Raw genomic sequence first — 144179 nt, 5'->3', positions numbered from 1 at the left:
TCACATAGTTCGCTGTTTATTTTATATTACTGCTGCTCACTTGGATATATAATAACACAGTTTATAACTGTTTGCTGAAGGAATAATGAAGGAATAGGTATGGGCTCACGATTGTGAAAGAACATTGGAATGGTGTAGAACAATTTTATTTGTGGTTGACTCATTTTACACATAGCTGCACCCACTAGAGGGTTAAGTCTACTTTCTTTTGTTTGTAATTAGAATTATGTAAACTATGAACTGATTCTTTCCAGGGCAAAGTAGCCCTGGCTCAAATGGTCCTGCTGAACCTGATAAAAATGAATGAGCAGAATCCTCCACTGACTTGTATTTCAACATACACTTATAAGGAACTACTTACCTGAAGTTCACTGCACCACTTGACTTCCTGATACCCCACTGTCACTGTGCCTCATACCTGACTGCAGAGTGCCATCCGCTCCATCTGGGCATGTTACAAAGAAATGCTGCCTACAACTACGCACCATGACAAATGCAATGCCTCCTAGATGTCACAATGCACCTCATACAATTTTACTAACATAATAGGCAACTAATTATCTTTTCTCTTTTTGCTTTAGTATACTTAAGACTGACCCTATAAATTTGCTTAAAAGACATTTTATGAAAAGGTAAACCTACTTTTATGGCATTTGTAAATTTAGAGAAACGTTTTGAAAATGTTGACTGAACAACGCTCTTTGCAATACTGAAGGTAGGAGGGATAAAATACAGGGAGCAAAATGTTATTTACAGCCTATGCAGGAACCATACTGCAGTTAATAAGGCTTGAAGGACATGAAACAGAAGCAATAGTTGATAACAGAGTGGGACAGGATTGTAGCTTATTCTTGATGTTATTCAATTTGTAAATTGAGCAGGCAGTAAAGGAGACATAGAACAAATTGGAAAGAGAATTAAAGTTCAAAAGCAGAAATAAAATCTTTAAGTTTTGTCAGTGACATTATATTTCTGTCAGAGATGACAAAAGACTCGGAAGAGCAGTAGAATGTAATGGTCAGTGTCTTGGAAATACGTTTAAATATGAACATCGACATGGTAAAACAAATGTAATATAATTTAGATGAATTATATCAGGTGATGCTGAACGAATTACATTAGGAAATTAGACACTAGAAGTAGAAGATTGGTTTTTGTTATTTGGGCACCAAAATAACTGACAATGGCCGAAGCAGAGAATATATCAAATGCAGACTGACAGTAGCAATAAAATATTTCTGAAGAAGATAAATTACTGAAGAAGCTAAATTTTGTAACACTGAACATAAATTTAAGCATTGGGACATATTTTCTGAAAATATTTGTGTGGAGTGTATTCAGGGACAGAAGTGAAACATGGGTGACGAACAGTTCACGCAAGACCAGAATAGAAGCATTAGAGGTGTGGTGTTACGGAAGACTGCTAATGAGGAAGTACTGAATCAAACTGTGGAGAAAAAAAATATATATATATAAAACAAAGATGCTGTAACTTACCAAACGAAAGCGTTGGTATGTTGATAGGAGACACTAAAAAACACACAAACACACACACAAATTTCAAGCTTTCGCAACCCAAGGTTCCTTCATCAGGAAAGAGGGAAGGAGACGGAAAGACGAAAGGATGTGGGTTTTAAGGGAGAGGGTAAGGAGTCATTCCAATCCCGGGAGTGGAAAGACTTTGAGGACAAGGCACTAGATTCAGCACCATTAAAATAGTCTTTCACAGATTTGTTGGCGATATGTTTCTCACCCCCCCCCCCCATGAACCATGGACCTTGCCGTTGGTGGGGAGGCTTGCGTGCCTCAGCGATACAGATAGCCGTACCGTAGGTACAACCACAACGGAGGGGTATCTGTTGAGAGGCCAGACAAACGTGTGGTTCCTGATGAGGGGCAGCAGCCTTTTCAGTAGTTGCAAGGGCAACAGTCTGGATGATTGACTGATCTGGCCTTGTAACAATAACCAAAACGGCCTTGCTGTGCTGGTACTGCGAACGGCTGAAAGCAAGGGGAAACTACGGCCGTAATTTTTCCCGAGGGCATGCAGCTTTACTGTATGATTAAATGATGATGGCGTCCTCTTGGGTAAAATATTCCGGAGGTAAAATAGTCCCCCATTCGGATCTCCGGGCGGGGACTACTCAAGAGGATGTCGTTATCAGGAGAAAGAAAACTGGCGTTCTACGGATCGGAGCGTGGAATGTCAGATCCCTTAATCGGGCAGGTAGGTTAGAAAATTTAAAAAGGGAAATGGATAGGTTGAAGTTAGATATAGTGGGAATTAGTGAAGTTCGGTGGCAGGAGGAACAAGACTTCTGGTCAGGTGACTACAGGGTTATAAACACAAAGTCAAATAGGGGTAATGCAGGAGTAGGTTTAATAATGAATTGGAAAATAGGAATGCGGGTAAGCTACTACAAACAGCATAGTGAACGCATTATTGTGGCCAAGATAGATACGAAGCCCACACCTAGTACAGTAGTACAAGTTTATATGCCAACTAGCTCTGCAGATCACGAAGAAATTGAAGAAATGTATTACGACTTATCTTAGAAGAAAGATTAAGGAAAGGCAAACCTACGTTTCTAGCATTTGTAGACTTAGAGAAAGCTTTTGACAATGTTGACTGGAATACTCTCTTTCAAATTCTAAAGGTGGCAGGGGTAAAATACAGGGAGTGAAAGGCTATTTACAACTTGTACAGAAACCAGATGGCAGTTATAAGAGTTGAGGGACATGAAAGGGAAGCAGTGGTTGGGAAGGGAGTAAGACAGGGTTGTAGCCTCTCCCCGATGTTATTCAATCTCTATATTGAGCAAGCAGTAAAGGAAACAAAAGAAAAATTTGGAGTAGGTATTAAAATCCATGGAGAAGAAATAAAAACTTTGAGGTTCGCCGATGACATTGTAATTCTGTCAGAGACAGCAAAGGACTTGGAAGAGCAGTTGAACGGAATGGATGGTGTCTTGAAGGGAGGATATAAGATGAACATCAACAAAAGCAAAACGAGGATAATGGAATGTAGTTGAGTTAAGTCGGGTGATGCTGAGGGTATTAGATTAGGAAATGAGACACTTAAAGTAGTAAAGGAGTTTTGCTATTTGGGGAGCAAAATAACTGATGATGGTCGAAGTAGAGAGGATATAAAATGTAGACTGGCAATGGCAAGGAAAGCGTTTCTGAAGAAGAGGAATTTGTTAACATCGAGTATAGATTTAAGTGTCAGGAAGTCGTTTCTGAAAGTATTTGTATGGAGTGTAGCCATGTATGGAAGTGAAACATGGACGATAAATAGTTTGGACAAGAAGAGAATAGAAGCTTTCGAAATGTGGTGCTACAGAAAAATGCTGAAGATTAGATGGGTAGATCACATAACTAATGAGGAAGTATTGAATAGGATTGGGGAGAAGAGAAGTTTGTGGCACAACTTGACCAGAAGAAGGGATCGGTTGGTAGGACATGTTCTGAGGCATCAAGGGATCACCAATTTAGTATTGGAGGGCAGCGTGGAGGGTAAAAATCGTAGGGGGAGACCAAGAGATGAATACACTAAGCAGATTCAGAAGGATGTAGGTTGCAGTAGGTACTGGGAGATGATGAAGCTTGCACAGGATAGAGTAGCATGGAGAGCTGCATCAAACCAGTCTCAGGACTGAAGACCACAACAACAACAACAATGTTTCTCATTTGGCCTTATGTGAGAAATGAAATTCAAATATTCTTGCAACACCTGAACTGTATTCACAACCAAATTCAGTTCACCATGGAGCCGTCATTCTGGGATGTTCCGATATGGTGAGAACCGTACAGAACCCTGGGACACAGTGTCTATCAGAAGAAAACCCACACCTTTACACCTCTAGCTGTCATCACCCATCAGATACAGAAGGAGTGCTAAACATGGTGGTCCAAAGAGCTCTTGTGATTTCCGACAAAGAAAGCCTAAAACTATAACTGGACCACATCAGGGATAAGTTCCAGAAAGACAGCGATAGAATATGTCCCAGGAGCAATAGTCAATATTCAGGGATATGAGAGCAATGATCATTCCAAGCAAAAAGGTGTAGTACATATGGGCTCTAAAATGCATACCTTAACAGCTTTGAGCACTTGTTCATATTTTCTATTGTGAAACACACCTCTTCTACTGAAGACGTGCTCATAGCTCTTAATCTACACATTTTAAAGCCCATGTTTACTAGAAAATTTAGCTCTTAAGGTATGTGTTTTGAAGAGCCCTTGTTTTCTAGGCAAATTTTTTGTTTTGTTCCATACTACCTTCTACCAAAATATGGAAATCAAAAAGCTTGCAGAAGAAGAGCTTTGTTTTGCAGTACTGACTATCAAGAAGTGCTTGTAGGTCTTAAGGTATGTATTTTAGAGCTCATGTTTATTTGACATTTTTGCTTCAAATGATCTTTTCTGTCATATCCCTGTTTCTTATATATGAGGCACTGAGAACCATAGTGGTGTAAAGCCTACTGTCATCGATTTTGAGATTGTAGCATATATGCGTGCTCCTGAGACATCTATTAATCTTATGTTGAACCAACTTTACCTATATCTGTAGCCCCACACTATAAATATGAACAGTTACAAAAAGCTGTCTTACCAATTTCTTGGATATTCATTTCTATATGGGCCCCAAGCACAAAGCACAATTTTGTAGATCTGCAATGGTCAATTGGTATTTGTGGCTAACAATATAATTTAGAGTCCATGTCATGTATGTAGTAGTAATACTTCATAGTCAGATTGTATTGGCAGCTTTAGCTGAATCTCAAGCCACAGAATGTCCTTAATGAAATGAAATCAAGAACAGCTGTCAACATGAGTAACTTAGAAGTAAATGTCCTTAAGAAAAACAAGACTTCTGATCCAGACTGTATACCAATCAGGTTTCTTTCAGAGTATTCTGATGCCAGGGACTACAGATCTACACTGAAGAGCCAAAAAAACTGGTACACCTGCCTAATATCGTGTAGGGCCCCGTGAGTATGCAGAAGTGCTGCAGCTCGATGTGACGTGGACTCGACTAATGTCTGAAGTAGTGCTGGAAGGAAATGGCACCATGAATTCTGCAGGGCTGTCCATAAATCTGTAAGTGTATGAGGCTGAATAGCACATTGGAAGGCATCCCAAATATGCTCAATAATGTTCATGTATGTGGAGTTCGGCGGCCAGCGGAAGTGTTTAAACACAGAAGACTGTTGCTGGAGCCACTCTGTAGCAATTCTGGGGTGTCACATTGTCGTGATGGAATTGCCCAAGCCCATTGGACTGCACAATGGACATGAATGGATGCAGGTAATCAGACAGGATGCTTATATACATGTCACCTGTCAGAGTCGTATCTAGATGCGTCAGAGTTCCATATCACTCCAACTGCACATGCCTCACACCATTACAGAGCCTTCGCCAGCTCGAACAGTCCCCTGCTGACATGCAGGGTCCATGAATTCATGAGGTTGTCTCCATACCCTTACATGTCCTTCCACTCAATACAATTTGAAACAAGAGTCGTCTGACCAGGCAACATATTTCCAATCAACAACAGGCCAATGTCGGCATTGACAGACCCATGCGAGGCATAAAGCTTTGTTTTGTGCAGTCATCAAGGGTTCACGAATGGCCCTTTGGCTCCAAAGGCGCATATCAATTATGTGTTGTTGAATGGTTCACACGCTGACACTTGTTGATGTCACAGTATTTAAATCTGCAGCAATTTGCGGAAGGGTTGCACTTCTGTCACTTTTGAACAATTCTCTTCAGTCGTCATTGTCCCCGTTCTTCAAGGATCTTTTACTGGCTGCAGCAATGTCAGAGATTTGATTTTTACAGGACTTCTGATATTCATGGTACACTCGTGGAATGGTCGTATGGGAAAATTCCCATTTCATCGCTACCTCGGAAACGTTGTCTCTCATTTTTTGTGCGTTGACTGCAATACTACATTCAAACTGACTTGAATCTTGATAACCTGTCATTGTAGCAGCAGTAACAGATCTAAAAACTGAGCCACACACTTGTCATCTTATATAAGTGTTACTGACTGCAGCACCATATTTTGCCTGTTTACATACCTCTGTATTTGAATATGCATGGTCATACCAGTTTCTTTGGTGCTTCAGTGTATATTGCCATGCAGAGTCTTCATCTTCCACTTAAGTATTGGTAAACTTTTGTCAATAAATCATTGAAGATTTAAATTGAAATAAGGACAGCAGTCAATCGCAAAAAACTCGAAATTTATTGCAGCAGATCTAGATTTCGACCTTGCCTCACAAGCAGGTTGTAATCAAATTGCGCGGTTATGAAATATCATCTCAGTTATGTGACTGGATTTGTGATTTCCTGTCAGAGAGGTCACAGTTCATAGTAACTGATAGAAAGTCATCAAGTAAAACAGAAGTGATCTCTCATGTTCCCCAAGGTGGTGGTGTGTGCCTTCTGTTGTTTCTCATATCAGTAATTGACCCTAGATAATGAAAAGTGTTAGATCATCCACAAGACTGCTAAAAGGAATCTGTTAAACTTCAGTTACATCATAAATCAGCCATATCCAAAAGCTGTAAATGCAACTAAATACCTAGGAATTACAATTATGAACAACTTAAATTGGAAAGAACACATAGAAAATGTTGTGGGGAAGACGAACCAAAGACTGCTTTTTATTGGCAGAACACTTAGAAGATGCAACAGATCTACTAAAGAGATTATCTACACCAACTTTCTCCTCCGAATGCAAAAATATTTTGTTTATGTTGACCTACATAAGGAGAAACAATCATCATAATAAAATAAGGAAAATCAGAGCACACGCAGAAAGATATAAGTGTTCATTTTTTCCCTGTGCTGTTTGTGATTAGAATAATAGAGAATTATCATTCAATTAACCCTCTGCATGCACTTAAGTGTGATTTGCAGAGTACCATCAAACCGGGTGATTTCGGACACGGGGGCGAATTCGGACAGTATGGCTTATTTGCTCTTTGCTACTGCATAGAAACAAACAGTTACTTATTTTAACGTCCGTTCGCTAGTTGTTTGAAGTGCAAGATTGCATTTATCACTTTCCACAACTTTTATTTTGCGTCAATTGTTTCCCTAGGTGAATAACTGACGAACAGTCTCAGTGTTAAAAATCCATCCATTATTGTAAAGTGGAAACTTTCTATTGTTGCACCAAGCGGGAAGTTATTGCAACCATAATTGTCGACGCACTCAGTACCTAACAGCATTGAGACAACTTCTGTACAAGTTTGTCGAGTTTCTCGTGCAAGGTTATAAAATAACAGCGGTTTTTGTGAAACTGTGTACTGTGTGGGGTGATTTTGGGTAATGACAAGAACGTATAAGGGCAGGAGAGGTGCTACAGTACGGTGTATATATGACCCAGAACTTTTAGATAAAGCTGTTCGTGATATTCAGAGTGGTAAATTATCATACAGAAAAGCATGTGATTTGTATGGTATACTTAAATCAACCCTACAAAATAAAGTGCAGGAAGCACATCCGAAAAAAATGGGAGGACAGCTAGTTCTAAATAAAGAAGAAGAAGAAGAAGAAATGTTGAAGCAAGGTATCTTGAGGGCTGCACGTTGGGGATTTCCCTTCACTGAATTGGATATTAGATATTTAATTAAAGGCTACCTTGATAAATCTGGCCGAAAGGAGAAGAAATTTTGTAATAATTTGCCAGGAGGATAATGGGTGCATTTATTCCTCAAACGACAGTCAGAAGATCTTTCTGTTCACTTAAGCGAAAATATTAAATGAGCTCATGCAGAAGTGAACAAGGAGACTGTTTATTTAAATTCTTGCAAAATAAAAACTTATCTGTAATATATAAAATTCATTATATCATTCCATATCACTTATTCATAACAAAGGGCTGCCTTAAAATGTGTAAAATGTCACCAAAATCAAATAAAAAGCATGTAGAATTTTTAAAAATGCAGTAACTGTCCGAATTCACCCTCTATATACTGTAATTTCGGACAGAGATTTAAAAAACACGTGTCCAAAATCACCCCAATCCATGAGGTGACTTCGGACAATTTATTTAACTGCCTCAGATAAATATACCTACACATAGACTTTCTGGTTCTGGGATATTTTATTCGTTACACATATACCCAACCACTTCCATAACAATCAATTTAATCTAAGAATACATACAAAAGTTACAATCAAAATAACAACAAAACCCTCCGAAATCACCCCGTTTGACAGTACTCGTGTAGAGTTACATGTAGATGATAAGGGCCATGAACTGAACTGTTGGAATAGGTCACATGTGTGGTGTTTTTAATATCTGTTCTTCATGTTCTGATTCTACCTTCACATTAACTACAAACTTCACAGCTTTAAAAAGACACTGTGGTCACTAGCCTACATATCAAATTTTTTTGGACTAATATTAATAATAAATATAATTTTAAATGTTGAACAAATTTTTCATAACATAAAGTCAGTGCATTATTTTTTCATAGGCAGTGTAGGATGTAAAGATTTGGTTAGAAAAGAATTCAGGCCTATGGGACCAGTAGTTTGTCTACAAATTTGATTTTCACAAACATCTATTGTTCTCAAACATTTTCTTCTGTGCTTTAGGCCCTTTATGGTTCTCAGTTTCTCATGTGTAAACGATATACATTCTAATATAACAGTTGGTTCTAAAACATTTGTTTAATGACACTAGCTGGATAGTGAAGGATGTTGAGTGCAACATAGCCAGTGTATTAAAAACCATACTGAAGTTAAGGACATAACTTCATGGCTTGTAGAAAATAAATTGATTCTAAATCACAGCAGACCTCAGTTTTTATAGTTTCTAACACACAATTCAACTAAAACTGACATTTCAATTACACAAGATGGACGTATGATTAGTGTATTGAACAATTCAAATTTCTAGGTGTTCAGATTGTTATGGAAAGCATATGTTCAGGATCTTGTACAATAGCTGAATGCTGCTATATTTGCCATTACAACAGTATTTGCAATAAGTGAAGGTCCAACATGAAAATTAGTCTACTTTGCTTATTTTCATTTGCTTCTGAGTTATAGCATTTTATTCTGGGGTAACTCTTCCCATTCACAAAGGGTATTTATGGCTCAGAAATGGGCAGTTCGAGCAGTATGTGGTGTAAATTTGCAAACCTCTTGTCAATCCCTGTTCAGGAGTTTGGGAATTCTGACATTGGCCTCTCAACATTTATTTTCTTTAATGCCATTTGTTGTTAAATATATGAGCTTAATCCCAAGAATTAGCAGCTTCCACCAGTTAATACTAATCAAAAATCCAATCCGCATTTGGATTGCACATCCTCGGCTCTTGTGCACAAAAGCCTCCATTTTCAATAGGCTGCCACAGGAACTGAAAAATCTCAGCAGTAATCCTTGCACATTCAAGTCTGTACCAAAGAATTTCCTCACAGATCACTCTTCCTATTCTGCTGTGAAGCTCCTTGAAAAATTGAGCTAATTTCTGTGTTATATTGTTAATTATGGTAATACATACTTGCAGCTTATCATCTGCATAGGTTTTGTGTACATTTTATTTTATTTGTGTTAACTTCATGTACTGACTCATTCCTTATCTGGGAGATTTGCTCCTCAGTTTGGTCATACAGAACTAGATGTTAGAAACAATAAAAAATAAATAAACTGACAGTTCCTTCTGAGACACCTTATAGATGTAGATGTACCATTGTAATCAAGTAAATAGGAAGCTGCTAATAGCAGATAATTAGCAGCACCAGTAGCAACAACTGAGGATGCAGCAGCTTTTCTTTAAAGTTACAGCTTCCTTACTAAGTTACTCAATTATATTAGGCAGTGTAAGCACATATAGCTTTAAGCAGTATAATAATAATTCGATAATACTGTATACACAGTAAGTTACTGTGACATCTTTTTCTTATGTTAATGTAATCCTTGACTCATTCCTCATCTGTTCAAGTTCCCCTCCCTGGTAGAGTCTGCAGAAAAAAAAAAAAAAAAAAAAAAAAAACTTAGGGTTTTCAGTCAACAATTCAGTCCACTCACTATGCACTGCTCCAGTTACAGAACTGTTTACTGTGGTACCACGTGTCTACCAAATCAGACAACAGGACAGCTTATCTGCAGATAGCATCTCATCCTTGGCGTAATCTGCGAGTGATGATGCAAAAGGCCACTGCTCATATCAGTGAATAGAAGTGCCACACGCTAATGCTATCAGGAGATTACCAGTTATGTAACCCTCAGACACACACCTTATCTGTTTACAAAGACAACCATTGTTTCAAGTATGCCGACACTGAATATCTTAATGTTACATTAAAGGAGATAAACAGACCATACTTCACAGAGGCATTGATGGGTTGAGTGGAGAAAGGGGGGGGAGATGCGATAGTGGGAGGGGAGATGAATGAGGATGGACATTTTGATTCCCGTTTTGGGATGAAAAGCTGTGTTGTTGTGGTCTTCAGTTTGAAGACTGGTTTGATGCAGCTCTCCATGCTACTCTACCCTGTGCAAGCCTCTTCAACTCCGAATAACAATTGCAACTTACATCCTTCTGAATCTACTTACTGTATTCATCTCTTGCTCTCCCCCTACAATTAAATTGATAACCCCGTGATGTCTCATAATGTGTCCTAACAACCAATCTCTTATTCTAGTTAGATTGTGCCACAAATTTCTTTTCTCCCCAATTCTATTCAGTACATCCTCATTAGTTACCTGATCTATCCATCTAATCTTCAGCATTCCTCTGTAGCACCACATTTCACTCTTCTTGTCTAAATTTTTTCTCATCCAAGTTTCACTTCCAGACATGGCTGTACTCCATACAAATACTTTCAGAAAAGACTTCCCTCTACTTACAATGTTAACAAATTTCTCTTCTTCAGAAATTCTTTTCTTGTCATTGGCAGTCTAGATTTTATATCCTCTCTATTTTGCCAAAATAACGAATTCACCTACCACTTTATGTGTCTCATTTCCTAATCTAATTCCCTCAGCCTTGTTTTGCTTTTGTTGATGTTCATCTTATATCCTCCTTTCACGCACTGTCCATTCTGTTCACCTGCTCTTCCAAGTCCTTTACTGTCTCTCACAGAATCACAACGTCATCAGCAAACCTCAAAGTTTTACTGCTTGCTCATTGTACAGGTTGAGTAACATCTATGATAGGCTACAGCCCTTCCCAACCACTGCTTCCCTTTCATACACTCAACTCTTATAACTGCCATCTGGTTTCTGTACAAGTTATAAACAGCCTTTCACTCCCTGTATTTTACCACTGCTACCTTCAGAATTTCAAAGAGTATTTAAGTCAACATTGTCTACAGTTTTCTCTAAGTCCACAAATGCTACAAGTGTAGATCTGCCTTTTCTTAACCCATCTTCTAAGATAAGTCATATGGTCAGTATTGCCTCACATGCTCCTATATTTCTCCGGGATCCAAAGTGAATTTCCCGAGGTCTGCTTCTTTTTCCATTCTTCTGTAATGAATTTGTGTTAGTATTTTGGCATCATGACTTATTAATCTGATAGTTCAGTAATATTCACACCTGTCAATGGCTGCTTTCTTTCGAATTGGAATTACTACATTCTTCTGGAATGCCAGATGGAAGAGTTTTGTTGTGGCTGGCTCTCACAAGGTTGTCAGTTGGTGTTTCCATATATTAGCAGTTACCACAACTGGTAGAAGTCAGGTCTTTACAGGCGAATGGAAAAACTGGTAGAAGCCGACCTCGGGGAAGATCAGTTTGGATTCCATAGAAATGTTGGAACACGTGAGGCAATACTGACCTTACCCCTTATCTTAGAAGAAAGATTAAGGAAAGGCAAACCTATGTTTCTAGCATTTGTAGACTTAGAGAAAGCTTTTGACAATGTTGACTGGAATACTCTCTTTCAAATTCTGAAGGTGGCAGGGGTAAAATACAGGGAGCGAAAGGCTATTTACAATTTGTACAGAAACCAGATGGCAGTTATAAGAGTCGAGGGACACGAAAGGGAAGCAGTGGTTGGGAAGGGAGTGAGACAGGGTTGTAGCCTCTCCCCGATGTTATTCAATCTGTATATTGAGCAAGCAGTAAAGGATAAGAAAGAAAAATTCGGAGAAGGCATTAAAATCCACGGAGAAGAAATAAAAAGTTTGAGACTCGCCTATGACATTGTATTTCTCTCAGAGACAGCAAAAGACTTGGAAGAGCAGTTGAACGGAATGCACAGTGTCTTGAAAGGAGGATATAAGACGAACATCAACAAAAGCAAAATGAGGATCGTGGAATGTAATCGAATTAAGTTGGATGATGCTGAGGGAATTAGATTAGGAAACGAGACACTTAAAGTAGTAAAGGAGTTTTGCTATTTGGGGAGCAAAATAACTGATGATGGTCGAAGTAGAGAGGATATAAAATGTAGACTGGCAACGGCAAGGAAAGTGTTTCTGAAGAAGAGGAATTTGTTAACATCGAGTATAGATTTAAGTGTCAGGAAGTCATTTCTGAAAGTATTTGTATGGAGTGTAGCCATATATGGAAGTGAAACATGGACAATAAATAGTTTGGACAAGAAGAGAATAGAAGCTTTTGAAATGTGGTGCTACAGAAGAATGCTGAAGATTAGATGGGTAGATCACATAACTAATGAGGAGGTATTGAATAGAATTGGGGAGAAGAGGAGTTTGTGGCACAACTTGACAAGAAGAAGGGACCGGTTGGTAGGACATGTTCTGAGGCATCAAGGGATCACAAATTTAGCATTGGAGGGCAGCGTGGAGGGTAAAAATCGTAGAGGGAGACCAAGAGATGAATACACTAAGCAGATTCAGAAAGATTTAGGTTGCAGTAGGTACTGGGAGATGAAGAAGCTTGCACAGGATAGGGTAGCATGGAGAGCTGCATCAAACCAGTCTCAGGACTGAAGACCACAACAACAACAACCACAACTGCTATCTTTTCAAGCTTGAACATGCTACCCATGCAGACTGTGGGTGCCCACCCCAAATGTGAATCCTGTTTTGCAAATATGAGTTGAATGAGCTGTAACGAGTGAGGTGCCACAGTGGTTAGCACACTGGATTCGCACTCAGAAGGACATCAGTTCGAAGCTGTGTCTGGCCCTCCAGATTTCGGTTTTCCACGATTTTCCTAAATCACTTCAGGCAAATGCCAAGGTGGTTCCTTTGAAAGAGCATGGCCAACTTCCTTCCCCACCATTCCATAATCCAGTAGGACTGATTGCCATGCCGCTTGGTCCCCTCCCCCGAGTCAACCAACCAATAATCTGTAGTACATTTGTTTAAGAACAGGAGGAGTTGGTATATTTGAGAGACTTTTAGTAAGTAAATTAAATATTGCTATTAGCCTTTTTATAATGTAATTGATATGGTCTTTCCATGTAAGATGTTTGTAAATCATGATGCCTAAAAACTTATGTTTGTCAGATCTTTCAAATGTAGACAGTGATTCAGTATGGACTGCTTATAATTTGCTGGGATCTCATCAGTGTACTATCATCTGGATACCCCTCAGCTTCACGCATTAAGCCTCAATGATTGTATTTCCACTGACCCCAGTTACCAGTATTTGCTTATCCTAGTTTCGCAATGAAAAAGCCATACCAACTGTCTGTGATTTAAGGCATAATGCTTACATAAATAGTGAAGCACAAGAAAGGTATTGGTGTTCATCAGAAATTGCATTGCGTAAGGAGAAAAGACATACAGCATCTCAAATATTTGCAGACAAAATTCAGAGAAAGCAGTCGGACATAATTTCAGGATTTGAAATTTCAAGTGTAGACCAAGATAAGTGAATATTTTGAACAGTGGTTGTTTTGGGCAATAGTATTGATCTATATACATGCCATCACTTGAAAACTATGACAGTCAGGCTTTCTTATTTACTTATCAATAAAGTAAGGTATGGCTTAGTACTTACATTTCTGCTTAAATATAACATGCTGTAATCCATGTATTCAGCTGATATGAAGCATTAATAACTGGTCTGTTCACCTAACTTTGGAATGTGGTATTGTATTTCCTCGCTGAATAAATTGTTGTTATAGGTCAAGAAGGTACATAGGCCAGACCACAAAATTAAAAATACATTTTACCAACATACAACAATGTATAAACATTTTTCTGTTTAGCAGAAGTGACAAAAAGCAGATTTCAGAGTACCTGATGGCTCAACACAAAAGTTTTGATTTAAGTACAGATAGTGTTGAGGATCAGTGGACAAAGTTCAAAACCATCGTTCAATATGTGTTGGATGAGTATGTGCCAAGCAAGATCGTAAGAGATGGAAAAGAGCCACCGTGGTACAACAACCGAGTTAGAAAACTGCTGCGGAAGCAAAGGGAACTTCACAGCAAACATAAACTTAGCCAAAGCCTTGCAGACAAACAAAAATTACGTGAAGCGAAATGTAGTCTGAGGAGGGCTATGCAAGAGGCGTTCAATGAATTCGAAAGTAATGTTCTATGTACTGACTTGGCAGAAAATCCTAAGAAATTTTGGTCTTATGTCAAAGCAATAGGTGGATCAAAACAAAATGTCCAGACACTCTGTGACCAAAGTGGTACTGAAACAGAGGATGACAGACTAAAGGCCGAAATACTAAATGTCTTATTCCAAAGACTGCAGTGTAGTTCCTTCTCTAGATTGTCACACAGATGACAAAATGGTAGATATCGAAATAGACGACAGAGGGATAGAGAAACAATTAAAATCGCTCAAAAGAGGAAAGGCTGCTGGACCTGATGGGATACCAGTTCGATTTTACACAGAGTACGCGAAGGAACTTGCCCCCCTTCTTGCAGCGGTGTACCGTAGGTATCTAGAAGAGCGTAGCGCTCCAAAGGATCGGAAAAGGGCACAGGTCATCCCTGTTTTCAAGAAGGGATGTCGAACAGATGTGCAGAACTATAGACCTATATCTCTAACGTCTATCAGTTGTAGAATTTTCAAACACGTATTATGTTCGAGTATAATGACTTTTCTGGAAACTAGAAATCTACTCTGTAGGAATCAGCATGGGTTTTGAAAAAGACGATCATGTGAAACCCAACTCGCGCTATTCGTCCACGAGACTCAGAGGGCCATAGACATGGGTTCCCAGGTAGATGCCGTGTTTCTTGACTTCCGCAAGGCATTCGATACAGTTCCCCACAGTTGTTTAATGAACAAAGTAAGAGCATATGGACTATCAGACCAATTGTGTGATTGGATTGAAGAGTTCCTAGATAACAGAACGCAGCATGTCATTCTCAATGGAGAGAAGTCTTCCGAAGTAAGAGTGATTTCAGGTGTGCCGCAGGGGTGTGTTGTAGGACCGTTACTATTCACAATATACATAAATGACCTTGTGGATGACATCGGAAGTTCACTGAGGCTTTTTGCGGATGATGCTGTGGTATATCGAGAGGTTGTAACAATGGAAAATTGTACTGAAATGCAGGAGGATCTGTAGCGAATTGACGCATGGTGCAGGGAATGGCAATTGAATCTCAATGTAGACAAGTGTAATGTGCTGCAAATACATAGAAAGAAAGATCCCTTATCATTTAGCTACAATATAGCAGGTCAGCAGCTGAAAGTAGTTAATTCCATAAATTATCTGGGAGTCCGCATTAGGATTGATTTAAAATGGAATGATGACATAAAGTTGATCATCGGTAAAGCAGATGCCAGACTGAGATTCATTGGAAGAATCGTAAGGAAATGCAATCCGAAAACAAAGGAAGTAGGTTACAGTACGCTTGTTTGCTCACTGCTTGAATACTGCTCAGCAGTGTGGGGTCCGTATCAGATAGGGCCGATAGAAGAGATAGAGAAGATCCAACGGAGAGCAGCGCACTTCATTACAGGATCATTTAGTAATCGCGAAAGTGTTACGGAGATGATAGATAAACTCCAGTGAAAGACTCTGCAGGAGAGATGCTCAGTAGCTCGGTACGGGCTTTTGTTGCAAAACATACCTTCACCGAGGAGTCAAGCAGTATATCTCTCCCTCCTACGTATATCTCGCAAAGAGACCATGAGGATAAAATCAGAGAGATTAGAGCCCACACAGAGGCATACCGACAATCCTTCTTTCCACGAACAATAAGAGACTGGAATAGAAGGGAGAACCAATAGAGGTACTCAAGGTACCCTCCGCCACACACCGTCGGGTGGCTTGTGGAGTATGGATGTAGGTGTAGATGTAGATGTAAATCATAGGAAAAGCGGAACCTACTTGAAGCATTATAACAATTAAACAGCACTAGATTCAACTTCCATATACTTATCGAAATACTTAATTTGAGAATGTACAACACATATGTACATCGGATGGGGAGAGGGCACAGGGCTTATTTTTGTCTGGATGTTAATAAACGATGATCTTCCAATCCGCCTTTTCTTGCGCACAAAGCACGGGATGCGTGAGTTAATGATAGGCTTCCTGCAAACTTGGCCTTTATTTTTTTTTTTTTTTAAGTTCGCGACGAACTGTGTTGAACACGTCTGCAAAGCAATCAAGCGTATTTACAAATACGTCATTTCGGGTCAAAGATTTCATTGAGTTTGTTAACAGTAACTTTGGAGTGTTGTGGTCTACTGCGATATTTTAATTAGAGTATCTACACTGCATACGATTCTGGGCGTAGTTCATATTTCTTTTATTTTTCTGCGTTAGAAAATTTCTACTATTTATTATGTACTAAAGGGCAATTAACTGAATCAGGTGATGCACAACAATGCTAGCGAAGGATCAGAACATAGGAATTTGGAAAGTGTACTTTCTGTTCAATTACAACCTATTTTGGTGGTTTACTAGTGCGAGTACACCGAGGATGCTAATTTAAAAGGAGCTAAAAATTTTGCTTTGGGTTGATGCAATGTGTTGAGATTTGTGTTAAATGCGTTAGTATCACCGACAGCTCTAGAATTAATTTGCCTGCACAGGAAGAATTGATATTACTTTCTCACTTACAGATCCTTACCATGCAGTGGCTGACTTAAGAAGCAATTTTACAATAATGTAATGATTTTAACCTGAAAAAATACCTCATGAAAAATCAGAGCCCTCCAAATCGCAATTTTTCACAACAGTGCTTGCAGACCTGGGAACAGCACTGCATGGATATTGGTCTCTTGCAGATGTAGCAAACATGTGAAGCCTTCCTTTTCTTGCTGGCTGGGGAGACTCTGCATGTTTTCCTATTCCTAGGACCTAATTCTGCTTCCACTGCTTCTTCTATTGGAGCATCGGGGCCTAAAATCCAGCGGGTCATTAGTTGTAACTCCTGGGGAAGAAATGGGTTCTGAGCTCGCTTTTGCATATGTTTCAGGACAAGACTACAGGCCTGCTCTTTCAGGAAGATACCTCTGTCGACAGGAGCTTCATCTGATCCACTCTTCTGAAGAAAATATGCATTTACTGTGCTGATGTCCAATAAACACATTGGCCAATGTCGACTTCTTTGACTGCAGGAGTATATGGAGCACTTTTTGTCCAGTTCATAGACACTTCCTTGGAATGCAATACAAATATGACAAAATATTTTCTCTGGACTATGTTGGAAAGTACACTCAGAATGCTAAAGAATGAAATATTGTTGTTACACCAAAGTACTTTGTAATACGGTAACAAACATAGCGTACACCCAGTGACAGACTGATCTGTTGCATAGCCCTTGTTCTAGTTTAAAATTAAGCTTGATAGAAGGAAAACCTTGTATCATTAACCTTTAACTAACGTAGTGGCAAACATGGGATACTAACAACATGGTGCGCTCAGTCTGACCTCTTACTTATAGGTGGTTCTAATGTTAACAATTTGAATCGCTTTGAAATTCTCTATTTTGCATATAGCAGAGTCTTTAATACAAAGTAAACAAACATGAAAATACAAAACATTAACATTAAATAATTATTGATAAACTGGCATTTAGATATGTTTACTATACATCTCGTAAACTAATATATTTATATGTTTTTCATAAGCTAATAACGAAATTAATGCTTCGATAGATTTTGTATTTCTTCTTGAAGAACTAATGGAACAACAAATGTAACGTTTTTAGCCTGAAAAAATACCTCATGAAAAATCAGAGCCCTCCAAATCACAATTTTTCACAACAGTGTTTGCAGACCTGGGAACAGCACTGCATGCATATTGGTCTCTTGCAGATGTAGCAAACATGTGAAGTCCTCCTTTTCTTTCTGGCTGGGCAGATTCTGCATGTTGACCTATTCATAGGATCTTCTTCTGCTTCCACTGCTTCTTCTGTTGGAACATCGGCGCGTAAAATCCGGCGGGTCATTAGTCATAACTCCTGCAGAAGTCGTGGGTTCTGAGTTCGCTTTTGCCTATGTTTCAGCACAAGACTACGGGCCAGCTCTTTCAGGAAGATACCTCTGTCGACAGGAGCTTCATCTTATCCATTCTTCTGAAGAACATATGCATTTACTGTGCTGATGTCTAATAAACGGTAGAATAAACACATCGGGCAATGTCGAGTTCTTTGACTGCAGGTGTATCAGTTCGACACCTCCTTAGTGGTGTCATAGTATGATATTATTTCTGGTTTCTCAAAAGTCAAATCGTCAATGGGGCTATGATGCATGGAAGAGACCAGAAGAACTGCTTTGTTTGTCTTTGGCACATGTGTCAACAGAGTGGTGCCTTGCGTAAAACCATACAAAGATGAACCAACTGGCATATGCTTATTTGGTTGGAAGGCTTGCGGAATCTCTCTCTTATTCTTTTTTAGAGTTCCAGCAAAAGTCAATCCTCTTTTCCTTAACTCTTCTACGGCATGTATTGAGCAGAACCAACTGTCAGCAGTAATGTTGCGATTACTGCCATAGATTGGTTTACACAATCGCAACAGAGACTGCGTTGGTATCATCAGTTTCTTATCATTGTCTGGCAAAGCATCACCATCAAAGCCTTTTCCACTGTACATATACCCATTATAAAAGTAACTGGTCCTTGCACCACACGAGGACATTATTTTTAAACCGTATTTACCAGGCTTCTTTGGCATGTAGACTAGAGTGCTGCAATGCTCAATGTTTGACCGGTCACGGTTCATCTGTTGACGGGGGGACCGAGCCGCCACACACACACACACACACACACACACACACACACACACACACACACACACACAATCTAAACGTAGCAATTTTAAGTCTGGAAGTGATCACAGTCTTCTCACAAATGAAAGTCAAGGCTCGATTTTTAATCCTTTGTACCTCCCCTTAAAAAATACATACACTCCTGGAAATGGAAAAAAGAACACATTGACACCGGTGTGTCAGACCCACCATACTTGCTCCGGACACTGCGAGAGGGCTGTACAAGCAATGATCACTCGCACGGCACAGCGGACACACCAGGAACTGCGGTGTTGGCCGTTGAATGGCGCTAGCTGCGCAGCATTTGTGCACTGCCGCCGTCAGTGTCAGCCAGTTTGCCGTGGCATACGGAGCTCCATCGCAGTCTTTAACACTGGTAGCATGCCGCGACAGCGTGGACGTGAACCGTATGTGCAGTTGACGGACTTTGAGCGAGGGCGTATAGTGGGCATGCGGGAGGCCGGGTGGACGTACCGCCGAATTGCTCAACACGTGGGGCGTGAGGTCTCCACAGTACATCGATGTTGTCGCCAGTGGTCGGCGGGAGGTGCACGTGCCCGTCGACCTGGGACCGGACCGCAGCGACGCACGGATGCACGCCAAGACCGTAGGATCCTACGCAGTGCCGTAGGGGACCGCACCGCCACTTCCCAGCAAATTAGGGACACTGTTGCTCCTGGGGTATCGGCGAGGACCATTCGCAACCGTCTCCATGAAGCTGGGCTACGGTCCCGCACACCGTTAGGCCGTCTTCCGCTCATGCCCCAACATCGTGCAGCCCGCCTCCAGTGGTGTCGCGACAGGCGTGAATGGAGGGACGAATGGAGACGTGTCGTCTTCAGCGATGAGAGTCGCTTCTGCCTTGGTGCCAATGATGGTCGTATGCGTGTTTGGCGCCGTGCAGGTGAGTGCCACAATCAGGACTGCATACGACCGAGGCACACAGGGCCAACACCCGGCATCATGGTGTGGGGAGCGATCTCCTACACTGGCCGTACACCACTGGTGATCGTCGAGGGGACACTGAATAGTGCACGGTACATCCAAACCGTCATCGAACCCATCGTTCTACCATTCCTAGACCGGCAAGGGAACTTGCTGTTCCAACAGGACAATGCACGTCCGCATGCATCCCGTGCCACCCAACGTGCTCTAGAAGGTGTAAGTCAACTACTCTGGCCAGCAAGATCTCCGGATCTGTCCCCCATTGAGCATGTTTGGGACTGGATGAAGCGTCGTCTCACGCGGTCTGCACGTCCAGCACGAACGCTGGTCCAACTGAGGCGCCAGGTGGAAATGGCATGGCAAGCCGTTCCACAGCACTACATCCAGCATCTCTACGATCGTCTCCATGGGAGAATAGCAGCCTGCATTGCTGCGAAAGGTGGATATACACTGTACTAGTGCCGACATTGTGCATGCTCTGTTGCCTGTGTCTATGTGCCTGTGGTTCTGTCAGTGTGATCATGTGATGTATCTGACCCCAGGAATGTGTCAATAAAGTTTCCCCTTCCTGGGACAATGAATTCACGGTGTTCTTATTTCAATTTCCAGGAGTGTATTTGTTAGTACACATCAATTACACTCGTCCACCTAACCTTCGTAACCTCTTGGTTCATCCCTATGAAATCCCCAAATCACCTTCCCTACCCTCTGGCTCCTACCCTTGTAACCGCCCCCGGTGTAAAACCTGTCCCGTGCACCCTCCCACCACCACCTACTCCAGTCCTGTAACCTGGAAGGTGTACACGATCAAAGGCAGAGCCACGTGTGAAAGCACCCACGTGATTTACCAACTGACCTGCCTACACCGTGAAGCTTTCTATGTGGGAATGACCAGCAACAAACTGTCCATTCGCATGAACGGACACAGGCAGCCAGTGTTTGTTGGTAATGAGGATCACCTTCTGGCTAAACACGCCTTGGTGCACGGCCAGCACATCTTGGCACAGTGTTACACCGTCCGGATTATCTGGATACTTCCCACTAACACCAACTTGTCAGAACTCCAGAGATGGGAACTTCCCCTTCAGTATATTCTCTCTTCTCGTTACCTGCCAGGCCTCAACCTCCGCTAATTTCAAGTTGCTGCCGCTCATACCTCACCTGTCATTCAACAACATCTTTGCCTCTGTACTTCCGCCTCGACTGACGTCTCTGCCCAAACTCTTTGCCTTTACAAATGTCCGCTTGTGTCTGTGTATGTGCGGATGGATATGTGTGTGTGTGTGCGCGAGTGTATACCTGACCTTTTTTCCCCCTAAGGTAAGTCTTTTCGCTCCCGGGATTGGAATGATTCCTTACCCTCTTCCTTAAAACCCACATCCTTTCGTCTTTCCCTCTCCTTCCCTCTTTCCTGATGAAGCAACTGTTGGTTGCAAAAGCTTGAATTTTGTGTGTATGTTTGTATTTGTTTGTGTGTCTATCAACTTGCCAGCGCTTTCGTTTGGTAAGTCACATCATCTTTGTTTTTAGATACACTAGTTAATTATTTATAAATCTGTCGTGTATCATAATGAAACAGTGCTTTTAACTGCAGTAATTACTCACCTGACAGTCAGTGTCACTGACACTGTAAATTTGTTGCAGTTTGTGAAACCAAAGAAGAAATAACTGGATTGTCAGTTCTTTATCGCCTTTTAATTCATCTGTGGCCTCTTTACATGGTCTCAGAAAATGTGAAATTTTTCCTGCAAAGTCATTACCATATCCTTTTAATCTGTAAGCAGAGTCCTTTTCCGTCAGCAAAGCAGCAACTTCGTTATACTGAGTGTGTAAGGATTCCAGCATAGTGTACAAGCTGTTCCAGCATGTGCAGACCTCTTGTTTCAACGATGATTTCAAAGACGAGCAGAGGCCACTTTTCTTAATGTACCTTACAATGGATTTTGCAGTATTTATTGTTGATGCGAAGTTCGGGGCACGATTTAACAAGAAGTTATCTTCATCGGAAGTATGCCTAAGTGCTGTGTTTATACAATGAGCAGCACCAAGGAATCCTTTCGTGATTTTCCAAAGCCTTTATTACATTGGCAACCTGATCGGGAACAAAAACAAAACTGTGCAACATGTGCGCCTCATGTCCCAATCAGCCATCCTCTCTTCAATTTATTTCATAACATACACTCCCATCTTCTTAACGCCAGGGAATTTTGTTGTAAACAAAACATTGTTCACAAGAGACCAATCTGTGTTAATGTAATGTGTTGTAAGTACCAAATAGTGCACCTGATTATGCGAATCAGTCCACATATCAACTGTCGCAGCACTTGTTTTATTAATAACTTCCGCAATAACAGAAGGCATTACGTACCCAGTAGACGCACTGTTTTCGTCTACAACCAACAGAAATGCACTCCATACTTGGCTTTTTAGACCTTCCCGCTCCTTCAATGTGTAAACATTGGTTTCAGTCTTAGGTCTTACTGCACTGTTTTCCTCGCGCTACATGATTACAGAGAGAGACACACCACAAATGAGAAGCCCGTACTGGCTGCAGTCTCACACGGATAATGACACATGTACTGTGTTTGAAGTTGCGTGCTACGTATTCCGTCACGGCTTCTATGTTCGGTCACAAGAACTAGTGCGGGCAGCCTACCCAGTCAGGGTGTGCTCGCCCCACCTCGTATTTTGTGCTCGCGTACTCGGTCATGCAGGACTCTAATGTAGACCACAAACGAGCATTTACCATGGAAGGAAACTAGTTGCTCATCTACAGTAGCACATGTGCCTAAATTGAAATATTTCTTGGGAATTTTCCACAATTTTTGTAAAGAGAAAAGAGGCTGCTGCCATTTTGTCAACTTTGAGACTCCCTTTTCTAGTTCGAAAGTCATCAAACTGTAAGCAGTTCAACAACATTAGGAAACTGTTCCTAGACATGACACATTTGAAAATTTCCCAATCTGAACCATCAATTGCAAGTATATAATTTACATTTTCGTGGTTGGATTTAGACTATATCAGAAGTCCTAAAAAAGCAGAAAGTTCATCCAAATCTAGGTTCTGAAGTTCAGCTTTGCTTTTGAAGAGTCCTTCTGCCAGAAGCAATCTATCTTAGGATTTGTCCATAGTAGGATGTGATTGGGACCTTCATCATCAAAATAAAATTTGAGAATTTGTGGAAAGTTCCTATGGGACCAAACTGCTGAGGTCATCGGTCCTTAGACTCACACAATACTTAATCCAACTTAAACTAACTTACGTTAAGGACAACACGCACACCCATGCCCGAGGGAGGACTCGAACCTCCGACAGGGGGAGCTGCACGAATCATGGCAAGGTACCTCAACCTCAGACTGCGCGGCTCATCAAAATTAGAGATGCCATAATGGAAAAGGGTCTTTTGGATCTCCTGTAGTCAACATGCTGGATGGAAATTTCATGACGATGTTATGGCAAAGAGTTCTAACAGCTCAGATCGGATATACTTTGGCCCCTTTTTTACTGATTCTTGCCATAGAAGTAATTGCTTCTTCATTGCTCATCACATGGATCACTACTTTCATCAGAATAATTTTCCGTTCCACTTTGCTCTGACAAAGTGTCATGCTCACTGACAATGGGTTCAGTTTCTTCAGGATTATCATCACAGTCACTGTCATCTGATTCCTCCAACCATCTGCTCACAGTTTCCTCAAAGTTTCGCTCTGAAGTGTTCACACATTGTCTGCTACTTGCATCAGATCCTTTACCTATAGAATTACTAGGTTCTGCCATATTTTAAAAGGCGTGAAATGGAAAATATCGAGAATATGTAAGGAAAGTAATTGCAGAAAAAATTACACAATCAACGTAGTGCAGTCAAAATGACTGCGAGTGATTTTCAAAAGGGTGTCACTCACATTATAGAAGCTCTGGAATGCGTTACCGGTCCACTCACACCTAAACTCGAAGCCAACGAGCCTGCGGCCGCAATAATGGGTAGGGAACTGGCTAAATCACAGTTGTTGAGAACGCACGTGGTCAAATAGACCGCACCATGTTAGTTAAAGGTTAACACCCTATGAGGTATAAGTAGAATTTGTGCTTTTATTTCACCCCGTAGCTGACGTATACAAGTAGTGTATCAATAGTATAGGACAAGTCAAGTGAAAGAATACAGGATTAAATGAACATTTTAGATTTATGTATTTATTTGTCCATAAATCATTTGAACTCCACCACTGGGAGATGCCATGGAAATCTCAGTACCAGTCACAAGCCTGGATAGAGGAGGGCGATTGGGTTTGGGGCTAACAACCCTACCATGGAAAAAAGAGCTCATTACAGAACCAAAGGACAAAGGAAGCTGGACGGATATAATGTACAAATTGCCTTTTCCATGGAAACAGCATATGAACTGGTATTTATCCACGTGGAATCAGGTGGGGAGAGGAGGATGTGGCAATGTCAGGGGGCACCAAATTCATATTCTTGAAGAAAAAACCTTGTTTCACAAAGCACCTAGCATCCAGCCTTCATTGGTCTATCGATTATTCACATGATTTTGTAAAGGTTCCCAATTGGTTTTTAAACATTTTTGAACACGTTGTAAGTTGATTTCTGAATGAATCAGAATTTGTATGTGATGTCCCTGCCAGGGGAATCCCTGTCGCATCTAGAACTAAAACAACTTTCCCGCAGTAAAAGAGGACGGGGCTGTACAAGCTGAGCCAAATAAACCTGAACGGGACAATACCAGTCAGTTTGTTTATGTTGTTTGTAGGGTGTGCGAATGATCAGTGTTATTATTAGCAAAATCCATAAATTCAGACTATCGTGGTGGAAATAAAAGACTAACAGTAAGAAAGATTACGTATTATCTTCTCGGTGTATCCAAGAAAGAAATTTTGACAGAAAATAATTTTTGCCAGATTGCTACATTACCAGTTGTACAGCCCCTGATTAGTAGCCACTTTAAGTACTATTCTCGGAATAGCACAGAAAACGCGTTTATGAAAATGTAATAACCTCTAACTGGAGACTAAATGTGGGAACACTGAACCTGTGATTCTTTCAAGATTAGTGAAGTTAACCGGAGATTAAGTTTTCATAGTGGCAGGTATAATTATAGAATTCGTGATGACAAGATTGTTGTTAGAACAGGGAAGGATAAGAAATGGGGACATCACACAATTTATGAGGGTTGCCCAGAAAGTAATGCACTGCATTTTTTTTTCTTCAACAATTCTTTATTGCCATAATGAGAAATACACACACAAAAGAATGGTGTCTTATCTACACACCCTATTTTTCTACGTAATCTCCATCGCATTTTATGGCCTTCCTCCAGCACAAAATAAGGGCGCGAATGCCCTGTCGGTATCAATCCTTGTCCTGGTGACAGAGCCAGCGCTTCACTGTGTGAATCACCACCTCATCGTCCTCAAAATGTGTTCTGCAAATGGCGTCCTTTAATGGCCCAAACAAGTGGAAGTCCGAGGGGCTAGGTCAGGGCTGTAGGGTGGATGGGGTATCACTGTCCAGCCCTGTTTTGCAGTGTTCATCAGACATCAGGCTTGTGTGGGGCCGAAAATTGTTGTGTTGCAGCAAAATATTGCCTGAGTTGCTGTGGCAACGAAGTCACTGGAAGTGTGTCTTGAGTTTTGTTAATGTGCTGACATATGCTTCTGAATTAATGGGACTGCCTCATGGCATCTCATCAATGAGAATCAAGCAGTTTCTTTGAATTTTTTCTTCTGTGGGGAGTTTGAATGGCGCCATTCCATTGACTGTCGTTTTGTTTGGGCTCAAAAAAGTGAACTCAGGTTTCATCATCTGTCATAATCTGGGACAACAAGACCATCTCCTCTGCTTCAAAATGTTGCAACAAATCAAGACAAATGTTTTTTCTGTGAGACACCGCAGGACCCATCGTGCACACACTTTTGAATATCCAAGAGTGTGGGTAACTGCATCCACACTTCTTCGCTGGTTGACAGATGCAGTGCCAATAGCAGAGTCGTAAGGCGTCTGTCATTGTGAACGACAACATCAGCCCACTGCAACATGTCAGGTGTGACAGCTGTGGATGGTCTCCCAGACCACTGCAAATTGTGGAGCTCCAGCAAACCGCCTTCTGACGATCTCACCCTCCGTGCCCAGTGACTAACTGTACTTCTGTCAACAGCAGATAGTCCACAGACTTTGCACAAGCATTTGTGAATATTCCCCATAGTTTCTTTCTCTGCAATGAGAAATTCAATGACAGCACATTGCTTGTAAAGTACACCACCTACAGACGCCATTTTGAAACTGTCAAGCAGCTACACTATCTATCGGAAGTGGTGGAAACTTGGCGCACTCACTCAAGAGACTTCCAATAATACATACATAAAGTTTCACATTCGTAGCATTGTTTCCAGCTGAGAAAAAAAATGTTGTGCATTACTTTCTGGGCAACCCTTGTATATGGAGAAATATGAAGATTTCAAATTTGTATAAAAATTTCATACTACCACTTTTTGATCTCATGCTTGAGCAACTGGAGTGTATCAATGAAATATGAAATTATTTCCTAACATAAAACTTTTTGCTTGTAGTAGGCCTAATAGTCAACTGATATTGGTACTTGGTGAATTATGTTCTGTCGCATTATTTATGTAAATGAGGTACATAAAAATAGCCATTTGTGCCAAAACAGTCTCGCTTATTTGTCTTGTCTTACAATTGCTGGAGTATTAGAAAGGCCTATTTCATTTTATGTAGCAGATAGTAACAAAATAGATGTAATCAAATTGAGAAACCACACCAGTCATGGGTACTATTTGTATTAAGCACCTTTTTCAGTATTTGACAACAACATTTTGATTTTTCATGTAGCAAAACATTTGACAAACTTTGATGACATAATAATACAGACTGACTAGGATACATAGAGTCATGTAGGGAAACCTTTGTACAACATAAATATCTATGAGTATATTCCTATCTGTACAAATTAATAACATTCTTTGTGGACCATAAAAATAATGAAATTAAGTGCTTTGATGTGCATACCCATAACACAATACAAAAACATTGCTTCTTCAGAAAGGGAACCAAACTAAAGACAGAGATCATAGTCCTTGGATTAATGGCCAGATATGGTTTAACAAACTGCCAAGTGCTATAAGATGCCACAACGGTAAAGTATTCAAAAGGGAATTAAAATCATTCTTAACTCTCAAATGTTTGTACTCACTGAATGACCACTGATATTACAATGTAGCTATTCTTAAATGTAGGCCTAACTCTTCTATCTATACGATGTACTATTCTGAGGTGATTGTAATGTTTATTAGTTTTGTAACAAAATGCTGTAAATGCAAATACCTATACTATGTAACAACTATATGTTGCATTATGAAGTTCTGTACCATAAATTACCAAGTGCATCACTCATAAGTGGCTTCTTGTACATGTGAATTGCAAATTCCTACTGTTTGTACAAAAATTATATAAAAATGCTATGACATTTGCAAAAGTCACCAGTTGGTGACTATATGCAAAAAAAAGATAATAAATAAATAATAAAAAACATTCTTTTGCAGAAGGGAAAGCATGCTGTGTATAGCTATAGAAAGATTAGAGAGGGAAAAAAGAAAAAAATAATGCTGGGACCTAAGGATTAAAGAAATGTGACCTGGCTTGCTTGTCTGTTGTCTTTACTGGTTTTATGTTTCCTAGATTTAATTTTGTCACACAAAACAGAAACTTATTAGCAAATAAGCAATAAAGAGTGTAGATTTAATGAAGAGTTCTTATTCTCTGGTCACAAATAATCCCACCCAGTATTAATTATGAGTTTTTTGTAAGGGGGGTAGGATGTTGAACCGGTCGACTGGGAGCAGGAGAGACACCATGGAACATTTTAATTTCCACTGTCCTGAATACAGGTTTGATGGCTTCCATTACAAAATATACACGTTTGAATTCCACAGAGCAAAATACAGTGTTGTGTGATAGATGAACACTGGGTGAAGAGGCGTGGCACTACAAATTGGCAGACTTAAAGACCAAATAACATGTCTTTCATTTCCTCGAACATATAAGTGTTTTATGTATCAAACTGAAAAAATGAACATATTTATGAAAAATCAATTTTTTTAAATTTTTTATGTCCTATCTCAAATGCTCGATAGGGGGGAGGGAGGGGGGCCTGAGGGGGGGGGGGGGGGGGGGGGAGTCTGGGCACTGCCAAGTTTTCGCCTGGGTTTGGAAATATCGAAGATCTAGGGCTGTATAGATGTGATAACACTGAACAAGACTGCAGGACTACAGAATCTGAAGAATGAAATTAACAAATACAGAGCCAAAGAAACTGGTACACCCTGCCTAATATCGTGTAGGGCCCCCGTGAGCACGCAGAAATGCCACAGCATGATGCAGCATTGACTCAACTAATGTCTGAAGTAGTGGTGGAGGGAACTGACACCACGAATCCTGCAGGGCTCTCCATAAATCTGTAAGAGTGTGAGAGGTTGGAGGTCTCTTCTGAAGAGCACATGGCAAGACATCCCAGATATGCTCAAGAATGTTCACGTCTGGGGAGTTCGATGGGCAGCGGAAGTGTTTGAACTCAGAAGTGTGTTCCTGGAGCCACTCTGTAGCAATTATGGGCATGTAGGATGTCGCATTGTCCTGCTGGAATTGCTCAAGTCTATCAGAATGCACAATGGGCACGAATGTATGCAGGTGATCAGACAGGATGCTTACGTACATGTCACCTGTCAGAGTCGCATCTAGACGTATCAGCGGTCCCATATCACTCCACCTGCACATGCCCCACACCATTACAGAGGCTCCACCAGCTTGAACGGTCTCCTGTTGACATGCATGCCCATGGATTTGTGAGATTGTCTCCATACCCATACATATCCATCCACTCGGTACAATTTAAAATGAGACTGGTCTTACCAGGCAACATAATCCCATAATCAACAGTCCAATGTCGGTGTTGACGGGCCCAGGCAAGGTGTAAGGCTTTGTGTTGTGCAGTCATCAAGGGTACATGAGTGGGTCTTTGGCTCCAAAAGACCATATCAATGATGTTTCCTTGAATAATTCACATGCTGACACTTGTCGAAGGCCCAGCATTGAAATCTGCAGCAATTTGTTGAAGGGTTGCACTTCTGTCATGTTGAATGATTCTCTTCAGTCATTGTTGGTCCCGTTCTTGCAGGATCTTTGTCTGGCCACAGCAATGTCAGAGATTTAATGTTTTTTTGGATTCCTGATACTCATGGTATACTCATGAAATGGGTGTATGGGAAAATCCTCACTTCATCACTACCTCGGAAATGCTGTGTCCCATTCCTCATGCACCAACTATAACACCATGTTCAAACTCACTTAAATCTTGATAACCTGACATTGTAGCAGCAGTAACCAATGTAGCAACTATGCCAGACACCTGATGTCTTATACAGGCAGCGCTAACCACGACGACGTATTCTGCCTGTTTACATACCTCTGTATTTGAATATGCATGTTTATACCAGTTTGTTTGGTGCTTCAGTGTATAATGCGATGAAGACAGCAGTACAAGAGGTGAAATGGTAAGGAAGTGGAATATTAGCACGTGGGACATGCACATTATTTTACAACTCTGGAAGCCAGAGGATGTGGAGACACAGATTTTCTCATTGATAATGCTCATAAGGCTGCGGTATTGAACTATTGTTTTACTGCTCTGGAAGCAGAGGATGTGGAGGCACAGATTTTCTTATTGATAATGCTCATAAGGCTGCCGTATTGAACTTTAAACCTGTTAGTGAAAGAATATGTGTACTACAATTGAAAGCCCACTTTTTCTGCAACAGAAGATGCAGAGCTGGTGGGAAAAGATATTTTCTATGAGCAGCTGGAGCAGGAAATAGCAAGATTGGCAAAGCATGATGTTAAGGTGGTTATTTGTGACTTCTATGCTCAAGTAAGAACAGAAATTACATACAGGAAAACAGCTGGGAAGGAAAATCTGCATAAAGCTTTTAATGGTAATGGTATCAAACTAATGTGCACATGGATGTGTGTGTGTGTGTGTGAGTGTATACCTGTCCTTTTTTTCCCCTAAGGTAAGTCTTTCCACTCCCGCGATTGGAATGACTCCTTATCCTCTCCCTTAAAACCCACATCCTTTCGTCTTTCCCTCTCCTTCCCTCTTTCCTGATGAAGCAACCTTGGGTTTCAGGAGCTCGAAATTTGTGTGTGTGTTTGTGTGTTTTTTACTGTCTCCTATCAACATACCAACGCTTTCGTTTAGTAAGTTACAGCATCTTCATTTTTAGATATATTTTTCCCACGTGGAATGTTTCCCTCTATTATATTCATATCATTAATTGATTTTTCCGTGTTTATTAAAAGCATGGGGATGCAAAGGAAGGATATAAGGAAAGTTAAATGGTGTTCCTTAGATGGGATCACAAAAAAATCAGATTGATCACATAGTCATAGATAGATGACATGCTTCAGATATATTAAAAGTGGATATTTGTTGTGTGTGGTGCAGATAGAGATAATGATCACTATTTGGTAAGAATCAAATACAGAGAGAGGATAGCCAATTACAGACAGACGAAGAAAACTATCGTGTCAAGGTTTGATGATGACAAGTTAAGGAAAGTACAACAGTATAAAACTATTTTAACAAATAGAATTAATGATGCTGAAGATTGGGCAGAAGAGGGTATTGAAAGATGGGAAATGGTCATAGGATTAATACATGAGACAGTTGAAAGGGTACTGGGTAAAAAGAAGCAATCGAGAACCCACGTCTGTTGTGATGAAGACTGTAGGAAAAAGATAGAAGAAAGGGTGAGACAAGAAACAGAAGGCTGCAGAGAACAAGAAGTACTTTAGAAGAATACCAAGAGAAGGGAATGGAAGCAGATAATGAATGTCATGGATTCCAGTATTAAGGGAGGAGATTCAGCATTACATTCAACTTGTAGCTAGGAACTGTCTAGGGAATACAGTGGAAGCATTGGCACAATTGGTTATTCAAACAGCGATAGGCTGGGGACGGTACACAGACTGTACACATATGGAGACGGACTACGGTCAGCCAGTGCGTGACCCAGGTCCTGTGCAGCAGCGTGTCACACTGATACAGGTGCATCACGAGTTGCCCCAAATATGGTAATGTACACTGCCTAGCCAGTGATGTGCGTCAGAGGGAATGTTTCAGCAACTTGGTGAGCACTATGTAGAGGGGACTCATTCCAGACCAAGGAGAGCAGAGCAGGTTTTGTCTGATATGCTGCTCCTGTGCTTGTTGTCACCAGACTGAGGACTTAGAATATTTAGAGCCATGTTGGGAACTAGAATGGAGAAGATAGTTTCAGGACCATGAGAGAGGAAGCAGCTGATCATTAAGAGCTGAGTGAGGCGCATACAGTAGTATTGTCCAGTGAATAGGTGAGTTAAAGTCGGTAGTTCCAGAAGTGAACTGTCATTGAACTTTGCTTTTCGGAGTTTAATTCAGCCTGAGATTCCTTGAGATTTACACAGAGTTGTGTGTCTCTGAACACTCTCTTTACTGAGCGAAGTGGCGCAGTGGCTAGCACACTGGACTCGCATTCGGGAGGACGACGGTTCAATCCCGCATCCGGCCATCTTGATTTAGGTTTTCCGTGATTTCCCTAAATCGCTCCAGGCAAATGCCGGGATGGTTCCTTTGAAAGGGCACGGCCAACTTCCTTCCCCTTCCTTCCCTAATCTGATGAGACCGATGACCTCGCTGTCTGGTCTTCCCCAAACAACCCAACCCCCATTAGCTTGTAGATTCTTTATGGGGAGGAGTTCTACCAGTTTTCTGTGCAAAATTTGTTCTTTAATGTCACTGATCAAGATAAGCCCTTGTAATCAAAATGTGTCCTCCTTACTCCCTCTCGGGACACTACAGAAATGTAGGAGAAAAAAGAGAGAATATGAAAAATGGTGGATTGATGACTTAGAAGTGAAAAAGAGTGCTCAGGACACAAGGAAATTCTGTATGAAGGTGAAAGATATAAAGAAAGGATTCCAAACCAGAGCAGTTTTCTCTAAAAATACGGAGGGAAATCTGTTTGGAGGAAAAGATCAGATTTTAGACAGGTGAGTGGAGTATTTTAGTGAACTACTGAATAAAGAATTAGAAAACAAAGGAGATGTTGATGTTAATGCTGGTATAGTAGAAGAAGTGGAGTAGGAAGTAAACAGAGAAGAAGAGTACCAGGGATGAGCGAAGGAACCTACACTGGAAGAAGTTAAAGCTAGTATCCAGTCTCTTAAAAACAATAAAGCTCTGGGAGAAGGCAATATTACAGCAGAAATGATAAAATATGGCAGAGAAAAATTAATAAGGGTTTTGCATAAGATTATAGTGGAAATATGGCAGAAATAAAATATGCCGGAATAATGGAATTCAACAGTACTCTGCCCTATACATAAGAAACATAACAAAGCCGACCGTATGAACTATAAAGTATTAGGAAAAATCATGGCTGGGCCACTAAGAACATATGTAGAAGAGTATCTAGAAGACTATCAGTGTGGTTTGGGATATAATAGATCCACTGCAGATCAGATTTTTACTATCAGACAAATCCTTGAAAAATGTTCCGAGTATAACATCAATGTCCACCAGTTGTTCATTGATTTCAAATAAGCTTATGATAGTATCAAAAGGGATAAACACTGGAAGACAATGCAAATGGCAGGAGTACCCAACAAACTGGTAAGAATGATTTAAATGACTTTGAGAAGAACAGTATGCAAAGTAAAGGTTGAGTGCAAAGGCATTTGAAGTTAACCAAGGATTGTGGCAGGGTGATGTGCATCTGCTATTCTGTTTAATGTTGCTTTGGAGAGGGTAATGCAGAAGACATGAAGTGGCAACCCTGGGGGAACACTGTTTAATGGACTAAAGCAGTTGATATTGATTTGTTATCCAGGAGGAAACACGACCTGGAAGAAAGCTTGAAAAATTATAAAGATATGGAGTGGAGATGGGGCTCACAATTAATCAGTAAAAGACTAGGCATGTGTTAACATCCAGAAAGAGCTATAATAAAGAAGAAAGAAGCACAACTTTGAATGGGAAAGAATATGAATGCTGTGAAAGCTTTATAAACATCTTGGGTCACTGGTAACAGAAAGTAATGATATGAGAGAAGAAATACTTGCAAGGGTTGCAGCTGCTAAGAGGAGTTACTTTTCACTGAAAAAAGTAGTGAGACCTGTGGTGATGTGTTCTTTCGAGACTTGGACAATGGTACAAAATGTTGAGGAGTTATAGTACAGATGGGAAAGGGATATACTTAGGAAAATCTACGGGCCAGTGAATGATAGTGGGGTTTGGTGAATCAGAAATAATGAGATCATAGAGTTGTATAAAAAAACAGATATTATGGTACAAATAAAGAGTAATAGACTATGTTGTTGGTTGGGACATGTAGAAATATGACTGAACCCACTTCTTTCCTATTCCTTTCATCCCTATTGCATCCAGCTTATCTAAAAGGATTTCATCATTGACGACATTGAAAGCTTTAGAACGATCTAAATAAAGTTCGATAACATTATTGTTGTTACCCAAATTACTCGCTATTTCATCGTTGTAATCATTTATTGCTGTTATTGTACTTCTACCTGTTCGAAAGCCATTTGGTTATTATCCAGTAGGCTGTGGTTGTCAAGGTGATTTGCTGCTTCATTAATCTCTCAATTACTTTAGAGAAAGATGAGAGGAATGAAATCGGTCAGAAATTTTCAACTTTATGCGTATTTCCACACTTGAATAAAGGTATCAAATCTTTATATATTATCATTTCAAAGTGACTTTGCCTTTGCAATTACCTGTCCATATATTTTCCTGTATGTTTTTTCGTTTGAGAACTAAGAATTTTGAAGTCCTGCAGGAAATTTTAATGTCATATATATACTGTTTTAACTATTTTCTAAGAATAATTGGTTACATGTACTCTCCCTATCTGCAGTTTACTGACGTAAGTTTAAATGAATGCTTAAAAATAGAGAATAAATGAAAATACACAGTAAATGGGAAAAAGCTAAAAATGAAGTGACTATGACTGCATAAGAATTTAATTGTTTTCTTTTTTCTTTATTTTTCTTTAATTTTTTTTATTTTAATGTGACAAATGGCTGTTGCCCAACTCCTGGTAATCAAACATAACCCTGACAATGCTTATGCTCATCATTTTCTACAAAAATCTGGAAACAGAGTGACATTTGTACCCAGAAGCAAGAACTAGTAGAAATATGTAATATGTACATCTACAGCTATGCTCTGCAAACAGCTGTGAAGTGCATGGCAGTGGCTACAACCCATTGTACCAGTTATTAGGGTTTCTTCCTGTTCCATTCACATATTGAGCACAGGAAGAATTGTTGTTTAAAGACCTTTGTGTGTGGTAATTAATGTAATCTTGTCCTCATGATCCCAATGTGAGCAGTAAGTAAGGGGGCATAGCATATTCCTAGGTTCATTATTTAAAGTTGGTTCTTGTACTGTAAAGGCTTTCTTGGGATACTTTACATCTATCTTCGAGAGTCTTTAGTTCAATGTCATTAAATCAATGGCACCCTGAGCTGTCCCAAGCCTGAAGACTTATGTGTCGGAGAACAGCTTGACTGATTTAGTGATCTCTTTCTTCCTTTCTTCTTCTTCTTCTCCTCCTCCCCCCCCCCCCCCCCCCCCCCTGCCCGAGGGCAACTTTTGTAGTTTGTGTGAAAACAAATTTTGAAAAATCCAGCAAAAAAGTTGGAGATACACACCAATTGCCACATGTATGAATTATGATCAATTAAGAACAGCTCAACAGAGTTGGTTGATTTTTGTCTTTGTTGTGTTTGTAACTAATGTATTTATTTATTTGTGTGTGGGTGTGTAATTGTGAATGGTAATAATGTTTTTGGTGTGAAAAAGCAAAACAAAATTGTGTTCAGTTTTGCATTTCTGCAGCGGAAACTTCATTACCGAAAATCTTGAAAACTTTTTGATTGATTTACTGCAAATTTTTACATGGTACTCTAATGAACATCCAGATAGACAAAGGCTACATATTTTTTGTAACATATTCCATATATACCTCCCTTGAGCCATGGACCTAGCCATTGGAAGGGAGGATTGTGTGCCTCAGTGATACAGATAGTTGTACCGTAGGTGCAACCTCAATGGAGGATTATCTCTTGAGAGACCAGACAAACGTGTGGTTCCTGAAGAGGGGCAGCAGCCTTTTCAGTAGTTACAGGGGCAAGAGTCTGGATGATTGACTGATCTGGCCTTGTAACATCAGCCAAAACAGCCTTGCTGTGCTGGTACTATAAACAGCTGAAGGCAAGGGGAAACTATAGACGTAATTTTTCCTGAGGACATGGAGCTCTTCTGTATGGTTAAATGATGATGGCGTCCTCTTGGGAGAAATATTCCATAGGTAAAATAGTCTCCCATTTGGATCTCCAGGCAGGGACTACTCAGGAGGACATTGTTATCAGGAGAAACAAAACTGGCATTCTATGGATCGGAGCAAGTAGGTTAGAAAATTTAAAAAGAGAAATGAAGAGGTTGAAGTTAGATGGATAGGTTAAAGTGAATTAGTGAAGTTTGATGGCTGCAGGAACAGGACTTCTGGTCAGGTGAATATAGGGTTATAAATACACAACCAAATAGGGGTAATGCAGGAGTAGGTTTAGTAATGAGTAAAAAAATAGGAACACGTATAAGCTACTATCAACAGCATAGTGAACGCCTTATTGTAGCCAAGGTAGACACGAATTCACACCCACCACAGTTATACAAGTTTATATGCCAACCAGGTCCACAGACAATGAAGAGATTGAAGAAATGTAAGATGTGATAAAAGAAATTATTCAGACAGTTAAGGGAGATGAAAATTTAATAGTCATGGAGAACTTGAATTCGATTGTAGGAAAAGTAAGAGAAAGGAAAGTAGTGAATATGGTCTGGGTGTAAGGAATGAAAGACAAAGCCGCCTGGTAGAATTTTGCACAGAGCTTAATTTAATCTTAGCTATAACTTGAAAGAAGGTTGAATACGTGGAAGAGGCCTGGAGACACCGGAAGGTTACAGATACATTATATAATGGTAAGACAGAGATTTAGGAATCAGGCTTCCAATTGCAAGACATTTCCAGGGACGGATATGACCTCTGACCACAATTTATTGATTATGAACTGTAGATTAAAACTGAAGAAACTCCTCATTTCCTCCCTTGCCACATAACTCAAGGTCCACTCTTGCCAATTTGACATTTGTGCAAATGGGCACACGTGCTGTGCTGTGGGGAGCCACGTTCAGAACAAAGCATTGTAGAAAGCTTAATGATGGATTCTTCCCCTTTCCCCTATGACATATGTTTGTCAATTCAGTATGCGATTCAGATACCATGAATTTTTAGTTTTTTTTTTTTTTTTGTGTACACTTGCATTTCATTTACCTGCTGTAGAGTCAGTGTGTTACTGATAAATATAGGAAGCTCCTTAATTCATTTTTAATACTGTGGTTGCAGGATAATGTTCAGCGTATTTATTTATTTAAAACACCATTTCTCGTTTTGCTCTTGTCTTTGGTACATTTAAGTTCTTAGTCATACTTTATCTAAAGACAGTTTATTAATGTTCATTGCAGTTAAATGATGTAACATTCTTCACAATTATTTAATGTCACATTTTGTCCTTGTTTGTTAATAAGTGTCCACAGCTATTGAAAGGTACCTTAAACACACACGTGTACACAAGAATTGTAGAATTTAAATAGATCTTATGCATAAAGCAGGTCATTAATTATTGACAAGTTGGTTGTGCTAGAGACATTGCATGTTCATCCATTTGTAATATATTTTAATATGGCCTATCATAACCTAGTTGATCAGGATCATTAAATGTATAAGGATTGTAGTATTTTAGTTCTAATATTAAAGTAGTCTCAAGCTGAGTGTCATCACCTCATGCCCATTCTTCAGTTCCTTCCTCACTCAGTTCTGAGTTTTTGGGTTTTGGCACCTGCCTTTGTCTTTCCTATGAGAAACCGGGACTAGTTTTAACATATTTCAGTGATACAATTTCTTCACGCTGCTGAAACGGACAGACCACAACTGCCCTGGCTGCTGACCTGCATGCTGATTTTATATCAGTGGGCGATTGCCTCCAGACACCGTTCAGCTAATTTTGAGCTTGCCGCTGTTTTATTCTTTACCCTGTTGCTGTGCCACTGATGGTATCCTGTGTTTCCTCTACTGTAAAAGGGCGACAATTCATGCCAAATCCTTCCAACAGTACTGGTTTTTCTACCTCGTCTTTTTGCTAGTGACTTCTGGGCATTGCACCTCCCTTTGTGGAGTGCTCAACTATTACCATCAGGAGTTGACTTCTTACATTGAGCCAGCAACTTAGCGTTTTGTTCTTAGCATATAAGACCCAAATAGTGGTTCATTAATTTTTCCCAAGTAAATTAGTTGAAAGACATCTAGTCTCCCTTCATTGGTGATCACTTATGGATTATTTTAGGATGCTGTTAGGTCATACCAAGCCAGCTGCAGCTGTAATTCCCTTTGGGATTATATATGTTAGTCAAATAAAACATTTTACTTGTGTTTCTTTTGCAATAGAAACTGATGTATAACCTAATATTTTACTCATCTTCCATTATGTTATTTGCAGTTTTATCATTCTTATTTGGAATGTCTCAATTGAGAAGGAATGATGTAACATATTGTTTCACAAATTTTGCTTAAAATTTCAGTAGATGGATATCATGTGATTCCTACCAATATTTGGCACATGAATTCATTATGACAATCCATTATGTAAATTTGAAATGTAGTTATGTGTAAATTCTTCCCTGTTAACACTACAGAAAATGTAAGAAATTCCTCCCATAGGCTGCAAGTTCCCTCTGGGCAACCTGACTGCCCATGGAATTGTGTGCAACCACAAATATCTGTGGCTACCTCATCCACAGAATGGGAACAAATTGTACAGGATGGCCAGTCAACCTGGGAATATTTAGATATTTGTATGAAATTTTATTGCAAAATATTTTCAATTGAGTCTTAACGGCACTTTTCCAGTGTAACTCCACCGAGGCCTACATGCCAAGCCAATGTGATCTTCACACCAGAAGAATTTCATTTCAGTTAGAGCTGGCATGACCACTGTCTCACCACGGTGGCTGGACAGAGACAGGGGTCATGTGTGTGAGAGTCATGCTTGTATGAGTGTATATGTGTGTCCTCTACTTCAGAAGAAGGCCTTTTGGCCAAAAGCATAAATCTTTTTGTTGCACCTGTCTGTGACTCATTGTCTCCTTTATATTGTGTGTAGCAACCTATCCTATTCACAACATTGTCGTTATCACTATATATGTTGTTTTATTTTCATTTAGACAGATGTGGAAAAACAAGTTTGTAGTACTTTATTCTGAGACCTTTATCATCCACAGATTTACCGTTTTGCTTTTGAAGAAAATCTGTGCATACACCTTTTTACACACTGCTTCAGTGTGCTCCATCCAAGTCAAATGCTTTTCCTAAAAGTTTTGTGTTGCTTCCTGCCCTAGTTGTGTCTCTTTTTATTTTAATACTCACTTTCTACCCGCAGCCTCATCCACATATGGTATGTCACATATATTGTGCACATGTATGCCTGATTCTCTGTAGTTTTACGCTACATGACTACATAGAACATGTTCAATTTATCTGTGGTATTCAACAGTGTGGCACGATCCTAGTTCCCAAATCATGTTTATGAAATTATCAGCTTGGGCACGGTTCACTTCGCGACCTGGTGGACTTGCTGTATGGCACATGTCAGAGATAAATTCCACTTCATACTTCTAAAGTATTGCAAGTCAGCCAAATGCACAGAAGAAATACCAACAGGTCATTGTAGAACACTTTTACACATCAGCCTCTTGTCATCTCCATCCCCTCCCTAAGGATAGTAGGATACGTTACTTCCACAGTACTTTTATACAAAAAGTGAATCGTATACCAAAATTTGGTTGAAATTGCTGCACAGGTCCCTGGATTATGCGTTTATGTCACCCCTTTCCACAAATACCATCAGTTGAATGAGTACTGCGGGGTCTTACCGTCACAGTAATTTCTCTCCAGGGTGCAAGTAATGTGTGTGCCCAGTTTGCTAGAAATTGCATTGCACTACACACACACACACACACACACACAAATAAACCTAGGGGGGCAAAATATGTTCAGGATTATCACCAGTGAGCATAGTGACCCCAAAAACTGTGGATTCAGTACAAATATTGGTTGTCATCAAACATTTTTATATGTCATAACTTGTCATCCCCCCCCCCCTCCCCACAGGAGAGGAAAGTACAGGTATAGTACCCTCACAGTATTTTTATACAAATAATGAAACAATGAAAAGTCCAGGATGGAATGTAACAATATTATGAAAAGGTAAGTTCCTACTCACCATATAGTGGAAATGCTGAGTCACAGGTGTGGGGGTGACAAGTGGTGACATTTGATAACAACCAATATTAGTACTGAATCCACAATTTTTGGGGTCACTAGGCTTTCTGGTGACAGTCCTGAAAATGTTTCGTCTCCTAGGTTTGTTTTGTGTGTGTGCCTATCTGCGACTCAGCATCTCTGCTATGTGGTGAGTGGCTGCTTTCCTTTTCATTATAGAAACAGAGAGTCATGTATATACAAAATTTGATTGTAATTGGTCTAAATATTCCTGAGTTACATTTCTATGTCACCTCGTCTTAACCCCCCCTCCCAAAATCACTATGGAAGGATGGTGGTTTTTACTTACACAGTGTTTGTTTCCAGATAGTAAATAGGTTCCACATTTGATTCAGTGCTCCACTGCCTGATACGAAAGTGGAGCATCCAGAAGGAGAGGTGGAACTGAAATGAAACTTGACAGGTTGAGAGAGTATGTGATGTTGTTTCATTGATTACGAAGTTTGGTCAAATTAACAGAGAACTGGGCAGTATGGACCACTTATAGGCTGTGCTTCCTGGTCACATTGTCACTCCAAATACAGCTGTTTGTGTTGTTGTGTTAATGACAACCTATGCATTTGGACTGTACGTCCCTATCCCAGCTGCCACTGGTCTCTGACCAGTGGTGTAGGACGACAGGAGATGTTGCAGAGACTCGTTACTTTTTCTCTGGCGGAAGCACACGTGTGATGGGTTCACAATGTATGGCGTGCACAATACAGCTGACATTCCCTGTAGTGGTCAGATGTGGTAGAGTGGAATCTTGACAATGAGTACGCCTGCCCTCACATTCCCGTGCAGTCCAACATTGGGCCAATGTCACATATGAATGCCTCAGAAGTCTGGTTGACCAGCCAGCCGGCCAGCCAAATGAAGACTCACAACGAGTCCCCTTTCAGACTGTGTCAGGTGCTGATAACACTGTCCCAGATGAGTACATGGCATCTCCATGTACTCCACAGTGATCACTCAGCAGCTTACAATGTTCACCCCGCTTATATACCTACCAGGCACGGTAACATCACTGAACACAAACAGTATTAATGCACTCTGGGTGCTGTCTACCTGTCAAGGTGAATCGCAACTCTAATCAGTTACATGCCTGCTCGTAGTGTGTACGTGTACATAGTTAGAAAGACACCCAATTATGTCGTCTGGGTTTTTACTTTGGTTTGTCAGGCAGCGTATGAAGATGTACCTTACATATCTCACTCTATTTGGTTTGAAATGCTACATGCATTGTTTTACACTTATTTAGACAGACGTGAGAATAAGTGTGTCGTACATTATTCTGAGAACTTTATCATCCACAAAGTTCACAATTTTGAGGTAAATCTGTGAGTTCCTCATTTTACACAGGACATCTCTTTGCTCCCCACCTGTGAAATGCTTCTCTGTAATAATTCCTAAAATTCTGCGCTGCTTCCGTCTTCAATTCATACTGTATTTATTTTAATATGCACATAATACCTTTAACTGTGGTTGGTTAAACACTGCTTACATTGTTAATAGACTCATTTTGTGAAATGTGGCAGTGAAAGTCCATAGTACGTTATTCTGAGAATTTCAGCATCAACATCTTTTCCCATTTTGCTTATGAGGCATATCTTGTGCTCAACTTTTTACACAATGCATCTGTGTGCTTCTCACACATCAAATGCTTACAGCAACTACACAGCCTCAACGCACGCCCAAATAGGGTTAGGCAATACAACGGCAAAATGATGGCAGCACAGATTAGCAATAACTGGACTTATTAAGATACAGTGAGATGACAAAAGTAACAGGATAGTGATACACACATATACAGGTGGCAGTAGTATCGCGTACTCAAGGTGCAAAAGGGCATTGCATTGATGGAGCTGCTGTTTCTACACAGGTGATTCATTTGTAAAGGTTTCCGATGTGATTATGGCTGCACGGCAGGAATTAACAGGCCTTGAAGGTGGAACGGTAGTTGGAGCTAGACACATGGGAGATTTAATTTCGGAAATCATTAGGGAAATCAGTAGTCTGAGATCTACACTGTCAAGAGTGTTCCGAGAATACCGTATTTTAGGCATTACCTGCACCTCAGTCAACACAGTGGCCAACGGCCTTCGCTTAACGACTGGGAAAAGCAGTGGTTGTGTACAGTTGTCAGTGCTAACAGACAAGCGACACTGTGTGAAATAACCACAGAAATCAATGTTGACTGTATGGAAAATGTATCCATTAGGATAATGCAGTTAAATTGGTTGTTAATGGGCTATGGCATCAAATGACATGCGAGTGCCTTAGCTAACAGCACGACATCGCCTGCAGCAACTCTCCTGGGCTCGCGGCCGTATCGGTTGGACCTAAGGCGTTTGGAAAGAGCTGGTCAGATAAGTCCCAATTTCTGTAGCTAAGAGGGTTAAAGTCTGTGCAAACACTGTGAAGGCATGCACCTGAACTGTTTACGGGGAACTGTGCGAGCTGGTGATGGCTCCATAATGGTGTGGGCTGTGTTTACATGTAATGGACTGGATCCTCTGGCCCAACTGAACTGACCATTGGCTGTAAATGGTTATGTTCGGCTACTTGGTACCATCTGCCATTTTTCATCCACTTCACGTTCCCAAACAATGCTTATGAATGACAGTGCACCGTGTCGCCAGGCCACAGTTGTTTGTGATTGATTTGAACAACATTCTGGACAATTTGAGTAAATGCTTTCGCCACCCGGATTGCCCAACACGAATCAAATTGAACACTTATGGGACGTTATCAAGAGGTCAGTTCGTGCACAAAATCCTGCACCGGCAACTCTTTCACAATTGTGGACAGTTATAGAGGCAGCAGAGCTCAATATTTCTGCAGGGAACTTCCAGTGACTTGTCTACTCCACACCACATCAACTTGCTGCACTACGCTGGGCAAAAAGAGGTCCGACACAATATTAGGAGGTATCCCATGACTTTTGTCACCTCAGTGTATGTCACTGTGGACTCTTTTTGATTACTGAGATTTTTCCTGAGTTTTGGTTTCTAATCAGTGACTGTTTTTAAATACAATTATATTTGCGTCATTAGCTGTTCAGGTCCTGAGACTACTGCATATGTTATGATCAGCACTCTCTTCTCTTAATGCACATTCCCATCCCAGCCACTGCGGCCTACCACTGCCCAGGCAGCAGTAGCTAGGAGTTTGAATTGACTTGCTTGCTTGTGTTGAAGCTGACTTCACTCAATGGAATAACTTTGAATGAAGATGCTCGGAAAAGAATGTGTCACTTCTGAAGGAAACGTCGCAGTGGGGTTGAAGGATGTGGTGTTTAGCTGGTTCCAATAGTAAAGCACAAAATGTTGTCAGATTATGTACTTTATTTAACAAAGTAATCAAGCAGTCAGACAATTAAAATATATAGAAAAAGTATGAATTAAGGTAACTGGTATTGGCAGTAGAGACAGAAAATTAAATAAGTCTTTTGTTGTTGTGGAAATGATGAACTGCTCTCTATGGAGCATTACAAATGACAATGTGCACAAAAGGGGAGATGGGAGTACCCACTGCCCCCACAAACACTGCAGGCAGCATACAAAGCACCGAGTACCTGTGCTGCGGGAGCAGAGACAGAGGTAATGACTGCTTACAGTTTTGTACAGATGAAACTGAAATCTCTACAGTCAGAATAACAAAATACTAACATACAGTGATTCTACAGACAATATCATCTGCTTAGTTCGGCACCGGATGGAAAGGAGTCAATACTGGCCATCTCGTAGCCATTCTTTTGTGCCCAACATCCCTGATATTGTGTGTACAGAAAACCGTACAGCCTCGGGCAAAGGGGAAGAGCCGACTGATGGAACACAGTTTCATCAACACAGCAGACTCACCTCTCCACTGTGATTTACACAAATTATCAAATGAAGGGAGAAGTGGTTGCAGAGACAAAGGGGAGGAAAAACTGGTCACTGCTGATCAAACAGGCCGGGTGTCAAACAATATGTATAAAAGATTACTTTTATTATTTTTTTAAATTTCTGGGCAAATAGAGGCCACTTTCTGCTCACACTCAATGTCCTTTTACTTCAAGCTTTTTTTTTTAAAAAAAAATCATTTTACTATAAACACTAAAAACGAGAACTGTTCTGTTCAAACACAGCACATATTAGAATATCGAAAGGTGACCTACCACCAACTTCTTAAAATTAGTTCACCATATACTCAGTCGCCAATGGACAGTGGATAAAAGCAATGGCAATGGCAATTTTATGATGCCCACATTTGTACAAGATTCCCCCCCTTCCCCCCAAATAAGTCCAGACTGACAAAACTGGTAATGGAAGGTCCTGGGGGAATATAAATAATTCTAGCAATAAGGGTAACACCTCCTGAATATTAGGTACACTGAGTTGTCAAAAGGCACATAAAGGAAAGAGAGGAATTTCCTAGCTTCCAGACAAATCCCAAAGTGCAATTCCCCCACCCACCCACTCACTCTCTCTCTCTCTCTTACACACACACACACACACACACACACACACACACACACACACACGCACACACGTGCATGTGCACGCACACGGCAGCACGACTGGTTTGAGGGGCTGTGTCATGTGGAGTAGGCAGGGCACTTGAGGAGGATTCATCTTAAAGCTAATAGTAAAGTTCTTGCTCTCATTTATGAGCCATACAACAACTCAGCACCTCTAATATTTGATGAGGTGTCATCCTAATTTCTTAAATTATTTACAGACTGACAAAAATACAAACTGAAGTTCCTGCGACTATTGAAAGTCAGAATTCTTTATTTAAAGGGGTATAAGTTTTGTACCACATCAGTAAATTCTAAAGAGGCGAGGATCATACAAACATAAGTCTGAGAACAGCAAGAGGCCTCAGTCAATAACTTTGAGAACTGCATATCCTCCATGCTACGAAAAATGCAGTATGGACAAGTTATTTTCCACACTGTCATCCCACATGTACTTGATGTAACACTTTGCTACTTAGAGTCATTCTACTGCAGTCAGCAGAAGTTAATAAAACCTTATGATAGTTTGTTCCAGTACAGTATGACCTAATAATTATGAGCTACAGCAGCAAATTTAATGGTTGTACTTGTCATCAGTGAAAGCTTCATTACCACAAATCTGTGCAACACATTCACAGAGTTGCCAAGATGCGCTGCAATTTGTACTTGGGATTACACGTTAAATTGTATAGCTCATGATTAGTAGCTTCTGAATAATTCCTGATTACACAGTGGAGTGAAGCAATTGGCTCGGCTGCAGCTAAGCCACTTCTCTGTCTATCCTTTTTTCTGGAAGTGACAGCCCCACATTGTATCCAGAAATGTCTTGTTCAGGGGGGTCAGAGAAGTGGTACTGGTGAAAATAAAAGCCTTGAGAGCGGAATGAGAGTCGTACTGCGATAGCTCAGCAGGTAGAGGGCTTGCCTGTGAAAGGCAAAGGTCCCAGGTTGGAGTCCCGGTCTGGCACACAGTTTCAAAACTGGTGCACACACTTCTGCAGAGTGAAAATTCATTCTGGAGCTTAACCTATAATCTTGCAAACACTTGTGTGAGGCAATACAAAACAAATAAAAGTATCTTAAAGGTGCCAGAAGTAGAGGTCAGTGGGCATCCAGATGGATAATAAACTGAGATGGCGCCAGGATGTGGATAAGTCAAGTAAAAAGCTCAGTTCTGCACACTTTACACTCGGAAACCTTCCTCACTGTATCGACCTGAAGACAGAACTGCTGACATCTCAGCATTCCCATTAACTGACGTCGTGTTTCAACCGCCTTTCTTGTGTACAAGTCCAGTATGGTCAGGGAAGGAAATGGGCTCTGTTGTTTTAATAGGAGCCATCCCAGCACTTACCTTTGCTGATTCAGGGGCTTGTGGGGGAAAAATCTAATCACAGTGTTGGTTGTCCTGAATACCAGTCTAGGGCCTTACTCAAACCACCACCTCACTCACAAGGAGGAAAGAGGAGGAGGAGAACAAGAAGAGAGTGAGACAGACAGAGAGAGAGAGAGAGAGAGAGAGAGAGAGAGAGAGGAGGGGGGAGCAGCAATTGGGGGGGGGGGGGGGGGGGAGCTGTGATTTTGATGTCCTTTTAATCATGGCATTGTTACAGTGGGGGGCGTAAGTCCAGGCCAATCAAAGGTGGGGGAAGAGCAGACTCATTTCTTGGCAGAGGAACCATTCTCAAACTCACGAATCACAAATAGTCCTCATCCATCTCTATACCTCTTACCAGTCGTGAATTATGTAGCCGAGAGGGAACATTCAAATAAGAGCTCAACATGCTTCACCACACGCTTGTTCAGGAAGTGCAAGTGTGTTGTGCATTACAGTGTGGTTCACTATTGAAAATGCGAAAGAATATCTCGTAAGAAAAATGAGCTTGTATACTGATTACCCCTTTGAATATCTCGCAAAAAGCCCACGAAGGTAAAATTAGACAGATCTGAGCCAAAGTGGAGGCTTAAAAGTTGTTCTTCCCGCACACCATTTGCTACTGGAACAAAAGGGAGGGAAGTGACAATGGTACACAAACTACGCTCCACCACAAGAGGTTACTTGTGGTGGCTAAATGTTGACTTATTTTGTGTAAATGTGCTGTGTCTAAAGCATCACTACATTTTATACAGTAGGTAGCAGCAGAAAGAGAACAAAGATGACAAGAGATGAAGAACAATGGCAAGCATTCTTTCAGAAATTGTGTGTTGTTTGTTCTCTCAGATCCTTGCAGGATCTATTACAATAATCTAGAAGTGGAGACTGGATGTGATTCGGAAATTCCCTATGAATCGATTACTCCTTCCCCCCTCTCTGCTTTTGATTTTTACAATCTTTACAAACTAGTACAACCATGAAATTTGTTCTGCCTGTTTTAAGTCGATTAACACTGAAATGCCAACAGAATGGAATGGGACAAAACAGAACGGGGCACAATAGAATGTCACCGTCAACTATTCTCGGGAAGGGAGTTTTGATGTTTGCGGAGGGTTGGTAGCATTACCTGCTACCTTTCAAAATTAATTTAATCTCACCACACTCACTTAACTGTGATTCAGTAGTGGATAATTTTGCCTTCTTAAAATTTACTTGAATATTTGCATCGCTTTTGTGAAAGGTTGCAGGACGACTTGTACATTTTTACCTACAAGTGTGAAATGGAAAAATAATTTAGGTTTTAACAATACCCAGACAAATAGAGATTACACTGTGGACCAACAGCAATATAGAATAATGAAACAAATGTAACGCTCTTTTTTTTTTTTTAATAGTGAAAGGGCTAGTCAGGAGAAAAATCACATTTTCCTCTCAGCTGTGTGTAAGTTGTACAACGCATCTTCAGTCAAGACCATTCTTTATGATTTTTATTTTGGTCATTGATAAATTTTATTACTGCTAGTTCCTTAGTTCTGATTCTGTATTCTGACTATGTATCGTGATGGTATCTCATAACCTCATTTTCACCGTTTGGTAATGGGCTAAGGGAAACTGTGATATTCCCACACCACATGGGAAGGTGAAACAGCCAAAATAATTCACCGTCAGGTAGTCTGTTAGATTTGGACAAAATTTTAGCATAAAAGAAGCAGTTTAATCACTGGGTTTACAGCGTACTGTCTCATGAGAGAGATGTGAAAGTGAATTTCACCACTCTCTTGTTTGATAAAATGAAGAACAACACTTCCACTGTTTGAGCGGAACTGCACAGGTGCAATATTGAAGCACACTCCAGTTTGAGTTCTAAGATTTGCAGACTGTACTGAGAATTGACATTTATGTATATTTGGCAGATATTGATACAAAATCAATAAAATGGGTGAGTTCTGGATTATAGATAAACTTTTTATTTACTGAATATATCTTTAATAATCTAGATGCAGTGGGCATTTGCAGTTTCAGAAAAGCCACCATTGCAATGAAAGTATTACATTGTCTTTAAAGAAGACCCCTGCATAAGGGGGTCAACTGAAGCTACTGATACTGGATGTTGACTTTGCACCATGATGTAACAACATTGTGCTGTGTGACATCATACATGTGCAAAAAGGAAGAGAACAAAACCTTGATTATTTCTCTTTTATTCCATCTGTAGAATATTTTGGAACATAGGTTGAGGTGACGTTGTGAATTGGCAAAGCTGTATAGAAGGCTTCAGTTATTCCGTGTGCGGGATTGTAACATAATGATGACACACTGATATAACTAAGTAGGATTAATCTTCAGATCAAGAGACATAAATTATAAATATAGTAGCAACAATATAATTGTTTCTTTTTTCATATACAGATGTGTAGTTTTATTCTTTACTCTTTTTGTGGTAGATGTTTGGTTTCATGTATACTCCTGAATGAAAACAAATTATAGAAAACATAGATATTGCAGTTGAGAGGAATGAAGGAAGAAAAGAAAATACAGTAAAGTTGAGGGGAATGAAAAAGAAAGTAAATAAAACAGAGAATCATATGAATTACAAAAAATGCAACCAAAGCAGAGCACCACACATTTTATGAAAAAAGTAGAAATTTTCTTGTAGTACATATTTCATACAATGTGTGTAATTGAAGAGAAATGGAGGAAACACTATCACTTAAGAAAATTAATGTGATGTGAAGAGCATGAAGGAGACGTAACAAAGTATCTTCGTATTGATGTTCTGTCTAGTGTGAAAAGACCCGTCTTTGACAGTGAGATCCCCTTTCATACTGTTGACAATCAGTGCGAGTACACATTTATACAAATATAGGATACACATTCCAAACAGCAACTTTCAAAAAAATCAACTCAAGTGTGACCAAAAGCCGCACGGATGGTCGAGCTCGGCCCGTTTAGGATGCTGACTGCAGTATGTTCGAGCTACAGAGGCACCAGCCACTGGCAGAGGAGCAGACGGTGAATTTTTGAAGGGATAGTTTTGACAGCAGAGAGGCAACACGAACAGCTTTCAATGCCCTGCATTTCACTATGCGAGGCCTCGCAACTCATAGCATCCCCAGCTTCCGCCACTCTTCCCTCAGCATTGTCAGCTCCAGGCCTTCCCAGTGGCGCACCGGCAGCTGAGCGAAGAACCTGCAAAAGAAAACGGTAATGAGTGTACTTAACATTCTATTGATGGTGAGGTCATTTGAGAGTGTGTGTACACTTGTAAAGGGGAAGAAAACCTATCATGTCCATTTCAGTGAAACCATCCTGACAGTCTTCTCAAATGGACAGATGAAGAAAAAGGGCTAGCGAGGTTTGGGAAATTGGGAGAGATTGTAAAAGTAGCCCAGAACCTCAGGTTAGGGGACTTCCCGGACTGGATGAGAAGCAAAGACTGATTATTCGGGACTGCACTAGACAAGATTTGGAAACTTAAGAGCTTATAGGTGGAAAATAAGGTAATATGCAATACAGAGATTACTGACAAAACACCACAGATGCAGGACAAGACAGGTCAGAAAATAAGGATATAGTAAACTAAAAGGAGTGAAGAAAAGAATAGTTACCGAGAAGAACTGCTGAGAATGAAGAAATTAATGCCAAATGGGTGGTGAGAACAAAGGACATCATGTAATGCCAGTTCTCACTATATAATTCACCTTAATCAACTTTACACCTACCAAAAACTATTTTGCCTTTGAGGAGCAGACATACAAACACATAAGGGGCTTGGCCATGGGAACAAGGATGGATTCTTCCTGCGTCAACCTTTTCATGGGTCGCTTGGAGGGGTTTTCTGGGATCTAGAAACCTTCATCCCCTGGCTTCGTTTAATTACATTGATGATATCTTTGCCATATGAACTCATAGGGAGGCTGACCAGTTAAAATTCTTAGAATCTCCAAATACATTCTCACAATTAAATTTCACATGGTCCTATTCTGAATCCCATGCCACTTAATTCAATGTCGATCTCATCCTCAATGAAGGTCAGCTACACTCTTCTGTTCACATTAAAGCCACTAACAAATAACATTACTTATATTTTGACAGTTGCCATCCTTTCCACGTCAAATGTTCTGTCCCCTACATCCTTGGCATTTGAGGCAAATGCATTTGTTCAGATGCAGCAATACACCACCAGCTTCGCCTCAACCTTCATTGGAAGTAATTACCCTACCAGCATAGTTTAAAAGCAGATTTCCCAGGCTATCACATCTAGTCGTGGTACCGTTGATCCCTCAAAAAAAAAAAAAAAAAAAAAAAAAAAAAAAAAAAAAAAAAAAAAAAAAAAAACCTTCAGAGTTCGCCTCTTGTCATTCAGTATTATCCTGATATTGAGAATGTTAATCAGCTACTCTGACAAGGCTATGTCTTCCTAAAATCATCCCCTAAAATGAGGTCTTATCTGTCTGCCATTTTGCCCACCACAGTATCTGATCAGACCAGCTCCACTTTTAAGACTCTCTCTATGCATTCTCCTATCACCACCTATGCCAGTCCTCTTAACTTACAAAGCAGACACTACCAAAGGGAGACCCACATGTGAAAAAATACACCATATACCAGCTGTTCAGTAAATGCTGATCGGTCTTTTACATTGGAATGACTACTACCTAGTTGTCAGTCAGGATGAATGTGATCACCACATGTGTCATCTGGATTTTCCGTCAGACACCAGTTTCTCAGAACTCTGCAGGTGGGAACTGCTATTAAAACATGTCCTCAATTCTTACTACTGACCTAGCCTTAATTTATGTTAATTTCTTCAGTCTCAGCAATTATTCATAGTAGCTCTTCCTTTCTTCACACTCTTTTAGTTTTCTATATCTTTTATTTTTTGACCAGTGTTCATTCAACATTTACCATACAAAATAAGAATAACAAGATCCAATTACACAGTGGAATATACTGAAGCAACCACATCCATGTGTTCTGATGGTCACAAGCTGCTGTGCACTGCTACACTGACTTGCTGATATTTTCGCAGTGATACCCAACAACTGGCAGCACTTGCGCATGATGAAAAAGTTGAACATCCACAAATGTGTAACACAGGTTTCCATTTTGAAAAAAATACCTTTATTGCAGCTAAGACACAGTAAATGACACAGTTGTAGCCAGATGGTCAGAAAGGGTTAATGTAAGACAAAGACATCATAGAAACTCAGTCTGAATAATATACTAACAATAAACTATCAGTATACTGTTTAATGCTGTACACAGAATGATTGAAGTGAGCAAGTGAATAGTAAGGATGGGTCAAAAGAGGAAGAGAAAAGAAAAGTTGAAAGGATAAAGAAATTAGAATAGAAAGAAAGTAGAAATGAGAGGCATATGGAAGGGGGAAAATAGTCTTTAGGTTTTGGCAGGCTAGTGTGCTGGTGCTTCGAGTTGTCTGAGGCTGTGAGTTCTTGGAATGTTGCCATTCCGATCCAGGTGAGAGACAACTGGCAGCATTAGACTAATTCAGAGGTCACATCTTGCTACTCCATATTTGGATACACATACAATGATCAGGGCATTACAAACACAACTGCTTTTACTATTTTTCATACAGACATAATTAACTGCATCACTTCAGTATTGACAGACAATTTAGTGGAGTTGCAAAAGAAGTTAAATCAAATCAAATGGGATGTAATGGGATTGTCAGACATGTGCCACAAAAATGAAGATCAATCAGACCTATAATCAAGACATATACTCAAGACATATACTTTACTACAAAGGAAAACAGAGCTAAGAACAAATCATGGTACAAGAACTATTGTAAAATTGAAGATTGAAAATAATAGTGACAGAATCACATACTGAACAGTCAGGTTTGTTTCAAAAATAAACAAAAACAACCCCATGGAGACCATTAATAGCTATGCATCAAAATGAAGCGGTAGAAGATCTCTAGAAAAAGAAAGATATGTTAACAAATGACAGCAAATTCCACTACAATAGGACAATGAGTGATTTTTAGGTGGAAGAAGCTTTGGGTACGGTACCAGAAATCACTAAGATCATACCTTAGCAGAATTTTCCTTAAGAAGAATACCGTGTATCCTTAAAAAATTTCTCCAGAAGAAATCTTAGAGAAAAACGACATGACCAGGAGCAAAAGGAACTTGACTACAATATATTACCAAATAACAAAGAAACTGTAAACTCTGAAATATGAAGTGATTAGAGACTCTTTAAGATAGAGTGTAATAACAGATACAAACCTAGAACTTGCCAAACTCATTATGTAGAAAGTGAACAGTGTTAATTATGAGCAACTATTTAAGAATAGAGACAGAATGAGAAGTACTGGCAGAATTGAAGCTGTGAGGACGGGCTGTGAGTCGTGCTTTGGTAGCTCAGTTGGTAGACCCGGGTTCGGGTCTCAGCCCAGCACACAGTTTTAATCTGTCAGGAAGTTTCAAGAATAGAGACATTTGCTAGAATATATTAAGCAGCAAGTTCACTGTTTTACAAGTGGAGGTCCCACTGAAAATTGTGAATATGGTCTCATCTGGTGTGTATAAATTTTTACTTTTAAATCTTTTCAAAATGACTTTATTTTTATTCAATTAATTGGCTTCAGTCATTTAAATCATCATATTAACTTTTTTATTTGCTCTCAATTTTTCTTCCTATCATTCTTTTTTCATTTGAATCTTTGGCATATTTTTATTAATTTATCACAATATTTAAATGTTTGAAAATGCTACCTATCAGTTAAAAAAGCAAAAGACAAAATAATCTATTTATATTTGCTGTGGGATATGACTACTCCACAATTCACACTTAAAACTTGGCAGAGGGTTCCTCGAGCCACCATCCAATTGTTTCTCTACAGTTACTCTTAAACAGCACATGACAAAAAATGAATACGTAAACCTTTTTGCGAGACCTCTGATTTCTCTAATTCCATTATGACTGTCATTTCCCCCTAAGTAGGTGTGTGTCAAAATATTTTCACATTTGTAGGAGAAAAGTGATAACTGAAATTTTGTGAACAGATCTCATTGCAAGAAAAAATGTGTTTGTTTTAATGATTTACAGCCTTTAGATGTGCCAAAAATGAACTGTTCATAGCAAGATATACATTTTTTGGACAGTAATGGCCATACAAACATTTACAACATACATTTTTGTTGCACTATGGACAAAATAATGCAAATCTAGATTTAAACAAATTATAAATGGTCCTATATATAATGACACACAGGACAGAGTAGCATGGAGAGCTGCATCAAACCAGTCTTAGGACTGAAGACCACTATAACAATATATAATGATTATAAATAAAGTGGCAGTTTAATGAAAATGAGACACATGGGAAAAAGTAAGTAAACTGTTTATTGTTTCAAAAATAATCACCATAACTTCTAATCTGCTAATACATTTATCCCACTGTGAAATAAGACAGTCAATACCTTCATGGATCGCACAGCTCCCCCTGTCAGAGGTTCGAGTCCTCCCTCGGGCATGTGTGTGTGTGTGTGTGTTTTGTTCTTGGTGAAAGTTATTTTAAGTTAAATTAAGTAGTGTGTAAGCCTAGGGACCAAGGACCTCATCAGTTTGGTCCCATCACCTTCATGGAAAATTGTTTGCGGTTGCCTGCAGAACCACGATTGTATCCAAGTGTGTACCTCTTCATCTGAGCTCCAAAAATATGGAAATCACATGAGGAGAGATCAGGACAGTATGAAGGATGTATAAGAGCTTCCCAGTGAAACTTCTGCAGTGTACTCTAAATGACAATGTCAGTGCGTGGTTGGACATTATCCTGCAAGAGAATGACACCATCTGTCAATATTCCTGGGTGTTTGGATTTAAAGCTTTAATTTTTGCGAAGTGCTCAGAATAAAAACAATGATCAAAGTCATTTCAAAAAAGATTTAAAAATAAAAAGTTGAAATATCTTGACTGAATTGGAAACTACAACCTCTGGCATGTCAAGACTGTATCTTAGTCACTAATGCTACATCAGCATGCTGAACAACTGTTACATTTAAGGCTCTAGAGCACGGACAGTCAATCTTTAGTATCTACTGCCCACTTTTGTATCTGTGTTAGCAATAAAATTTTCTAATCACCTACTGGTTCCACAGTAATGGTAATTTATAAAATAGAGAGCTAATTTAGCACAGTTTCACTTGGCCTCAGAAACAGACTTGAGTCAAATAAATGACTAAGAGGAAACGCCAAGAAAATTTGACAGAAAATTTTGAATCCATATACAACATCATAACAGGATATAAAACTTGGATGTATTCATATCAACTGGAAACTAACATGGGAAACTCCCCATTGCACCCCCGCCCTCAGATTTAGTGGTAAAACAGGCCAGTGGATGGCCCTTCAAAAAATGAACACAGAATACATGAAAACAGGAAGAAGGTATAGTGAACTGTGAAAAAAGAAGCCAAATAGAAACAGTTTATGGTCCAAGGTCAAGATGTGTATCATCGGGAGAATTGTAAGAACTGTGGCGTCATAGTTGTGTGGTCGCAGTGTTGGACTGCAAAGTGGTAGAATCATTTTCAAATCTCCCTCGTGATCATGACCCTCTTTTTTTCTCCCCCCCCCCCCCCTCCCGCCCCCACACAAAATTATGAATGTTCTATCTGGTCATTGACGTGTCTGCTCTCCTTCTGTAGTCTTGACAGTTGTCATACTATACACTGGCTATAAAATATGAGTCATGTGGTAAGAACATGTTATCGTCGTCAGTAAATGGAATGAACAGTCAGAGCAGGCATAGATCTCTCACAGAAATGAAAACAACAAATAAATGGGTGCGATCTATGTTACATCACAAGAATTCAAGAGCCAAAACTTCCAAAATGGAATACAAGAGTTGTAAGTTGTGGTATTTACGCCTAGAACATAACTATTACACCGCAATGGATTTTCTAGACAATGTAAAATACATAAAAATACTTATGTCCATTTAACTACATTTATCATCCAGGAGGATGATGTAGGGAACAACACAATCACAGTTTTCCTACCAGTAAAGTTCACTATGTCGTATCTAAGCAGCCATTTTACTCAGAACTTCCAAAACCAGCCACATGGGGCACTTGCTGGAACTTACTGGATAGTGTGCAAAGTAAGTCAGGTTGTGTACAGTATACCCAGCTGACAGCGTACAATCTTTCATATTGGTAGTGGTCTTACCAATTCTCAGACCAACTGCTTTATAATACTGATATACTTGAAGTTGTGATTCAATATTCTGGAACAGGTATGTATCTACCATCAGTTCACGAGTTAAAAAGTTTCAAAAGCAGTCTGTGGACATGAAAAAGAACGCATCCATTAAGCCCAAATTGTATTTCTCCTAGCTAAGTTTTTCCTAGCAGGCAGCAGAGACACATTCACTTCTAGGAGCTACCTTTCATCCACTCCACAGCTGTACTGTCAACTGTGTAAACGCTTCTGGCTCTGAAATGACTTTGCTACAAACACTGCCAGTGGTTGGCAATGTTGCCAAATGTGGCTGCAACTTTTTTGACTGACAATGTTGCCCCACAAGATACAATTTCTGCAGATTGTTCAAGTATACCTTAAGAACAAACAAAAATGAATTCTTCTCGGAACCTGGCAGCAAAGTGACTCAACCTAGACAGACCAGGGGAAAACATGGCAGCACACAGCACAAGCGGCCTTACTTCTTTTGGACGTCACGCAGCACCTCTTGTTCTGTAGAAGTCAGCCCGTCACGCAGGATCTGCAGGTTGGAGCGCAGGATTTGTGTGCTGTTGATTCCGACGACGTGTGTCGCCTGCCCCTCGCGCGTCAAAGCGTGGTGCATCGCCAGTCGGGCCAGCTCGACACTCCTCTCCTACGACAGTGAGACAGTCTATCAGTTCACACTGGCAATGCGAGTAAACAAGAGTGTGACATTCATTAAAAAGATTATTGCATTGCATAGCATTAAAATCTTAATATAATCATACTGCAGAGTGATCTCTGCAGTGTCTGCACTTATCCCGTAAATAAACCAGAAAAACTTGTAAGGCTGTGCCATCTTAGTTGCAATTACTGGGTTACTGTTTTACTAATGAGATCGGTCATGCTGCAACGCATGAAACAATATTGGTATAAAGGCTGTAATCTACATTAGTAAACAACTGCCTGGCTGTAATCTACATTAGTAAACAACTGTCTTGGAACCCAGTATACCAGCTACAGGTTGGCTATCTAATAGGCTTCCAGGAGCATGAAATATTTTATTTTTAATATTTCATCTAATTATTGACTGAATTTAAAAATTCAAAATGCTGTCATTATCTACTCATTAAGAGTATGTTTAGTATTTAAAACAACTGAATGAGGAGGAACTGTGAGGTAAGGGATAATTATTTGGGAGGAAAGGAAAGAAAACACTGCGGTCAGGACCTGAAGACCACGCGGCAGTCGACCAACTGCCGTGTCATCCTCAGTCATTCGTCACCAGATATGGTATAGAGGGGTATGTAGTCAGCACTCCGCACTTCCGGCTGTTGTCAACATTTTGAGATTTTAGCTGCTGCCTCTCAACCAGGTATCTCATCAATTGACATTACACGGTTGAGGGAGCACCCCCAGTCCCACTACCACGGAAAAATCCCTGACAGTACAGAATCAAACACGGGTCCCCGAATGACGATGTGTCGCATTGGCCACTCGGCTACGGAGGCAGACATTGTTTGGGAGTGTCATAAAATTTGACTAGCATGTTTTGGAGGTTATGAGGGCATCTGGGAAGGATATCAGTAGGACAGGATTTCATTGAATCACATTCAAAAAGTTGTAGCCTCAACCAAGTACAGTCTTGAGGCATTCAAGGTGGGTGATGAGGGGGATGCTCCTGAGTTTTTTGGAAGTGGAAGCAGCATTAGTCAGAGTGAGAGGAGGACATTGGTTTGTGACTATCATCTGAGGGGTAGTTGCAGGAGAGGAAAGCCTAAGAAAGGTCATCAGCACGGGTGTTGAGGGATATAGTGGCAGAACAGGTATGTTGCACAGACTGGTGTACATTTTGTTACTTACTGGTCAGTTTGCCAGCTGCCATCCCTCCCAGCAGCACACTGAGTTTGCTATAATTTTCATGCATGTGGCACAATGTTCTGTGCAATGATTTTTGCTTTACAAGAATTTGAATACTGCACCCAAGCTATTAGCAGTACAAACTTCCATCATGAGGTGTAACTAGTTGTGTCTTCCAATTGTCAGTCTGCCATATGGTTTCAAAGTCAGTGCATGAGTGTATAAGTTGTTACTGACGTCTTTACACCTTTTTCTACTGTATCTGCAAATTTTAAAATGGCTAACTGGAATGAACAAAGAATGTGCATTAAGTTTTATTTTAAGCTTATCAGAACTGCAAGTGACATCCGCTGTGCGCTACATGATGGTTTTGGTGCACAAGTTTTGGCTAAACAAGAACATTTGAGTTGTATGATTATTTAAAGATGGCCAGGAGCCTGTATAGGATGACAAACACTTGGGCCTACTGTCATCACAGACAATTCCCAAAATGATCATGAAATGGCACGAAGTGATGAACAAGGATGCAATGCAGACAATCCGTGTTTGGTATTTCATGCGAGACATGTTGATACGTTATAGTTGATAAACTGAAAATGGGACAAAATGCAGCGAATTTTGTTCCTTGTATGTAGAATGCACACCAATGAGACTGATGGGATCAGGCGTGCAGTGAAGTGGAAACGGGAATTTGAGTTGATCCAAATTTCCTGCCCAGAGTCATAACTGCCAATGAATTGTTGGTGTACAGTTATGATTCTGAAACAACATGGCAGTCTTCGACGTGGAAGACGCCGTCCTCTCCATAGCCCAAGAAAGTGTGCTAAGTTCACAGGAACACTGAATCAGTCCTAATGATTTCTTTTGACATTTATGAAACTGTCCATAAGGAATTTCTTGAATGTGGTCAATCAGTCTCAGGAAAGTCCTATGGCGATGAACTGAGGAGACTGAGGGAAGATGTTGGATGCAAATGGCCTGATAGATGGGACCAGGGTGTATACATGGACAACAACAACAACAACAACAACAATAACAACAAAAATTTCTCGGTGCTTCCTGGATTTCCCAGGTGAAAACACTTTTGCCCGGGTGAAAATACACTACATCATGGGTAAATATACACTATATTCTAGGTGAAAGTACATTGTTTGCTTCTTAAGTGACTGTATACTTTTCCTTGGAGCTGTAAACATACACATGCTTTGAATGGTAAAGGTTTTATATACCAGTGTCGAACTTCCTGGAATTTAGGAAACAAAACTCAGCAAAAACAATACGTTTTGGAAAGATCTTTGATGTGTGGCAATATGTACATGGCGTATTTTTGTATTACAAAAGTATAAATATGATTTGCACCAAAAACAGCACGGTAGCTTCCGAAGCACTGAAATTGAGATTGTGAAGTGCTTTTGTCCGCCAATCGTCACTCGTGTCAAGTGAACACCAGCCAATGACTGCAGATATTCAGAGCATAGGACACATGATGTAGTCAGCCAAGCAACATCAACTGAGTAGTGCAAACACACAGATAGGAAAGGTTAATAGTTTAAATTACTATGCATAATGTTTAGCTACAAGAAAAGCTAAGCTTTCACATATAATACCGGTCGTCAAAGATTTCTTGCTCTTTTCCAAGAGTGTGGTTTGGTAGGATCCTTAAATCACAGCAACTGAATATTTCTGACAAGCACAATTGTAAATTTCACTGCTGTGCACCGAACATTTTGTGGGTTACCTGGCTGAATAAATGTTCTGTCTAGCACTTCAACATTTCCATAGAAAAGCCAATTACGTGTGCAGTTGCTCAAGAATTCATCTCGGCTTTCTGTGAGCGATAATTATACTTTTTTCCATTGTTACTGCATAATTTGTTATCTAAGAAACAACTAAAATAAATGCGAAAAACTAACCTTGAAACCTGATCTCTTTTAGTGTGTGTCAGCCTTTCAGATATATCAAACATAATTATGCTGGTAAGTTTTAAATAATGGCATAAACGACCAGTCTTGTAGGCCCAAAATATTTTTAAGTTGCTGGTCCTCAGACTGTTAAGTTTTGAATGAGATTCAAAATGCATTGTGCTTTAAGAACTTTATTGCACTTTCTCTCACGTAACATAATTCATTTTGCATAAAAGGATATTTACTTTGAAAGTAAAGTTTCTCAAATTGACACCAGCAATATTTTCCTGCGAGCTATAGAAATATAACCAGCTGTGATGCCACGCTCATCGAAAGCATTTTGTTGTTACAAAGTCCTAAAGCCTTTGACACATTTTGCTGTCAGCAGATGCTTGTGTGTGCACTTTATTTTGTTGTTGTAACTGGCACATTTTCTTTACATTTAAAGTTTTATTTTGTTGTTTATTCTACTGTAGTGGGCTAAACTAAAACTCTTAGAGTATCACTTCTAACCTGTCAAAATTACAAAAAATTAACTGAAAACTTTTTAAAGTTTTATTTTGTTGTTTATTCTACTGTAGTGGGCTAAACTAAAACTCTTAGAGTATCACTTCTAACCAGTCAAAATTACAAAAAATTAACTGAAAACTAGAACAATGGAAAATTCACGGAATTCTAAAAAATTCCCAGAATTTAAAAAAATGCCCGTTTTTTCTGAATGAAAAAATTCCCAGATTTTTCAGTTGTACCAGGGCGTATACACCCTGTCGGAGTACAAAGACTGGTTTCTGCATCATCATAATGCATCTACATACAACTACCTCACTGTGAAGGAATCACTGGCAAGAAAAAACGTGACAAGTGTTCCCACCCACACTACTCACCTGATCGGCTCCTTGTGACTTCTTCCTCTTCCCAAAAATATAATTGAAGTTGAATGGACAGCATTTTGACTCCATAGAAGAGATACCGGAAAAAATGTTAGAAGCATTACATACAAGTGCGAGAGGGCTACTTTGAAGGGGAAGGTGGTCATTAACATACAAGATAAGTTTTGATTTTTACATGAATATTCTCAGGAATTTTGAGCACCACATCATACGTTACATTTTCACTATTCTGTTCTCACTGCATGTTACTATTGTGTGCTTTTTATGCAGATAAACATTCGAAAATGGCTTACAAAGATATAATAATTCCAATCCCAAAGAAAGCAGGTGTTGACAGATGTGACAATTACCGAACTATCAGTTTAATAAGTCACAGCTGCAAAATACTAACGCGAATTATTTACAGACAAGTGGAAAAACTGGTAGAAGCCGACCTCGGGGAAGATCAGTTTGGATTCCGTAGAAATGTTGGAACACTTGAGGCAATACTGACCTTACGACTTATCTTAGAAGAAAGATTAAGGAAAGGCAAACCTACGTTTATAGCATTTGTAGACTTAGAGAAAGCTTTTGATAATGTTGACTGGAATACTCTCTTTCAAATTCTGAAGGTGGCAGGGGTAAAATACAGGGAGCGAAAGGCTATTTACAATTTGTACAGAAAGCAGATGGCAGTTACAAGAGTCAAGGGGTAAGAAAGGGAAGCAGTGGTTGGGAAGGGAGTGAGACAGGGTTGTAGCCTCTCCCCGATGTTATTCAATCTGTATATTGAGCAAGCAGTAAAGGAAACAAAAGAAAAATTTGGAGTAGGTATTAAAATCCATGGAGAAGAAATAAAAACTTTAAAGTTCGCCGATGACATTGTAATTCTGTCAGAGACAGCAAAGGACTTGGAAGAGCAGTTGAACGGAATGGACAGTGTCTTGAAAGGAGGATATAAAATGAACATCAACAAAAGCAAAACGAGGATAATGGAATGTAGTCGAATTAAGTCGGATGATGCTTAGGGAATTAGATTAGGAAATGAGACACTTAAAGTAGTAAAGGAGTTTTGCTATTTGGGGAGCAAAATAACTGATGATGGTCGAAGTAGAGAGAATATAAAATGTAGACTGGCAATGGCAAGGAAATCCTTTCTGAAGAAGAGAAATTTGTTAACATCGAGTATAGATTTAAGTGTCAGGAAGTCATTTCTGGAAGTATTTGTATGGAGTGTAGCCATGTATGGAAGTGAAACATGGACAATAAATAGTTTGGACAAGAAGAGAATAGTAGCTTTCGAAATGTGGTGCTACAGAAGAATGCTGAAGATTAAGTGGGTAGATCACATAACTAATGAGGAAGTATTGAATAGGATTGGGGAGAAGAGAAGTTTGTGGCACAACTTGACTGGAAGAAGGGATCGGTTGGTAGGACATGTCCTGTGGCATCAAGGGATCACAAATTTAGCATTGGAGGGCAGTGTGGAGGATAAAAATTGTAGAGGGAGACCAAGAGATGAGTACACTAAGCAGATTCAGAAGGATGTAGGTTGCAGTAGGTACTGGGAGATGAAGGAGCTTGTACAGGATAGATTAGCATGGAGAGCTGCATCAAACCAGTCTCAGGAGTGAAGACCACAACAACAAGATAAAACCAGTTGAGAAGACATCTTAAGAAGACACAGCTGGAATGGGAAAATGTCAGCAGTATCGCAGGTGGCAGCAGTATCGCTTACAAAAGGTATAAAAGGGCAGCGCATTGGCAGAACTGTCACTTGCACTCAGGTGATTCACGTGAAAAAGTTTCTGATGTGATTCTGGCCACACGATCGAAATTAACAGACTTTTAACGTGGAACGGTAGTTGGAGCTAGATGCATGTGATATTTCATTTTGGAAGTCTTTATGGAATTCAATATTCTGAGATCCATAGTGTCACTAGCGTTCCAAGAAAAGCAAATTTCAGGCATTACCTCTCATCACGGACAGTGCAGTGGCTGATGACTTTCACTTAAAGACTAAGAGCAGTGGCATTCGCATAGAGTTGTCAGTGCTAACAGACAACCAATACTGCATGAAATAAATGCAGAAATCAATTTCAGATGTACAACAAACACTTTGGCAGTAGACAACTGGCACGAGTACCTTTGCTGACAGGACATCGCCACCTGCAGTCTCTCTCCTGGACTCGTGACCATATCAGTTGGGCCCTAGATGCCTGGAAAGTTGTGTCCTCGTCAGACGAGTCCTGATTTCGGTTGGCAAGTTGTCAACGAGGCACTGTGCAAGCTGGTGGTGGCTGCTGCACTATCCTGGGTAGAAGGTGGTCTGACACGATTTTAGGAGGAACCCCATCACTTTTGTCATGAGTGTACTGTTTGTTTCACCTTTTACCCTCCACTTAGCTCCTTACATGCCACAGGCATCTTTATCCTGATATTCCTTTACACGTGCGCCACTCATGTTCTCGCTTCGCACCCACCTTGCAGTAGCCAGCTGCCGCTCGGCACGCATCCCGCAGCTTCTGGGGCGCAGGGTGCCACGGCTGCGGCCCCGTACTGCTCAGGAGGCCCATCGCCGTGCCCGCCGCACAGATCACGCCCACGCCCTTCTCCTGTGAAAGGCATGAAAACGGGCCACTTTGGTTCACTCGCTCACACATTGGGCCGGATAATAAGATCCTTGGAGGATGTGGAAGGAGTCAAGGTGTGGCCACTGCGGCCTACTTCTCTAAAGCATACTGACAACAAGTTATGACGGCACTAAACCACTCGTACAGAGGGCTGTCAAGAAAACTGTAAACAAGTATCATGACCAAAAAAGCACTAACCGAAACACAATAATCTCACCACTCCACAAGTCACCATACAAAATTAATTTTACTATCAAAAAGTTTAATAGGTAAAAAAACAAATTACACATGAACTTACATCTTTTACCTATTTTTCTACATAGACACCAATGTTTTCAACACATTTCTGCCATTGTGGTACCAGTTTCAATATGCCCTGTTCGTAGAAGTCCATTTGTGTGGAGTACATCCATCTGCAGACTGCTGATTTCACTTCTGCATTTGTCACAGTGTTGGCTGACCAGAAATATCTTCACAGAACCAAACAGATGAAAATCCAATGGTGCAAGTTCTCGACTGTATGGTACTGGAGTAACCTCCTCCCCCCCCCCTCCACTTCCCCCCGCACAACAAGGTCACAAAGAAGTTTGACACTGTCAGCATTAATGTTGTGTTTGTCACAAAGGGCATGACGCAACTTAACCAAAGTGTCAATGTTGTTGTTGTTGTTGTTGTTGTGGTCTTCAGTCCTGAGACTGGTTTGATGCAGCTCTCCATGCTACTCTATCCTGTGCAAGCTTCTTCATCTCCCAGTACCTACTGCAACCTACATCCTTCTGAATCTGCTTAGTGTATTCATCTCTTGGTCTCCCTCTACGATTTTTACCCTCCACGCTGCCCTCCAATGCTAAATTTGTGATCCCTTGATGCCTCAAAATATGTCCTACCAACCGAACCCTTCTTCTAGTCAAGTTGTGCCACAAACTTCTCTTCTCCCCAATCCTATTCAATACCTCCTCATTAGTTACGTCATCTACCCACCTTATCTTCAGCATTCTTCTGTAGCACCACATTTCGAAAGCTTCTATTCTCTTCTTGTCCAAACTATTTATTGTCCATGTTTCACTTCCATACATGACTACACTCCATTCAAATACTTTCAGAAACGACTTCCTGACACTTAAATCTATACTCGATGTTAACAAATTTCTCTTCTTCAGAAAGGATTTCCTTGCCATTGCCAGTCTACGTTTTATATTCTCTCTACTTCGACCATCATCAGTTATTTTGCTCCCCAAATAACAAAACTCCTTTACCACTTTTAGTGTCTCACTTCCTAATCTAATTCCCTCAGCATCACCCGATTTAATTTGACTACATTCCATTATCCTCGTTTTGCTTTTGTTGATGTTCATCTTATATCCTCCTTTCAAGACACTGTCCATTCCGTTCAATTGCTCTTCCAAGTCCTTTGCTGTCTCTAACAGAATTACAATGTCATCGGCGAACCTCAAAGTTTTTACTTCTTCTCCATGAATTTTAATACCTACTCCGAATTTTTCTTTTGTTTCCTTTACTGCTTGCTCAATATACAGATTGAATAACATCGGGGAGAGGCTACAACCCTGTATCACTCCTTTCCCAACCACTGCTTCCCTTTCATGCCCCTCAACTCTTATAACAGCCATCTGGTTTCTGTACAAATTGTAAATAGCCTTTCGCTCCCTGTATTTTACCCCTGCCACCTTCAGAATTTGAAAGAGAGTATTCCAATCAACATTGTCAAAAGCTTTCTCTAAGTCTACAAATGCTAGAAACGTAGGTTTGCCTTTCCTTAATCTTTCTTCTAAGATAAGTCGTAAGGTCAGTATTGCCTCACGTGTTCCAACATTTCTACGGAATCCAAACTGGTCTTCGCCGAGGTCGGCTTCTATCAGTTTTTCCATTCGTCTGTAAAGAATTCGTGTTAGTATTTTGCAGCTGTGACTTATTCAACTGATAGTTCGGTAATTTTCACATCTGTCAACACCTGCTTTCTTTGGGATTGGAATTATTATATTCTTCTTGAAGTCTGAGGGTATTTCGCCTGTCTCATACATCTTGCTCACCAGATGGTAGAGTTTTGTCAGGACTGGCTCTCCCAAGGCTGTCAGTAGTTCTAATGGAATGTTGTCCACTCCGGGGGCCTTGTTTCGACTCAGGTCTTTCAGTGCTCTGTCAAACTCTTCACGCAGTATCTTATCTCCCATTTTGTCTTCATCTACATCCTCTTCCATTTCCATAATATTGTCCTCAAGTACATCACCCTTGTATAAACCCTCTATATACTCCTTCCACCTTCCTGCCTTCCCTTCTTTGCTTAGAACTGGGTTGCCATCTGAGCTAGTGTCAATGTAGGCTGCAGCATTCACAATGGTCCCGTGTTCGGCAGGTCTACTGTAACATACCACGCATAAACCACGCATTTGCCTCCGCCCTGGAGTACAGAGTTTTTACTCAGAACAGAATTCTCACACACTTGTAATTTTCGTGATTCTGCAAAACCTCTCGATTAGCCAACTATAGCATTATGTGGCTGATCGCAGTGAAATAATATACAGTGGCGCACAAAATATCCGGCTCCGAGTGCGGACTGCTAGTCAATCCTAGTACAGACTGCTAGCCAATCACGCACGATTCGTTGTCCACAAAAGCAGAATAGATAAACATGTAATAATTAGGCAGTGAAGAAATAACAAATAAGTTAATGCAAACAAAAACTTTGAAACAACAGATGAAGATTGGTAGGTGACAATGAGCAGTCTAGACTCGGCCAATTTTTTGTGGCGCCACCCTGTACCACCGAAATAATATTTTAGAAGTTATCATATTCTGTTCACAAAATGCGACACCAGACACTCGATTATGGAATGTGGACTTAAAAGTCGATCTGCCTTCCATAGCAATAAACATGCTCTTTTAGCTGGGATCAAAAAAAAGACGGAAAATGGCCACTCGTGTGTGCCATGGCAACTTCCTTTGCATGTGTAATAACAAAAAAATCTTGCCTTTTTACAAGTATTTCTTCTGCTGTTTATCAAAATAGTGAAGTAAGCTGATATGCCCTTTTGTTACCTGAAAAGATGTATGTATTACATATCAAATAATTTTATGTAATTATAAAATACATTTTAATTACTGGTCATGGGTGCTGAATAGAATACAAAAAGAACCAGAAGTTCAGAGTTCAAAAAGGTTTGAAACAGATCTAGAATGGGCGTGTGCAGCGAACGAAACGAACAACTCTATACTGATCTAACTACGAGCAGTAGGCAGCGGAACTGTGACGAGTGGCGACGCGAAGAAGGAAGAGTCCTGCCAAATGAGACCGAGACAGATGGGAACGGGTACTGAGGCTGGAACGAGACTGGCAGACGTGCTGTTGCAGGAACAAGACCGACCGTTTCCCGTTCCTGGGAACTACAAGTAGAAAGCCGCGACCGAAGTGAACTGTGAAAGACCGTTCCTTAGAATTCGTTCATCGCTCATTCCGTTCATCTTGATCAACCATTCCTTTGGACCCGTTAGTTTGCGAACGACCCATTTCTACTGTTGACTATTATCTTAGGAATGTACCACTTTGCAGGGGTTCATCTGCTACCATTGTTCCATGACAGACCATCATTAACTGGTTTCCCAATGAAGAAAGTCCTTTAAGTGTAGCAGTTTTTTTGTTTTTTTTTTTTCCTGATTGTTCCTGACAATTGGTAGGTAGATTTTTTTGACCAGATGAGGCTTATTTTGGCAAGCTCTTATTCTACGCAGCTTGTTGCACACTGTAACAAATAACATGGGGAAGGCTGTCTGACGTGACAAAAGCAAATGCTGCTATTTGAGAAAAGGAGAAAGATTGGAAGGAAGCTAGTAAAAAAAATTAATAACATGATGTACTCTTTCAAATGTGAAATGCTGGAAAAAACTGGACTGGTCTTTGCCTAAAAAGCTGCAAAATAACATTGTCAAAAACAAAGTCTACCAAAGCATTCTACAGTGAAACCCTCAGGTTTAGCAAAGACAGCACACAAAATTTCAATAAGTTTTCAAATTCTACAATAATTTCACTCGTTTTAACTTTTTTCATATTTTTAGTGTATTTTGGTTTATTTTGTACTACACCATGTTGTAAGAAATGATTAAATGATTATAGTTGGAAGGAAAATATGATAAAAAAAAATAGCGCTGAGAATTAATAAAATAGCAGATGTGTCACATCTTTCCAAGCCAAATATTACACAGGAAGAGGTTGAGAAGTAAGGCATTGTTCTAGGCACAACATACACCCTCATGTGCAATTAAAATAATAATAATTTCTCGGGTTCTTCCATGGACAATGCTGGCCATATGTTCCTATGTTGTGGTATTTTAATCAACTTTCATTAGAGAACCAAAGAGAAGAAAATAAATCTTTGCATTCTTGTGTCTTCTTTTTCAATGCAAGCGTGAAGTAGCCGTAAATATGTTATTAAAAGCTTCGCTGTCCATTTGGAGAAAGTTGATGAAACCATCAGGTTCCTGAGTGCAAAAGCTCTTCAACAGATTTTTCATGTGCGTATTTCTCTTCCATTTTAAACCATACTCTGGACCAGTGCTGTCTTTCTTCTTCTCCTCCTCCTCCCCCTCCTCCTCCTCTTCTTCTTCTTCTCCTACTAGTGTCAAAATACAGCATACATGAACAGCATCTGCTTCAAAAGTGCACTTCAACAGACAAACTTGCTGGATTGTGTTCAACAGATCTGTAGGTAGATAAGAGCAAATCTGATAAATCAGTTTAATCATGTGGGGGCCTTAATGGCAACAAACATACGTGACCTTTTTGAAGATGTTCACATTGAAACTGGTATTAGTGGCCATGAGACAGTTTTAGCTGATTACCGAAATACAGATGCCAACTAAAACAAGTAAAAGTATTTATATGTTCAACAAACTAGATAATGAGGCACTAGTGATATCTCAATGAGGAACTTGCATTGTAGCCAATAGAAGAAACTATGGCTCAAGTTTAAAAGAATAGTTGAGCATGCACTGGATAGAAATGCACGCAGTAGAACAGTTCATAATGAGAGGGATCCTCCATGGTATACAGAGACAATGCAGAAACTTATAAAGAAGCGAAGGCTACTGCATAACAGATGTAAACCAAAGCATAGAGCTATAGATAGAGATATGTTAAATAATATACATTTGGCTGTCAAGAGGGCAGTGTGTGAAGCCTTTAAGTATTACTGCAGCACATCTTTATTGAAAGATTGCTCCCAATGCCAAATAAATTCTGGTCAAATGTAAAGGCTGTGAGGGGCACTAAAAATAGCATCCAGACACTAATGGCTGAGACAGGTACTGAAATGGAGGATAGAAAAGCAAAAGCAGAATTGCTGATCATTTGAAAATGTTCCTTTACAAAGGATTAATTCCCACACCAGTGGAAAGATGAATGAACTAGGCATTATGTCTGTGACATTGAGAAACAACTGCAACAAAGTCCCAGGGTATGATGTAATCCCTATTAAATTCTATAACAAGTTTGCATCTCAGTTAGTCCCTCTTTTAACAATAATATATTCTAGATTCCTCGAGCAAAAAAAGAGAATGACCTCTTCCATGCCCAACAATGTGGATTCTGGAAACACTGTTGTTATGAAACCCAACTCACATTTCACCTATGCTTATAATCAAAAGTATGAATGTATGGGGTACTGGGTGAGATTTGTGATTGGTGGTGAGGACACAGCATATATTGGATGGAGATCTTCTATAGACACAGAAGTAACTTCAGGCGTTCCCCAGAAGTATGTTGGGACCCATGCTGTTAATTCTGTATCCTAATGATCTTCAGACAACATTAACTGAGACTTTTCACATATGATGTGGTTATTTTTAATGTAGAACTGTCTGGAAAAGGCGGCTTAAATATAAAGTTGGACCTTGATAAGAATTCCAAGTGGTGCAATGACTGGGAGCTCATTTTAACCCTCAAGCAGGCACACCTACGCGTAAAGTGCGCCAACCACAAATAACATTGTCTTGTACTATTCCACTGTCGTTTTACAATTGCAGCACTGTAACTATTCCTTCATTATTGCTCCTACTAACACAGTGATAAGTCATACTATCATACGTTCAAGTGAGCAGCAGTAATATAAAGTGAGCTATGTGAGAAAAAATTTACGACCTGTGCAAGAAAATGAACCAAGTTCCAAGCTAGCAGCACAATTCCACAAATAGGTAGCTGCCTACGAAATAATTAGCAATTGAGTAAGCTGTTGCCTCGGATCTGCTGCAACTCCATTCCTTAATGCTATGAGTGGGTCATTACTGTGGGGTAACTTTTGTGAGTGACAAAATCAGGATGATATAATGACAGTTTATTTGACTATTCTTTAATTAGTGATTTAGCTCACATAATGTAAGTTTATTTTACTATTGTTTAATTAAACTAACAAGGGGACCCTCCATACTGTAAATCATGGATTTTGATGCACTTCCAATATGCTGTAGAGGTACTTACCCTGAGTACCTGGCTATCCAGTTTTCTAGCGACGGGCCTTGGTTTTTGAGAAAATAGATTTTGAAGTTCATTGCACACTTTGCATGCCTTTAATATTACATATGTTCTGAGCAAGTTAGCGTAGTGCAGCATAAAGGTTCACGGCTACTGCGCTAGAGGCGCCGTGTTCGAATCCTGCTCGTGTACTCCTCCCCCCCCCCCTCACACCCCCCCAAAAAAAAAGCAACCAAATTTTTCAATTTTATTTCAAAGATTATTAACAAACAGTGTAAGATGTGCGAAATTATAAAGATATATTCAGTTATTAATTTTTTCTGTCATACAATATTACAAAATCTTACTTTTCATTGTCCCCATTGCTTGATGTGACAGAACACTATTGTGGGTGATACTTATCATAGAAGCAACCAAAGCACAAATTTTCTTAGCACCACATGCATTTTATGAAAGCAACCGTCTTGTTCCTCATGAGCAATACTGGGAAACACAATTCTTTTGCATTTAAAAAGATTTCTCTTTCATCCACTAATCATGCTTTCAAAATTAGGTGCGCTGAATTGATGTAGGATTAGCGAATGTAATTTTTTCGAATCTTCCCTAGAAGCGCTATCTCTTATTGTCTTTCATCAAGTTGGGAGCATTCTGAATAATTTTCGTGAAGATTCTCACCTGTCAGTAAAAATAAACATCGCAGGACTGCCAATAAGGAGTGCACTTAGATGGAACCACTTTTAGGGTGCAGGTGCTCGCTTTCCTTTCATCACTGAATAGACGATCATATAAAGTTGAATCGGTTTGCACTCCCCATGAATTGATAATGTACAAAAAAAATGTCTGTCCCATATACGGAAGAATTACAGAACGTAAAAATTCTTCATACACCAGTTTCATGAACTTACCAGGTTTTGTGCAGGACATGACTACATTTCTGTATTTCCCATTTAATTCATCTACTCGTTTTTGAATGTTAGGACCAAATTTTCTGGATGGTTCTCGCATACATAAAAAAAACTTATGGGAGCAGGATTCAAACACGGTACCTACACCACAGTAGCCGTGAACCTTTACCGCTGCACTACACTGACTTGCTCGGAATACATCTAATGTTACGGGTACACAAAGCATGCAATGAACTTCAAAATTGATTTTCTCAAATACCAAGGCCCATCGCTAAAAAAACGGATAGCCAGGTACTCGGGGTAAGTACCCCTACAACATGTTTGAAGCACATAAAAATACACGATTTACAGTATGGAGGGTTCCCTAATAAGATTAAACAGTGATTCTGGTTGTGTGTGTTTGTCTCAGTAATATGAAGACAGCTATTCTTTACATGTGTACAAAATACACTGCACACCTGCCTGTGCTATAAAAAAACAGCACGCTCAGTCAAGGGTTAAATATTCACAATGTCAAATTCTGCACTTCACAAAATGAAAACAGCACCGTATCCTATGATTACATCAACAAATCACAACTGGAATTGGGCAACTCTTGCAGATCTAGATCTTCACCTAGATTTACACAGATACTCCACACGTACGGTGTGTGGCAGAGGGTACCCCTGTACTACTACTACTACTACTACTACTACTAGTCACGTCCTTCCCCGTTCCACTCGCAAACAGAACGAGGGAAAAACGACTGTCTATATGCCTCTGTGTGACCCTTAATTTCACATATCTTATCATTGTGGTCCTTATGCACAATGTATGTTGGCGGCAGTAGAATCATTTGGCAGTCAGCTTCAAATGCCAGATCTCTCAATGTTCTTAATAGTGTTCTTCGAAAAGAATTTTGTCTTCCCTTCAGGGATTCCCATTTGAGTTCTCAAAGCAACACCACAGCACTTACGTGTTGTTCGAATCTGCCGGTAAGAAACCTAGCAGCCCGAGTGTAACAATTTGTAGGGATACAAAATGGAATGATAACATAGGCCCACTTGCGTGTGAGGCAGGTGGCAGAATGGTCCATCAGTAGGATACTCAGAATTACTGTCAGTCTGCAGAGGTATTTTCTTACAAAACACTCATTCAACCCATCCTCAAAATATTGCTGAAGTGTGTGGGACCTGTACGAAATGAGACTAACAGGGGATACTGGACACATAATCGTAAGTGTGTTTGGGGTGTGGTAGACTATCATGGAGATGCTGAAAGAACTGAACTGGCATTCTCTTGAATTCAGATTCAAACTATTCCATGCTAGCCATCTTTCAAAGTTTTAACATAGGAATCTAGGGATGTACTACAGTCCCCTAACTATCACGCCACAGGGATTGTAAAGACAAGACCAGACTAATTACCAAGGACATACAAGCATTTTAAGTAGTCATTCTTCCTGTGCTCCAGATGTGAACAAAATGGAAAGAAGCTCTAATAACTGGTACATGGGAAGTACCGTATTTACTCGAATCTAAGCCGCACCTGAAAAATGAGACTCGAAATCAAGGGAAAAAAAATTTCCCAAACCTAAGCCGCACCTGAAATTTGAGATTCGAACTTCAGGGGGAGACAAAAGTTTAAGGCTGCGCCTCTAAATCGAAACAATGTTGGTCCATTGTAATATGAGACACAATTTAGGTCAAACGAATGACGATACAGCTACAGTAGTTTGGTTCGAGTCGTAAGCTTAGCAGTTAAGCTTCACCGGGTAGCCATTGAGCCATTGCTTGCGTCAGGCGGTCCGTCCATATTTATACGAGTATCCTTCCTTTTTCACGTGCTTTGTCTGGTTTGAATCGATTGCTTATTTTTCTTTGATCTGATAAGTGCCGTTTTCTTTGTTATAGGTGTTTACGTCACTCTAAGCTGAAAATGCATTACTGTACTGTGTCATGCACTGTTTGTCGCATTCTGACAATGAGTGTTTACGGCCTGTCGCCGCTCGCGACATGGCTTGCTTTTGTGCGCGCTACCGCTGCTTACAATTTAAAAAAAAAAAAAAGGAGAGAGGAATTGTCTCATTAGCGAAACAATGGCAAGAGACTGCTGTTTGTTGTTACTTACACTGCTGCTTTCTTTGATAATGATCAACAAGAACCAAATAATAGACTGCGTATGATAGAAGATGTTCTGAACAAGAGTTTAGCGAAAACTTTTCTCTGTTTGAAAATCTTTGCAGACGCCTCATTAGTACATTACATTCTGCACAGAAATTAGAGTCATCTTAGATTTAAAAATCTAGTCAGTTGCTGTGCTTCATTTCTGACTGTATCACTATTAGGCATAAGAATAATACGAATATAAACATGAAATGATATGTTCATTCTTCCGCATTTGCTGTTTTCTCACTAGTTTCGTGGTTTATTAGGCAGACAGTATTTAAATGAGACAGCAGCAAACACAAAAGAATACGTGGCAAAATGTTTATATTCGTATTATTCTTATGGTGAAGAGAATACTGCATGTGATTCACAATCCATAAAAGTTCCTGTCAGCAACCGTCTCTTCTCACAGGTAGGAAAAAATTTAGAACGTAAGAGTTGGCCATATTGACAAACATCCCAAATAGTCTTGCCAGTCGGATTTTCATAGTACATTGAAATGTTGCTACATTTGAAGAGGAACAATATGGAATTTGTATTTACTTCGTTGGATAATGTATGAAAATGCAATGGTCAAAACTCGGGGCGGAGAAAAAAAGCTCGTCTTACACCTTTTTTTTTAAATTTATTTACTCACGCAGAGGTTTTGGCACCAGTATTTATCTTTGTGCCTGCAAAGCATGCCTGTGTAGCGCTACATATATTAGACATTTAGACGGCAGAAGTTAGTTGTGGCGGCACCTATCAACATTTTTCAGAACTTCTGCTTACTTTGCACTCGATTCTAAGCCGCAGGCGGTTTTTTGGATTACAAAAACCGGAAAAAACGTGCGGCTTAGATTCGAGTAAATACGGTAGCCTCTACTATGTACTTCACAGTGGTCTGTTGTTAAGGAGCTCCCCAGCCTTTGGAGCACAAAATTCCACCACGCCTATCATATGTTGTGGTCTTGCATTGCACACTAGCATCTCCGGTTATACGGAGATCGCCACCACTTTAGTGTACAGCTGACCGGCCCCAGTGCTCAACACGCGTGACGACCCACTGCGGGGTATGTAAATTTCATGTATTGGTATATGTGGACATTCAAGTTACGTTAGACTTTTCATTGCTCTTTTCTTTTGATTTCTTAGATGTGCCATTGTAAATGGGGTCCCTAGTTATCTGATGTTCATTCTCGGTTCTGACTAGTTTGTTATTGATAAGTGTCTTAAACATGGCTTACACCCTTATAAAATTTTTTAATACATTGAGACCTTCATCTGCATTCAATCTGCACATGGATGCAGATGTATACCCAACAGCTTAATTAACTTCTCACTTCCCAATTTTTAATCTTGCATAACTTTTTCCATCTGGGATTTTTTATCTTTGTGGTAATAGGGCTGATTAATGGGTTAGGTTTTCCAGATAGATGCTACACTGATGGTGTCTTATTTTATGCTTCTTGTATTACATTTTAATCATGATTATTACATTAACTACAGTTCTTTTTGCCACAATGCCTCATCCCCGCACTATTCACCCCAGTGCTTTGCCGGTTATTGATTGTTTACTTCTACATCTAAGTTTACACCTAGACTGCAAACCACTATGAAATGCATGGCAGAGGGTACGTACAACTGTACCAGTTATTAGGGTTGCTTCTCATTCCACTCACTTGTGGAGTGTGGTAAGAATGATTGTTTGAATGCCTCTATGTGTACAGTAATTATTCCAATCTTATCCTCACAATAACTATGTGAGTAATACATAGGGGTTGTAGTATATTCCTAGAGTCATCATTTAAAGCCGGTTCTTGAAACTCTGCTAGTAGAATTTTTTGCAATAGTTTACGCCAATCTTCAAGAGACCACCAGCTCAGTTTCTTCAGTATCTCTGTGACACTCTCCCGTGGATCAAACAAACCTGTGACCATTCATGCTGCCCTTCACTGTAGATGTTCAATATCCCCAGTTAGTCCTATTTGGTGTGGGCCCCACACACTTCAGAAGTATTCTACAGTGATTTGTAAGCAATCTTCTTTATAGACTGAATGCATTTCCCAAATATTATACCAACAATCTGAACTCTCCCACCTGTTTTACCCACAACAGCCTATGTTATCATTCCATTTCATATCCTCATAAAGTGTTACAACAAGGTGTTTTGTATGGTTGGCCAATTATACTATGTAGTTTCATTTAGTGAAGTGGACAATTTTACATTTTTGAACCTTTAAAGCGAGTTGTCAATCTCTGCACCACTTTGGAAACTTACCAAGATCTGACTGAATATTTATGCACCTCCCTTCAGACAGTAAATCATTATAGATAACTTCATCATCTGCAAAAAGTCTATGATTACTATTAAAAATATCTGCAGGCCATTAATATATGACATGAACAGCAAGAGTCCCAAAACACTTTATAACACTCTATCCAAGATAACACGCTGCGTCCTATCTGCCAAAAAGTCCTCAATCCAGTCAAAAATTTCACTCGATACCCAATATGATCGTACTTTTGATAATAAGCAAAGGTATAGTACTGGGTCAAATGCTTTTTTGATCTCAAGAAATTGGGTTTCACTTGATTGGCATTTTCAGAATCCATGCTGGTTAGCATTGAGGAGGTCATTCTGTTCAAGATAGTTCGTTATGTTTGCTCTCACAATTTGTTCTAAGAGTCTACAACAAATTGATGTCAAGGTTATTGGACAGTAGTTTGGTGGAACACTTTCGCTACTGTTCTTGTAGACGTGTGTGACCTGTGCTTTTTTCCAAGTACTGGACACAGCTTTTCGTTCAAGGGATCTAAAATAAATTACAGCTAGAAGAGGGGCTAACTCAGCTGCAAATTCAGCATATAATCTCACAGGGATTCCATTGGGCCCTGAAGTGTCGTTCAGTTTTAACACTGCTGACATTAATAGTTATTTCACTCATCTTTTCAGTGGTACAAGGATTAAATTGGGCAATTATCTTGGGTTTTTAATTGTAAAGGAACATTTGAAAACAGAATTAATCATTTCAACTTGTGCTTTGCTACCCTCAATTTCAGTTCCTGTCTCATTCGCTAGGGACTGGGCACTTAACTTTGGTGCCACTAACAGTGTTTACATATGACCAGAATTTCTTTGGGTTTTGTGAGAGATCATTTGACAATATTCTGCTATGGTAGTCACTGAAGGCTTTTATGCACCCTCTTGACAGCCAAATGTGTTTCATTCAGCATCTTTCTATCTGCAGCTCTACACTTTTTTTTTACTTCTACTATGCAGGGGTCTCTGTTTCTTTAGATTTTTTTTACAGTGAATGTATACCATGGAGTGTCCCTTCCACTATGTACTGTACTACTGGGTACATATATATCCTGTGCATGGCCAATTATTTTTTAAACTTGAGCCATAGGTCCTCTACATTCCCCTGTCCTGTGCTGAAAGTTTCAAGTTACTCACTGAAATATGACACTACTGACTTTTTATCTAGTTTACTGAACATATGTCTTTCTGCTTGCTTTAGTTGTTCTCTGTACTTTGGTAATCACTGTTGCCACAATCACATTATGATTACTGATACCAGTTTCAATGAGACATCCTCAGAGAGGTCAGGTTATTTATGGCCATCATGAGTGGGATTCTGAACTATCTGCTCTAGGTATTTTTCAGAGAAGGTGTTTAATAAAATTTCACAGGATGTCTTATCTTGCCCATCACTAACAAAATTGTAATTTTCCCAATTGATTGTTGGGTGATTAAAGTCTCCACCGGTGTTTACAATATGATTGGGGGAACTTTTGTACAAGTGAACTGAGGTTTTCTCTTAAAGTTTTGTGTTACATCAGGAGATGAGTCTGGTGGGCTATAAAAAGGATCCAATTATCATTTTATACCCACCCCTCATACTGATTCTTGCCCAAACAATCTCTCATGCAGCTCCAATTATTATGTTGGTACATTTGAGTTTCTTGTCTACTGTGGCAAATACACCACCTCCATTTCCCATTTGCCTATCCTTTTGATGCGCACTTAATTTTTCCCCAAAAACCTCACTGCTATCAATTTCAGGCTTCAACCAGCTTTCTGTACGTAGTATTATGTGAGCTTCACAACTTACCCTCTTCATGGAGTTCCATTCTGTGACTATGAATATTGATTGCATTTCCATGTGCTAATCTGTGTGACAGTGCTATAAGTAGTTTTATTTAGATTTACTTTTATTGGCTGCCCTTAATCCAATTTTTAAAATATACAGATTACAAGGATGCTTTCTTTTCTATGAAGGACCATTCGAAGATACTGCTTTAATCATTGAAACGGGCCACGAATAAATTATCAATTAACAGTTGTTTGCAGTTTTTTTCAATTTCAATTTACAATGAATTTCAATGGCTTTGGCTACCTTTGTTATGAAGTTGTATGTAGTTCACAGTGTTTTGCAGAGCATGTATTTAGATGTAGATATGTTTTCATAAGTAATAAATAACCTGATAAAGTATAGATATCACGATTAAAAAGATAGCTATTTAACAATTTTCAATATTTATCATAAAACCAAACAGGGATCCAGATTCGGACACTTTCCTCTCTATATGACATGACATGACAACACACACACACACACACACACACATACACACAAAGAAAACTCCCTCCCTATCATCCCAATGTACCAGCCCACTACAGTTCTCATGATATATCCCCCCCCCCCCCCCCCCAATCAGTTAACCTTTAGCAAGTCAAATGCAGTGCACAGGCAACTAAATTGTAGCAGCAAGGTAATGTGCAATGAAATGCAAAAATGTCACATGCAAGTAAATGAAATCTTACAATGTGGACCAACTAACGCTTAGACAAAGGCTAACGAACACACGTACAGCTTAGGAAGAATAAGAGTTGCGCTAAATGACAGTTCTGTAATTTCCAACAAAGTAAACATTAAGATATGATGTGCTGCCAGTATACACCATGTTCCTCATCTAAATATGTATAGTTACAGAATTATTGTTGTTATTTTTCCACAGACCAGCAATGATGCCTAAAGGCAGCCACACAGGTAACTGCAAATGGGCTCGCACAATCGAACACTATGTTCAAGTATGCACAACTATATGTGGGATAATTTCAAGCATTATGATTGTTCAAGCTGCCTGATGCTTGATTGATTTTCATTTGTGCAAGTTCATGCAAGCACAGCAAACTACACATGCTTGAGCATGTGCACTTACAATGTTCAGGATAAATAGCAAAATGCTGGTCAAGGTTATTAGAGTACACAAAAACTAGCCTTGTTTTGAAAACATTAAACCAAAAACAAAAACATTAAAACATAAATTAGAATTACAGTAATTAAAAGATTTGAGAAGGAGAAAACTGCTGCAAAATTAAATGCCGATTATGGTATTGGAATGCAGACTGTTTGGGGCATTACAAAGAATAAGCAGAAAATACAGGATTTTGTCAGGAAATGAGATTTTAGTTCGGGACCATTTGCACGAGAAAGCCGAAGAGATCTCCATTTGATAGATTAGGTGATGCTGTTTTGCAATGGTTTAGTCAAAAACTAGCAAGAGATGTCCTACAGACAAAAGTGGTCTGTATTGGAAATAGCTGCTAACCAAAATTTGTCTAAAGAATGCATTTCAATTTTGTGTGCTAATGCTTCTGGGAACCACAAAGTTAAACTGCTAGTGATTGGAAAACCCCATAAACCCCATGCATTTAAGGATACCATAACTAAGGATCTCCCTCTGCATTATTACAACCAAAAAGAGGAGTGTGGATTGATAGTGAAATTTTCAAAAACAGGTTCCACACACATTTTGTACCCCAAGTTTTGTGATTTCAAGAAGAGAAGGGGTTTCCACAGAAGGATGTTCTATTGCTTGATAATGCCCCTTCACATCACAATGAGAAGATTCTCATCTGATGATCGTCTCATCATAACTAAGTTTTTTACCTCCTAACATGACTCCATTACACACCCAATACACCAATGTGTAACTGCTTCAGCAAAATGGCACTACTGCGCTGGTCTATAGTGTTATTGAGTTAGGTCATTATGAAAATCACAAAAAAACGTATACAATGAAAAGTTTCATGAGAAATTTCTATTGCTTCAGATGATGACTGTATACAAACCACTCCATCAATTTCTGGGATGCCTTATTTTTAGCAATGATAAATGACAATTTTAAAACAAAAGTGACTATATCTCAAAAGTGAAATCTACAGGTTTTTTATAAAAAGCTACAAAGCAACACTCTTAATGTTTATGATCACCAATTTTTTTCCAAAATAAACAAGTAGAATGTTTGTATGCTTGAAAATTCAATCATTTCCTAATTTTTTTTATCGAAATTACTTCATGTCGACTTGTAACATTTTGGCTTCTGCAGATGTGCACGCTATGAGGCAAGATGAGTGCTGCATCACTATTGCCTAGTGCGTCTTATCTGCACCAACTATCCCACATCTGGGCTTCTACCTGGTCCAGAGCTATCCGAACAGCCTGCTTTGCTCTGTGCCCAATATTTTTGTAGTGCTTTCTGTGATGTCTCCTGCAGTTGCTATAAGATTTTCACCCCTAAGATGAACATTATTGAGGTGTAAAAATTATTCTGTCTTTGATGATGCTATGCGAACGTATGGTTGTTACAAATCTGCAGAGTCGTAAAGATGGCCTTTTTTTTCTTTTTTCTTTTTTCAGTCCAATTTTGATAATCCCTTTTTAAAGTTCCAATCATTTTTAGATTTTTCGGACTTGGAAGAGCTATCATTTACTTCTCTTGTTGTCCACCAGCTGATGTAGGTGGCTTACGGCTATCTCTTTCAGAATCTGCTCAGGAGTTATCACTTAAGTTGGCATCGAATAATTCATTCTCAGTGCTGCTCTTTATAAGTATTTCCACAATCTGCACTTAATACAACCCTGACACCTTGTTATTTCCTTTATAGAACAGATGATTAGATCACAACAATGTAGCCATACACATCTCAGCTGCCAAAACTGAAAAGCTACTGAGATAGGCAGAACAATTTTCACTGTAATCTTAACCATACCGTGTAGTGACATGTCTACACTCATCACTAATGCTCAGGTCTCAGCAAGGGGGCGTAACGTGCAGCACCAAAGGAAAACCAAGAAGCTGAACTTAAACTTGTCAATAGCACTTAGGAATCAGTGGAGCATGACAAGTAAATGTATCAATGAGTTACGCACACTAAATCAAAACTGATGGCCAAACGCACCTTGAAGAATGGCAGATGCCGCTGTAGTGTGTCGTCTACAAGAGTGTCTCTGGTGTACGACAGCACCGTGTCCACCTTCACGCTGCCACTCTTCTCAATGATCTCTCGGAGCGGCTCGAGAGGATACCCCGTGATGCCGATGAACCTCGCTTTACCCACTGCCACAAACTCCTGCAGCACTGGAAGAGTCTCCCGGATAATTACATCTGGGTTCTGAACAAACTCCACATCGTGCACCTGGAAACGTGAGAGAGGAAAACTTTTTGAGTTACTCACTGACATCAAATGTAATGGAATGTTTCCACATTCGTGGATGAACACAATAACATAAACTAACTTCACGACAGACTAAAACTGTGTGCCACACCAGGACTGGAATCCGCAGCCTTTTCCTTTTGCAGACAAATGCTCCACTGACTGAGCTATCCGAGCACAACTCGCAACCTGCACTTGCAGCTTTATGAAATACTTTTGTAAAGTGGTGCTCCACATCTGTAATATGTTTAATGAGGTAAATGGTTATACACTCCATTGGTCATTGCATACATTTTGTTCAGATGTGCAGTTTTATTTCGCAGCATCACATTTTTCTGATAGTTTTGTACAACAAATTGTGCCATAAATCAAGCACTTTTCAGGGATTGTAAATGTGATGTGTCTATTAAACTGAGTGTTTCCACAGAACATAAGTGTAAATGCAAGAAAAAACCAAGTACGATACTTCAGCTGTACATTCACTAGTTTAGCACGATTTGCTGCCCAAAATTTTTGGGAAATGAGATGTCGGCAGATAAAGTTATTACTTTACAAAGTGTGGCGATTAAATAATGAGACTGTGCAACTCCCATTGTGTAGCCACACAGGAGGAGGCTGGTACTGGGATGCAGTTGCAGCTACCATTTGTTTCGTCTTTCTGCTGGCTTTAGTTTCGTTTTAAGCCTCGGTTTGAGAGGACATTTTTCTGTAGTAATACCACAACAGCAGCGAACTTAAAAATTGAACACCAAATTAATCTTAAATTCCTTGTGAAATTAAAGAGTCACAAATGGGGGAATGTTTTTATATGTTAAAGAAAGTGTTTGATGATAATGTGGACAAGTTTTTGAAAGGCAAAAACTGTTTTCAGTAGGGCGAGAAGAGACTGAAGGTGGTAAATGCCCCAGTCAATCTGCGAGTTCGAGAACTCAAGCAAACGTACAGAACATTAATGAGATTACACAAAACAACTGACATCTGACAAGTCCTTAATCAGGAATACTGCAAATAAGTCCTAATCAAGCTGAGGGAAAGAGTACAAAAGAAAAAACCAAATTTGTGGAAGAACGATTCACGTATTCTGTATCAGGACAAAATGCAGGCCCACAGTGCTGTGCCAGTGAAAGAGTCTTCAGGAGACAGGCACATTTCTGTACCTGAACATTCATCGCATTCCCCAGATCTGGCTCCCTTTGACTTTTATCTATTCTTAAAAGTGAAAAGTACATTGAAGGGACCACTATTTCAGTCTGCCAAAGAGATAAAAGCAAAAACGGCAGAGTTTTTGAAGAGGGTGTTAGTGATTGACCTTTTTCGTAGCACCCTCCATCGGTAATGCTGGAATTCAATATGGTGTTGGCCCATCCTTAGCCTTGATGACTGCTTCCATTCTTGCAGGCATACGTTCAGTCAGGTGCTGGAAGGTTTCTTGGGAAATGGCAGACTGCTCTTCAAGGAGTGCTGCATTGAGGAGAGGTATCGATGTCGGTCAGTGAGGCCCGGCACGAAGTCGGCATTCCAAAACATCCCAAAGGTGTTCTACAGGATTCAGGTCAGGACTCCGTGCAAGCCAGTTCATTACAGGGATGTTATTGTCGTGTAACCACTCTGTTACAGGCCGTGCTCGATCGTGTCAAAAGATGCAGTCGTCATCCCCAAATTGCCCTTCAACAGTGGGAAGCACGAAGGTACTTAAAACATCAATGTAGGCCTGTGCTGTGATAGTGCCATGCAAAACAACAAAGGGTGTAAGCCCTCTCCATGAAAAACACGACCGCACCATAACACTACCGCCTCTGAATTTTACAGTTGGCACTACACACGCTGGCAGGTGACATTCACCAGGCATTCACCATACCCACACCATGCCATTAGATTGCCACATTGTGTACCGTGATTGGTCACTCCACACAACGTTTTTCCACTGTTCAATCGTCCGATGTTTATGCTCCTTACAACAATTGAGGTGTTGTTTGGCATTTACTGGCGTGATGTGTGGCTTATGAGCAACCACTCGACCATGAAATCCAAGTTTTCTCACCTCTCGCATAACTGTCATAGTACTTGCAGTGAATCCTAATGCAGTTTGGAATTCCTATGTGATGATCTGGACAGATGTCTGCCTATTACACATTACGACCCTCTTCAACTGTCAGAGGTCTCTATCAGTCAACAATCGAACAATGTAAAATTCAGGATGGAATGTAACAATACCAGAGAAGGAGAGTTGCCACTCACCATATAGTGGAGATGCTGAGTCGCGATAGGCACAACAAAAAGATTCACACAATTATAGCTTTCAGCCATTAAGACCTTTGTCAGCAGTAGATACACACACACACACACACACACACACAGACACACGTTCATGCAAATGCAACTTGCACACACGTCTGCAGTCTCAGTGAGAGCTGAAACCACACTGCGAGCAGCAGCACCAGTGCATGATGGGAGTGGCGACTGGGTGGGGGTAAGGAGGAGGCTAGGGCGGGGAGGGGGGGGGGATAGTATGGTGGGAGTGGCGGACAGTGAAGTGTTGCGGGTTAGACAGACGGCAGGAGAAAAGGTGCGGAGGGGGGATGGGGTAAGTAGCGGAAAGGAGAGAAATTAAAAGACTGGGTGTGGCAGTGAAATGACAGCTGTGTAGTGCTGGAATGGGAACAGAGAGGGTGCTGGATGGGTGAGGACAGTGACTAACGAAGGTTGACGCCAGGAAGGTTACGGGAATGTAGGATGTTGCAGGGAAAGTTCTCACCTGTGCAATTCAGAAAAGCTGGTGTCGGTGGGAAGAATCCATATGGCACAGCCTGTGAAGCAGTCATTGTGATGAGGGATATCATGTTTGACAGCGTGTTCAGCAACAGGGTGGTCCACTTATTTTTTTGCCACAGTTTCTCGGTGGCTGTTTGTGCGGACATACAGCTTGTTGGTTGTCATGCCTACATAGAATGCAGCACAGTGTTTGCACCTTAGTTTGTAAATCACATGACTGGTTTAACAGGTAGCCCTGCCTTTGATGGGATAGGTAATGTTAGTGACCGGACTGGAGTAGGTGGTGGTAGGAGGATGTATGGGACAGGTCTTGCGTCTAGGTCTATTACAGGGGTATTAGCCTGAGGTAAGGGATTGGGAGCAGGGGTTGTGTAAGGATGGACGAGTATATTGTGTAGGGTTGGTGGACGGCGGAATACCACAGTAGGAGGGGTGGGAAGGATAGTGGGCAGGACATTCCTCATTTCGGGTCACGACGAGAGGTAATCGAAACCCTGGCAGAGAATGTAATTCAGTTGCTCCAGCCCCGGATGGTACTGAGGTATGAGGGGAATGCTACTCTGTGGCCAGACTGTGGGACTTTGGGAGGTCGTGGGAGACTGGAAAGATAAGGCACGGGAGATTTGTTTTTGTACAAGGAACCCTCATCTCAATGACTGCTTCCCAGCCTGTGCCATATGGATCCTTCCCACCAACAACAGCTTTTCTGAATTGTGCAGGTGGGAGCTTTCCCTGCAATACATCCTACGTTCCCGTAACCCTCCTGGCCTCAACCTTCGTTAGTCACTGTCCTCACCCATCCAGCACCCTCTCTGTTCCCATTCCAGCACTACACAGCTGTCATTTCACTGCCACACCCAGTCTTTTTATTTCTCTCCTTTCCGCTACTTACCCCATCCCCCCTCCGCACCTTTTCTCCTGCCGTCTCTCTAACCTGCAACACTTTACTGTCCGCCACTCCCACCATAATATCCCCCCCCCCTCCCCGTCCCAGCTTCCTCCTTACCCCCACCCAGTCACCACTCCCATCATGCACTGGTGCTGCTGCTCGCAGTGTGGTTTCAGTTCTCTGAGACTGCAGACGTGTGTGCAAGTTGCATTTGCATGAGCGTGTGTGTGTGTGTGTGTGTGTGTGTGTGTGTGTGTGTGTGTGTGTGTGTGTGTGTGTGTGTCTATTGCTGACAAAGGCCTTAATGGCTGAAAGCTATAATTGTGTGAATCTTTTTGTTGTGCCTATCGCAACTCAGCATCTCCACTATATGGTGAGTGGCAACTTTCCTTCTCTGGTATTGTTACAGCCAACAATCAAAGTACACTTTTGTGCTGTATGTGTTCCTTCTCATTTCCACTTCACTATCACATTGGAACCAGTGGACCTACGGATGTTTAGGAGTATGGAAATCTCGCGTACAGCCAATAACTTGATCACGTTTGAGGTCCGTGAGTTCCATGCAGTGCCCCATTCTGCTCTCTCACGACGTCTAAGGACTACTGAGGTCAGTGGTATGGAGTACCTGGCAGTAGGTGGCAGCACAATGCACCTAATTTGAAAAACGTATGTTTTTAGGGGTGTCTGGATACTTTTGATCACATAGTGTACATCATTGCTTTGAACAGTGGGAGATATGTATGCAGAGTGATGTATAAATACGAGAGTGGACTATGTTCATCTACATCTACATCTACATGATTACTCTGGAATTCACATTTAAGTGCTTGGCAGAGGGTTCATCGAACCACAATCATACTATCTATCTACCATTCTACTCCCGAAAAGCGCACGGGAAAGACGAACACCTAAACCTTTTTGTTCGAGCTCTGATTTCTCTTATTTTATTTTGATGATCATTCCTACCTATGTAAGTTGGGCTCAACAAAATATTTTCGCATTCGGAAGAGAAAGTTGCTGACTGAAATTTCGTAAATAGATCTTGCCGTGATGAAAAACGTCTTTGCTTTAATGATTTCCATCCCAACTCGCGTATCATATCTGCCACACTCTGTCCCCTATTACGTGATAATACAAAATGAGCTGCCCTTTTTTGCACCCTTTCAATATCCTCCGTCAATCCCACCTTGTAAGGATCCCACACCGTGCAGCAATATTCTAACAGAGGACGAACGAGTGTAGTGTAAGCCATCTCTTTAGTGGACTTGTTGGATCTTCTAAGTGTCCTGCCAATCAAATGCAACCTTTGACTCGCCTTCCCCACAATATTATCTATGTGGTCTTTCCAACTGAAGTTGTTCGTAATTTTAACACCCAGGTACTTAGTTGAATTGACAGCCTCGAGAATTGTACTATTTATCGAGTAATTGAATTCCAACAGATTTCTTTTGGAACTCATATGGATCACCTCACACTTTTCGTTATTTAGCGTCAACTGCCACCTGCCACACCATACAGCAATCTTTTCTAAATCGCTTTGCAACTGATACTGGTCTTCGGATGACCTTACTAGACGGTAAATTACAGCATCATCTGCGAACAACCTAAGAGAACTGCTCAGATTGTCACCCAGGTCATTTATATAGATCAGGAACAGCAGAGGTCCCAGGACGTTTCCCTGGGGAACACCTGGTATCACTTCAGTTTTACTCAATGATTTGCTGTCTATTACTACGAACTGCGACCTTCCTGACACGAAATCACGAATCCAGTCGCATAACTGAGACGATACCCCATAGGCCCGCAACTCGATTAGAAGTCGCTTGTGAGGAACGGTGTCAAAAGCTTTCCGGAAATCTAGAAATACGGAATCAACTTGAGATCCCCTGTCGATAGTGGCCATTACTTTGTGCGAATAAAGAGCTAGCTGTGTTGCACAAGAACGATGTTTTCTGAAACCATGCTGATTACGTATCAATAGATCGTTCCCTTCAAGGTGATTCATAATGTTTGAATACAGTATATTCTCCAAAAAAGTTAATTGTAACTTTGTGTACAATAATCACATTTCTGACAGCAGACTTGTTAATTACTTGCCACATCTCATAATCCACCTTAAAAGATGGCATCATTGTTATGCAGAAATTTAGTTAGTGGCAAAGCAACTTTCAATGCCAGCAGGAAATGTGGACATTGTTAAATACCTGCTCTTGTGCTGAATGCAATTTGTCTTCCATTTTCGAATATAATTTCCAAATAGCTGTTTTCACACTATAATGAGGCATTAGCAGATCAGTAGAACACTGTCTGAGTTGAATTATGACCATGCTTTCTTTTCAAACACTTTCATTGGCGTGTGCTGCAGAGAGAGTTCATTTTAACTGAGTAAGTTAATGGGTTTAATGTAAATGTTTCTTTTTCCGACTGTGCTGTACTTTCAGTTTTAGCATAATGCTAAGAAACAATGACATAAAAAATACATTAATACTTCAAATATAAGCCCTTCAAAAATAACACAGTACTTGGCAAAAAAGATACTGAAATAGTCAAAAAACAGTACCGAAATTGTCCATAAAATCAAATGATTTTTTCCTGTCCCTACATACAACTATTCTACTAGAGTGAAACCTCTATATAACGTTTTTCTAGGGACCACAAATTCTGAACACTGTATAGAGGAAAACACTATAAAGAGGAAGGCTTCCAAATAATAATTATAGGGCATTACTGAAGATCGGGATGCCACTAATCGGCTTTGACAAATGGTGCCATAGATGACATTTTAAATTTTCACAATACTGTAATATGATATTCATTGCAAATGATCAATGTATCAAATGATTATTTTTTGTAATTAAAACATGGGGCCCAGTAGGTGTATGGGTGAAAGTAAATGGCGCCAAAAAGATCGCAAGCAGAATGTGTGTCACATGTAACATGACCAGGTTCTGCCACTGACATACGAAACACGCTGAGCGCAGGCTTTCCGAGCTGGTGCAAACTGTGGATCCACAGAACGGAAAACGATGCGTCTACATCCAGTCACTTAAACATTATAAAGAGGTAAATAATTGACCAGGGTTCCAAAAAGATGAGCATTACATGGAGGAAATTGTAATATAGAGGAAACACAGTAAAGAGGAAAATTTAACATTGTTTATATGGGCTTTTAGTCAGGACTGAAAAAAATAGATGTAACATAGAGGAAAACATTATATGGAGGAACGTTATAAAGAGGTTTCACTGTACATCCAATGCACCTAACCATCCCTGCCATTGTTTCTAGCTATCAGTGGAGACCAGTCTCTTATCACCTGTATGATGTCCACATAGTCCAGCTGCAGCAGTTTGAGACTCTTCGCGAAGCTCTCCCTCGTCTTCTGTGCAGAGAAGTCGAACATGGTGCGCGGGTCCATAGTGTAGCGGCCCACCTTGGTGGCGATGTAGTACGCCTGACGAGGTATGCCCTTCAGGGCCTGCAGAAGAGATGACAGTGGACAAATGTAAAAAGCACTGTAAACTCTGGTTGACCAGTTCATTTACTTGAAGCCAAGTATCTGCTGCAGTGTTCAAACATCTTACGGGAATACAGATGGGTGACATCATCGATAAACACTGATATTCCGGCAGATCAAATCCCGGCGATTTTCGATGCACAAACATGAGAGAAAGCTGTGAGAGGAAGGAAATTTATCATTTGTATTGTTACTTGCAGAAATTTGTAACAGGGCAGGCTGGCACTACTCTACTTGTTCTTATAGAACTAATGACGCCAATGTAATTTTCTGTTTTCACACAAATTTCCAGTAGTAGTACACATACAACAGCTGCATAAAGTTTCTAAAGCCTTAGTCAGGCATTATTTAATTAAACTTTATTACTCACTGTATAATTTATTGGCAATGACAGTAATACATTTTGTTCATAGGAAAACTTTTATTTACAGAAATATTTCCATAGTTGTAGACTACGTTTATTTCAAACAAAATGCCATTAGGCTAAAAATTGTTTATTCAAATTAACACAGCTCATTCACAAGTCCATTAGTCTTCACTTTTCAAGCAACATTTTATTTCTTCCAAAAACATATTACTTCAAAACTTATTCCTATTCAGTATTTTTATGTTCTGAATGTTCGAACCTTAAAAGGTACTTCTTTCTAAAATACAATGGCACATTTTTGTAGCACTGATGTTTCTATTTAAAAAAAAAAAAATAATACTCTGTTAGTTTTGTAATTACTCCAATAAGAAAATTTCACTGTCTAGAAGCTATTTGGTGAAGTTTGGGAATCTCTGTGCACACTAAGATCCAATGCCATAACATAATACCAATAATTTTGCCATTTTCTACTACTGGAGCAAGTAGTTAAGACAAACTTACTTTACTGTCTAGTGTATCTTTGTCTCTTAATTTTCATGTCTTTTATGTTAATAGGTGAAATGATATAGCTTAGTATTTTGCCACTGTGATTTTCTGTTGTACGCTTGTCTAGAAATGGGCATCACGTTCTGAGCTGCATTTGCAGTTGGTACATTCACTATGTCAATCAGTGTTCATGTAAAGTTTCTATTTTGTTTATCAATATCACAAAAAGCTCCTTTAAACCATTCATGGATTATTTGAACCACTCACTTGTTATATATAAATGTTAAAGTTACTTACTTACAAGCTGATCATTGTAAGTTTAAAGCAATAAACACAATGTATTAAACAAATGGACATGGCTGTATTTTGACAGTAAGTCTTTACAGTGAACAAATCTATTCATTAGCTAAAGAAAGTTCTCGAAGGTGAACATTAACAAAATTCACGAGACACAGGTTGGTAACTTTACAAGTTAGATGAACATTGCAGTAAAAAAAGTGAGATCACAATGTGCGCTTTCTTTTTGTCACATTACCTTCCTCGTTACATTTGTGTCTCAAAAATGATCGGACAGTGACCTGTCAAAATATTGGTGGTCATCGATCACATCATCTGGCTGCATTCCCGTAAGTTGTTGAATATTTTATACACCAGGAGAAACTCGAGTTCACATTTATTGTGATGATTGTAAATGACAAGCTGAAACAGTGGGCCTGACAGATATTAAGATTCTGGATATATCTGCATCCAAATACTGATCTAGCACACAGATTTTCCTTCTCACATACAATACTGTAAACAGTAATTCGAACCTCCGTCTCGAGACAAGACACATCATTACTGTCTGGTGTATTTTGCACAGTACTGCAATATAATTTATGCTACATGAAGAAAATTTCTATTGTGCAAAAGCCTGCAGTAAGAATATTATATAGAGTTCATTCCCACTGTTCTAGTAAATAAATCTTTCCAGGTAAATGAAATGTTTCTACTTTTACACCAGTATGTGTATTACACAACTCATCTCATGGTGTGTGCCAGAGGGTACTTCTGGTACCACTACCATGTTCCCTTTGCAAATACCACACGAGAAGAACAAGTGTCAGTAAACCGCCATACGATTCTTTGATTTCTCTGATTTTCTCATTGTGGACATTTTGAAAAATGTATGTGGAGGGGAAGTAATATTTTTGTCCAACTCTTTGTGACACAGCAAGGTGGATTCTTCCCACCTGTCATGTTTTTCTACATCCATAAATAAACAATTTTTTTGCTAATTTATTTTACTAACAACTACACAGGAATCTCACGCTCTTATTTAGACTTAATTTCACTGGAATTTGTTATTCAGATTCTTAGTCTGATAATTTTGACTCCATTGGAGTAATTAATTTTCATTAGGGCACTCATAATTCAGAAATGAAGTTACCTGAAATAGTTAGAGATGTGAAAAAGTTTGTGGTATGATCAGTAAAATTCCATATACCGACCCACACTGACAATGTTCGGCATCCCAGTCTCCCAGTAGTGTATTCTAAATTACCTAAAACTAATTATCTTCAATGTTCAGACATTAATCAGTGATATCATAATCATAGAACTTCACAGTGGTATGACTTGCATTAACGGAAATACAAAATCACTGTGCACATAACGTAATTTGCAGTAGAATCACCAAAACTGATTACAGTTTCCAGTAAATAGTATTTGTTCAACATTAACACACTGATATCGTGTATTTATTACTGTGGCTTCAGGCTTTCATGAATATACATTAGAGATGTTAGGTGTTTAATCTGATGCACGGACATTAAGACACAAATATATATGTGGTAGCACACTGTTTACACATTCATAGCTATTAAGTGTTTAATGTCACGGTCCATGCTGGTGAGGGAGTGCCTGGCTGTTTAACGACCGACATAAGAATGTAATATAATCTTGGAAACTATATAATGTTTTTAAAATTGGCTACATTAGATCCTGTTACTTTGGTTGGATTTAACTGTTATCTGCTTTATGAAATAAGTTGAAGCTTAGTATATTACAAAAGTATACGCAACATTGTAATGGTTCCGTATTGGGAATACAATTCGTACGACTAAGGCATCCATTGATAATTTTACATTAGGATATTTTACACAAATCTTAATGGGCTAATTAAGTGGTGAGGGGGCATCATCTGACACGGAAAAAATATAAAAACAAAAGTACAGTGTCAAAGTTCAGAATCTAGCAAACACAAAGGCAAAACAGATAATGGAAATTATGATGGTCCAAGCTTTCAGTGTCAATCATTTGGTAAGTTAATTGGGTTTAGATAATTTAAAGTATGTTCTTGGAATGAGTGGAATGTCTGCTTTCGAATCAGTGCTAACAATACCTCATTTTCACATTACTTAACGTAGTAAAACTTTCAATTACCGACTGTACCCAGGTACCCTACCCCCTCTCTGCCTCGTCCCTGCACGCTCCCACAAGCAGCATTCCCACCCCTACCCTGCTATCCCTCTGCCTCAGCCTCCTCCTTACCCCCACCACCCACCTGCTTCTACCATCATACACTGGTACTCACAGTGTGGCCTCAGTAGACAGAGACTGATTTACGAGCAAGTGAGAGTGTGTGTGTGAGAGAGAGAGAGAGAGAGAGAGAGAGAGAGTGTGTGTGTGTGTGTGTGTGTGTGTGTGTGTGTGTGTTTCTATTTCTGACAAAGGCCATATTGGCTGAAAGCTCACTTTCTGTCTTTTTGTAGTGCCTGTCTGTGACTCAGCATATCCATTATATCATGAGTAGCAACTATCCTTTCCATAATACACTACTGGCCATTAAAATTGCTAAACCATGAAGATGACGTGCTACAGACGCAAAATTTAACCGACAGGAAGAAGATGCTGTGATATGCAAATGATTAGCTTTTCAGAGCATTGAGAGTTTCCGACCGATTTCTCATACACAAACAGCAGTTGACCGGTGTTGCCTGGTGAAACGTTTTTGTGATGCCTCGCGTAAAGAGAAGAAATGCATACCATCACATTTCCGACTTTGATAAAGGTCGCATTGTAGCCTATTGCGATTGCGGTTTATCGTGTTGCGACATTTCTGCTCGTGTTGGTCGAGATCAAATGACTGTTAGCAAAATATGGAATCGGTGGGTTCAGGAGGGTAATACGGAATGCCGTGCTGGATCCCAACGGCCTCGTATCACTAGCAGTCGAGATGACAGGCATCTTATACGCATGGCTGTAACGGATCGTGCAGTCACGTCTCGATCCCTGAGTCAACTGATGGGGACGTTTGCAAGACAACAACCATCTACACGAACAGTTCGACGACGTTTGCAGCAGCACGGAATATCAGCTCGGAGACCACGGCTGCAGTTACCGTTCATGCTACATCACAGACAGGAGTGCCTATGATGGTGTACTCAACGACGAACCTGGATGCACGAATGGCAAAATGTCATTTTTTCAGATAAATCCAGGTTCTGTTTACAGCATCACGATGGTTGCATCCGTGTTTGGCGACATCGCGGTGTATGCACATTTGAAATGTGTATTCGTCATACCGGCATATCACCCGGCATGATGGTATGGGGTGCCATTGGTTACACGTTTCGGTCACCTCTTGTTCGCACTGACGGCACTTTGAACAGTGGACGTTACATTTCGGATGTCTTACGACCGTGGCTCTACCCTTCATTCGATCGCTGTGAAACCCTACATTTCAGCAGGATAATGCACGACCGCGTGTTGCAGGTCCTGTATGGGCCTTTCTGGATACAGAAAATAATCAACTGCTGCCCTGGCCAACACATTCTCCAGATCTCACACCAACTGAAAATGTCTGGTCAATGGTGGCCGAGCAACTGGCTCGTCACAATACGCCAGTCACTACTCTTGATGAACTGTGGTATCGTGTTGAAGCTGCATGGGCAGCTGTACCTGTATACGCCATCCAAGCTCTGTTTGACTCAATGCCCAGGCATCTCAAGGACATTATTATGGTCAGAGGTTTTTGTTCTGGGTACTGATTTTGTGCGTGAAAATGTAATCACATGTCAGTTCAATGTATTTGTCCAATGAATACCCATCTATCATCTGCATTTCTTCTTGGTGTAGCAATTTTAATGGCCAGTAGTGTATTTTTACATTCCATCCCAGACTTTCTGTTGCAGGAAAAAATTTATTTATTCATGGGGGGGGGGGGGGGGTAGAAAACATAACAGAGGCAGGCAGGATTCCAACTATTTTACGATCTATAGACAACTGCATCATCTGCGAAAGGCTTCGTGGAGGTTTTGATATTACCAACATCATCATTTGTATAGGCACTACAACACTTCCTTGTGGTACAACTGAAATTATCTTTCACCTGTCAATTTTGTTCTCTCAAGAGTGGAGTGTTGAGCTGCACCCGCAAAGAAATTCTGAATCTAGCCACAAATCTGATTCAATATTTTGGAAGCTAGTATGCTGATCTCCAAACAACAGTGTAGAACTGTATGGAACATCTTCTGTGTTTTGCCATATAGAGGATGTAAATGATGTTTACAACATACCACAGTGGTGCAGTGGTGGCTGGGATGTAACTTCAAATTGCTCAATGAAAGTCACCTAAGCAACAGTGCATACACACCACTCAAACATGGGAAAATGGCAAAAGCAGTTTCCATCCTCGATGAGAGGATTAGGCCTACTGCAACTCGACCTCACCTTGCCGAGAACTTCTTCAGACCTCCCGAGGCCGTAGAAGGGTGCCGTGTCGATGTAGTTGATGCCCTGCCGGATTGCTTCCCGCACTGCCGCAATCGCATCCTCCTCGGGGTAGTCCCTACAACAGCACATGTGGTGTCATTGCAGGGGAGTTGTCTCACCTCTGTACATTAATATATCAGGTCATATATTGGCCTATTGTAATATTATACAGGGTGTTTCAAGAAGAACAGTAAATATTTTAGTAGGCAGTAATATAGACTAATTCCTGTAAAACATTCCATACACTGTATGTACATTTTTTGTTGGTTGCAGAGATAACAACTGTTTCAGCTGTAACTGGCATGAGACAACTGCTTGAAGAAATACCCGTTACCAATTCGTCAATGTACATAAGAGTAGACAATATGTGCTTCTAGTGATGTAAGTGGTATGTTTATTATGATGATGTATATTCACTACAATGTTTCTTTCTGCTACACACATTAATCATTATTTAACATAATTTGAAATAGTTTAATGACATGCAGAAGATGAAGTTCATCATTACGTTACAATTCTGTTCAAACAAAATTTGTGGACATCCATTTCTGTTCACTCATCAAATCCAGAAAGGCAGAAATTTGTTTATCTAACGCATTTCTTGCACAAGATAAGCAGAAATTTCAAGTAGAAGTTTCTGGAGAACACTGTAAAAAGCTGTAGTCAATCATTCGAAATGTAAACATTAACATCATTCACAAAGTATATGGCCCTGCGAACAAGACGAGTTACAGAGATCAGCTGTGGACAGTGGATGTTCACCATATCAATGGTACTATTATCACTAGAATATTTTGATGGTTTATTGAACTACCCCAAACTGGTAAACAATTTGGGGAAAACCAGCTCTCCAGCAGTTGAACTTTTTGTAAATGGTCCAACATACAAAGAAGTAACCAGCAGTTAGGAAAAAAAAAAAAAAATAAAATAAAATAAAAATAAAAAATAAAAACCGAAGCAGCTGGAACTGATGGAATGCCAGTGGAATTGCTGAAATATGGTGGTTAAACTACTCGAGAAATTGTTTAATCTCAATTCTTAAAATTTACCGACATGAAAAAATACTGCATGAATGGAAGCAATCAATCATTGTTACTATACACAAGATACGAGATAAATGAAACTGCTGAATTACTGCAAAATTTCCCTACTGGTCGCAGTATACAAAGCACTGTTGTGCAAGAAACTCGTCAGCCAAGTCAGAATGGGTATGGAAAAGGGAGCAAGCAAGGTGACATACTGTGATTCACTATCTTCAATGTCATCAAGGAAAAAGTAGTAAGAAAACCAAATAAGCTACAAACTGAAACATGACAGTTGATCAACCAAATGTAATGGCCTGTGCAAATGGCACAGTAGTGAAACTGAAACTCTGTTCCAGAAACTAAATGCAACCTTCATGAAAATAGGTTTTAAAATTAATGGAGAAAAGATAGAATAAGGGAAAATATAACTATAAAACAACGTGATGACCTTCTGATAGAAAACTACTTTTAATATCACTCCCTATTCCAGTTAACCTCAATGTAAATATAAATGACTACAACAGAATATATGTCCAATACCAAATTAAACTATAGAACACAAACAATTATTTTTCCCTTCGAAAACTTCAATCCTACAAACTCTAGGAAAACTATAGCACACAATCATCAGCTCACAATTGCTGTAGGGAGTGGAAACCTGGAATGTGATCTAAAGAGAAGATCACAAACTCTCGTCCTTTAAAAATAAGGTGCACAGAAAATTTTTTGTGTCAACATTTGGCCAAATAACTCAAAGATGGGTTATGAGATACAATAAAGAACTAGTTAAGCTACCCCAATGGCCTTCAAATAAGGCAGAATAGTCTCAGATACACAACTGGAAGATCAAAGGCTGAAGACCTCTGAACAGAAAAGATGGCAAGATGAGGTGACCTCACGCTGCAGAGAGATGGGCGTGACTGGAAGGAAGAAAGCGCGATGAGATGGGAAGTACTGGAAGCAGATAGTGACAGCAGCACAGGACTGTCACGTCCCAAAGAAGTCAATGGACTGAGTATAAAAGAATACCTCATTAGCTACTCTTCTACAGTTTATTAGAAGTACTGGGCTCAGGAATGTAAATCCTGCCTAATTCTAATATCTGTTCCAGATAGACTCTGATTTTGCCAGTATACAGGGCGAGGCAGTTAAGTCATAACACCCCTTGTATCTCCCCAACCATAATACACTACTGGCCATTAAAATTGCTACACCACGAAGATGACGTGATACAGACGCGAAATTTAACCGACAGGAAGAAGATATGCAAATGCAAATATGCAAATGATTAGCTTTTCAGAGCATTCACACAAGGTTGGCACCGGTGGCGACACCTACAACGTGCTGACATGAGGAAAGTTTCCAACCGATTTCTCATACACAAACAGCAGTCGACTGGTGTTCCCTTCTGAAATGTTGTTGTGATGCCTCGTGTAAGGAGGAGAAATGCGTACCATCACGTTTCCAACTTTGATAAAGGTCGGATTGTAGCCTATAGCGATTGCGGTTTATCGTATCGCGACATTGCTGCTCGTGTTAGTCGAGATCCAATGCCTGTTAGCAGAATATGGAATTGGTGGGTTCAGGAGGGTAATATGGAATGCCGTGCTGGATCCCAATGGCCTCGTATCACTAGCAGTTGAGATGACAGGCATCTTATCCGCATGGCTGTAATGGATTGTGCAGCTAGGTCTCGATTCCTGAGTCAACAGATGGGGACATTTGCAAGACAACAACCATCTGCACGAACAGTTCGACAATGATTGCAGCAGCACGGACTATCAGCTCGGAGACCACGGCTGCAGTTATCCTTGACACCGCATCACAGACAGGAGTGCCTGCGAAGGTGTACTCGACGACGAACCTGGGTGCACGAATGGCAAAACGTCATTTTTTCGGATGAATCCAGGTTCTGTTTACATTATCGTGATGGTCGCATCTGTGTTTGACGACATCGCAGTGAACGCACATTGGAAGCGTGTATTTGTCATTGCCATACTGGCGTATCACCCGGTATGATAGTATGGGGTGACATTGGTTACACATCTTGGTCACCTCTTATTCGCATTGACGGCTCTTTGAACAGCGGATGTTACATTTCAGATGTGTTACGACCTGTGGCTCTCCCCTTCATTCGATCCCTGCGAAACCGTACATTTCAGCAGGATAATGCATGACCGCATGTTGCAAGTCCTGTACAGGACTTTCTGGATACAGAAAATGTTTGACTGCTGCCCTGGCCAACACATTCTCCAGATCTCACACCAACTGAAAATGTCTGGTCAATGGTGGCCGAGCAACTGGCTCGTCACAATACGCCAGTCACTACTCTTGATGAACTGTGGTATCGTGTTGAAGCTGCATGGGCAGCTGTACCTGTGCATGCCATCCAAGCTCTGTTTGACTCAATGCCCAGGCATATCAAGGCCATTATTACAGCCAGAGGTGGTTGTTCTGGGTACTGATTTCTCAGGATGTATGCACCCAAATTGTGTGAAAATGAAATCACATGTCAGTTCTAGTATAATGTATTTGTCCAATGAATACCTGTTTGTCATCTGCATTTCTTCTTGGTATAGCAATTTTAATGGCCAGTAGTGTAGATACAAAGATGCCTTTTGGACAGTGAATTGCAGGGACAGGGGCTACTTGAATACATCACATTTCATGTTTGTGCTATTTTTTATTACAGAGATATGAGGCCAGCTTTGGTTTTATTTAAAAATAGAACCCTATGTTAAATTTTAACATGATTGGCTTCAAAGACGGTTTCAAATGTGTATATCATAATATTTATGCAAATAGTTTTTGAGACACAGATATATTCTCATATCGTGTTCATCCTCCAAAGCAGCATTGTCCAATGCGACCTTTCCTGTTGTGTAGAGTACATGGTAAACGTCGCGAGTCCGTCCTTACACAAACTCGCCCATTTACCCGACAATAGTAATACATACCTAGTACATATACACCTGTAAAACAGGGTATGTGTAACAACTCCAAAATACTGGACTGATAATGATTAGTTATGGGGTGTAGACATATCTGGGCAAGTATAACAACTCCAAAATACTGAACTGATAATGGCTAGTTACCAGCCGAAATCTGGATCTGCTCTAATAAAGCTACAACAGAAACAACGACTGATTGCTGCTCTTTGCCATTTTGAATACTGTGTAACTGTATCACATCAATACAGGCAAAAATAACGAAAATTTTTTTTATTAGTTATATAAATAAATTTCATAGTAAATTTTGTCAAATCTCCTGCACAACAAAGCACACTTCACAAGCACCACTCACCCATATATCCCCAGTGGGCCGCCACCCAGCCCCAGGTGGGACACCTTGAGGCCCGTTGTGCCGAGGTCATTGTACCGCATCGCCCTCACGGCCTCCTCGTCGTGGAAACCCGGAACGTAAGTCGGGGGCAGCATTTCTCACAGTCTTGTGCTCTGGTGTTTCTGCAACAAAGAATGGAGATTTTTGGTGCTTCCAGCCTGTGGTTGCAGATAGTGATGGCAAATACAGTTTCTTTATTTGCTTGAGTGATGTAAGGTAAAAAGAACAATTTTACATTTCAATGTATTTACATTAGCAATATTTCAATACATTCTCTGTTTTGTGTGGAGTTAATAGAACACTGGCAGTGTGGTATAACCTTTTTCAATCAGCACAGAGCTTTTCAGGGCCAGACACTGCAATGGCTTCTCATATGGCATCGTGCAAGCTGCGCATCGTGGCTGTCAGGTGGATGCAGTATTTCTAGACTTCCAAAGAGCATTTAAGTCACTATCATATCAATGTTTACTAACAAAAGTACAGGATGGAGCAGTTAAAAGTAGCCTGCTCCCTCCTTTTAATGCAAATGCAGTACTTCAACTTCGGAAATGAGTAGACAGTTTTATGCAATAACTGATTGTTAGCATTCTTCTGTCAGCGTTTTAGTTTCTTTCATCAGTGAAGTTAGACGTTTTTCTTTCCAGTCCTCAAAATGATTTTCTCAATAGAAGAAAGAATCAAAATTGTGGATCCATATGTGAAAACAGGTTAAGTCAAGGAAACTCATGAAATTTCCGGGGCCAAATATTTGGATAGAGCACTACCAGCAAAGAGAGCAATACCCAGCCTGTATAAAAACTGGCACACCTATGGACCTGTGCAAAATGTAAAACGACACAGAATTCCTTCAGTTCATACACCAGAAGTTATTGCAGACATTCTTCAAAGAATTATGCAGGGCCAAAAGGAGTGAACATGTAAACTGGCCCAACAGGCACATGTAAATAGGAGGAGTTCCCAGCGGATATTGAAAAGTCTTAATTTGGAGCCAAATCGCATGATGGTTGTGCAGCAATTAATGGAGGATGGCAGTCAGAAACACGTAGATTAGTACACATGGCTTTTGAATATCAACGATGGTTTGTTAGAACCTTTCCATTATATCACAATGTGATGAAGGACGGTTTCATCTTTCCGGTCATGTGAAATTGCAGAACGTGAGGTACTGAGCAACAGAGAACCCTAACACTGTTTGTCAGCAACCACTCCACAATGAAAAAAAATCGGCATTTGGTGCAGTGTAATGGGAACGTGCATCATTGGACCAATATTTTTTGACAGTGCCCTCAATACAGTTGCACGTATGGCAATTTTTGATACATTTTGTGTTCAACTCTCTGAATATGAAAGACAATACTGCTTCTTCCAGCAAGATGGGGCAACAGGACATATGTCTAAGGTATCCCTGGAACAAGTCCATGATGCCTTCACTGACGAACAAATTGCCAGCAAACATTTATGTCCACCACATTCGCTGGATCTAACAACATGTGATTTTTTTTCTATGGGGACACTTGAAGAGAGCAAGGTCTACGAAACAAATCCACACACTACACAGGAACTGAAAGACAGCGTCCACCATGAAGTTGCTGCCATCGATACCCGAGCTTTATGTCAGTTCATCTCAATATGTTACGATGTGCACAATTGTGTACTGATGTTGCAGGGATCACTTTCAACATCTTCTATAAATGTATTTTTATTGTAAATAAATTCATTTCAGCTCTTTGTTTCTGTGATTTCACTGATTTTCCTTCATACTCACACAAGCTACTTTTATCTGCACCAACCCGTTTTATTGCCATCCTAAGGGGCCCGGGTTCGATTCCCAGCTGGGTTGGTGAGTTTCTCGGCTCAGGGACTGGGTGTTGTGTTATCTTCATCATCATCTCATCCCCATCCACAGGTCACCCAATGTGACACCGAACGTAATAAGACCTGCATCAAGGCGGCCGGACCTGCCAATGACGCCAAGTGCTCATTTCCATATGGAGCGTTGAGCGAAATTTATGACTGGATTGAGGACTTACTGGCAGTAAGAATACAGCATGTTACCTTGAATGTAGAGTCACTGACACATGTAAAAGTAACTTCTTCATGTGTGCCTCAGGGAGATGTCTTGGATCTGTTGCTGTTCATGTTGTATTTAATGACCTTGGCAGACAACATTAATAGTAACCTCAGACTTTTCGCACATGATGTAGCTATCTACAATTGTTACAGCACAGAGGTGCTACAACAAACATGTATGAAAAGACTGCACACAGATACACAGTTTTGGGGGGAGGGGGGCCTTGGTGCTCAGTTCCTATTTGAACTAGAAAAATGGGATAAAAAGTTCTTGGTCCAGCCCCGGTCAGTGGCTATTTTCACAGCCACTCAAAAATCTGTCTTTCTGTAGCTAGGTTTGAACAACAAACCAGGCAAATTGTGTGAATCGGTTAATTCCTTTTGCAAAAGTTTGTAATTGGGCAAAATTAATGCTCAGCTAATGCAACCAAATGTACGTGCGACGTGCAACGTTTGGATTTTACATCCGAAAACAGTCATTCTTGTTTGGATTTTACACGCAAAAACTGTCACCCTTAGACAACTCCAGACTGGAGCAAGACAGGGCCATGTGTATCCGACCTTGGTCTAAGGTAAGTTTTAACCTTTTGAAAAATCTTGCTTTGTATGTCACTTCTATACTTTAAACTTATACGAATTGGTTCAAACTTTGCATGAAGGTACATAAATGGATAATCAAAATGCAATTTTTTTATCCAATAATATTTATCTGTTGTCGACATACAATGTTTTAAACTAACCTAAATGTAGGACATAAAATTCATTTGTACGTGAACTGAATGCATGGAAATGGTTTAAAGTGAATCAGATAAATACAAATGGATTATTACGATAAAATTGAAAACTCACTTTCAAAAACCTAGCTTCGCACAACAGTTCTAATTTTTTAGAAAGGTAGTCAAATGTGTGTAATTAATGGTTATTATGTTGTTTTCTAAAAATCTTTTTCCATTCCAGCATATAGTGGTAAAGTTGCATGTGAAAACCTGGTTTTACACAAATCACACATGCTGAGATGGTTTAAAGTGATACAGATTATAATAAAAAATTTGCAATCCTTATGGTAATTGTGACAATATTTGCAAAAATCGGTCAGCATTCAGATTGTAAGTGTAAAAAACCAAGCATTTGCACATGAAACTGTGTTTGCTAGAAACGTGTTTCATTTTAAGCGCTGTATTTGGATATAATTAAAAAACTGGTTGTTACAGTCAATAATCATTTGTGCAAAATGATGTACTGTTTGACTGAGCATTTAAAGCTTCATCAATGACCACACGCAGAGAATTAAATTAACCTGAAAATTACTATAAATACAGTTGTCACAAAGATCACCTGATTTCTAACCAATAGAAAATGTTTTACTACATTTTCTTCTGAAACTACTATGCTGTCTTGTAGAAAATTTATGTTTGGATAAAACAAGTTCAAGTTCATCTATTTTCGTACAAGATAGAAAAGTTGATAGTATTTTATCATGCATACAGTGTTTGCCAGTTGTTGTGCTTATTTCAGCCAATCACAGTCATACTTAATTCGGACTGGCTGTTGCAATATTTTCTGCCAAAATTATTCACTTGAGTTTTTCTAGCAGTAGTTTATTAATTTTCAATTTTTACTATTGCGTACAGTAAATAAACAATGACAAGAGTTTTTAAATAAGAGATAATAACAAGAGGTAGTTTCAATACTTTATTATTTGTTGTGCAAATCATTCAGCTTGTGATATAGTAAGTTTATCTATGCCCTATGGCTGTATTGTAAGTTTATCTATGTAATGTAAACTATTTACATATATTATTATCATATACTTTGCACAGTATTTAATATTTCATCAAGTATTGTATTTATGTTCGCTGTTATTTTGTTTACTTAAGCATTTATTCAGTCTCATGCATATATGAATAAAATATATGTAACTATAAAGCAAAAAAATAAACAAAATTCTAAAAATATAGAACTAAATACAATAACGAAAGTATGGAAAAAATAAAACAAAAAATGTCTCCCACAGGCATTGACCTTGACGTAGTGGTGAGACTCGTGCTCTAAGGATGCAGTTGGCAGTAATGGACAGCTTCAACAATACACTAGCTATGTAATCACAGAGGATCCAGGCTAATGATGTCCAACTCAGCAACATGGTTTGAAAGACAATAAAAATTCTACACCATATCAGTCGCTGCCCAAGTCAACAAAAATCTACATCAGATGCCAAACTATGGCAGTCTAGTGTCAAAATTATGGTAGAGTAAATGTTGGAACCAGAATGAAAAATGTTCCTATCAAAGGATAATATGTCCCAGGCAGAGTTAGGGATGTAAAACAAGGGAACTAGCTTTCTGACTTAACTGGCAGCTCCAAAGACATTTAAATCAAAATACCTTGACACATTTGCACTTTTTTATAAGTTAACCTTACTTCGCCCGCAGAGTGAGCTCTCTTAGTTGCAAAATGTTGACTCACCTGCACCTCGCAATTTATAAGCCAAAGTCCCTGATCCTGTGTCCAGAATCCAGAAGATCCACCAGCCATAGTAAATAATCAATATATAATATCATATGGCTGAAGAGCATACATGTAATAGCTAAAAAAGTTTGTTTTCTTTTTTTATGGGGAGATAAAATTTCTGAGGGTGGGTTTCTTCCTAGGGGATGATAAAACTTAGCTTCTTTGATTTATGGATGGGGGAGGGATTGAATTTTCCCCAAGGTGACAATTTCCAATTCCCCCTCCCCAGCAAACCTACCCGCTGTTACACGTATGGTGAGGGTGTGAGAACAAACAGACACAAATTTATGTGCTTCTAGAGAGTAGGATGCACGAAGCATCTGAGAGTGGGGGTGCACCTATAATAAGAAGTATCCCAGACTGTGGATGCATGCATTCTAAACGTTAGTGAGACATTGTATCATATTACACGGCAGGACAAATGCCATGTTGGATGATATGATGGCATGTTATACGACATTACATCATGTATCGTGTTACTTTACCTCGCGTGATGCATTAAGTCACATGACATGCGTACAAATACTAACAAGTAAAAAAGAACGAATATGTCAAGATGTTTTCATTCAAATGTCTTTGAAGCTGCCAGACAAGTCATTCTTTTACATCCCTAACTGTGCCCAGGGCATATTCACTTTTTTTGTGCTGTGATAGGAGCATTTTTCATTCTGGTGAACTACCATCTGCTAACAGCTGCACAAATATTCAGTTGTGGCATGAAAGGCATCCTCAGAAGCTTTCCACCACGCACACAAAGAGAAGATTTACCAGTGAAAACTCTCTTTTTTAGAATTCCTGTAGTATGCCAGAATAGCTGGTGGCATACAGACTACTTTGCCTCATTAGAGATCTAGAATTTCCTGCCTTAGCTTCCCAATCACACAATTTTATAAGCTTCTTTAGTACTTTACTGCCCGCACTATGAACTGTATTTTCCTTCTTGCGATCTGAAGTCATCGTGGAAGCAGAAGAAATAATCTCATCAAGTATCATTAATAGGATAAACCACTTTTCTTTGCAAATAAAAAACAGCAAAAGAATACAGATATAAATAACTAGCAAACATAATACACCTAAAGAGCTGTTGTATCTGAAGAGGAATCAAGAGATAATGAGGAAACTAGGCATTCTATGATGGATTGCTCATAATATTGAATATGATCCAAAAACCGGTCAACTTCATCTATGACAAAATTAAGCTTCTTTAGTACTTTACTGCCCACACTATGAACTGTATTTTCCTTCTTGCGATCTGAAGTCATCGTGGAAGCAGAAGAAATAATCTCATCAAGTATCATTAATAGGATAAACCACTTTTCTTTGCAAATAAAAAACAGCAAAAGAATACAGATATAAATAACTAGCAAACATAATACACCTAAAGAGCTGTTGTATCTGAAGAGGAATCAAGAGATAATGAGGAAACTAGGCATTCTATGATGGATTGCTCATAATATTGAATATGATCCAAAAACCGGTCAACTTCATCTATGACAAAATTATGAAGAAAAGTAACACTTTACAAACTCTAGATCCACAAAGAAAATAAAGATTACCACTGCAAAATACAGTGAGGCACCAAAGTAACTGGTATAGGGACGCATATACAAATACAGATGTACGTAAACAGGCAGAATATGATGCTGTAGTCAGCAATGCCTACATAAGAACATAAGACAACAAGTGTCTGGCACAGTTGTTAGATTGGTTACTGATGCTACAGTGGCAGGTTACCAAGATTTAAGTGGGTTTGGGCATGGTATTACACTCAGCACACGAGCAATGAGACACAGCATCCGTAAGGTAGTGATAACGTGGGGATTTTCCCATATGACCATTTCACAAGTGTACTATACCAGGAATCCGGTAAAACAGTAAATCTCTGACATCACTGTGGGTGGAAAAAGATCCTGCAAGAACTAGATCAATGACGACTGAAGCGAATCGTTCAACATGACAGAAGTGCAACCCTTCCACAAATTGCAAACTCTTCTGAGTTTAACCAAACTCCCCAGACATGAACATTACTGAGCATATTTGGGATGCATTGCAACGTGCTGTTCAGAGGAGATCTCCACACCCTTGTACTCTTACAGATTTATGAACGGCCCTACAGGATTCATGGTGTCAGTTCCCTCCAGCACTACTTCAGACACTAAGTCAAGTCCATGCCAGGTCGTGTTGCAACACTTCTGCATGTTCATGGGGACCCTACATGATATTAGGCAAGTGTGCCAGTTTCTTTGGCTCTTCGGTGTATATAGGTTGAACATCTGACAAAATTGAAGACTTTTTTGAAATAGTAATATAAATATTGCTTTTAGAATGACAAATAATGCAAAAACACAAATAGGTATAAATTAACAAAGATAGAGAACAAGTGTGAATGTTCGGGACTGCATAAGCTTTCATGCCATGACTGTGATACAAAATATATAGTCCAGACTTGTAGAACATTTAATAATATAATTTAAAGAATACCCCTACCCAGGTAATAACACTGCTATAGGTGCACATTTTGTTAACAAGAATTAGAATATTAGCTCTATCCAAATAAAGTTAAGGTCTTACATGTAAAGGAGAAAGTTTGACACTCAACCACATTAGCGGAAATGGAGATTTATGTTTCGAGAAGAAAGAACTTTTATTATATCGAACAGTTATATATTTTGGGGCAAATCACCCAGGAAAAGGGAGGTGGGCAGAGGAGCCACTTCATGATCTTTGTGTAGGTCACTGTTTAAGATTCTAGCTCTGCCACATATGCACCTACGAACTTTTGTGCGATTTGTTGTTGACAATGTTGACTGTGTCATGTATTCAGCAGACAGTAGAGGAAAAATTATTTGTCCCTGGATAACACTCCTGAAGCAATGTACAGAAAAGCATGCACTGTTTAGCAAGTTTCATTTTTAACATGTTTCCACCAGAAATGTGAAACGGAGTGATAAACTCGCAGTCTTCAAATCCAAATCCAAGTTGAAATGTTTCCTTGGGTCATGCTTCTTCAGCTAATGTCTAGGGCCGGTGCCAGTCATGGTGGTGTTTCTCTACTGCTCATACCTTGGCAACGTGTCAGTTTTGCACAGCAAATGGTATGACAGTTTCAGGTAACCAATGACAGCTGTACAGGCGATGCAGTAGCTGTTGATTTGTGTGTTATGTAAAAAGAAGCATCGTCTCGGAATGAAAGATGTGCTGACAAACTGATACATAATGCAGCCAGTCCTCACTTAGGATGTAAGGTAATAATTTGATTGAAAGTTGTACAATCCAATGAATGTGATACTAAAACATGACACTGAGCTACATTTTCTGAACAGTTTATATAAGTGTTCAGAAGACAGTCAATAATCACAAATTAATGTACATCTCGCAAGCCTGTTGGTTTTTATTTTGGTTATACCTTACATGTTGAACAGTTACTTTGTTTACTATGGTGAATATTTTGTTAACTCTTGCTAATGCGATCACTGTTTCTTTTCCTGACTACATAGTGGATTTCGTATTTATAGTGATGTGGGAATGTGACAATAATGCTTTGTACCTAGCTACAAAACAAGTTGTCCATTAGTTGCTCCTCACTGACTGCACAGAACAAGCAGCTGACACACCCCCTTTAACTCTCATCATACGTCGGGGTGACAACATTGCTGTGCAAAAAATGGCACTGGTCTCAATTACACTTGTAGCCACTCCTATTCTGTACAGGTGTCTCTCGCAGTAGTTGATAAATGGATATGAAATGGTACATGACCATACACACTTTTTAAATGAACTGGTTTCTGCTTCGTTTTACATTCCCTGCAATTATTTACAATTACCGCAACATGATTACACGTCCAGTAGATTCTCGTATATAAGGGGGCAATTAAATGAAAATGGGACAGATGGGAAAAAAGTAACTACATTGTTTATTATTTCAAAAGTAATCATACATTGTGAGATGAGACAGTCAGTGCCCTCATGGAAAAATGTTTGCAGTTGCCTACAGAACCATGACTATACCCAGGTGTGCAACTCTTCACCTGAAGCAAACCAACGGCCGTGAATGTCTATCTTTAGGGCTCCAAAAATATGGAAACTGCATGGGGAAAGATCAGGACTGTACAGATGATGTGTTAGGGCTTTCTAGCATTACTTGTACAGTGTAGTCGAAATAACAAGCACACCGGAGGTCTGGGAAACCAATGACAACATTTTTCTTTAATTGCAATGGTTTGGAAATTTGAAGCATGCCCAGGAATGTTGACGGATGGCATCATTCCGTTGCACGACAATGCCAACCTACATACTGCCTAGGTTGTTTTGACAATGTTGCAGAAGTTTCACTGGGTGCCCTAACACATTCTCCACACAATCCCAATCGCTCCCCCTTTAATTTCTGTATTTTTTGGGCCCAGAAGAAAATCATTCATGGCTGTCTAATTTCTTCAAATGACGAGGGCCACGCATGGGTACAATCGTGGTTCTGTATGGGACCATGAACATTTTTCCGTGAAGTCACTATCTATCTTGTTTCCCAGAGGGATGAATATACACTACTGGCCATTAAAATTGCTACACCACGAAGATGACGTGCTAGAGACGTGAAATTTAACTGACGGGAAGAAGATGCTGTGATATGCAAATGATTAGCTTTTCAAAGCATTCACACAAGGCTGGCGCCGGTGGTGACACCTACAACGTGCTGACATGAGGAAAGTTTCCAACCCATTTCTCATACACAAACTGCAGTTGACCGGCGTTTCCTGGTGAAATGTTGTTGTGATGCCTCCATAAGGAGGAGAAATGCGTACCATCATGTTTCCGACTTTGATAAAGCTCGGATTGTAACCTATGGCAATTGCGGTTTATCGTATCACGACATTGCTGCTCCCGTTGGTCGAGATCCAATGACTATTAGCAGAATATGGAATCGGTGGGTTCAGGAGGGTAATACGGAATGCCGTGCTGGATCCCAATGGCCTCGTATCACTAGTCGAGATGACAGGCATCATATCCGCATGGCTGTAAAGGATCGTGCAGCCACGTCTCAATCCCTGAGTCAACAGATGGGGACATTTGCAAGACAACAACCATCTGCATGAACAGTTCGACAACGTCTGCAGCAGCATGGACTAACAGGTCGGAGACCGTGGCTGCGGTTACCCTCGACGCTGCATCACAGACAGGAGCGCCTGCGATAGTGTACTCGACGACAAACCTGGGTGCACAAATGGCAAAACGTCATTTTTTCAGATGAATCCAGGTTCTGTTTACAGCATCATTATGGTCGCAGCTGTGCCTGGCGACATCGTGATGAACGCACATTGGAAGCGTGTATTCGTCATCGCCATACTGGAGTATCACCCAGCGTGATGGTATGGGGTGCCATTGGCTACACGTCACAATATGCCACTCACTACTCTTGATGAACTGTTGAAGCTGCATGGGCAGCTGTACCTGTACATGCCATCCAAGCTCTGTTTGACTCAATGCCCAGGTGCATCAAGGCCGTTATTGGGGCCAGAGGTGGTTGTTCTGGGTACTGATTTCTCAGGATCTATGTACCCAAATTGCGTGCAAATGTAATCACATGTCAGTTCTAGTATATGTGTCTAATGAATACCCGTTTATCATCTGCATTTCTTCTTGATGTAGCAATTTTAATGGCCAGTAGTGAATTAACAGTTATGGCATGTAACAATATTATGAAAGGGATAGTTGCTACTCATTATATAGTGGAGATGCTGAGTTGCAGGTATGCACAACAAAAAGACTGTCAGAAAGTGAGCTTTCGGCCAACAAGGCCTTCATCGAAAACAGATGAGCAAACATGTTTGCACGGGTGAGGATAGCAGGGGTAAAATACAGTGATCTAACTGATATTTACAACTTGTACAGAAACCAGACGGCAGTAACATCAGTTGAGGAGCATGAGAGGGAAGCAGTGGTTGAGAGGGTATGAGACAGGGCTGCAGCCAATGTTATTACATGTGTACACCAAGGAAGCAGTAAAGGAAACGAAAGAAAAATTTGGAGTAGGAGTCAAAGTTCAGGGAGAAGATATAAAAACTTTGAGGTTTGCTGATAATGCTGTAATTCTTTCTGAGGCAGCAAAACACTTGGGAGATCAGTTGAAATGAATGGACAGTGTCTTGAAAGGAGGATATATGATGAACATCAACAACAGAAAATCAAATAAATTAGATTAGGAAATGAGACACTCCAAGCAGTAGCTGTGTTTTGGTATTTGGGCAGCGAAATTACTGATGATGGCCAAAGTAGAGAGGATATAAAATGTAGAACTGAAATGGCAATAAAAATGTTTCAGAAGACGAGTAGTTCGTTAACATCCAATACAGATTTAAGTAATAGGATGTCTTTCCTGGAGGTATTTGTCTGGAGTGTAGCAATGTATGGAAATGAAATGTGAATGATAAACAGTTTAGACAAGAAGAGAATAGAAGCTTTTGAAATGTGGTGCTACAGAAGAATGGTGAAGATCAGATGGGTAGATCACATAACTAATGAGGAGGTACTGACTAGAATTGATGAGCAAAGAAAGTTGTGGCACAGCGTGCTGAGGAGACAGGATCAGCTGGTATTATACATTCTAAACATCAACAGACCAACTATTTAGAATTTGGCGATAAAAAACCATAGAGCCCAAGATGTGAATATAGTAAGCAGATTCAGAAGGTTGTAGGTTGCAGTAGTTCTTTGAAGATGAAGAGGCTTGCCCAAGATAGAGAAGTGTGGTGAGCTGCATCAAACAAGTCTTCGGCCTGAAGACCACAACAGCAGCAGCAGAAACAACAACAACAACAACAACAACAACAAGACCCCAAAGCATAATTTTGTGGCTCTACAGTTGATAATGTAATTCAGTGTCTACATCAAGTATGTAGTGGTAGTACTTCATTATTTGAGGTCTGTCCTTGGGTATCAGAAGAAATATTGAATTTAATTGATGAAAGGAGAAAAATAAAAGTGCAGTAAATAAAGTAGGCAAAAAGGAATACAAACGTCTCAAAAATTAGATCGACAGGAAGCGTAAAATGGCTAAGAAGGAATAGCTAGAGGACAAATGTAAGGATGTACAGGCATATGTCACTAGGGGTAAGATAGATACTGCCTATAGGAAAATTAAAGAGACCTTTGGCAAAAAGAGAACCACTTGCATCCATATCAAGATCTCAGATGGAAACCCAGTTCTAAGCAAAGAAGGGAAAGCAGAAAAGTGGAAGGAGTATATAGATGGTCTATGCAAGGGCAATATACTTGAGGAGAATATTATGGAAATGGAAGAGGAGGTAGACGAAGATGAAATGGGAGATATGATACTGCATGAAGACTTTGACAGAGCACTGAAAGACCTGAGTCGGAACAAGGCCCGGGGAATAGACAACATTCCATTAGAACTACTGATAGCCTTGGGAGAGACAGCCCTTACAAATCGCTACCATCTAGTGAGCAAGATGTATGAGACACGTGAAATACCCTCGTACCCTCAGACTTCAAGAAGAATATAATAATTCCAATCCCAAAGAAAGCGAGTGTTGACAGATGTGAAAATTACTGAACTATCAGTTTAATAAGTCACAGCTGCAAAATACTAACACGAATTCTTTACAGGCGAATGGAAAAACTAGTAGAAGCTGACCTCGGGGAAGATCAGTTTGGATTCCGTAGAAATGTTGGAACACGTGAGGCAATACTGACCTTACGACTTATCTCAGAAGAAAGATTAAGGAAAGGAAAACCTATGTTTCTAGGATTTGTAAACTTAGAGAAAGCTTTTGACAATTTTGACTGGAATACTCTCTTTCAAATTCTGAAGGTGGTAGGGGTAAAATACAGGGAGCGAAAGGCTATTTACAATTTGTACAGAAACCAGATGGCAGTTATAAGATTCGAGGGGCACGAAATGGAAGCAGTAGTTAGGAAGGGAGTGAGACAGGGTTGTGGCCTCTCCCCAATGTTATTCAACCTGTATATTGAGCAAGCAGTAAAGGAAACAAAAATTTGGAGTAGGAATTACAATCCACGGAGAAGAACTAAAAACTTTGAGGTTTGCCAATGACATTGTAATTGTGTCAGAGACAGCAAAGGACCTGGAAGAGCATTTGAACAGAATGGACAGTGTCTTGAAAGGAGGATATAAGATGAACATCAACAAAAGCAAAGCGAGAATAATGCAATGTAGCCGAATTAAATCAGGTGATGCTGAGGGAATTAGATTAGGAAATGAGACACTTAAAGTAGTAAAGGAGTTTTGTTATTTGGAGAGCAAAATAACTGATGACGGTCTTAGTAGAGAGGATATAAAATGTAGACTGGCAATGGCAAGGAAAGCGTTCCTGAAGAAGAGAAATTTGTTAACATCAAGTATTTATGTGCCAGGAAGTCGTTTCTGAAAGTATTTGTGTTGAGTGTAGGGACAAGAAGAGAATAGAAGCTTTCAAAATGTGGTGCTACAGAAGAATGCTGAAGATTAGATGGGTAGATCATGCAACTAATGAGGAGGTGCTGAATAGAATTGGGGAGATTTGTGGCACAGCTTGACTAGAAGAAGTGATCGGTTGGTAGGACATGTTCTGAGGCATCAAGAGATCACCAGTTTAGTATTGGAGGGTAGCATAGAGGGTAAAAATCATAGAGGGAGACCAAAAGATGAATACACTAAGCAGATTCGGAAGGATGTAGGCCGCATTATGTAATGGGAGATGAAGAAAGTTGCACAGGATAGAGTAGCATGGAAAGCTGCATCAAACCAGTCTCTGGACTAAAGACCACTTTATGTTCTGATTCAGGTTTCACATTAATTACAAACTCTAGAAATGCAAAAGACGCTATTGTTACTAGCCTACAAATGGAAATTTAGTGAACTAACATTAACAATAAATATAACGTTAAATATTAAGTAATATTTCATAACATATAGTGGGTACATTATTTTTTTCATAGTCACTATAGGATGTGCAGACTTGGTTAAAAAAGAATTCAGACCTCTTATAGTAGTGGTATGTCTCTATAAATTTGATTTTTACAAACATCTATTTTTCTCAAAACTTTGTTTCTGTGCTTTGTGCCCTCATCATTGTCAGTGCCTCCTATATAAATTATAAGCCTCCTAATATGACAGTTGATTCCAAAATATTTTTGTTTGCTGATGTCACTAGCTTGGTAGTGAAGGATACTGAGTGTAAAACATGCAATCTTTCAAGTAGTGAACTTGTAGGAAACAAATCAATGCTAAATCACAGTAAGATTCAGTTTTTACAGTTTCTAATATACAATTCAACAACAGAGTTGAGAACTGTAGGGTCCTCCTAAATAGGTCAGGTCTGCACTACACATCAGAGGCTGCTACTCAGGTAGCTGACAGTCTGTGGGGTGCCCACAAAGATTTTTTAGATTGGGTGACTGTCCATCCAATCCAGATAACGACAGCTGTATGACACTGAGAAGTATCAGTGTAAGATCAAAAGAAATGCCTCTCACAACTGAGATTTTTAAAATTCTAATGGTTAACTGCTGAAGCATTCCCAACAAAATGTCAGAGTTTGAAGCACTCCTGAAAAGCAGTGAAACTCAGATAATACTAGGTACAGGAAGCTGGTTGAAACTTTAAATTGATAGCAGTGAGGTTTTTTGAGAAAATTTAAGTGTATATGGAAAGGACAGGCAAATGGGAAATGGAGGTGGTGTATTTGTTGTGGTAAACAAGAAGTTCAAATCCACTAAGATAGAAATTGAAGCCACATGTGAGATTGTTTGGACAAGACTCGGTATCAGGGTGGATATAAAATGATAACTGGATCCTTCTGTTACACACCAGACACATCTCCTGATGTAACTGTACACTTTAGAGAAAACTTCGGTTCACTTGAACATAATCTCCCCAATCAGACAATAATCATCCAAAAATCAAGTGGAAAATAAGAGTTTTGTTTGTGGTCGGTGTAATAAAGACATACTGTGAAGCTTTACTAAATGGCTTCTCTGCAAACTACCTACAACAGATAGTTAGGGACCCCATTCATTATAGAAATATACTGGATCTAATGGTGACAAATAGACCTGACCTATTAGGGGATGTCCACATCAAAACTGGTATCAGTGACCACAACATGGTTGTGGCAACAGTGATTACCAAAGTACAAAGGAGAATTAAAAACAAACAAAGATATACATGTTGAGTAAACTAGATAAAAAATCAGTAATGTCATATCTCAATGAGGAACTTGAAACGTTCAGCACAGGGCAAGAGCATATAGAAGGAACCTCCATGGTATATAGTCACTGTAAAGAAACTTCTAAAGAAACAGATTACTGCATAATAGGTGTAAAAGAAAGTGTACGACTATAGATGAAACATGTTTGGCTATCAAGAGAGCAATGGCTGATGCCCTCAATGACTACTGTAGCAGAATATCGTCATGTGATCTTTCACAGAACCCAAAGAAATTCCAGTCATACGTAAAGGCTGTTAGTGGCACAAAAGTTAGAGTCCAGTCCCTTGCGAATGAGACAGGAAGTGAAATTGAGGGTAGCAAAGCACAAGTTGAAATGATTAACTCTGTTTTCAAATGTTCCTTTACAAAGGAAAACCAAGAAGAATTGTCCCAGTCTATTCCTCATACCACTGAAAAGATGAATGAAATAAGTATTAGTGTCAGTGGTGCTGAGAAGCAGCTGGAATTGTTTTAACTGAACAAAGCTACAGGCCCCGGTGGAATCCATGTCAGATTCTATACTGAATTGCAGCTGAGTTAGCCCCTCTTCTAGCTACAACCTATCTTAGACCCCTGAAACAAAAAACCATGTCCAGATTTTGGAAAAAGGCACACTACCGTCTTATATCCTTGACATCAATTAAACAACAAAAATAACCAATTATTGATACTATAATGTAAATAAATAGATAAAAAAATCTGCTCACCAAGCAGCAGCAGGTGAACACACACACACACACACACACACACACACACACACACACACACACACACAGCAGTTGAAGGGTAAGGAAGCGGGGTGAAGGAAAAGGACTGGATCGGTTTACGGAAACAGGTACAGTTCAGGAAAGTCACCCAGAAATCCAGGTCAGGGAGACTTACCAGATGGTAGGAGAAGGAAAGACTGATTGTTGGGGACTGCACCGGTCGAGATTTGAAAAACTGAGAGCTTAAAGGTGGAAGACAGGGTAATATGCAACACAGAGATTACTACTAAGACATCGTGCATGAGTTAATAAGAGTGAAAATCTAAGTGCATTGTATGAAACACAGGAAGGAAGGAGGATCGCAAAAAACAGACAAGTCAGAAAATAAAAGATGTAGAAAACTAAACTGGAGTGAAGAAAGGAGTAGCATTTCTTCACAGCAACTACTCTTTTCTCCTCTCCTGGGATTCGTAGTATATTATAGAAAGGAAAAACCTAACCTTAGAGTTTTGAGCCACAAGTTAGTCCACTCACTATGCAATGTTCCGGCTACCGAACTGTGTGGTGTGATACCACGGGTCTGCTAAATCGGGCAACTGGACAGCATATCGGCAGATAGCAGCTCATCCTTGAACCCGATCTGTGAATGATGATGTAAGAGGGCACAGGACGGATCGGTGAATAGAAATGCCACACTAATGCTACCAGATTACCAGTTACGTAACACAGTATTTCAAACACACACATCATCTGTTTGCAAAAACAAACATTGTTTCAAGGATGCAGACATTGGAAATCTCAATGTTACATTGGAGGAGACAAACTGACCACCGTACTTCATGCAGAGGTAATGGTGGGCCGGCTGGGAGAAACACGTGGTTAGGGGTGGGTGCGATGCATGGGGGTGGACATTCTGCTTGTAGTTTTGGGACAAACAGTTATGTTGTTGTGGACTTCAGTCCAATGACTGGTTTGATTTTCCTCTACCTTCTGCAAGCCTCTTCACCTCCAGATAACTACTGCAACTTACATCCTTCTCAATCTGCTTACTGTATCCATCTCTTGGGTTCCCTCTACAAATTTTATCTCCAAATATTAAATAGGTGATTCCTTGATGTTACAGAATGTGTCCTATCAGATGATCCCTCCTTCTAGTCAGGTTGTGCCACAAAGTCATTTTCTCCCCATTTCCATTCAGTATCATGTCATTAGTTATGTGATCTACCCATCTTATCTTCAGCATTCTTCTGTAGAACCACATTTCAAAAGCTTCTTATTCTCTTCTTGTCTAAACTGTTTATCATCCATGATACACTTGACAATACAGATACCTTCAGAGAAGACTTCCTAATACTAATGTATGATGTTACCAATTTCTTACCAAATTTCTGTTCTTCAGAAATGCATTTCTTGCCATTTACATTATATATTTTATACACTCCCCAATTGAGCCCTCATCAGTTATTTTGTTGACCGTACAGCATAACTCATCTATTACTTTAAGCGTCTCGTATCCTAATATAATTCTCTCAGCAGCACCTGACTTAATTCAACCACGTTCCATTGGCCTTGTTTTGCTTTTGTTGGTGTTCATCATATATCCTCCTTTTCAAGGCACTGTCCATTCAGTTCAACTGTCTCCCAAGTGTTTTGCTGCCTCTGCAAGAATTACAATGTCACCAGCAAACCTCGAAGTTTTTATTTCTTCTCCCTGAACTTTGATTCCTACTGCAATTTTTTCTTTTGTTTCATCTACTGCTTGCTCAGTGTACACATTGAATAACATGTGTGATATGCTGCAACCCTGTCTCGCACCCCTCTTCCCTTTTCACACTCCTTCACTCACATAACTGCCATCTGGTTTCTGTACAAGTGGTAAGTAGCATTTTGCTCACTATTTTATCTCTTCTAACCTCAGAATTTCAAAGAGAGTATTCCAGTCACCATAGTCAAAGGCTTTCTCTAAGTCTGCAAATGCTATAAACATAGGTTTCCCTTTGCTTAACATGTCTTCTAAGATAAGTTGTAGGTTAAGTATTGCCTCACATGTTCGTACATTTCTCTAGAATCAAAACTGATATTCACTGAGGTCAGCTCCTACCAGTTTTTTCAATTAGTCTGTAAAGAATTCTTGTGAGTATTTTCCAACCATGAGTTGTTTAAATGATATTTTGGTAATATTCACATGTCAGCACCTGGAATTTCAATTATTACATTCTTCTTGAAGTACTGCATGCCAGATGGAAGAGGTTTTTTTATAACTGACTCTCCCAAGGCTATCGGTAGTTTTGATGGAATGTCGTCTCCTCTTGGGGCCTTATTTCAGCTTAGGTCTTTCAGTTCCGCATACAACTGTTCTCACAGTATCATATCTCCACTGTAATCTTCATCTACGCCCTCTTCCATTCCTACAATATTGCCTTCAAGCTCATCTCCCCTGTACAGAGCCTCTATATACTTGTTTCACCTTTCAGCTTTCCCTTCTTTGGTTAGGACTGGTTTTCCATCTGAGCTTTTGATATTCATGCAGCTGCTTCTTTTTTCTTCAAAGATCTATTCAATTTCTTGTAGGTGGTATCTATCTTTCTTCTAGTGAAATACACCTCTAAATCCTACGTTTGTCCTCAAGTCATTCCTGCTTAATAATTTTGCAATTCCTGTCTATGTAATTTTTTAGACATTTGTATTTCCTCTCACATGCTTTGTTTGCTGCATTTTTATGTATACTCCTTTCATCAATTAAATTCAGTATCTCCCATGTCATCCAAGAATTTCTACTAGTTGCTGCATTTTTATCTATTTGATCCTCTGCTGCCTTCTCCGTTTCATCTCTCAAAGCTACCCATTCACCTTCTACTGTATTCCTTTCCTCTGTTTAGGTACATAAGAAAGTTAATATCAAAGTGAATAGAATTTTTCATCACAGATTTAAGTGAAGCCAAGGCCCTACGCAAAAGGTAACCAAAGACAAAATCTACATCTACATGCTACAGCCTACTGAGAAGTGAATAACAGTTGAGGTGGTGTAAGAAGATCCCTGACAGTTCACAGCACTGTTTCCAGCTTCCAACTACGAAATGCTATTGGCTGCAGGTGAACCAGTAGCCACCTGCAAAGCTGTAACAACATTGAGACATTTACAAAATTGCGGTATGTTGTCGGTTGCGGTAGGTCTACGTAGCTGCCACATCCAGCCCACTGGAACTGTCAGCGTTCAACTTACGCCAATTCAGCTATAGGAGGGACACGTGCTAGGGAAGTCTGTGTAGTTGTGCAAAGTCACTGTGCCAGCATGGCGTAGTGGTTAGCACATCTGCCTAGCGAGCAGGAGACTCGGGTTCGAATACCGGTCTCGGTACAATTTTCAACTGTCACTTCAGTCTGCTTATATACACCTTACACTCAGGGATCGAATCGTACAGATGCACCGTCAATGCGTAAAACTTCTAGAGTTATTTTCTCGAACTGCATAAATAGTAACCCTTACTACTAGCATTTTATGCAGTCTAAAGGACTACTGGAAGTGTAGGAAGTTTCAAGTAAATCCATGATCCCCACACTGTGGTCTTCCCTTACAAGCATGTTTTCACTGGACAGTTTGCATCTATCTAGAAGCGTTTGCCAGTACAGTTCTCTCAGCATTTCCACAATGCTCTCGTATGGATCAAACAAACGTGTGACTGTTCATGCTGTCCTCCTTCATAAACATTCAATATCCCTTGTTAATGCTTTGTGATATGGGCTGTACACATCTGAGCAATATTCTGGGGTGGGTTACAAGAAGGTTTTGTAAGCAATCTCGCTTCCAGACTGACAGTGTTTCCCTAGTATTCTACCAATGAGCTCCAGTCTGCCATCTGCTTTATCCATGGCTGGGCCTATGCGACTGTTCCATTTCATATTTCTAGAAATCATTACACCCAGCTGAGTTGACTGATCACAATCATTTCCGTTGTAGTCACAGGATGTTACATTTCTGAACTTTTTTAAGTGCACAATTTTATGTTTCTGAGCATTTAATGCTAGTTGCCAAACTTTGCACCATTTTGATATCTTGTCAAGATCTGACTGAATATTTGTGCAGCTTTCTTCAGACAGAACTTCATTACAGATAACTGTATTCAATTTAAGTGTACAGGTGGTACCGAGTCAAATGCTTTTCGAAAGTCGAGAACTACTGAATCCGCCTGATAACCTTGATCTATGGCTTTCAGGATGTGTGAAATCAGAAGACTAAACTTAAGACGATGAATGTTTGAAGTGCTCAATTAATTTAAATAAAAGTCTATCCACAAATATTTTAATTGGAAGGTAGGTAAACATGAGTGAATAGAACAAACTATCCCTTTTTGATTACACAATTGACAAAAGATGTCCAAAAAAATGTAACAATCAAAAAGTTTGAATATCAATTTATTAATTAATTGGTGACCATTTGTTCTTGACTTGCTTCTCCATGGTATTTCTGGTTTAGTAAATATACTGTAATGGTCCTTATGTACTGGTTTTCAGTTTTGTACTGTTAGCAGCGACCGTGCGTGCTAATGTGATGATGAGTGCATGAGAGCAAGTCTGATCTTATGTAACTCTTTAGCACATCTCTATTTTATATGTTTTAACCCTACTCGTCTCATGTGGTGATTGTAAGGGCACCAATGACCATGATGCTGAGCACTCTAAACAAACATACAGCAACAACAAAGTGGATGCCAGATTGGAATTTACTGCAAGAATTCTTAAAAATCATAATTCATCTGCAAAGATGAGGTTACAGAACTTTTATTTGTGTGATTCTTGAATACTGCCCATCAGTTTGGGATCCTACATAGATAATATCAAAGGAAAAGTAGAGAATTTTCAAAGCAGGGCAGCATGCTTTGTCAGAGGTTCATTTATTAGACAGTGAAGTATTACACTGATGCTCTTCAAACCCCAGTGGCAGATGCCAGAAAGGTTTGCTGTTAAAATTCTGAGATTGAAAATTTCAAGATAAACCTTCCAGAACAACAACCAAGAAAATTGGAGCTCAACAGTTGTCCTGCCCATGAACGGTCTGCGAATGGAGCAGGGAATGGTGGAATTAAGAGTGGTACCAGAGATACCGTTCACTACACACCACAAGGTGACTTTCAGACTATGGTTGTACGTTGTCATTTTCTCTTTCAGTTTCATCTCATTACTTTCTGAACAGAGGTTTGTACGCCTCAAATTACAATATATTTTACGAACGGTTATCTACTCACATTATATCCATTGCAGAAATGCCATTTTGCTGCTGTATTTGCAACCGGCTGATTCAATTAGCAGTGACCACAGGGCAGCTTCCTGTCTGGCTTCTTCCAGTATCAGAGTCAAAACTGATTTTCATTTTCTCTATTATGTCCAAGGGAACCTGCAGATATATTGCCTGAAATAGAAAAATTCATCATGGGAAACAAATCATGGTATATCTCACATCATGTGCACATCCTATCTGCACACTGCTTTTAGGAGATCAACTGCCACTTGTTCCACATTGTTCACAGTGATACAGACTTACTAATTTACAAAGTTATTTATTTGCACATGCTACCACCTTATGCATGTGTATGTATACTAACCACCCTTTTCATTTGTTTTAGAGCCAACAGTAACAACATATTTTCAGTTGTGAGTGGTTTGTACCATACATTGTCTATCTTCAGGAACAATAGAGAAAATAGTGAAAATGTCTACCTTAAAACACCACTTTTTAGAAATTTTTTGTTAATTCCATTAACAGGTAATGTAATGATTTCTTTTCTCTTTTTGTAACTGTAATTTCTGAAGATTAACATATATGTCTGAAACCAGCCACAATTAAAAGGGTTTTACCACAATTTTATCTAAAATTATTTTCTTATCCCACAATGACATGGTGACATTACTATTCAACCATGAATCATGTCAAATGGATTAAATGAATAATAAATATATGTGCTGAGTAATAATACAGTAATGACTGGGGAGAAAGCACAGAGTTGCATGTACACTGTCTGCAAAATGTTTACTAACAAACATTGATCAAATTAAGAAAGGAAAAAGAAATCACATATTTGGGAAAAATAATTAAAGAATTGGTTTCAAAAATTTTTCTAGAGAGGAATGCTCCACAAGACAATATGGTGAGGAATGCTTATTTAATAAGATTAAGTAAAGCATGACAATACACTGTTGAAACCACAGCGGCTATATTCCAGTTACTGCCTGATACTGAATTACAAGTTCGATAAATCTAGAAACAGTGGAGAGAAGAATTGTAAGGAAAATACTGGATTCACTACACAAAACTGGCCCCTGGAAATGAAGACACGATGTTGGAATGTACATTACGTGATCAAAAGTATCCGGACACCTGGCTGAAAATGACTTACAAGTTGCTGGTGCCCTCCGTCAGTAATACTGGAATTCAATATGGCGTTGGCCCATCCTTAAGACTTCACTGAGGAGAGGTATCGATGTCGGTTGGTGATGCCTGGCACGAACTCGGCATTCCAAAACATCCCAAAGGTGTTCTAGATTCAGGTCAGGACTCTGTGCAGGCCAGTCCACTACAGGGGTGTTATCACCATGCAACCACTTCACCACAGGCCATGCATTATGAACAGGTGCTCGATCGTGTTGAAAGAGGCATTCACAATCCCCAAATTGCACTTCAATAGTTGGAAGCAAGGTGCTTATAACATCAAGCCTGTGCTCTGATAGTGCCACACAAAACAACAAGGGGTGCAAGTGCCCTTCAATGAAAAACACAACCACACCATAAAACCACCGCCTCTGAATTTTACTGTTGACGCTACACAGGCTGGCAGATGACATTCACCGGCCATTCACAATCCCACACCCTGCCACCAGATCACCACATTGTGTACTGTGATTCGTCACTTCACACAATGTTTTTCCACTGTTCAATTGTCCAGTGTTTACACTTCTTACACCAAGCAAGGCATCGTTTGGCATTTACCAGCATGATGTGTGGCTTATGAGCAGCCGCACGACCATGAAATCCAAGTTTTCTCACCTCCCGCCTAATTGTCATAGTACTTGCACTGGATCCTGATGCAGTTTGGAATTTCTGTGTGACGGTCTGGATTGATGTCTGCCTATTAGACATTACGAGCCTCTTCAACTGTTGGCCGTCTCTGTCAGTCAACAGACGAGGTCGAGTTGTACGCTTTTGTGCTGCATGTGTCCCTTCACATTTCCACTTCACTATCACATTGGAAACAGTGGACCTAGGGATGTTTAGGAGTGTGGAAATCTCGTGTACAGACGCATGACACAAGTGACACCCAATCACCTGACCACGTTCAAAGTCTGTGAGTTCCGCAGAGTGTCCCATTCTGCTCTCTCACAATGTCTAATGACCGCTGAAGTCACTGATATGCTTTTGATCACATAGTGTATCAGGAAGTAAAATATGAAAGAGGAGTGTCATATCTGGCCATTTACATGGAATTTATGACAACACATTAACCAAACAGGTACTCAAGTATCTTTGACAAAAGAAGTTGTCTACAAGCTGGATTCAAAGGGTCAATAAAGATTCATAGAAAAAACAAAAGATGATAATGAACAATTGACAGAGGCATGTTTAGAATAAAACTGTTAGTGATGGAAGAATTCTTACATCTAAATCCATACTCCGCAAGCCACATCATAGTATGTAGTGGAGAGTCCTTTGTGTTCCATTGAAACTTAACCCTTTTCTTTTAGCGAGATGTACATAGAAGGATGTGATATATTGGTTGACTCTCATAGGAAAACATACAAATTCAAATGGCTCTAAGCACTAAGGGACTTAACATCTGAGGTCATCAGTCCCATAGACTTGGAACTACTTAAACCTAACTAACCTAAGGACGTCACACACATCCATGCCTGAGGCAGGATTTGAACCTGCAACCGTAGCAGCAGCACGGTTCCGGACTGGAGCGCCTAGAAACTCTCTGCCACAGCGGCCGGCGTAAAACACACCTTCGGAGTTTTAGCAGTAAACTACAGTGCGAAGCACAACACCTCTCTTTTAGTGTCTACTATTGGAGTTAGATGAGTATCTCTCTGACACTAGTGTACTTATTAAATGAACCTGGGAGAAAAATACTATTCTTCTTTGGATCTTTTGTATTTCCTCTACCAATCCTATCTGGTACAGATCTCAGGCTGGTGAGCAATACTCAAGTGTTGAAATACTGGTCCAACAAGGGTTTAGTACGCTGCCTCCTTACCTGCCCAATGGGGTGAACTTGCAACACATAGCAGATGCACTTTGTCATAGGGAGAGTAATGGTACCCACTGAAAGAGGTGTGTATTTTGCAGTAAAATACTATAATAAAATCCGAAGGGAGGCTTGCCTACGTAATCAGGTACAAGAGCAAACAGTAAAGTTTACCTGCACAAAGTAATGCTTACTACGAAGGCTTTGTGATGCCTGAGTAATTGTGGAACAATAGTGGCTCCAAGAACATCAATCGTGTGTGTTTTATACTGGCAAAAATGTAGCTCCATTTTTCTAAAGTGATATCTGTTGTCTCTGGCTGACTGATATATTGGAAATTCACATGGGAGAACCTAGCATAGCAGCAGGAGGTGGCTTGCGAACAGAGTAGCTAATTGGAGCTGCAGAGACAACCAGTTAAGAGAATAAGAAGTCAAAAAGTGTTTTGACAGCACTGGGGAGTGCGGGCAGATGTAGTTAGTCCGATGAGCAGCAGTAGTGTGGGTGACAAGTGCGGACCATGAAGAGAGTGAGTTCAAAAACAGCATTGAGGAAGACATTGCAAGCGCTACTTGGAATGGCAGATAGCGGACAGATACAATCTTTGCATCAAAAGGTAAAGTGCGGAAGGGTACTGTAGTTAATTTACAGAGCGGAGGAAGTGATACTTTTTGTTAGAAGATGGAAGGGGGCAAGATTTTCTGTTATGGTAACTCCATCTGCCTGGAGAGACTTGGCAGTTTATTTAATTTTTTTTATTTTATCTGTCATTAGAGAGAGAGAGAGAGAGAGAGAGAGAGAGAGAGAGAGAGAGAGAGATTGACTTTAAGTTGTCATAATATATTTATTGTTTATTATTTATGTTGCCCCATGTATGCTAGCCTCTAGGTGAATTTCATAGCATCTCTTTGGATTGCGACTATACAAGTAATTATTGATTGTAGAAACTTGTGTAACACTATGATTACTGTCTGTTCTGAAGCCAATCCATACTGTTTGTGTAAACATCATCAAGGAGGAGGACCTTCAGAGGTTTCAAATTAGTGAAATTATACATTAGTAGACAGAAGCAACCAGTGCTAACTACTTCTGTGAAGTAATTCTGACAACAGACTATGACTAGCACAGATCCACTAAAACTATAAAAAATTATGATAATTACCTCTAGATTACTTTGAAAAAGCACTGCTGCTCCTCCCTTAATAATCTTTATTTGTTCATAGTAACTTGATAGTTTTGGAAATTGTCATTTTTTAGTATTTTTACAAATCACGCCATGTACATGAATATACTGTATACAATAGCACTTTTTATACTGTTATATAAACATTTACCACCATTTATGTACTGCAGTATACTAAAGTACAATTGTCAATAATGGAGCACAGAAATCTTTGAATAAGTATAAACATCTTTCAATTAACAACTGTTTCGGTTTGCCTTAAAGACATTTATCTGGAGTAGCTTTACATTAATTGGCTACTTATTATAAACTGTCTTCCAGCTTCATGTGGACCATAATCAGTGTTCTTTTATTATTCACTAAATCACAGCAGGAGAACACACACATATGAACATTAAGAAAATCTGCAAGCTTTCAGAGTCAGTGCCTCCTTTTCCTGGCAGGAGGGGACGAAGAGGGGTGAAGGAAAAGGAATCTCTAAATACAGTTTCTAAATACTTCTCCCAATTAAATTTCACATGACCAGTTACCTCGTAGTTGATCTCATCCTCAACAAAGGTCAGTCACACTTCTGTTCACATTATGCCCACTAACATTTTGACAGGTCCCATCCTTTCTATGTCAAATGTTCCCTCCCATGCATCTGAGGCACCGTATTTGTTCAGACTCAGACACTTTACACCAATACACCTCCATTCTCTCCTCAGCCTCCAGTGGACATAATTACACCACCAGCCTAGTTCAAAAGCAGATTTCCCAGACCATCACATTTTCCCAGACCATCACATCCACTGCTGGTACCTGCTGCTGATCCCTCCGATAAACAAGTTAGTCCACGGTCTTGAATGTATTAATCAGCTACTTCGACAAGTCTACGACCTCCGAGAATTGTGCCCTGAAATGAGGTTCATTCTTTCCGAGACTTTGCCCACCACACCTATAATAACTTTTCGTCACCTTACCAATCTCCTTGTCAGACCATATGCTCCTTCTGCACCCCTCTCCTTACCCTACGTCTCCCACCCCTGTGACCCCGCCCCCACTTGCCTATGCATCCTCATACCACCACCTGTATACCAGCCCTGTAACTGTCAAAACATATACTATCAAAGGGAGACACACATGTGAAACGACACACATCATGTACCAACAGTTAAGAAAACACTGTTCGGTCTTTTACATTAGCTTGACTACAGGAAGTTATCAGTTAGGATGAATGGGTATAGGCAGAGGGTGTATACAGACCATGTCCTACCACATGACAGTTGTGATCTCGGTGTCAGTTTCACCATGAGCCATTTGGATTTTTCCGCCAGCCAGTTTCTAAGAATTCTGCAGGTGGAAACTGGCGCTACATGTCCTTGACTCTCACCACCCACCTGCCTTTATGTTACATTAATTTCTTCAGTCCCAGCATTTATTCACAGTAACTGTTCCTTTCTTCACTCCCTTTGAGTTTTCTACACCTTTTGTTTCTGATCTGTCTATTTCTCACAGTCCCTCTCTGACTTCTTTCACGTACACTGCATTCATTTAGCTTTTCACTCTTATTAACTCTTGTACGATGTTTAGGTAGTATTCTATGTCTTGCATGTTACCTTCACTTCCATTTTTAAGCTCTCAGGTTTTCAAATCATGTCCAATGCAGTCCCCAACAATCAGTCTACCCTTCTCATCTTGTCCAGTAAGTTACCCCCTGACCTGGGGTCCTGGGTGACTTTTCCAAACTCCACCATTTTTCCTAAACCTCGGCAGTCCTTTTTCTTCACCTCTCTACATCTACATCTACATACATACTCCGCAATCCACCATACGGTGCGTGGCGGAAGGTACCTCGTACCACAACTGGCATCTTCTCTCCCTGTTTATGCCTCTGTATGAGCCCTAATCTTTCTTATTTTTGTGGTCTTTCCACGAAATATAAGTTGGCAGCAGTAAAATTGTACTGCAGTCAGCCTCAAATGCTGGTTCTCTAAATTTCCTCAGTAACGATTCACAAAAAGAGCGCCCCCTTTCCTCCACAAACTCCCACCAGAGTTCCTGAAGCATTTCCGTAGGACTCGCGTGATGATCAAACATACCAGTAACAAATCTAGCAGCCCGCCTCTGAATTGCTTCTATGCCCTCCCTCAATCTGACCTGATAGGGATCCTAAATGCTCGAGCAGTACTCAAGAATAGGTTGTATTAGTGTTTTATAAGCAGTCTCCTTTACTGATGAACCACATCTTCCCAAAATTCTACCAATGAACCGAAGACGACTATCCGCCTTCCCCACAACTGCCAATACACTTTTATCCCACTTCATATCGCTCTGCAATGTTGCGCCCAAATATTTAATTGACGTGACTGTGTCAAGCGCTACACTACTAATGAAGTATTCAAACATTACGGGATTCTTTTTCCTATTCATCTGCATTAATTTACATTTATCTATATTTAGAGTTAGCTGCCATTCTTTGCACCAATCACATATCGTGTCCAAGTCATCTTGTATCCTCCTACAGTCACTCAATGACGACACCTTCCCGTACAACACAGCATCATCAGCAAACAGCCGCACATTGCTATCCACCCTATCCAAAAGATCATTTATGTAGATAGAAAACAACAACGGACCAACCACACTTCCCTGGGCCACTCCAGATGATACTCTCACCTCCGATGAACACTCACCATTGAGGACAACGTACTGGGTTCTATTACTTAAGAAGTCTTCGAGCCACTCACATATTTGGGAACCAATCCCGTATGCCCGTACCTTAGTTAGGAGTCTGCAGTGGGGCACTGGGTCAAACACTTTCCGGAAGTCAAGGAATATGGCATCCGTCTGATACCCTTCATCCACAGTTCACAAGATATCATTTGAAAAAAGGGCGAGTTGCATTTTGCAGGAGCGATGCTTTCTAAAGCTGTGCTGATGCATGGACAGCAACTTCTCTGTCTCAAGGAAATTCGTTATATTCGAACTGAGAATATGTTCGAGAATCCTGAAACAAACTGATGTTAAGGATATTGGTCTGTAATTTTGAGGATCCATCCTTCTACCCTTCTTATATACAGGCGTCCCCTGCGCTTTTTTCCAGTCACTCGGGACTTTACATTGGGCAAGAGATTCGTGATAAATGCAAGCTAAGTAAGGAGCCAATGCAGTAGAGTACTCTCTGTAAAACCAAATTCGAATCCCATCAGGACCTGGCAATTTATTTATTTTCAACCCATTCAGGTGCTTCACAACCCCAGGGATGTCTATCACTATGTCCTCCATATGGGAATCTGTAAAAGACTCAAACGGTGGTATGTTTGTAGGATCCTCCTATGTGAAAGATTTCTCAAATGCTAAATTTAAAATTTCAGCTTTCGTTTTGCTGTCTTCCATTGCCAGGCCAGACTGATCAGTGAGTGACTGGATGGAAGCCTTTGACCCGCTTACCGATTTTACGTAAGACCAGAATTCCCTTGGGTTTTCAGCAAGATATTTTGCTAAGGTACGACGGTGGTAGTGGTTGTATGCTTCGTGCATCACTTTTTTTACAGCAGCACAAACCTCTACTAACTTTTGCCTGTCCTCATTCTCCCGATCTTTCTTGTAACGCGAGTGCAACAGTCTTTGCTTCCTGAGCATTCTCCGAATTGCACTGTTAAACCACGGTGGGTCTTTTCCATCCGTAACCCACTTTTTTGGCACATACTTCTCCAATGCGTGATTTACAATGTGTTTAAAACTTGCTCATAATTCTTCCACGTCCATCGTACCAGAAGTAAATGAAGTCGATTCATTTACTAAGTGGGATGCTAACAACTGCTTATCTGCTCTTTCTAGTAAGAATACTCTCCTAGCCTTCTTGACTGTTTTTCAACTTTCGTAACCATAGTCATAATGACAACATCATGATCACTAATCCCTGTCTCAACATTGACACCGTCGATGAGGTCTGGTCTGTTCGTGGCTACCAGATCTAAAATATTTCCATTACGTGTTGGCTGCCGATTTAGCTGCTCAAGGCAGTTTTCGGATAATGTGTTCAAAAGTAATTCACACAACGGCTTGTCTGTACCACCTGTAATGAATCCATAGACATCCCAGTCTATACTAGGTACGTTGAAGTCGCCTCCGACTGATATAGCACGATCCGGGTACTTCTGCGATACAAAGTGTAGACTCCCTTTGAATGATTCTAGAACTGTCATGGTGGAACCTGGTGGCCTTGCCCTTCAACCGTTCTGCCAAAAGAAGGAGTGCCTGGCTTCAGTAGCTTGCAAATTGTAATACCTTTTATATGTACATTCTCCTGTCGCCAATTGACACACACACACACACACCAACACACACACACACACACACACACACACACACACACAAGACAGTTATAATTGGTTTCGGAGCCAGTGGCTCCTCCTTCAGGCAGGAGGAAGGAGGATGAAGGAGAAAAGACTGGAGGTGGTCTAGGAAAAGGGGAAGATTTTGGGAAAGTCACCCAGAACTGTGATTCAGGGGAGACTTACCATACGGGACGAGAAGGGATACGTTAGTAATAATAGTATGTTAGTAATAATGTCAACTGCTCTCTCTTGAATTCTGAAAATCCTCTTCCCTTCTCATCCTGTACTGTATGTCTCCCCTGACCCATGCTTCTGGGTGACTTTTCCAAAATCTACCCCTTTTCCTAGACCTCTCCAATCATTTTCCCTCACCCTTCTTCCTTCCCCTTCAACTCTTCTGCCTGAAGAAGGAGCCACTGGCTCCGAACTGTCTTACGTGTGTGTTACCTGAGACTAAAGTCGTATGTGTGTGTGTGTGTGTGTGTTGTTGTTGTTTTTGTTGACAAAGGGCACTGGCCGAAAGCTTTAAGTGTGAAAATCTTTTTGTTGTGCCTATCTGCGACTCAGCATCTCTGCTATTTGGTAAGTAGGAACTTTTCTTCTCAGAATATTGTTACATTCCATCCTGGATTTTCCATTGTTTGATTTTTGTCAATAATTGATTGTTTTTGTTGTTATACAATTACATTATCTATTCATCATGATTAGTTTATCATTTCTCTTTCACAGCATAATAGTCCAGCAGATATACTCCTGAAAGAAAGGAGTGGTAGTTCTGCAAGGTTCGCAGGAGAGCTTCCGTAAAGTTTGGAAGGTAGGAGACGAGATACTGGCAGAAGTAAATCTGTGAGGACGGGGCGTGAGTCGTGCTTAGGTAGCTCAGTTGGTAGAGCACTTGCCCGTGAAAGGCAAAGCTCCCAAGTTCGAGTCTCGGTCCGGCACACAGTTTTAATTTGCCAGAAAGGTTCATATCAGTGCACACTCCGCCGCAGAGTGAAAATCTCATTCAAGATTATTGAATGTTTCAAACGTAGACAGTGATTCAGTATGAGATTGGTTATAATTTAACATGAACATCATTACAACAGTCTTTTCCTTGTTCAGTGTTAGTTTATTCATTATGAGATATTTCTGTCTTGCAACACAGTTTAGTACTTTGTCTTAGGAAATTTAGCGCTAATACTGTGGTCACAGAACCAAAGGCCTTAGACAAATTTAGAAAAATTCCAATGACTTTTTTTCTTTTATCTAGTCCATTTCGCAGTATATTAAAAAAACAATAATTACTACTGTTGCTTGTGGATCACCCTTTTCAGAGTTCTTTAGTAGGTTGTATGTACAGAAGAAAGATTCCATTTGGTCTAGAATTACTTTTTCAAGGAATTTGCTACGTGTTGAACTCTAATACAAAAATGAAAGTATTCTTGAATCTACATTCCTCAGTTATAGTATTCTTATAAATTTAAGATGCAGTGGCTTATGAGATACTTTTTTTTATGTATTAGGGGATTTTCAACTGTCTGCCCAATGTCAGATCATAACCTGTTACAAAATTTTTTGCCCAAGTATAAAACTATATATTCTCAAACCTAGACACAGAAGCACAGTCTAATGGAAATTAATTCTACTTCTAATATTGTAACTGCAAATTCCAAGTTCAGCCAGAATTAAATCTTTTTATTAATAAAAAATACCATTAGGGTTATCAGTAAAACTTTACAAAGAGCTGTTGGGGAAATCTAAGATAGTTGAACAGCTGAACTGTGAATCAATGTTAAATTTTATTTATTTATTTATGTTTTTTTAAGTAAAGCATGGTACTAGGGAGGTGGATGGGTGAAGATAAGCAATCAGTTTTTACTGTCGAAAGTAAGAAAACATTTCCTCTAAATCAAACGCGCATAGGTGTTGCCAACATCTGTGTCTGGGGGACCCATTGTAAACTTTAGCCGGGTTATCTACATAAATATGTAACATTCGTATGTCCCTGATCAGTCTTCTGCAAGATATTTCATCAACATCTTTACACAATACTCTCGTTGCATGCTTATGTAGAGCAAACATATTTTCACCTTAACTGCAAGGCACAGCATGCTGCCAAACTTCCCCGCAGGTCAACGCAGTGAGAGAGATTGCTGAGTGCAAAGCAGGGAGAACTGAGCTTTTTGAACAACATGCTGGGGCCTCATCAGTGTATTATCATCTGGATACACAGGAACTTCACACATAGAGCATCACTTTCTATTCCCACTAATCTCTGTTACCAGTATTTGCTTCCTTATCCTAGTTTCATAATGTAAAAATGATGTCAACTGCAATTTGAGGCATAATGCTTACATCAATAGTAAAGCACAAGGAGAAATCTCTTTCTCGCATATTCTGTTGTTTCAGATATACTTCGTTTCCAGGATATCGATGTTCTGCAGAAAATGCAATGCATACAGGGGAAAGACATACAGCATATCAAATATGTGCAGAGAAAATTGAAAGAAATCATAAGGGCATTATTTCAAGATTTGAAATTTTAAGGACAGATAGAGATATATGAAGATTTTGGATAGTGGTCATTTTGAGCAAGAGTATTGATCTAAATACATGTCATCTGTCGAAAAATTTGAAGTCAAGCTTTCCTGCTTGTTTATTTACTTTTCATGAGAGCACGGTAGAACTTGGTAGATAAATTTCTGTTACTATTAAGGTTAAATACAACATGCTATAATCTATCCACTCAACTGATAAGAAGCATTAATAATTATGTGTTTACCCACCTTTGAAATGTGTTGTTGTTTTTCCTTGCAGAACAAGTTGTTATAGATCAAGAAGGTACATAACGCCAGACCGCAAGATTAAAAATACACCCGATGTAAATTTAAAAATCGTATAATCATTCCACCAACAAACAACGATGTATATGAAAAGTGAAACCTACTTGCAGCATTCAAAATAATTACAGTGCTCTAGATTCAACTACTACACACTTATTGAAATACTTTAAAAATAAACAACAGGTAAGTACATCGAGTGGGAAAAGGGAACAGGGTTTATTTTTGTCTCAATATTACTAAACTTTCGTAAACGATGATCTTCCGATCCATCCTTTCTTGCAAAACAAAGCACGGGGTGTGTAAGTTAATGAAAAGGCTTCCTGCAGGTGTTTTATTTTGTTTTTTACGTTCTCGACGAACTTCTTCCTCAATGACCAGAAGAACTCCTCATGAGGCTGTATCTCCCTCAAAACGAACAGTTTCACCTCCAAGTATACCATTCCCAGATACGTAAACTTTTAACGAAACGGTGATTCAGAGCACTGCCACCTACTTAACCCCTTTTTCAAATCAGTAACGTTAGAGTACCGAACACCACCACCGTCCAGAAAGCAAACAAGCCTATCTAGTATTTACAAATAGATCTTTTGGGGTCAAAGGTTTCATTGAGTTTGTAAATAATAACTTTGGATTGTTTAGTCTACTATGGCATTTTAAATATAGTACCCACGCTGGATACGATTCTGGGTGTTGTTTATAATTTCTTTTATTTTTTGCGTTATAAGAACATTAATATTTATTATTTACTAAAAGGATAATTAAGTGAATTAGGCAAAGCACGAGAATGCTAGTGAACGATAAGCACGGAGGAGGTTCAATGATTAGTGCTATCTTTGACTTTATGTTTAAAAAGAAAATTACAATAATTGCATTCTGATTGTTATTATTATAATTGTATTGGAATTTCGAAAGTGAATATTCTGTTCAGTTACAAGTTACAACCGTATTTTGGTGGTTTGTTGTTGGAGTACACGGAGGAAGATAATTTAAAAGATTTTGCGTGTGGTCGATGCGATTTGTGCGAAATGCGGTAGTCTCGCCTACACTTTTAAACTTATTATTCTCGCACGGAAGGATGCATAATTATATGGAATAAAATACAAATATGTCAGAACACTTTCCATGCTTTATGTTTTAAGGCACCCTTAGAAAATTGCATAGCTCAGCTGTAAAAGAGGCAATGGCATCGCGTAATGGTAGTCATCCACGAATTCCGTATAGAGTGTTTTGAAGTAGCTGTTTCATTTCCGCCGTTTCTCCGTGAAATTATGATCGGGTTCCTTCTATAAAATGAAATATTGTTACACTCGAAGTACTTCATGATACGGTAACAAACACAGCTGCAGCCTTATTCGTCAGTAACACTGTTAGGCTATTTCAGTCATTAGCATTAATGCACCATTTGCATGCAGGCTGATTTGCCTGGCTACAGTGGAATATTGACCTTATCTGAAATAACTGCTCGTGATGACAGACTGATACAAGTAAAAACTCATACTATAACGCAAATCAGGTAGAAGTAGAATTTGTTCTTGTTATTTCAATATGTAGCTGACACTTACAAGTGGTCTAACAGTAGTATAGGGCAAGTGAAACAATACAGGACTAGATGAGAATTTTAGAATTATTTATATATTCGTCCATAGATCATTTGGCACAGTAATATGAGACATGTCAGAAACATACAGAAATAATATATACAAATGAAACATTTACAAATTAGGATAGGGTAGTAAAGCACAAAATGCTATGGTGTAATAAAGCATTCACCTTAGTGACAAGGGGAAACCACGGAAAACCCAACTCAGGATTAGTGACGGGGATAAATCTCAGACCTGAATGCGAGTACAGTACATTAAGACTGGAGTCTGTCTCCTCACTTGGTATGTGATTGCAAGGGGAATAACAAAATACCTCGTCTACATTGAGTGTGCAACATGGACAATCAGTAAATAAATGAAAAAGAAAATTTCAAAATAAAAACGCTACTGAAAAAGTGAGAACATGAGAACAGTTTACATAAAACTGCAGAAAAGCACAAAATGCACAATAATTGAAGGAAAGGATGGATTGCTACTCACCATAAAGATGACCCCAAACAAGGAAAATGAAAAGACAGTTGCATATTGTAGCTTTCAGCCAAAGACTTCTCCAGCATACCTCAAGTGCACATGCTCGCTACTACTGGCAGCTCCATTTCTTTGCTGAAGAAGGTTTTGGCTGAAAGCTATAATGTGTAACAGTCTCTTCTTTATGCATATCTGCAGCTCAGTGGGCCATCTTTCAGTGAGTAACGATCTATCCTTTTCCTAATATTGTTGATATTCAAACTTCGAGTTTCCTTCGTTTGAAAATGCACAATAAGTCAGTCAATGACGTAGGTAAAACATGACACTTTGATTCAAAACATTCTTCAAAAAATAAAAAACAAAAGCACATTATATAGCAGTGCTGAAATGTGTAAAGTACAAGCATACAAAAACTTGCCATCAGAATTAGGTTAGTTTCCTAACTCCTGGTAATCAGAAGTCCACACCTGACTCTGTCTATGCTTATGCTCATCACTTTCTACAAAAATTTGGAAACAGAGTGGCCGTTTGAACCCAGAAAGAAGATCTAGAAGAAAAATGTAATGTGTACACCTACATTCTGCAAACCACTGCGAAGTTCATCGCAGAGGGTATATCCCATCATACCACCTATTGGGGTTTCGTTGTGTTCCATTCACATATGGGAAGGATCCGTGTTTAAATGCCTCTATGTGCAGTAGTCCTCACGATCCCAATGTGAGCGATTAGGAGAGGGTTGTAGCATATTCCTAGATTCATTATTTAAAACTAGTTCTTGAAACTTTAAGTAGGCTTTCTTGGGATAGTTTACATCTGTCTTCAAAAGTCTTCCAGTTCAATTCCTTCAGTACCTGTCACACTTTTCCATGGATCAAACAAACCTGTGACCATTCATGTGTTGCCCTTCTCTGTATATGTTCAAAATTGCCTGTTAGTCCTATTTGCACTATGATGGAAGTACTCTCTATTGTGCCCTTCACAGTGCAGAGTATGGGTGTAGTTGTGAAAGTAGGTAATACTGAGTAACATTTAAATGTGGCTTTGTTTTTGAATGTTGTGATGAAGCAAGTTGGGATCTCTTTACTTCCTTCCTTAAATTAATTTTTTTTTGCATTTTTGCCTAATTACATTTAACATGCATTTTCCATAAAAGAAAAAGGTTGGCCCTCAGTCTCAAAGAATATAGCTCCACATCTAATTTTGTGCTTAGCTTTGTGTATGTGATTAATTTACTAATTTATTTTGACCATTCCTAGTTAATACTTTTGTTATAGAGTGAAATCAGTAATTGTTTTGTGACTTAAATTCTATTGTTGGCTTATAAACAAATATAACTTCTGTACTAATTATAAACATTTGGAAGGAGAACTACTAGGATTCTCAAAGTATTTATTTGGCTCTGTTCAAAAAGATATTAGCAAAGCCAGCCCTTCATTAATTCCAAAATAATTACCACATTTGTCAAAAGTATTGTTTGCATATCTATATCTGTTAATTTCATTATTTAAACAAATAATTCAGCCCAACCTTTGTGGTAGCATAAGCTGTTAAAAAAGTAAGAATTTTTTTATGTATTTAGTTAAATGAATGAGTTATGTTTTACTGTAATTTCTGTAAATTAAACATTGAACAATGTGTAGTTTCCATTCCTATTATAGTGAGGCTGGATTTTTGGTCCCAAGACAGTCAGTCCGTGGCCGATTTTCAGAGGGGAATTATGTACTGTTTCAAGTGGAATTAGTGTAACACAAATAGGCCATGTGTTAAAACAATGACAGTGTCTGTTCAATTTATTTGAGAAGTAGTGTCACACATACCTTATTATTCTACTCGAACTGTGAGGCTAGGTCTTTACTGCTCATAGATATTCAACAGCAAACTATTGTAGAAGTATACTGATGTTTTCCTGCAATCTATTAACGAGACTTATCAAAATTTGCCGATAGTGAACTGGCCAGGTAACTGTGTAATATTAGGGGTTGTGAACAGTGAAAGTTAAGAACTGTGAAATGAAATGCAACTGTACAACTGCTACACCATTTACAATAGTTAGTGTTGAGCTTCCACCCTCCCCCCCCCCTCCCCCCCCCCCCCATTTTTCAACCAGTATAACAGTGCAGTACATCGACACCGAGGACTATCAATGAAGAAATAAAGCAGGTGAAGGTCACAGTGTGAGAACTGCTTTAATGAAATAAAACATTTTAGGGCCTGTAAACAGTTAATGACATGACGATGTTCTCACTATTTTAGTGCTCAACTCTCTGGTTCAGGTTTGTAGTGGGTGTCGAGGCTCATCGCCAACGGCCTTGCTGCAGTGGTAACACCGGTTCCTGTCAGATCACTGAAGTTAAGTGCTGTGGGGCTGGGCTAGCACATGGATGGGTGACCATCCGGTCTGCCGAGTGCTGTTGGCAAGAGGGGTGCACTCAGCCCTTGTGAGGCAAATTGAGGAGCTACTTGATTGAAAAGTAGCGGCTCCGGTCTCGGAAACTGACATACGGCCGGGAGCGTGGTGTGCTGACCACATTCCCCTCCATATCCGCATCCAGTGACGCCTATGAGCTGAGGATGACACGGCGGCTGGTCAGTACTGTTGGGCCTTCAAGGCCTGTTCGGGAGGAGTTTAGTTTAGTTTTTAGTGGAGGCTCATCAGGTGTGGTGGTGGTGGTGGTGTTACAGGTGAAGGTTGTCAAGCTCGGGGAGTCGGGTCCGCAACTCGTGGTCGCGTTCTCGCTTCCCGAGCACGGGTTCCCGTGTTCAATCCCTGGCAGGGTCAGGGATTTTCTCCTGTCAGGAGATGACGGGGTGTTTGTGTTGTCCTCATCATTTCATCAGCATTCATGTAAGTGGTGAGATTGGACTGAGCAAAGGTTGGGAATTTGTACGGGCGCTGATAACCGTGCAGTTGAGTGCCCCACAAACCAATCATCATCATCATCATCATCATCATCATCATTGGGAAGTCAGTGAGGGTGGCTGTTACATGCCCAAAGGCATCAGTTGAACAGCATTGTCTCAAAATACATATTTTGTTCATGATATTACAACACGGATTGTCTTTCCCAGCATGGCAAAGGCACGCTAAGTCGCACACTCATGCAAAACGAGGATTGTGAATGAAGCTTTCTGGAGGCTGTGTGTATTGAGCATGACGTCCAGGTAGCCGGACCGGGAGTCTGCAGGCATGATTCTATAGCAACTGAACAGTAGGGAGTGCAGTGGGCCCCAGCACTCTCAAAAATGGACGTGCGTTTAGGTGTGTACTAACACCGTACCGTGGATGGCAGACGTCATGAAGGCGGATGCTCATGACCCCAGTGGGCAGCACAGCCTACAGCCAAAGGAGGTGCCTCGCCTGACAGGTTGAAGGCAGTGCCTTGGAGTCACTTGGGACAGCTCTTCACAAGAGAAAGCCCTAGCTCGTCCCCTCTCTCTATCAGTCAGGGATGTGACCAAACAGTAGTGTCAGCTCACAGTGGCTAAGTCCTATCCCAGCGAACTGGCTGCAAGCTCAGAGTCGAAATTTTCCCACCGGCAGCACATCACGACTCACCATCCAACTTACCCTGTAACTACAAGGAACTTTGCTTCCGCCATTTGCCGATAGGTGGCGACAACGGTAAGTAGCGGTCGAAAGAAACAGATCGCAGACATCAGGCAGTTAGCTTGGACCTCAGTCAACATAACCTCATTCAAACATTAGTCGAGTTGTGTCTGCATTATAAAGTTGTTCTTGATTGAAAATGTCAGTTTATGAGCCTAATTCTCGTCATTTGCCGGAGGTGTTATGTTTTGTTTCAATATGAAGAAAACAGCGGCTGAGTCTCATTGAATGCTCTCAGGTACGTGTGGTAAGGACACTATTAGTGAAAGAATGTGTCGTGGGTGATTTCAACACTTCAAGAATGGTGATTTTAAAGTTGTAGACCGGCGTAGTGGTGGAAGAGAGAATGTTTTTGAAGATGCAGAATTGGAGACATTGCTGAGTGAACATTCACATCAGACTCAAGAAGAATTGGTACGATTAGTGGGAGTGACACAGCAAGCCATTTCAAAATGTCTCAAGGCGACGGGTATGATTCAGAAAGAAAGAACTTGGGTCCCGTGTGAGCTGAAACCGAGAGACATTGAACAGCGTTTGTGCGTTTGTGAACAGTTGCTTCAGTGGCAAAAACGGAAGGGATTTCTTCATCGCATTGTGACCAGGGACAAAAAATGGGTTCATTACATTAACCCTAAATGCAAAAAATCGAGGGAATATCCTGGTCATGCTTCCACATCATTCACAGCTCCAAGATCATGCACTACATTTGGTGGGACCAGGTCAGTGTTGTGTACTATAAGGTGTTAAAACTAAGTGAAACAATCACAGGGGCTCATTATCAAATGCAATTAATGCATTTGACTAGAGACGGCTGCAATACTGACTAGAGATGGCTGCAATACAGTGAGAGGCACGATAAAGTGATTTTGCAGCACAACAACGCTCGACCCCACATTGTAAAAGAGGTCAAAACATACTTGGAAACGTTAAAATGGGAAGTCCTACCCCACCCGCCGTATTCTCCATACATTGCTCCCTCTGACTATCACCTGTTTAGATCAATGGATGGCCCGACTGACCAACACTTCCGATCTCATTAAGAAGTCGCAAATTGGATCGATTCGTGGATCGCTTCAAAAGAAGAACAATTTTTTCTACATGGGATTCGTACACTGCCCGAAAGATGGGAGAAAGTAGTGGCCAGTGATGGAAAATACTTTGAGTGATACATGTGTAACCAATTTGTTTCATTAAAGCCTCAAGTGTTAGGGAAAAAACGGCGGAAGCAAAGTTGTATACCTTGTAGAAATACAGTCATTCTGTCAGAATCATAGAAGCAGACGTGGTGACCAGACACTGAGATGGAGTCTCAGGTTTCTTGAAAGGGGGTTATTAAGCTGGCATGCATGAAGCTATGATATTTCCCCGATGTTTTGTGGCCACAGTTTTTAAAATAAATCATTTTGTTGATTGAGGGGGAAATCTCATACGAATTTTGAATATTAGTGAAAATAGAAAAATTGTAGAGAGGTTTAAAGTCTAATTACTTTGTGGGAAGATTTGATAAGGAGCATGCCTCATTTTGTGTGTTTTGTTATCTTTCTGAGGCTTTCTGCATGAGCTTTGTGCTCCCCCAGGAACACAAAAAGTTGTGATTGATGTCACGACGTGCGGAGTGAGTGACGGTGGCAGAGAATCTTCTGCACGAAACATGATTTCATGGAATACCAGTAACCAGAAGATTAATAATGTAAATGCTGATGTATATACTCTCGTTTTTTGCTTTGGAAGATTGGAGTCGGTTCATACGAGATGTACGTAACTGATCAAATTCAGATCAGGTATAATAAAAGTCTTCATATGAATCGGAGTTGCTGAGTTCTGGTTTTGGACATAAACAGAATTCTTCGACAGACATAAGGAGAGTATAACAATGAATCAGGGGGTTCACAAACTGCTCGGAGCTGAAGACCATTGAAGAGAGAATCTAAGAACTAGCCGAACCGTCGCCCATGGCACGCGTTGTGGTCATCTGGCCCCATTAACCTGAGATGTCAGCAGTCTTGTCTCTTTGTGGTGCCTCCGTTATTGTCAGTTTTCCCTGCCTTCACACCTTCCATCAGTACTAGGATGCTGTGGTGTGGCTGACCTCGAATGTTACGTGCCATTATTCTGTATTGTAAGGCACGCCAAATGACGTATCAGGTGCTGTCACACTGCACTGTTTGCGCTCCTCACTTACAGCTCAGCTCAATGACACTGGTACTCTTTGTGTGCTCCAGATTTTAATTGTGACACACGGTATGAGCCACACACTATTCTCAGCCATTTGTGCCAAGTGATAATTTGGAAATTTGTATGTGCACCTGGGAATCGGATCTGCTGTGCAACAATTTATACATTTTCAATAGAAAAGGGAGACACCAACAGTTTGTTAGGAAAAACCAACTACTTTACTAGCAACATCAGGTTTCATTTACTGTTTGTGTTCTATGTGTGCATAGTTTACATCATTTGGTAAATATAATTGATAGATTTGTTTAATTCTGCTTCAGGAAGTAACACATAGCAATACACATGCTTTATTCATCTTTATAAGCGATTAGTGTTGTCGAAGTTAAATAAAGTAATAATAATAAAAAACATAAGCAAATGTCACTAAGTACAAGTGAATAAAACAGGATAGATACACTGCTTATTATGTAAATGACAATAACAATAAATAATTACGTAATAGAGCAATATGAGATAATCCACTACATGTTGTTGTTGTTGTTGTTGTTGTTGTTGTGGTCTTCAGTCCTGAGGCTGGTTTGATGCAGCTCTCCATGCTACTCTATCTAATCATACAGTAAAGCTGCATTTCCTCGGGAAAAATTACGGCTGTAGTTTCCCCTTGCTTTCAGCCGTTCGCAGTACCAGCACAGCAAGGCCGTTTTGGTTAATGTTACAAGGCCAGATCAGTCAATCATCCAGACTGTTGCCCCTGCAACTACTGAAAAGGCTGCTGCCCCTCTTCAGGAACCACATGTTTGTCTGGTCTCTCAACAGATACCCCTCCGTTGTGGTTGCACCTACGGTACGGCCATCTGTATCGCTGAGGCACGCAAGCCTCCCCACCAACGGCAAGGTCCATGGTTCAAGGGGGGAAGATCCACTACATAGTAAAAAGAATATCAAAGACAATACATAATCAAACAGATAAATGACAATAAGCTCATGAGAGAGTAATAAAATAATGTTACACAGTCTGATGTACATGTTTATAAAATAATATCTGTCATTTGTTTATAATACATTCGCACACGAAATTTGAACAACTTGTCTCACACTCAAAGATCTCTTAAGCGGAGTAAAATCCGTTACTCTTCTCTCATTTCACAAAATTAGTTTTAAATTTGTTTACTGGCATTGTCAGGTAATTTGTTGTTGTAGAAAAGACTCGACCCCCTCCCATGAACTGTGGACGTTACTGTTTGTTGTAGGCCTCTGCTGTGATAGTCCACGCAAAACAACAGGGAGTGCAAGCTCCCTCCATGAAAAACACGAGCACACCATAACACCACCACCTGTAAATTTTTCTGCTGGCACTTCACATGGTGGCAGATGACGTTATCCAGACATTTGTCATACCCACACCTTGCTGTCAGATCACCACATTGTATACTGTGATTCATCACTCCACACAACTTTTACCACTGTTCAATTGTCCAATGTTTACGCTCCTTACACCAAGTGAGGCATCATTTGGCATTTACCAGTGTGATGTGTGGCTTATGAGCAGCCACTCGACCATCAAATCCAAGTTTTCTCACCTCCAGCGTAACTGTCATAGTACTTGCAGTGGATCCTGATGCAGTTTGGAATGTCTGTGCCTGGACAGATGTCTGCCTGTTGTTGTGTTGTGGTCTTCTGTCCTGAGACTGGTTTGATGCAGCTCTCCATGCTACTCTATCCTGTGCAAACTTCTTCATCTCCTGTACTTACTGCAACCTACATCCTTCTGAATCTGTTTAGTGTATTCATCTCTTGGTCGCCCTCTATGATTTTTACCCTCCATGCTGCTCTCCAATGCTAAATTTGTGATCCCTTGATGCCTCAGAACATGTCCTACCAACCGGTCCCTTCTTCTTGTCAAGTTGTGCCACAAACTCCTCTTCTCCCCAATCCTATTCAATACCTCCTCATTAGTTATGTGATATACCCATCTAATCTTCAGAATTCTTCCGTAGCACCACATTTCGAAAGCTGCTATTCTCTTCTTGTCCAAACTATTTATCGTCCATGTTTCACTTCCATACATGGCTACACTCCATACAAATACTTTCAGAAACAACTTCCTGACACTTAAATCTATACTCGATGTTAACAAATTTCTCTTCTTCAGAAACGCTTTCCTTGCCATTGCCAGTCTACATTTTATATCCTCTCTGCTTCGACCATCATCAGTTATTTTGCTCCCCAAATAGCAAAACTCCTTTACTACTTTAAGTGTCTCATTTCCTAATCTAATTCCCTCAGCATCACCCGACTTAATTTGACCACATTCCATTATTCTCGTTTTGCTTTTGTTGATGTTCATCTTATATCCTCTTTTCAAGACACTGTCCATTCCGTTCAACTGCTCTTCCAAGTCCTTTGCTGTCTCTGACAGAATTACAATGTCATCGGCGAACCTCAAAGTTTTTATTTCTTCTCCATGGATTTTAATACCTACTCCAAATTTTTCTTTTGTTTCCTTTACTGCTTGCTCAATATACAGATTGAATAACATCGGGGACAGGCTACAACCCTGTCTCACTCCCTTCCCAACCACTGCTTCCCTTTCATGCCCCTTGACTCTTATAACTGCCATCTGGTTTCTGTACAAATTGTAAATAGCCTTTCGCTCCCTGTATTTTACCCCTGCCACCTTCAGAATTTGAAAGAGAGTATTCCAGTCAACATTGTCAAAAGCTTTCTCTATGTCTACAAATGCTAGAAATGTAGGTTTGTCTTTCGTTAATCCATTTTCTAAGATAAGTCTTAGGGTCAGTATTGCCTCACGTGTTCCATCATTTCTACGGAATCCAAACTGATCTTCCCCGAGGTCGGCTTCTACTAGTTTTTCCATTCGTCTGTAAAGAATTCACGTTAGTATTTTGCAGCTGTGAATTATTAAACTGATTGTTCGGTAATTTTCACATTTGTCAACACCTGCTTTTTTTGGGATTGGAATTATTATATTCTTCTTGAAGTCTGAGGGTATTTCGCCTGTCTCATACATCTTGCTCACCAGATGGTAGAGTTTTGTCAGGACTGGCTCTCCCAAGGCCATTAGTAGTACCAATGGAATGTTGTCTACTCCCGGGGCCTTGTTTCGACTCAGGTCTTTCAGTGCTCTGTCAAACTCTTCACGCAATATCGTATCTCCCATTTCATCTTCATCTACATCCTCTTCCATTTCCATAATATTGTCCTCAAGTACATCGCCCTTGTATAGACCCTCTATATACTCCTTCTAACTTTCTGCTTTCCCTTCTTTGCTTAGAACTGGGTTTCCATCTGAGCAATGGTTCTCTTTTCTCCAAAGGTCTCTTTAATTTTCCTGTAGGAAGTAACTATCCTGCCCCTAGTGAGATAAGCTTCTACATCCTAACATTTGTCCTCTAGCCATCCCCGCTTAGCCATTTTGCACTTCCTGTCGATCTCATTTTTGAGATGTTTGTATTCTTTTTTGCCTGCTTCATTTACTGCGTTTTTATATTTTCTCCTTTCATCAATTAAATTCAATATTTCTTCTGTTACCCAAGGATTTCTACTAGCCCTCGTCTTTTTACCTACTTGATCCTCTGCTGTCTTCACTACTTCATCCCTCAGAGCTACCCATTCTTCTTCTACTGTATTTATTTCCCCCATTCCTGTCAATTGTTCCCTTATGCTCTCCGTGTAACTCTCTACAACCTCTGGTTTAGTCAGTTTATCGAGGTCCCATCTCCCTAAATTCCCACCTTTTTGCAGTTTCTTCAGTTTTAATTTACAGTTCATAACCAATAGATTGTGGTCAGAGTCCACATCTGCCCCTTATACCTGGTTCCTAAATCTCTGCCTTACCATTATATAATCTATCTGATACCTTCTAGTATCTTCAGGATTCTTCCATGTATACAACCTTCTTTTATGATTCTTGAACCAAGTATTAGCTATGATTAAGTTATACTCTGTGCAAAATTCCAGACGGCTTCCTCTTTCATTTCTCCCCCCCAATCCATATTCACCCACTATGTTTCCCTCTCTCCCTTTTCCTACTCTCGAATTCCAGTGACCCATGACTATTAAATTTTCATCTCCCTTCACTACCTGAATAATTTCTTTTATCTCATCATACATTTCATTAATTTCTTTATCATCTGCAGAGCTAGTTGGCATATAAACTTGTACTCCTGTGGTAGGCATGGGCTTCGTATCTATCTTGGCCACAATAATGCGTTCACTATGCTGTTTGTAGTAGCTTACCCGCACTCTTATTTTTTTTATTCATTATTAAACCTACTCCTGCATTACCCCTATTTGATTTTGTATTTATAACCCTGTATTCACCTGACCAAAAGTCTTGTTCCTCCTGCCACCGAACTTCACTAATTCCCAGTATATCTAGCTTTAACCTATCCATTTCCCTTTTTAAATTTTCTAAGCTACCTGCCCGATTAAGGGATCTGACATTCCACGCTCCGATCTGTAGAACGCCAGTTTTCTTTCTCCTGATAACGACGTCCTCTTGAGTAGTCCCCGCCCGGAGATCCAAATGGGGGACTGTTTTACCTCCGAAATATTTTACCCAAGAGGACGCCATCATCATTTAACCATACAGTAAAGCTGCATGCCCTTGGGAAAAATTATGGCTGTAGTTTCCCCTTGCTTTCAGCCGTTCGCAGTACCAGCACAGCAAGGCCGTTTTGGTTAGTGTTACAAGGTCAGATCAGTCAATCATCCAGACTGTTGCCCCTGCAACTACTGAAAAGGCTGCTGCCCCTCTTCAGAAACCACACGTTTGTCTGGTCTCTCAACAGATACCCCTCCATTGTGGTTGCACCTACGGTACGGCCATCTTTATCCCTGAGGCACACAAGCCTCCTCACCAACGATAAGGTCCATGGTTCATGCCTATAACACATTATAACCCTCTTCAGCTGTCGGTGCTCTCTGTCAGTCAACAGATGAGGTCGGCCTGTACGCTTTTGTGCTATACGTGTCCCTTCACGTTTCCACTTCACTATCACATCGGAAATAGTGCACCTAGGGCTGTTTAGGAGTATGGAGATCTTGCGTACAGATGTATGACACAAATGACACCCAATCACCTGACCACATTTGAAGTCTGTGAGTTCTGTGGTGCTTCCCACTCTGCTCTCTCACAATGTGTAATGACTACTGAGGTTCCTGGTGTGAAGTACCTGGCAGTAGGTGGCAGCGCATTGCACCTAATATGAAAAACATATGTTTCTGGGGGTATCCGGATACTTTTGATCACATAGTGTATAATCAATCTAAGACCTTCTGTGTCTTCAGGTCTCTTCCACACCTACAGCCTTCTTTCACAATTCTTCAAACAAGTTTTAGTGATGATTAAATTATGCTCTGTGCAAAATTCGAGCAATATTCTGAAACCAGTCGCATGAATGATTTGTAAGCAATCTCCTTTGCAGACCGATTGCACTTACCCAGTATTCTGACAATAAATCAAAGTCTACCACCTGCTTTACCCATGACTGAGCCTATGTAATCATTCCATTCCAGATCCCTACAAAGTGTTACACCCAGGTATTTGTATGAGTTGGCCAATTCCAACAGTGACTCACTGTTATTATAGTCATAGGGTATAGTAATTTTTCGTGAAGTACACAATTTTAGATTTTTGAACATTCAAAGTGAGTTGCCAACCTTTACAACACTTCGAAATCTTATCAACATCTGACTGAATATTTATGCAGCTTCTTTCAAACAGTAATTCATTACAGATAACTGTATCATGTGTAATAAGTCTGAGGCTACTATTAAAATTGTATTCGAGGTCACTAATGTACAACATGAACAGCAAGGATCGCAAAACACCTCCCTGGGGCACACCTGTAGTTACTTCTACATAAGATAATTACATTCTATCCAAGATGACATGCTGCATCCTCCCTGCCAATAAGTCCTCAATACAGTCACAAATTTCACATGATACCCCATATGATCATACTCTTCACAATAAATGTAGGTGTGGTACCGAGTCAAATGCTTTTCAGAAGTCAAGAAATACTGCATCTACCTGACTGCCTTGATATGAAGCTTTCAGTGTGTCATGTGAGAAAAGTGCAGTTTGGGTTTCACATGATAAATGTTTTTGGAATCTGGCATAGGAGATCATTGTGTTCGAGGTACCTCATTATGTTTGAGCTCATAATATGTTAGAAGATTCTACAACAAATTGTTGTAAAGGGTAATGGATGGTAGTTTTGTGGATTATTTCTACTACCCTTCTTGCAGGCCTGTGTGAACTGTACTTGTTTCCAAGAACTGGGTGCAGTCTTTTGTTCACAGGGTCTACGATAGATTGTAGTTAGCAGATGGCCTAACTCAGTAGCAAATTCAATTGCTCAGGTCTATTTTCCATTAGATCCAATATACAGGGTGATTATAATTAAAGTTAACTTTCAAACCACTGTAGAAATAACACCACTGGTCAGAATGACGTGAAATTGCAAAGGAATATTGTCGGAGAAGAGGGAAAATATGTGGCAGAAGAAAAATAAATAGCTACAAAGTGTAGCAATAGGTGGCGCTGTAAGCATCATAATTTAATAGTGGTCGACTGCAAATGACAAATGAATCATACAACAATGCCTAAGGTGTACGTCTGACATTAAACAAACTGTACTACTCAGTGTGCATGGGTGTACAGGTGTGATACTGTTAGTTATGTAAGCCCATCCACCATGGCAAGGTCATATCACGTTGGAAGCGAAAAATTGGCTTTTAATTGTCCTGAGGCCAAAAACCACATAAAAAGCATCACTCACATGGGTTTTTAATTGTGCTGAGGCCAAAAACAGCATAAAAAGCATCAATCACATCAGTTTTTAATTTTCATGAGGCCAAAAACAGCATAAAAAGCATCAATCAAAAGCAAATTGGATTATTAATTTCCCTGTGACTGGCTAAAACGTGTTCAATATACTGTCCACCATTTTCTGCAACAAGCTGAAATCAAGAAACAGCATGTTCCACAACTGGTCGAAGTGTTTCCGGGGTCATATTCAGGATATGTTGTGCAATGCATGCCTTCAATGTAGCTAATTTTGCAATCAGAACACAGAACACAACATATTTCAGATAGCCCCACAGCCAGAAGTCGCACGGATTAAGACCTGGTTATCGGGATGGCCAGGCTGTAGGAAAATGGCAGCTGATAATTCTAGCATTTCTGAAATGGCATTTCAGCAGCTGCTTAACTGGATTTGCAACGTGCGGAGGTGTGCCATCTTGCATAAAAATGATCCCATCCACACTGCTGGAGAGCTATAATGACATGGTTGCTCAAAAGACACTCACAGTGCTTACCATTGACGGTACAGGCAACAGTACCAGAAGCACCTGTCTCTTACAAAAAATATGGCCCTATGATAAATGATGCCATGAAACGGCACCACACAGTGATATTTTCAGGATGAAGTGGTACTGGTTGATTTGCGTGTGGATTTTCCGTTGCCCATATTCAACAATTCTGTGGATTTACATATCCTGTCAGATGGAAGTGGACGTCATCTGCCGACGAAATCTTCCATGGTCAATCACAGTCCACTTCCATGCGAGCAAGAAATTCTGAAACAAAGGTCTCTCTTGCTGGCAGGTCAACAGGAAGCAACTCGTGCACATGGGTAATTTTGAATGGATAGCAAAGTAGGAGGTTTTGTAGGATTTTACCCATTGTGCTCACAGGTACGTCCAATGTTGGGCAATTCTCTGTGCACGACATGTTTGCACTCCACCACTCATCTCCTCCTGCATTGCTGTGACCTCTGCTTCCTCTGATGGTGAATCAACCTCTACCTATTTGCACACCAAAAGAGCCCACCTTTTCGAATTTCCAAATCATTTTCTCCAGACTCACAGCAGTCATCGGACCAACGCCTTCTTTCAAACCCTTCAATGTCTGGAACTTCTGCAGAGCGACGTGTGCACACTCATCATTCTTGTATTACAGCTTTACAAGCAGAAAGCGAGCCTGCTTTGAGACAGTCATGGCGAACGTCACAGACGCAAGAGGAGGAAAAGCCGTGTACATGCCTTGTTTATATCAACTTCAATGGGTCGTGTGCATGACAGGTGTTTTCATTCACATATT

General features: G+C 40.0%; 1 protein-coding gene across 3 annotated transcripts; it reads right to left on the bottom strand.

Annotated features, from left to right (window-relative positions):
- Positions 1–42933: 42933 nt before the first annotated feature.
- On the bottom strand, positions 42934–128774 carry LOC126427233 (uncharacterized). Of its 3 annotated transcripts, XM_050089470.1 has the most exons (9): positions 128138–128774; positions 116871–117034; positions 96078–96238; positions 91708–91825; positions 85941–86102; positions 78711–78947; positions 61800–61931; positions 55184–55356; positions 42934–48671 (listed from the first exon to the last, which is right to left on the bottom strand). In XM_050089470.1, the coding sequence occupies exons 3-9, from the start codon at positions 96209–96211 to the stop codon at positions 48584–48586; spliced, it is 1044 nt and encodes a 347-aa protein (XP_049945427.1). In that variant the 5' UTR covers positions 96212–96238; positions 116871–117034; positions 128138–128774; the 3' UTR covers positions 42934–48583. The 3 variants fall into 3 exon arrangements, with proteins under 3 accessions (XP_049945427.1, XP_049945429.1, XP_049945428.1); XM_050089472.1 differs by lacking the exons at positions 116871–117034; positions 128138–128774 and adding an exon at positions 112162–112248; XM_050089471.1 differs by lacking the exons at positions 116871–117034; positions 128138–128774 and adding an exon at positions 112128–112231.
- Between the last annotated feature and the right edge of the window lie 15405 nt (positions 128775–144179).

This window comes from Schistocerca serialis, chromosome 11 (assembly GCF_023864345.2).
Source record: "Schistocerca serialis cubense isolate TAMUIC-IGC-003099 chromosome 11, iqSchSeri2.2, whole genome shotgun sequence".
Lineage (NCBI taxonomy): Eukaryota > Metazoa > Arthropoda > Insecta > Orthoptera > Acrididae > Schistocerca > Schistocerca serialis.
This window is presented reverse-complemented; position numbering and strand designations above follow the sequence as displayed.

Excerpts from the sequence above, each read along its gene's own strand:
- LOC126427233 (XM_050089470.1), bottom strand. The coding sequence starts at position 96,211 with ATGCTGCCCCCGACTTACGTTCCGGGTTTCCACGACGAGGAGGCCGTG. Across the intron at positions 78,948-85,940 it reads ACTATGTGGACATCATACAG|GTGCACGATGTGGAGTTTGT; the intron begins GTGATAAGAGAC and ends TCACGTTTCCAG. Across the intron at positions 48,672-55,183 it reads CTGCGTGACGTCCAAAAGAA|GTTCTTCGCTCAGCTGCCGG; the intron begins GTAAGGCCGCTT and ends TTTCTTTTGCAG.